Raw genomic sequence first — 144179 nt, 5'->3', positions numbered from 1 at the left:
TCGTGCTTTAGGTCTCGGCGTAGTGCTCAAAATGGGGCTTAAGTGTGCATTCCATGGATTCCCGACCGCCGGCGCTACGTCATATTCTCGCGCATGCGTCGTGGAGGCACACACGGAAGTCGAGAACAAGTTGGATAAAGGTGTTATTTTGATTTTTTTTTCGCACAAAAACTATTGTCGTCGCATCGTAAAATTATTGTAGAGCCACTGTGGTGAGATGGACTTTGTAACGCCGTTTTAAGTGCCTTTCATGGATCTTGGAAGTGTCAATGTACTGAATGCCAATGGAGGCCTGTGTGAAGCCTTTCTCAGCCATCAGCTTTCAACTAAAATATCTTCATTTGTGTTCCGAATATGAACGGAGGTCTGACGGGTGTCCAACGGCATGAGGGTGAGTAATTAATGACAGAATTTTCATTTTTCGGCGAACTAACCCTTTAACCTAATGAACAGTTGCAGCGGTTCCGCATGCTACTTGAAAACAAAGAAGCGAACAGCGGTCTTTCGAATATGCTTTGGCTGTGACTCTGGAAGACTTGGAGTTAAGCTTTTCTTTGAGAAAAGAACAAAGAACGGCACTGAAGTCATTCTTAAGAAAGGAAGATGTGTTCTGAGTTTTGCCAACCGGATACGGCAAAAGTTTAATTTATCAACTAGCTCCGCTTCACCTTCTTCGCTGCTCTGGTTGGTTGTAGCGTTATCCTATTGTGTGCAGAGGGAATTTGAAAAACAACCGTTTATCACACTCCTCGGATTGAGCCCTGCCAATGGTGTGTTCCCAGACCCAACATCTTGATGTGGGACTGGCTTCTCAGGCTAGGGTCCCTCATAAAAGATGAATTGTATTTGGGGGTCCTTGGCATCATAAAGTTTGAAAAAACCTGGTCTATGCTGCTGAAAGCACTGTTTATATGAATATAGTGGGGCAAAAAAGTATTTAGTCAGCCACCAATTGTGCAAGTTCTCCCACTTAAAAAGAGGAGAGAGGCCTGTAATTTTCATCATTGGTACACTTCAACTATGAGAGACAGAAAAAAATAATCCAGAAAATCACATTGTCTGATTTTGTAAAGAATTTATTTGCAAATTATGGTGGAAAATAAGTATTTGGTCACCTACAAAAAAGCAAGATTTCTGGCTCTCACAGACCTGTAACTTCTTCTTTAAGAGGCTCCTCTGTCATCCACTCGTTACCCGTATTAATGGCACCTGTTTGAACTCGTTATCAGTAGAAAAGACACCTGTCCACAACCTCCAACAGTCAGACTCCAAACTCCACTATGGCCAAGACCAAAGAGCTGTCAATGGACACCAGAAATAAAATTGTAGACCTGCACCAGGCTGGGAAGACTGAATCTGCAATAGGTAAGCAGCTTGGTCTGAAGAAATCAACTGTGGGAGCAATTATTAGAAAATGGAAGACATACAAGACCACGGATAATCTCCCTCGATCTGGGTCTCCACACAAGATCTCACCCTGTGGGGTCAAAATTATCACAAGAACGGTGAGCAAAAATCCCAGAACCACACTGGAGGACCTAGTGAATGACATGCAGAGAGCTGGGACCAAAGTAACAAAGGCTACCATCAGTAACACACTACGCCACCAGGGACTCAAATCCTGCAGTGCCAGACGTGTCCCCCTGCTTAAGCCAGTACATGTCCGGGCCCGTCTGTTTGCTAGAGAGCATTTGGATGATCCAGAAGAGGATTGGGAGAATGTCATATGGTCAGATGAAACCAAAATATAACTTTTTGGTAAAAACTCAAGTTGTCGTGTTTGGAGGAGAAAGAATGCTGAGTTGCACCCAAAGAACACCATACCTACTGTAAAGCATGGGGGTGGAAACATCATTCTTTGGGGCTGTTTTTCTGCAAAGGGACCTGGACGACTGATCCATGTAAAGGAAAGAATGAATGGGGCCATGTATCGTGAGATTTTGAGTAAAAACCTCCTTCCATCAGCAAGGGCATTGAAGATGAAACGTGGCTGGGTCTTTCAGCATGACAATGATCCCAAACACACCGCCCGGGCAACGAAGGAGTGGCTTCGTAAGAAGCATTTCAAGGTCCTGGAGTGGCCTAGTCAATCTCCAGATCTTAATCCCATAGAAAATCTTTGGAGGGAGTTGAAAATCCATGTTGCCCAGCGACAGCCCCAAAACATAACTGCTCTAGAGAAGATCTGCATGGAGGAATTGGCCACACTACCAGCAACAGTGTGTAAAAACCTTGTGAAGACTTACAGAAAACATTTGACCTCTGTCATTGCCAACAAAGGGTATATAACAAAGTATTGAGATGAACTTTTGTTATTGTCCATATACTTATTTTCCACCATAATAAATTCTTTAAAAATCAGACAGTGTGATTTTCTGGATTTTTTTTCTCATTCTGTCTCTCATAGTTGAAGTGTACCTATGATGAAAATTACAGGCCTCTCTCATCTTTTTAAGTGGGAGAACTTGCACAATTGGTGGCTGACTAAATACTTTTTTGCCCCACTGTATGTTAATATATATGCTGCACGTTTACCTTTCAATAACAAGATAAACACACAATGAAAATGACAGCGATGAGAAAACAGTAGTCATGAAAGCTCTCCAATTCGGCACTCCAGTAAAGTTAAGTGACGTTTATTTACGTATATACCACTTTATTCAATATATTCTTTAAAAGCAAGCAGTTTTACAGTTTTAAACATTAAAAAAAACTTTTCAGTTAGACTTACAACTTTATTTTCTACTATAAAGCATCTCTCCAGTGTGTCCATGTAAACTACACATAAATACTTGAAGAGGCGCTGCGATTCGCTCAAAATGTGAATTAATTCAGAAACTAAACACCGCTGTGTGTTGCTCAGAGATGCACAACATTTCTGCTCTGGCTTTATGGGTAATATTTTCACTGGAAATATTGAGCAAAAACAGACAATATTGCATGTAAAATGTATCTTATTTATTGAACTGTTGTATAAAATCAATATCACATTTGCACTCGTGCTATTTTGGATAAAAACAGCACTCGTATGATATTTCGCTTGTTACTCGTGTAACTCAAACATACATTTTTGCCCCTGATATCTTGAATTTTAGGGGCATTCTAACTGCATTCTATAGGCTACATCACGCAGTGAGTTGTTACCCTGCATCATGTTCATCACCAATCAACTATATGAAATGTAAGATGAACGTCTGGGACGTAGAGGGCACAATAAATGTGTTAAATTATTTTAATGCATTATTTTTCCATAACTAATTTGTTAAATCAACAGCCCTAAATAAAATATAATATAATGTTTATATCAATAATATGTAGTAGTAATGTATAATATGAACTCACTTTTTAGTTTTTAAAAAAATTGGTTTTAATTGTTTACTTGTATTGTACTGGTGTATAATTTGATTTCTTATTTACTCTGTCAAACAGGTTCATTTGCTTTGCTTATTGGCTGGCGGTTTGTTTCGAAACAGACTTGTTTGTGAGCCTGACCTGTTGGCTATTGCCTTGTCAATACTGCCTGCCCACTTTACCACAGTTGCTATAAAACGCATAAACACTGGCTTCCTGGAGGAGCTTCTCAAATGGTAAGCCTGATTTGCCTTCTTGGGGGGTGGGTGGTAGGGGGGATTGGAGTATTACACTTGATCACTTAAAGGCATATTCCACCCAAAAACTTAAATATCATAATTTACTCACCCTCATTTCATTCCAAACTTGTATGACTTACTTTCTTTTGTTGAGCAAAAAAGAAGATATTTTGAGAAAATGTCTCAGTATTTGTCCATGCAATGGATGTCTATAGGCTCAAATCTTGTTTGTTTTCCATCATTTTTCAAAATATATAATTTTTTGTTCCATAGAAGAAAAAGTCATACAGGTTTAGTGTGAGGAAAAGCTGACAGAATTTTCATTATTGGGTTGGATTATCCCTTTTTATGCATCTTAGGGCTGTCTTACATTATTTACACACTGTTTAGCTATCTGATCATGATAAGACCAGGTGTGAATGTCTCCGAAATGCTTTCGAGGCATATATAATCACTCAAACCAATTCAGGAGGTGGTTCGAGACTCATTCCAGATGAAACTGGACAAGTGTAAATGCATCTAGTTGTTGATACCACCTATGTAAATTTGACTCCTCACAAAATGTAAAAAAAATAAAGGTGTGAGACCATCGCTTTTGCAAAATGCATCGCCACAGATGATTAGCTGAGTATCTCTTTCTCTTCAGCAAGCCAATGCGCAAAATGCCGCAAATGAAACTGAAAGTAAGCAGTGGACGCTCAACACATAATCATCTTCATCAAAAGTAGTGAGACTAAATGATCTTACCAGTGCTGATGCTGCTCTATCTCCTGTTGCGGTCTTTAATTTTGAAATTAGCTGATGATAAATAAAATGCAGCTCATATCTGTTGCTTTCATTGATGTGAACTTGAAGTTTCATATAGCATGGGAATCAAATATCAGATTTTTTGCGGAGACACATTTAGGCCTATGTGGCCAAGTGTCAATGGGACCATTTTAACAAATTCGATTAGTAAAAACACATGATGTGACCAGGTGAAAACAGGCCCTTAAATAATCAGATTGCTATCTGATTTGATATACACAATTTACATTTAGCCACGAAAATGTACCTCTGCAAAAGACACACATTTGATCAACTATTTCTGTGCTATACATGCAAATATTGTATAGATAATCTCTGATTGTGTTGTGTCATTTTTGTGGTATGACCCCTTCCCAGGTTTCAATTGACGTTCACATTAAACCCCGCCTTACCTGAGGAGAAGGGAGTGGACATGAGGACTGTGCTGGAAAAACGAATTGGCTGTTTATCAGCAAGGGACCATGAAGAGATGACCTATGTGAGAGAGATCTTAATTTTCTTGACCTCATAGCAGATGAATTATGCAAAAAAAGAAAAAAAAAATACATGTATATAAGAAACAAGCTACATTACTGTTAAAAAATTTGGGGTTGGTAAGATTTTTGAAAGAAGCCTGTTATGCTTACCAAGGCTGCAAAAATACAGTAGCAATATTGCTAATTATTACAATTTAAACTAATTTAACAATTTTCTATTTTAGTTTGTTTTAAGATATCATTTAGTTCTGTGATGGCAAAGCTGATTTTTTTACTCCATTACTCCAGTCTTCAGTGTCACATGATCTTTCATAAATCATTCTAATATGCTCATTTGGTCCTTGATAAACATTTCTTATTATTATCAATGTTAAAAACAGTTGTGCTTGTGCTAATCTATATTTTTGATGAAATAAAGTTTTAATTTCTTTAAAAAATTCTCAAATTTCGAATGATAGTGGATTGGTGTTTAACTGAGTTTGGTTCTGACCTGTGATGTCATTTTCTCTAGCTGTTCTTATTGGTCCTGCGGTCATTGCGACTCTTCTGTCGGTTGGTGCTGTCCTTGCAACCTCTTTCTATGAAGCCACCACCTGCTACCAAGGTGACTTTTTGGTTTCTCATTGTGTTTCTTTTTTGTGCAAATTCTTTTTTTTTTTTTAATTGACTGAACATTTTTCCTTGCTTCAGAACAAGACCAAACCTACCAAGAGCTCTCCAGAAAAAGATCAATCAGAGAAACCCTCCCCAAAGCCTAAGATATCCCCTGGATCCAAACGCCCGCCATCATCGACTGCTGCAGTAAAAGAGGAAAGAGGTGGAAAGAGAAAGAAAAAGAAAGAGGAAGGAGAGAAAGAGGCAGCAGGGGGCCTGAAACCCAAAAACAGCAGAAGAAGAAGTGTAGCTTCAAAAGTGTCATACAAAGAAGTCAGCAGCGAGGAGGAGGAGAAGAGTGAAGAGGAGTTTCAGCCACCCAATGAGGATGACAGTGAAGACTCCGACGGGCCCATGAAAGTATGCAGGAAGTCAAAGTTGAAAGGCAAAGGGGGGGCACCTCGGAGGTCAAGCGAGGTCAAACGGGAGGAGAGAAGTGAAGAGGAAGAAGATGACGAAGAAGAAGAAGAGGAAGTGAAAGAGGTGAAGAAACAAAGACGTAAAAGGAAAGAGGGGAAAGGAGTGGATGAGTGGCTGGAGGTTTATTTGGAAAGTACCGGGAGGTGGGTGTGTGTTGATGTGGATCAAGGAGTCGGCCAACCGCAGCTCTGCTCCAATCAGGCGACTCAACCGATCACTTATGCGGTGGGCGTGGATGACGAGGGGTACCTGAAAGATCTTAGCAGCAGGTATGACCCCACGTGGCTGACGTATTCACGGCGACGCCGCATAGACTCTGAATGGTGGGAAGAGACTATGGAGCTCTACAAGTCTCCAGATACTGAGCGAGGACAGAAAGAGGATCAGGAGGTACGTTTGCACTCTCGCTTGCACTTGTGATCAAAAGTTTGGGGCCAGTAATGTTTTTTTATTTTTATTAATACTTTTATTCCGTAAGGACGCATTAAATGTACAGTATGTAATATTGACAGATAGCTGTTGAAATGGGTGGTACTTAAATTTTGGATATCCAGATAGAAATTTGTTGCCCATTCTCAATGGGAAAGTGCCCAAGCAACATCTCTCTGCAAAATTGCCCGGCAACATGGCTCAAAAAGTTGCCCTGTGTATCATCACCTTTACACACTAAGTTGATGAGTTGATATATCTGTTTTAATATGCTCCCGTTCTAGAGATTTTTAGATGGATGCCGAGGCTTTTTAGGTCGGGTAGACCCAGTACTCGTTCTCTGACCCAGTTCGTTTGTTGGCTTCCATGGCTGCAATACACTGTTTTCCGCCAAATTTCAACACGGGGTGTCAAAATACTATTGGGTGAATTGACAGTGGGCGGGTTCACACAGACCAAAACAAAAACAAACATTCCCACACGGAACACACATTTCTAAGTAAAATAACTTTGCATTGTAGCATTGTTTTTCAGAGAAACAAATATGTGAACTTTGCATGTTCCCTAAATATCTGCAAACATATGGTATTTTTTATGCTTTTATAAAGTTAAAAAATGACACCGCATAGCACCGCACCTTTAAATTGATCAAAAGTGAAAGTAAAGACATTTTATAATGTTACAAAAGATTTCCATTTCAAATGAATGCTGCTCTTTTGAACTTTCTATTCATTAAAAGATCCTGAAAAAAATATATATTTAGCAGCACAACTGTTTACAACATTGATAATAATAGGAAATGTTTCTTGAGCACCAAATCAGCATATTAGAATGATTTATGAAGGATCACGTGATAATGATGCTGAAAATTCAGCTTTGCCATCACAGGAATATATTACATTTTAAAATATATTAAAATAGAAAACTGTTCTTTTAAATTGTAGTAATATTTCATAATATTACTGTTTGTATTGTATTTTTTTTAATCAAATAAATGCAGCCTTGGTGAGCATAAGAGAATCTTACCGACCCCAAACTTTTGAACGGTAGTGTACACACTAACATGCCTACATCACGTGACATGCATTAAGACTCACCTGTGCTCCTCATCATCAGATGCAGGAAAAGTTACTGAACAAGCCGTTGCCGACATCCATAGCAGAATATAAGAACCATCCACTGTACGCGCTGAAGAGGCACCTGCTTAAATACGAGGCTCTTTACCCCTCTACAGTCGCTATCCTGGGGTACTGCAGAGGAGAACCAGTTTATTCACGGTAAACCCCATGTATTTTTGTGTGCTACAAGTGAATGTATGCATCACAACATTGTAACATCAATATGAAAGATAGATAAATAAATCTGCTTTAGAACAAAGCATACTTTTTGAATTATAAAATGTATTTATGCAGATAAACCACTAATTATTTGAATGTTATGACCAATAACCAGTAAATGGCTGATATTAAACCAAAGACTTTAGATATTTAGATGGCGGAAAAAGTCCTGCCTTCTAAATAAATGAGCCAATTGCCAATTGGTTTAGTCATTGCATCACTGCAGCTGCCGTTGGAAGCTCCAGTTGCTATAAAAACAGTCAGTGTTCGTCTGGACATGCACATTGGCTGGCCTAGCCTGAAAAATAAGCTCTTTTAACAGTTTTCAGGATTTCCCCATTCAAGTAAATTGGACTTGGGCTGCATCCGAAATCGCTCTTGAGTAGATACTTGTTTTGAAAAAGTAATAGTGTACGACAGCTAAAAAAGTATGTTCTGTATAGTATGAATGTGTGTAGTATGAATGTAATCCGGATGTACTACGTAATGTAACTAGTAATGTAGACGCATGCATTTTCTGTGAAGCTGCTTTGAAATGATATGTATTCTGAAAAGTGCTATACAAATAAATGTGAATTGAATTGAATTAAATTCAAAAATCCTCTCTCATGGCTTCATGGGATAGTAAAGTGTCCATGGAATGCACACTTCAGAATTTTGCTGAGAATAGTAGGCCTACTCTTTTATGAGTACTGTGAATTCAGACATACTTCTTTTGTCACATAATGATTAAATAGTGGGTAAATGTGCAATTTCGGATGCAGCCTTGTTCCTGGATGCTCAAAATATCTGCCCTGAGGCGTTGTAAACATGGCCGCCAAGTGAAATGACTTTCCTTGAAAGAGGCTTCCATTAAGCTCTACTGTTTTATCTAAATAAATTAAACAATTTTAAATGCTACAAATGAATTTGGGCATCGCAACACAATGATAAAAATGGATATTCATTTTGATATTTGCTAAAGCTTAAATTTGTCAGTTATTATAATATCTTTATAGTACTTTTAAATATTAAGTCAGTGTTATTTATAACATATTTTAGTTTTAGTCATATTTTGAATTGAATTTTTTGTTTTAAAAAATATTTCTTTATGGCTTTAATTTTTTAATTAAGTTTGTTTTTCAGCTCATTTTTTTTTCCATTTAATTTCAGCTTTATTTAAATGACCAAAAAAAAAACGATTTTTAATAGTTTTAGTTAACAATAACAACACTTCAAGTGAGCATCAGATGATGGCAAAGGTGATCTAATTCTATGCATTCTTTTCTATTTTTGTGGCCATATTCCCTGTTTCCCTTATCTGAGACACTAAAACCAAATAGAAAAGCAGGCCATTTGTTAACGGTGTGTATTTATTTTCAGAGACTGTGTCCAGACACTCCATTCTAGAGATACCTGGCTGAAGGAAGCAAGAACAGTTCGACTAGGCGAAGAGCCGTACAAGGTCACGATTTAACATGTTTTAATTTTTCATATGTATTAACTAGGGCTGGGCAAATTAACGCGTTAACGCGGGCGATTAATTTTTTCAGCTTAACGCAATTAAAATATTTAACGCAAATAACGCAGCGTCCGTTTTTATATCCATTTTTGCTTAGCGTTACATGATCATCACGCTCTTATTCATGTCTTCCAAGCGTGACAAGAGACAAGCGAACGCGCTGTGTGCCAATGTCCTGTCTGTCTGTCTCTGTCTGTGTGTGTGTGTGTGTGTGTGTGTGTGTGTGTGTCAGTGTCCTGTCTATGTGGATGCGTCTCATGTCAGCTAATCAAGGGACACACACACACACACACACACACACACACACACACACACACACACACACACACACACACACACACACACACACACACACACACACTCGACGCATAGATAGACTCGCGTCAGTTTCCTGCTCACATCGAGTTCTCTTTTGCTCTTGAACAAACAATAACACAGAGGATTTTGAGTATTCTCATATTAGAGTCTTAAATTAGTTAAATAACGTCTCAAATGAACTTAAAGAGTTGTGAGGAAATGAGATCCGCGGCTGTTCTTAAAGTGACAGGAGCACTGATGATGCCTGTCATTAATGTTCAACAAAGAACAACGGGAACAGAGAAAATTTTAGCTTTAATGATGATTCATCTATATTTAATTTATTATTTATGCAGTTAAGAAAGATAACTATTACATTTCTGTATATGTATAACAGGGAAGGCCATGGGTAAATATAACATTTATTATTTTGGGTTTATGTAAAGATTGTCTTAAGTTCACTTAAATTAAAAGTTGTTTTTTTAAAGACTAATAAATGTTGAAATTGGGAGCTTTCAGTTATACTGTAATGTAACGTCATTAATGTTTCATAGACACTTTAGTATCAGTGATACTGTCCTTCATTCATAAAAATATGACAATACAACACATATTTAAAATATGCTGTCTTTAAATTGTTTATACATTAATTTGGAGAGTAACTGAAATTACTACAATATCAAAATATTAAAAACGTAAAAAATTAAAAACTTGCGATTAATCGCGATTAATTACAGAGAAAAGTGCGATTAATTAGTTAATTTTTTTTTAATCGATGCCCAGCACTAGTATTAACCTTTGTACTATAAAAATGCCATGACTTTAATATTAAAGGGTTGGTTCACCCACAAATCAAAATCAGCCCATGATTTACTCACCCTCAAGCCATCCTAGGTGTATATGACATTCTTTCAGACGAACACAATCAGAGTTATATAAAAAATGTCCTGGCTCTTCCAAGCTTTATAATGGCAGTGACTGTTGTCCATTAAAAGTGCATCTATCCAGCATATAATCGCCTTCCGTATTCAACTTATGGAAAAAGTGTAACTAACCCCCCCACCCCACCCCCCAGAGCCATGTGGAGCAGTTATAGGATGGATAGATGCACTTTTAATGGACAACAGTCACTGCCATTATAAAGTTTGGAAGAACCAGGACATTTTTTATATAACTCGGATTGTATTCGTCTGAAAGAAGAATGTCATGTACACCTATGATGGCTTGAGGGTGAGTAAATCATGAGCTGATTTTCAATTTTGGGTGAATTAACCCTTTAAGTGCTGTTTGTCAGATGGTGCTTGGTTTTTCAAACCGTTCTCGTAAGGCCAGGATGATGTCCGAGCAGAAAGGTGTCAAAGATCTGCCTCTTTTTGGAGTCTGGCAAACTGAAGAGTACCAGCCTCCGATCGCCATTGATGGCAAAGTGAGTTTGAATGATTTTTAAAATAAAGTTTAAGAACATAATTGCACAAGATATACTGATCTGTTCTTTGCTGGAGATCTAATCTGAATTTGTGTGTTTCAGGTACCACGTAATGAGTTCGGGAATGTGTACATGTTTAAGCCGTGCATGTTACCAGTTGGATGTGTTCACCTGCATTTGCCAAATCTGCACAGAGTGGCTCGAAAACTGAACATAGACTGTGCTACAGCAGTGACCGGTTTTGATTACCATTGTGGATTTGCACATGCAGTGTAAGTTTGTGTGTCTTTTGTGTTTGTAACATGTCCGGGTGCAATACGATAAAAGCCCTCTCTCTTCCAAGTAAATGTTTTGTCCTATCCAGCCACAACTGAGGCCCTGTTTACACCTGGTATTAAAGGGGTGGTTGATATATGATTGACTTTTTTAACTTTAGTTAGTGTGTAATGTTTCTGTTTGAGCATTAACAACATCTGCAAAGTTACAATGCTCAAAGTTCAAAGCGAAGGGAGATATTTTCTTTTAAAGACATAGCTTTTTAAAAACTACAACAAACGGCTGGTAGGGACTACAACAAGCTTCTTCGTGGGTTAGTGACATCACTAATCCTAAAATTTACATAAACCCTGTCCCCAGGTACATGCAACAAAGGGGGTGAGGCCATGTTGAGAAGAGGAAGAGTTGTTCTAGTAGAGCGCATTGGGAAGTCTGTTCAAGCTTTCGCATCCGTCTTTTCACATTTATTGCAGTACATAACACAAATGCAATAGCATGTCATAAAAGCAAGATTACAAACGATTAAACTAAACTACCCATTCTATCTTCATGCAGCATATATTCTCTGGCTCTGAAGGCCTCTTACAGCAGGTCTCACATGAGTGATTTATAGATTATCATGACAGAATACACTAATATATAGTTAGTTAACTCCACATCAGTTACATAAAATCATCAACTAACCATTCAGAAACTTCCTGTTGCATTCTACGTGTTGTCACTTCTTCTTGAGTCTCTCCATCATTATCCAAATCCAGTTTGAACATAAAAGGCGGAACAGTTTCTGACATTTTCAGTGCGTGAGGTAATCGGAGCTGCTCACTCCGCAGTGAAGCTCCACCCTCTTCTTGAAAGGGGGCTGGGAGCAGCAGCTCATTTAATTAAAGGGACGCACGAAAACGGCATGTTTTTGCTCACCCTCAAAAAGTGGCAATTTTAACATGCTAAAAAAAATGATCTGTGGGGTATTTTGAGTTAAAAACTTCACATACACACTCTTGCTCTCGGACTACTGTCTTAAAGGGTTAGTTCACCCAAAAATGAAAATTCTGTCATTAATTACTCACCCTCATGTCGTTGGACACCCGTAAGACCTCCGTTCATATTCGGAACACAAATGAAGATATTTTAGTTGAAAGCTGATGCTGAGAAAGGCTTCACACAGGCCTCCATTGGCATTCAGTACATTGACACTTCCAAGATCCATGAAAGGCACTTAAAACGTCGTTACAAAGTCTATCTCACCACAGTGGCTCTACAATAATCATACAATGCGACGACAATAGTTTTTGTGCGCAAAAAAAAATCAAAATAACACCTTTATCCAACTTGTTCTCGACTTCCGTGTATGCCTCCACGACGCATGCGCGAGAATATGACGCAGATCCGGCGTTCGGACATATGACCCAGAAGCGATTTGTTTACGAGCAGAGGAAGACGCGCGTGTCTAAGCTGTTGGATTCTACATTGATCGTGCTTTAGGTCTCGGCGTAGTGCTCAAAATGGGGTTAGAGTGTGCATTTCATGGAATCCCGAGCCCCGGCGCTACGTCATATTCTCGCGCATGCGTCGTGGAGACACACGCGGAAGGCAATAACAAGCTGGATAAAGGTGTTCTTTTGATTTTTTTTTGCGCACAAAAACTATTGTCGTCGCATTGTATGATTATTGTAGAGCCACTGTGGTGAGATAGACTTTGTAACGACGTTTTAAGTGCCTTTCATGGATCTTGGAAGTGTCAATGTACTGAATGCCAATGGAGGCCTGTGTGAAGCCTTTCTCAGCCATCAGCTTTCAACTAAAATATCTTCATTTGTGTTCCGAATATGAACGGAGGTCTTACGGGTGTCCAACGACATGAGGGTGAGTAATTAATGACAGAATTTTCATTTTTGGGTGAACTAACCCTTTAAAGCTGCACTATGTAACTTTTCCGTCCACTAGAGGTCGCCTGTTCAAAACAAAGGCGTGGTTTGAGCGCAGAATCTTGGGACATGTGGTCTTCACCTCAGCCGGTGTGAAAGAATCGGGATAGGACTTGGGCAGAAATCATGTTCATGGATGTGATTATTAACGTTACTGTAGTATGAAGCAGGAGCAATTGATAATAAGAAGAGTGCAACACAAGCCTCGCGAGCAGCGGGACCTTTATTATGGCATAGTCGCCGGCAGGACTTTTATTATGCCACAGTCGCGGTGCCATTTCCGCTTTTCCGGCCATGAGTATGAGGTAACGCAGCTCTGTTTATCATATTAGATACATCTGAGTGTGTTGAAAATGATGTTATGACGTTACTCTGTGCGTCCTCTCGGCGGCTGCTATGACACTTGTTCACACTGCAGTGAGAGTAAAGCGTTTCTGCAAAATAAAACCAGAAACCGAAGGTAACGCAGATATGACGTCATCGACAGGCGACTCTCTCACATGTCCCGGTTCCTTGCGTAAAATAACAATTTTATCACGATTTACAAATAGTTGGAAACATTTGGGATATTGTAAGTACTCAACTGAACAAAATATATAACACTGACCAAAACAATAACATTATGGGAAGCGTGTTTTTCTCCGGTCGTGTCCATATGTAAATTGTGCGAGCTTATTTCGTCCATTAGATCAAAAAAAGAAAGTACATACATTTACCTGCCCATAGACCCCTCCCCTCAAAGAAATCGGGACAGAAGTGGTTGAAAGTGGACAAAAGAGACGGATTAAAATACCAGGTGTAAACGGGAATGTCTCCCTCGTCAACTTGTGATCTTATCTACCAAAACACATCTTAATACCAGGTGTAAACAGGGCCTGAGTGACAGGACATGTGGACATTTTGTCACTCGCTTGGTTTCTGTTTATGCAGATTCATGCTGTGTAGCCCCACCCACTGTGAAATGTGTCCAAACTCATGCATCTCATTACAATTCACCTACTTACACTATACCCTAAAAATATGTACTCTTTTTGTGAAGAAACAGTATATACTTTTTGAATGTGTTGCAGAAGATTAGGCAAGTTTTGGGACATACCGTGTCAAATTGCATCTGTTGCAACAATTCCGTGCTTCCTGTCACCGTTAAATGGCCCATTAATCATCTTGTCTCAGTTAACGTCTTCATATAAACATGCCACATTTCAGTTAATTTCATTTACCATACAAATCTTCCTACAGTTTTGGAGACTTAAGAAATAGAATGTTAATCTGCCAAACATATCTTTATAAAAGTTCACAATGTTGTTGCAGATGAAATAATTATTTTTCATCAGGTTAGATTGATTAATAATCACTCAAACTATATACACCTCTCTACTTAAACGCCAGTCTCGCACATATTTGCAATGATTATGGGCAATATTAGAGTGTACATGGATCTGATCCAGATACTCATTTCAACATACGATGATTTGGTACACCGAGGCGAATTGTAACGCATCGCTTTGATTGTGTTATGTTTCACAGCAGTTTTGCATTCATTGTGGAAATGTTTCACATCTGGTTAGGTCACACCTGTATGAAATGGGCAGTTCTTGCTTCATTAATTTCATACATGATAAAGGAATAAGAATATAATGTGTATAAATTGTGTCTGTTTGTATGACACATATACCCCCAGTTTCACAGACGAGGTTTAAGATAGTCCCAGACTAAAAGGCATGTTTGAGCTGTTTTAACTGAAAACAACTTGCACTGACATATCTTAAAATATGTCAGTGGCATTTTGTCTCAAGATGCACACCAGTTATGTTTTTTTTTCTAGGGCACATTTATAAAAGATACTTATGCCCTAATTGAACTAATGCCTAATCCTGGCTTAATCTAAGCTCTTAATACACATAAATGTCTTGTTTTCTGTACAATCTGTAATTTTTTCTGGATCAATGTGTTTCAGTAATGATGGCTATATTGTCTGTGAAGAACACCAAGAAATCCTGAAAGCAGCCTGGGAAAATGAGCAAGATATCCAGCAGAAGAAAGAAGAAGAGGTGTGTTCATTTTTTGACCCTTCACAACAGCATCTAGTGTTAAAAAAATGTGTCAACTTTACCTAACATCTAAGAAACATTTTAGCTAGGAAGTAGTACTTTTGATTTGAAAGTGAAAAATGTGTGTTTTGTGAATGTTATGTTGACATCACTGTTTGGATCTTTTAACAGAAACGTGAGAAGCGTGTAGTGGCTAACTGGACCCTGCTGGTCAAAGGACTGTTGATAAAAGAGAGGCTGAAGCGTCGCTATGGGCAGCATGGGCTCGCATCAGGGACGGGGCTTAAGCAAGGAAAAGAAGGCGGGGCTGAAGGACTGTCCTCAGATGAGGAGGAAGAGGGCGGGGCTCAGACAGCCCCACCCTCGCTGGCTAGTTCATGGCCGCAGAACAGGCAAGAGGAACAAGAGGAAAAGATTGTAAGGCGTGTAACTAAACGAGAGAAACGGGGAGAGCAGAAACATCTTTTCCCTTTTGAAAAAGTGTGACTAAATCAGCCGCCTTGTCTTCATTTTAAATGTTTTTTTTCTACATTTAAAAGCATATATTATCTCTAACTATGAGCCACTCTACATTACTATTCCTACCCTTTCTTTAATTGCAGTATAATGCATTTGCAGGGGATTTTCTTTTGAAGATGTCAAGCATTTGTTTGTTTTGTCATCTATTCAGACTACATTTCTTTTCTATCAAAATACATATTTTTATAGAACATGCTGTTGAAAAAAAAAAAAACATGCAAATAAACAAATGGTTTGTTGCAGCTTTTTGTGTCTGTGAATGAGTCCTGAACATGTCTGGGCATTGTGTAGTCTTTCACTCATGTAGGTGTCACCTGCTGATCTGGTTGTGCGCGGAATAGCACATTGGGCTGATAACTGGGAAAACGAATTTCATTTGGAAATATCTTTCCAACCGGTTACAGCTAATTATATAATGAATATTTTAGCAGCACATTATTCACCATTTTTAAATTGTCTAGATCTTTTAGACAAATTTTGTGGATACTATTGAATACGAATGTTAACACATTATTAAAGATGTCTTTTCAGGACCTTTCATGTGTTGATGTATTTCCTATTGAAACAGGAAGTTTGACTGAATTCGAATAGCATACTACCATAACACTTGTACTATATCTGAGATATTGCAGAAATCAAGTGATACGGTAGTGTGCTATTTTGAATTCATAGTGAGCTGGAACTATGAATAGTTACAGTACATCGCAGCCAAGAACCAATGCCCAGCTATCTCTAAGAGCCTACCATTTGAGGCCAAGTGTATCCCATCGTTCATGATGTTTAGGAACTCCAATGCAAGTTAAATTCACTAGATATTACATTTTTTAGTAGCACATAAAAAATAAAAGTGTTGCCTTTTTTTGTTCTCGGTGCAGAGATGAGTATGTGTATTTTGTAAATATCTGCAACTGCTTATCACTTTTTTAGAAGCACCAAAGGGGCCTAATGGTTAGAGAGTCAGACTGTTCATTCGAAGGTTGCGGTTTGTGTCTTAATACAGGCAGGAAATGACTGAGGTGCCCTTGAGCAAAGCAACTAAGCCCCAATCGCTCCCCGGGGTCCGCATTGAAAGGCTGCCCTGGGTGTGTGTGTACTACTAGCTGCTCCTAATGTGTGTGCACTAACTTGGATAGGTTAAATGAGGACAAATTCTGAGTATGGGTTACCATACTTGGCCTTCACATCATGTCACTTCAAAATTAAACTGTGCTGTCTGTTACATAGGGACTGCTGAACAGGCATTTTAAAGTGTAAAGTGCTGAAAATGTGTCCAAAGATTGCAAGTGTGAGTAGCCTACTGGGACAGACCCCTTGACATATTAATTTTGTGGACCACAGACGTACACTAGATAACAGACGTGTTTTAAAAGTCTCAACACTATTGTATTGTATCTTTAATGTTAACAAAGCAGCTGGGTCTTGTAGTTGCCTATGTGCTTTTAATGAGGGCGCTTTGTTCCGTTTGCCTTTGCACTTTACAAGCACGTAGCACATTGTAAATCAGGTTTCTTATTTTGTTGACCTACATTTGCATTAGCGCATGTGTGTTTGACTGCAATTATGTATGTCAGTTTTAAGTATGTGAGCTCGTGTCGTGTGTCTCGTGGCCCCTCCTCAGTAACAGGAGTCTGATCGCTGTGGAAAACAGCCTCACTCGGACACGGAAGTGACGCCGCTCTAGAATCCCCCCGTACTTCCGATCTTCAGCTCTGCTGAGACTCATCTAAGCGAACGGATCGGCACTCTGTCCCAATATCTCTCTTCAGCCAGCGTCGAGTGGCGACCCGACGCGGTCCGGCAGGTGAGTAAAGTCAGTATGTTGGGTACGATGGGTTTAAACGATCAGAGCAGCGGCTTTATCCAGCGAACCAAAATGGCCTTGTTTACATACGAATCCCCGAGCTGGAGTGCGCGCTGCAACGCGCTGTCGTTGTAAAGCATTTACAACGACATTAAACGATATATGCATTCGTTTAAAACAAGTTTAATTGGACTGTATGGTCTTCAAACTGCGGGATATATGTATTGAAACAAATATTTAGACGGATAAAGCAGGAGAAAGGGACTGCGCATCGATCGCGCTGCTGTATATATGTGCAAGTGCTTATCTAGAGTAGCAACAGCTGGTGCGGCCCGATTCATATGGAGTAAACAAAGCAGAACCCGTACTGTCCGTACCGTGAGTTTGCAGTCTTTGCTCACCCCCACCCGACACCTACGCACTTACGCCAAGATCCCTAACCCAGCTGAGTGTGATATTATGCGTGCCACCCAGCGTCGCACGCTATTTATAGCCCTGGGTGGAATGTGAGGGATAGACAGTGCCCGCGCGTGTGGGACCGGGCCAGGTCGTCCCATGACTGTGGGGTTCCAACCAATCCGGTACTGGACCGGACGGCTGCGGACGCTCACCGACCCCGTGCTCACGTTGAGTTAAATGTGCAGTGATTGTTTATTCAGTTGGATTCGGTGACTGTCATCACATCAGCAGGCGCCCGCGCGCACACGCAGAGCTCTGATCTCTGTGATCATCAGATGCGCGGGCACGCGGCCTTCCCTTCTCCTGCTGTCCGGTTGGACTGTCAGTACACCGTGTAATCCTTTAAAACGAAGCACTAAGCCGCTCTGCATGTGAGTTTATGATTGTCTTACGCTCAAAGAGATGCTTGGCGACTGTTAATACGGAGACAAACATCTACAAGTGCAACCTTCAGATAGTGTCCAAGGTGTGTTGATTGTAAATAATGAAGCAGCTCCTTGACCAGTGGTTCAAGCTTAGCGAGTGTCATTGAAGTTGAGTACACCAGCAAGGCCACTTTCACTATTTAAATCTTGCCTTTTCTCTTGGAAATAAACTACCAATCTAATGTTTGGACACAACTACCCACTCATTATTATAGAGTGCATTTTTATTTTATTTTTTTGCAAAGAAAAAAATCCCATTCATTTTCTCCAGAGGGGAATTCGTTTTAAATGATAACGTATAAACCTTTTAAAGACCTACAATGGGTTTGTTAATCGATAATACATGCTTTTGCTGAAACTGTTAGTATGCATTATTTCAACTTATATTTTTTAAATAATTGTTTATCCGCAAAATTCCTGGTGTAGTTATTTTCCTCATTAAAGCTGTTAAGTACACGGTTTCATACTTTTGTGTTTTTGTCCAATTTATTGCTTCAAAAAAGTGGTGTTGTTCACCTTGTAGCTGATAGGTTTGGTTCATGGCTTATAACTCTTTAATGAAGACTTTTTAAAAATCCTTATGGCAAAAAGTGAAAAATATTTCTTGATCTAAAGAAGCTGAAATAGCAGCCGGCCGGCCACTGTTGCACTCTATTACACAGCTCGGTGGAATACTTAATTCTGATTGGTCAATTTCTGGATTCAATTGTCAAATATTTATCAGAATAATTTAATGAGTAAACAAGCTATTAAAATAACTCTAATCAATATTTCATGTCCATATATTTAAGCAGTTGTATAGTAATAATATTATACATTATTATCCGTTATTATAATTTACAGTCAGATGGTCATTATCGCATAACAAATACCAAAAATACCAGGATTCAGAGATTGAGTTCAGCATTCTCCTCAAATCAATATTTCATGTCCATTCATTTATTTATGTAGCTGTATATTAAATGGGGAAAGGTACAGTCATTTTCACAAAATAAATCCTTTTAGCACGATGGCAGAATGTCTGATTAAAAATAAAAATTTAAAATAGAAAATAAAAATTCTAGGTTGATATACATTGACCAATCCATTGTCCATTTAAGCATATGCTTTTAGACATTTAAACACTTAAGATTGTGAGAAATATAATGTAAATGATAGTTACCAAATAATGTGTTTTTGTTTTCTCTTCCAGTATTTCTTTTTCTCTGTCTGAGCTCATCCCTCGCTCCGGTTCCTCATGAGTGACGGGGAGTGTGATTTCTTTTGCTTTTTTCGGTGCTGCTAAAAGCCACAGAGCCCCCTGGGATTCGTGGTCCAGTTGGGGGCAGAGAGGAGCAGCGGAGAAGCTGCTGATTAGTGGAGAGCAGCTGTCAGTCAGGGAAAGGTCAGGCCCAGAGGGCTATGTCTGTGGATATGAGTAGCCAAGCCTCAGACAGTAACGAGGAATTCGAAGATGACGAAGACATCGTAGAGGGCGACATCCCTGATTATTATGAAGACCTTGATGACGACGTGGCGGTTGAAGAACAATTTGACCCGGAAAAGTACCAGTTCAATTGCTTGACATACAGAGAGAGTCAGAAGGTACTATCTGAGGAAGTCAACAATGTAGCCAGTGCCCTGAAGGTGAGTGACAATGTTTAGTAGGTTTAGTGTTGTTACTGAAGATATTTAGCTGTATATTTATGTATCTTTCCAAACTATAAACAAAGACTGTCAATTGAGTTTAGTCTGTCAGTACAGTGCTGTTTTCTCTCCCTTTAGTTGTCACCAGCTGTAGCCAAACTGGTCCTTGTACATTTTCAGTGGCAAGTGACTCAAATACTCGAAAGGTAATTAAATTCAGCAAAGCATGCACACTTGGGTAGCTGGCATGAAAAGTATCTAATCCTTGAATAATTACTCATGGTATTTTATGACATATGAGAGTCTACACTACCATTCAGAAGTTTGGGCGCAGTAAGAGGTTTTTTTTTTCCACAATAAAAAAGGTATTAAATACTTTTTATCTCACAATTCTGACTTTTTTTTAAAATCAGAATTGCGTGATATAAATTTGCAATTGTGAGTTATAACGTCAGAATTGGGGGTTTATCTCACAATTCTGACTTTTATAACTCGCTATTGCGACTTTATATCACGCAATTCTGACTGACTCTCAATTGCGAGATATAAGCTTGCAATTCTGAGCAATTATTTTTTTCCCTTAGAATTGGTCTTGATAACTCGCAATTCTGACTTTATAGCTCGCAATTCTGACTTTATATCACGCAATTCTGACTGACTTAGAATTGCAAGTTTATATCTCGCAATTGCGAGCAATTCTTTTTTCCCTTAGAATTGGTCTTTTAACGCGCAATTCTGACTTTATATCACGCAATTCTGACTTTATAGCTCGCAATTCTGACTGACTTGCAATTGTGAGATATATAAACTTGCAATTCTTTTTTCCCTTAGAATTGGTCTTTAACACGCAATTCTGACTTTATTTCACACAATTCTGACTTTGTATCACACAATTCTGACTTTGTATCACGCAATTCTGACTTTATATCACGCAATTGCGACTTTATTTCTCGCAATTCTGACAGTAACTCGCAATTGCGAGTTTATATCACAATTCTGAGAAAAGTCAGAATTGCGAGAAATAAAGTCAGAATTGCGTGATTTAAAGTCGTAATTGCGAGGGGGAAAAAAGTCCAAATTGCAAGAAAAAATATAGAATTGTGAGTTTATATCTCACAATTCTGAGAGTTTATATCTCACAATTCTGAGAGAAGTCAGAATTGCGTGATATGAAGTCAGAATTGCGAAAAAAAAAAGTCTCAATTATCTTTTTTTTAAATTTATTTTGTGGCAAAAACAGGCTTCCATAGTTTTCAAATAATTTTTGATTAAATAAATTCCGCCTTGGTGAGCATATGAGACTGCTTTCAAAAGCATTAAATAAATCTTACCATCCCCAAAATTTAGAATGGTAATTGTACATGTAATGTGTCACCACATGACTAGGTGAACAGGAAAAACACTATAAGGTCATTAAAATAGCGAAATTGCAGATAATTAGGGCTAAAATAATCACTGCATTCAAATCATTTTATCCTAAAATCTTGACGTTGGAAAAAAAAAAGTCTGTCTCTTAATATTTTTCTTGTCCTCGAAGGTATAAGTCCAACTCTTCACAGTTGCTCTGTGAAGCCCACACCCAGCCCACAAGCGCCTGCAGATCTCTCACTGTGAGTTCCCATAATGTGTGTCTTTAGTCATGACAACTGTCATTTTAAAGCTCTTTTTTTACAGTAACATTTGATCAAATAGTAATTTGTTTTTTCCAAGACTCTCTTAACTTAAAATGCAAAGTTGAGGCAATTAAAGATGTGCAACCTGAAACCTTTTCTTTGTCAAATTGCAGATGGAATTGATTATGGTATATGCAGTGTACAGTCAGTAAAGGTTTTTGTTTTGTGATAATGACCAGCTGTACTTTATCCCGCTTCTTACTTGACTTGCCAAGTCAGTAATGGACTTAAAATATTGATTCACGTTGGATTTATTTTATTATACGAGTCTGAGATTTGAAATACAAGAAACCAACATTACTGTGAAAAAATGGTTGTCTGGGACAAACGTTGATTATACAGTTTTCTATCTTAGAAGTACTTCCTTCTCTTGACATGTCTGTGTTTTTTCAGGCTGGGACGTCACTGCAGTGTGGGGTGTGTCTGCAGCTGGTCCGGAGAGACTCTCTGCTCTCTCTACCCTGTCAGCACTCCTTCTGCAAGGGATGCTGGGAGCAGCATTGCACTGTACTTGTCAAAGATGGTGTGGGAGTAGGTGAGTATACATGCTCGCACGCACGCACACACACATATTGAGCCCAGTATGCAGTATGTATTGCTGATTACAGTGATCTGGTTATCTGATCTCCTCTATGGATTGTGTTTGTCTACAGAGATCTCCTGCATGGCGCAGGAATGTTCTCTTCGCATACCAGAGGATTTTGTTCTTCCTCTGCTGCCCAGCGAGGAGCTGAAAGATAAATACAGACGCTACCTCTTCAGGGACTACGTGGAGGTGTGTGTCAGTCTAGGGATGCACTGAATGTGTCTGTACCATATCTGTTATCTGGCAATTTTAGAGATTATTTCAATATTTAATGCTTCGTGCTCATTTCGCCAGTTATTATATGTAGATTACTTTGCTTGCATCTAACAGTAATTTTTAAAAACATTATATTATATCATATATTATATAACTATTATAGACGACCAGTCAGTTGTTGTTGTTTTTTTGGGAAAGAAATTAATACTTTTATTCAGCAAGGATGAATTAAATTGATGATATACTGAAAGTAAAACTTTTACTTTGTTCTATTTCAAATAAATTCTGGTCTTTTTTTTTTCATCAAATAATCACGTTTTCCATAAAAGTGTTAAGCAGCACAGCTCTTTTCAACATTTATAATAATAATAATAATAATAAATGTTTCTTGAACACCAAATCAGCATATTAGAAATATTTCTGAAGAAGGATCATGTGACACTTAAGACTAGGGCAATGATGCTGAAAAGTTATTTTAAATGGTAATAATATTTTAAATTCTAATAATGGATTACTGTTTTTACTGAATTTGATCAAATAAATGCAGCCTTGGTGAGCATAAGAGACTTCTTTCAAATGCATTAAAAAATATTACAGATCCCAAACCTTTGAACGGTAGAATGTGTTAAATTATAATATTATGATTCACATAAAACATTTAATTTAAAACGATTGATTTTAGTTTTTGGAGTTTTTTTTATTTATTTATTTTATTTTTATATTGGCCATTCAGTGGTTATTAGCCATAACATGAAAATTAGTACCATCTGACAGGAATTTGACGAGTTATGACATTCTAGAAAAGGTTATTGATCACTCTTAACCTGCTCATGTTTGTGTGTGTCTGCAGAGTCATTTCCAGCTGCAGTTGTGTCCTGGTGCCGACTGTCCGATAGTTATACAGGTGGAGGAACCTCGAGCTCGGAGAGTCCAATGCAGCCGCTGCCAAGAAGTCTTCTGGTATAACACACCATTACACTTGCGCACACACTCCTCAATTCCTAGCATAATACGTGTAATGTGAAAGAGCGCACGTGATTGTATGCGAGTTTGGACTGACTCTGTCTGTCTGTCTTCAGTTTTAAGTGCAGACAGATGTATCACGCCCCCACAGACTGTGCTACCATCCGTAAATGGCTGACGAAATGTGCAGATGACTCTGAGACGGCCAACTACATCAGTGCACACACTAAAGACGTAAGGAAGCACACAGATACATTTAGGATGGTCACATCAAGTATATACTGTTGGGAGTTAGTTAAGTTTGGTAGTTACGATATAATAATATCCTTTTATCCTAATTCTTGGATTTTGTCCACAGTGCCCTAAGTGCAATATCTGCATTGAGAAGAATGGAGGCTGCAACCACATGGTGAATAGTACATGCATTCATTCCATTCAATTAAAACACCCAGCATGTCGGAGTGAGAGTACTACTTTATTAGTTTCTTTATAAGTGTCCCTTATACTCAACAAGGCTGCCTTTATTTGATCAAAAATAGAGTAAGATTGTGAAATATTATAACAATAGTGATGGAACTGTCACTAACCACAATAACATTCCTGTTGTTAGTATTACTGTTAAATTTTCAATATCGTTAAAAAACCTTATTTGATTAGCTTGATTTGAGTAAATACTGTCCAGCATTAAAGTCAGCATGACATAGAATTGTGATAGTCTTTTCTTCCCTATTGTGATGTATATCCCAGTGAAACGGGTTCTCGAAAACAAGAAAAAAAATGTAGGGCGGTACTTGATTTTGTCCATCAGGAGTTGATTGGATCGTTGGATGGTTGTGGTTTGCTATTGCCGTGATGTCATGTGAGTGACAGATTGTCCCGCCCTCGCACCAGTAAACACTTCATCAGAGAGATGTCGCTGAAAGAGGGAGGGGAAGTTATTTTGAATAAAGGTTACGAGGGCAGATTGATTTTTTAAAAAAATGTGCATGGTCATGGATAAATCATTTATAATAAATAATGCAATATTCCATAAAAAATAAGAATTTTCCATTTAGATTTACTGGTGACTTTAGTTAGCAACAGTCTCACATAGGCGCAACATAGGTTTTGTTTTGTGTGAAAACATGGCGGAAGGCAGTGAGCGGTTTTACAACCTTATATGACAACTGAGTGCTGAAATTTTGACTGAATTAATTATATGAATCTATCCCTGAAGTGAACCGACTGTCTTCAGAAAAGTTTTGATGGCATCTACTTGCTCATCTTACCTCCATTTAGAGGTTATCAGGGAAACGGCTCTATTTATGCTGTCCCAGCAGCTCCACCTACTGGCAGACAGTGGATTTACATTTTGATGTCTGCCCTTTTTGTTAGACCAATGCGAAAATCGGACCGAATTTATATGCAGTTTTGTCAATTTTAACTAGATGGAAAATAAGCTAATGTGCATTCCAAAAATCTCAACAATTCAGATGAGGTATTTTGAATTATTCATGGAGCAGGTAAAATCAATATAAGCTATATAAAATAATGTATAATTTTGACTCTTCCCTTTTCTTAAAAATGGTTTAAATGCTAAAATGTGTGATTTGATCATTTTATAAAACTTTATCTGAACATGTAGATATAGTAGATAACATGCTTTTTTTAAGTCACCCAACCAACATATTTTTTAATGAATTTAAAATCTGGCCATTGTTGTTGTGAACATTTCTAGCACATTATAACAATAATGTGATATTGATAACCGTGATTTGTAGTACTATAATCATATGATGAAGTTTTCTCACCATTTAATTTCCTAATTTAAAATGACTGTTTTCTATTTTGATATACTTTAAAAAATAATGTTTCTGTGATGGCAAATCTTAATTTTCAGCTCTCATTACTCCAGTATTTAGTGTCACATGATCCTTCAGAAATCAGTATATGATGATTTTATGCTTTAGAAACATTTCTATGTATTAGTTGTGCTGCTCAATATTTTTTTGGAAGCTGAAATACATTTAGATTTTTTTTTTCCGTAATAATGTAAAAGTCCTTGCCGTCGTTTATGATCAATTGAATGCATCCTTGCTGAACAGAAGTATTAATTCTTTTATTTTTTTATCTTACTGACACCAAACTTTTGAACAGCAGTGTATGTTTAGACTGAGGATGGTAATAAAATGGGGCATATTTACTGAACATATCTTTTCTCTCTCTTTCTCTTTTGCAGCAATGCTCAAAGTGTAAACATGGTATGTTTTTTCCCAGTGATTTTTAAAAAAAAAAATGTATTTACTTGAAATCCCTTTGAGTGGTTAAGTGGTCTTGATTGTAATTAAATTGTTACGGCTGTGTATAGATTTCTGCTGGATGTGTCTGGGTGATTGGAAGACTCATGGCAGCGAGTACTACGAGTGCAGTCGCTACAAAGAGAACCCAGACATAGTGAATCAGAGCCAGCAGGCCCAGGCCAGAGAGGCCCTCAAAAAATACCTGTTCTACTTTGAGAGGGTAAGACAAAAATGAAACCTCAATAGTAAATCTCTTTAAAAAAAATAAAAGCTAAAGACCAAAGGCCACACTCATATAGTGTAGACAGGTATGGAGTGTACTGCTTAAAATGATCTTTGTTCCAAAACCTAGCGAGCTCTTTAGTAGTGATACTGATATAAAAAGTTGTTCCAAAAATGTAGCCAGCAACATTATAGTTCACTCATTACAGAAAGGTATCAATAAAATGTTCTAATTTTAAATCTAATTTGTAATGGACTAGTTTACCCAATGTATTTGTGCTCTTGTTTAAGAGTAGCATGCTGTTAGCTTAGCAACATGCTAACAGCAAACTGCCTATATCGTATTCAGTTTCAGATAGGATGCTGCTTGTGAGGGAAACAAGATAGCTCTCTAGATTTTAGAATTATATCCTTGTATGTATATGAGTTTCAGAAGGCTATTTTTCATCTTAACTGTATTAACAGTTAATTTCTTTAAATGTGTATATGTAAGCATTAATCCTTACATTATCTGTGTGTGTTCAGTGGGAGAACCACAATAAGAGCTTGCAGCTGGAGGCACAGACATACCAGCGGATCCAGGAGAAGATTCAGGAGCGAGTCATGAATAATCTGGGTACCTGGATCGACTGGCAGTACCTGCAGAATGCTGCCAAGCTACTGGCCAAGGTAAAGGCTGAATCCAGCTGTATTCCACACTAGGGCTGCATGCTTCGGGGGAGAAAAATAAAGTAAAGAAAAGTAAAATTGCCATTTTAAAGGATTAGTTCACTTTTAAATAAACTTTTGCTGATAATTTACTCACTCCCATGTCATCGAAGATGTCCATGTCTTTCTTTCTGCTGTCGAAAAGAAATTAAGGTTTTTGGTGAAAACATTCCAGGATTTTTCTCCATATAATGGACTTCAATGGGCTCCAAACGGTTCAAGGTCCAAATGACCGTTTCAGTACAGCTTCAAAGGGCTTTAAACCATACCAAACAATACCAGACGAACGTGATCATCTCTGAGCTCAGCCGTAACTTCCGCTAAGTGAGGTCAAAATACGAGCGTGGTCATAGATGTATACGTAGATGCCTCATTAGCGCCTGCACGGATCAGTAGAATGAGGCATCTACTATCGATATATCTATGACCATGCTCGTTTTTTGACCTCACTTAGCGGAAGTTATGGCGGAGCTCAGATATGATCACGTTTGTCTGATGAGAGGTCAAATAATAGCATAAATACTGCTCGGTTTCTGGCAGAAACTGATCGTTTCGCTAGATAAGACCCTTATTCATCGTTTGGTATCGTTTAAAGCCCTTTGAAGCTGTACTGAAAGACCTGGATCTTTTTGGACCTTGAACCGTTTGGAGCCCATTGAAGTCCATTATATTGAGAAAAATCCTGGAATGTTTTCATCAAAAACCTTCATTTCTTTTCGACTGCAGAAAGAAAGACATGGACATCTTGGATGACATGGGGGTGAGTAAATGATCAGCAAAAGTTTATTTAGAAGTGAACTAATCCTTTAAAGTGCAATATAAAACAATAGCTTCAGGTTGGCATCACAAGTTTGGCCCAATTTTTTTTTTTTTTTTGTCTAAATAACTATAAAATTATATCTTAAGTTCTGATTATTATTATTACTAAATAAAAATATTAAACAAAATAAGATATCTTACTATTGTTATATTTCACTGTTAGAAAAAAATGTAGTGTTTAATAAAATATATTAAGAATGAAATTTTACAGTTCAACTGTAAAACTAATATTTAGACCAATATTTTTTGGCTGTCTTAATTTCTTTTTTCAAAAGTTAAATCATTATGCTTTTATTGTGGCAGACAACCATAAAGTTTCTCTTTTTTGAAAATGGATGGTTTATAAGGACTTCTCTTAACAAGTTTGGTTGGCACATTGAATTCCCAAATGCATGTTATAGTGACCTAAACTTACTGTGAACCGAACTGAAAACTTGGATCATAAGCTGCTCACATGTAAAAGACTGTGCCGCTCTTCACTCTGAAACACTCGGCGCATATATTAATTTAATTAAAACTTAACCATTGCAATTTCATAATCGCACCAGGCCATGTTGTGATTTGTTTTATTTGTATTAATCTTGCCCTATTCTGCAGACACAAGTGTTCATGCATAAGCTGCGTTTCCACACTCACACTGTCTTTGCTCTCTCCATAGTGTCGTTATACACTGCAGTACACTTATCCTTATGCCTACTACATGGAGTCTGGACCTCTCAAAAAACTGGTAAGGAACTGCGTTAAATGTGTGAATGTGAAGATCAAAGATCTGTCTTTGGTAATTGGAAATCTAATTTTTATTTCCTGTAGTTTGAGTATCAGCAGGCGCAGCTGGAGGCAGAGATCGAGAACCTGTCATGGAAAGTGGAGAGAGCAGACACTTATGAGAGAGGAGAGCCGAGCGCTAATGATAGAGGGGTGAGAGATGGAACAATGTCTGGAGGAAGTTGTGAACAGGAACACTGGAATTTAAAAAAAGCATAAGCTCATCTCTCTTTTTTTTTTATCTCTCTCTGCAGGATCTGGAGAATCAGATGCACATTGCTGAGCAGAAGAGACGGACGCTGCTGAAGGATTTCCACGACACCTGAACATCCGTCCATCGAGTCCACGTCAAGTTCACTCTTCTCTCAACTGTCTTGCCCCCTTCTCTCCAAAGATACCCCTCCACATTTTTTGTCAAAACTCTACACTGCATCTCAAAATGTTTTGTCCATCTCTGTTTTTCTCATTTATAGCATCTCTTTTCAAAGCTGTATTTTTTTCCCTTTTTGTTCATTCTTTCCTTCATCAGTGCCCCTGTTTTTTGTTTTGTTTTTTTGCTTCTAAATCTTTACTCGGCTGCAGGATTTGAGAATAGCACGATTGTATCCTAGCATTTGCATACACAAACATTGCATTCTCACAACCCCACGTCAGCTGACATTACACACACGCGTGCACCCACACACACTCAAAACACTCCACCGAAATGGTCTAACTCTTCTGTTCTTCCTCCATTGCTCCTGCCATAACTTCTGCCTTCTTTTCTTCTCTCTCTCTCGCTTTCTTCTCATGTTTTTTTTTCCCTTTGGAAATGGCTGTTGATAGTTAGATCATTTAAAAAAAAATCTGAAAATTTAAAAAAAGATGAAAAAACAAATGATGCTGTAATTTTCAACGGTTGTACATTAATACAGAAATAGTTACTGAGAGAAAGTTTTTAAACCAGACAGTGACTCTTGTGTTTTCTTGTGTACACGTTTGCGCCACACTACAGTTTCTGAAAGAACAAAAAATTCCACAAAGGGTACATTTTTTTTTAATTTACAAATTGTAATATTGTGATGGTATTACAGTTTAAAACAACTGTTTTCTATTTTAATATATTTAAAAAATAATGTATATTAATCTATTTTAAAATGTAATCAATTCCTGTGATGTCAAAGCTGAATTCTCAGCATTATTACTCCAGTCTTCAGTGTCACATGATCCTTCATAAATTATGATAATTTGATAGGATCAGCCCACTCAAGATTTTTTTTTACTATTGAATTATATAATTTATTTTATTATCAATAACATAATTGTATTAAATCATATCACAGTTGAAATTGTTGCGCTGCTAAATGTATTGTGGAAACTGATCGATTTTTTTTTTTTTTTTGATTTTTTTTTTTCTAAAGTTAAACATTTATTTGAAATAGAAATCTTTTATAACATTAAATGTCTTTACTGGCATTGCTGAATTAAAGTTTTTTTTTATTTTTATCATTGATCCTAAGCTTTTCAACGGTAGTATACATGTGCATTTAAAAAACAGCATATGCATATACCATGTACCACTTTTTCAACCAGAGCTGCCATATTTTAGTATATCTTTTATTTTATTTTTATTTTTTTTACACAGGATTGGCGGTGGCACAAACAAAATAATTATAATTACTATAGGCAAACCAACCATGAAATATTTATATGGTATTTATAGAAGTGAATAAACACAATATAGGCCTGGGCCGGTTGCATAAACCGTTAAGACTAGTCTTACAAGTTAGACATATATTTTTTTCTTTAAGACTGTTCATAACTTTTTAAAATCATTTACATAAAAACATAGACTGGCCTAATTTTATACGAAAAGTATGACTGAATGCCACTTGCCTAACTGCTAGTGGCTCGTACTAGATCATAAGACACTGTCTTAACATAATGGCTTAGTTTATGCAACTGGTTTCACAGACATGGCTTCGATTAAGTCAGGATTAGGCCGTAGTTCAGTTAGGACATTTACCCCCGGTTTCACAGACAATGCTTAAACTAATCCTAGACTAAAATGCATGTTTGAGCTATTTTAACTGAAAGAATCTTGCACTGACAAATCTTAAAATATGTCAGTGGCATTGTTTTGTTTCAAGATGCACACCAGTAATGTTTTTTTCTTGGGCACGTTTATAAAAGTTACTTAAATGTCCTAATTGAACTAAGGCCTAATCCTGGCTTAGTCTAAGCCCTGTCTGTGAAACCGGGCCTTAAATATCTTTTATAAACGTGCCCAAGAAAAAAACATGACATCTTGTGTATCTTGAGAGAAAAACAATGACAGACATATTTTAGGCTATCTCAGTGCAATATGCTTCTAGTTAAAACAGCTCAAACATGCATTTTAGTCTGGGACTAATGCTGCGTTCCAGGCAGGTTTTTGAGCCCGTAAATTACAACTTCAAACCACTACTCACGACTTTGTAGTGTTCCAGGCAAAGTCACGCCAAACTGCCTGAGCGCAAGGAATTGTGTTGTAGCTAGATGTAAACAAAGCATGGCGGACCGTACGGGGTGTATGCTCATTTACAATCATTTCTATCGCCAAAGGTGCTTACTCCTTGCTTATTTGAGGGAAACGGAGGAGAAAAACGGCGCAGACGGCAAGAAAAGCTGTTATACCTTTTATTTTACGTTATTTGTATATTTGTTTCATAAACACTGCATCCGTAGGGGGCTGTCATTGTTGCTTCGCGGGCTATGTGACATCAAAACTCGTAACTGGGAGTACATCGATCTAGTACGAGTTCGCGGGTGGGAAGTCACGGGTTTGGCTGCCGTTCCAGTGCACTTTAAGGTTGGAAAAACACGGGTTACGTGTTGCTTGGAACGCGGCATAAGCCTAGTCTGTGAAACCGGGGATAATGTTTTATGAGCCGCTTCATGATTTAGCTAATCTCTGGGCATATTGTTTCATTAATATTTTTTCATAAAAATCCAAACATACACAACAAGGGTCAGATATAGGCATAATTTCTGTTAGAGAAAAAAAAATCCATTACAATACAAACAATATTAAAAAATAAAATACAAGAAGAATAAAAGGACAAGGGCAGACATTTATACAAAATATTATTTTACTGACAAGCAGTGAAGATTGACTGTTCATTACTTTAATTGCGGCCCAAATTAGTAAATGTTCAAAACAGTATTTCGCAGTAAAAAAAAAATAACCTTCAAATGCTCTTTGCGTGTTCTACACTCGAGGGGCATTAGGTGTCCCGCGCGCTCCCGGGCCTGCATATTCAGATCAGTTCACTCGAGCCAAATAAAGTCATCAACAGCGCGCGAGATAAAATTACATCGAAGAACTCCCCCTCGTGCTGTGAACATATGCGCGCAAGCACCCCACCCTTCCACTGTACCCCAGGGTGAAGAGATGATCCCCCTCAGTCTCGTATATACAGGAAAATTTAATCAAACCGTTTAGTGAATAAACACCGCCCAGCTACAGCCCGGAAGTGACGTTTGAAGACACCTTATTTATATCTGCGGAAGACGAGGACGTCCTCCACACAGACACGTGTGATGCTTCTGGGCACCACGGGGCAGCTTCTGTCACAAAAACAAGAATACACTGGGTTTTAATTTCTTTGATTCAGACCTGTCACTTCATTAATAACCTGTGCTTTTTGCGACATTTAATGTCATTAAGCGCGTTGAATACTGACGGAAGCTAAGAAGAACAGAACTCGCCGGCTCACTGTCTTGAAAAACTATTGTGAAAATTTGGACTTTGGCGCTTTTTATGCACTATGGCGGACTATTTAATCAGCGGACAGACGGGCTACGTGCCTGACGACGGTCTAACAGGACAGCAGCTCTTCAACTGTGGAGACGGCCTTACCTACAAGTAAATACCCGTCCAGTTGTGCCTCATACCCACTTTTGCAATCTCCATATGCTTGATATTTATTAAACATTAAACAGGCTTGCCAGTCCGTCAGCACTGCAGATATGCTCTCACAGTGTGCAGTTTCATTTAAAACCGAGCTAAATATGAGTTGAGCGACATGTATGTGTCGTTGTCGGTCCGTGTTTTATCTGGTTTAGTATCCAGCATGTTATACGTGACAGCACTGTCATTTATCTATTATGCAATTCGATTTCACGTGGTCAGACTCCGTACCGCATAAACGGACCTCAGTGGAAGGCACATGTCAGTGCGGTGCCATGTGGATTCACAAAAGGTTAAAGGAATAGTTCACCCTAAAATTAAAATTCTGTCATTTACTCTCCCTCAACCTCCCAAAAGATGTATGGGTTTCTTTCTTCTGCTGAACACAAAAGAAGATATTTTGAATGTCAGTAACCAGACAGTTGATGGTCCCCATTGACTTCCATAGTATTTTTTTTCCCTACTATGGAAATCAATGGGGACCATCAACTGTCTGGTTACAGAGTACAGACACTCTTCAAAATATCATCTTTTGTGTTCAACAGAAAAAAGAAAATTGGAGAGTAAATGATGACAGAATTTTCATTTTAGGGTGAACTATTCCTTTAAGTCATGCCAGAATTACTGATGAACTGTGGGTGATTCAGCACTAAAATCATCTGCTTTCATTCCGTTATGTTAAGTTCAAACAAGCAGAGTCATTCTATTCTTAAACCACTGACAACCCAAGCAGCTTTTCCTTTACCAAAACTAATCGCTGTCTTATGTCAGGTCTTCCAAATGTTCTATAAATAGGCTGAACTTTGTGAAGTATGTTGTGGTTGTTTTCTCTACAAATTCTCTGGTGCCATGTAGGGCATTTAAAGAGATGGTTCACCCAAAAAATAAAATTTCTGTCATTTATTCACCCTCAGGTTGTTCCAAACCTGTATACGTTCTGTTGAACACAAAGGAAGATATTTTCAAGAATGTGGGAAACTGACCAGTTCTGGGGCACCATTGACTTCCATAGTATTTTAGACTTTCAAAGGGGCCTGGTTACAAACTTTCTTACAAAAATATCTTCCTTTGTGTTCAGCAGAACAAAGAAATGAATACAGGTTTGGAACAATTTGAGGGTGAGTAAATTACTTAAACGTCTCCGAGTGAAAGCCTATCCTTGGCAGGTGCGAGCCTGGATGGTGCAGTCCCAGTGTCACATTCAGTGGAAAGTTGTTTTTATTTTTTCCAGAAACGCCTTTCTGTTTATCATCTAACATAATAATAATTTGTTACATTTATATAGCACTTTTCTAGGCACTCAAAGCACTTTATATAAAGGGGGGGAATCTCCTCAACCACCACCAATGTGCAGCATCCACCTGGATGATGCGACAGCAGCCATATTGCGCCAGAACGCCCACCACACACCAGCTGATGGAGACGGAGTGATGAAGCCAATTTTTATATATATATATATGGGGATGATTAGGAGGCCATGATGGACAGGGGCCAATGGGCAAATTTGGCCAGGATGCCGGGGTTACACCCCTACTCTTAATTTTTAATGAGTGCAGAGAGTCAGGACCTCGGTTTAACGTCTCATCTGAAGGAAGGATAAGATTTGTTCACCAAGGGAAGAACACATTACATCGGACATAAGGTTACAGCATTGATGTACTCTGTTTTACCATAAAAACAGGGCGTAGCTTGACACACTGGTAAACAGCATGATGTGTGACATGGATAAAGAGAATCTTTGGAACATAATCAATGTCTTGTGTTTGTTTCAGTGTATAAGAGATAAGAGCGCTGAAAGAGTTGAATGTTGACGAATCAGACCTATAGGTTAGAGCGTTTCTCGAGTCAACAACTCCCTGAATCATTATTAAACTCCAAACAGTGATTACTGCAGATTTGCAAGAACAAACTATATATGTTAATGTTTATGTTAATGTTTCTTAAATAATAAATACACTGTTCCCAAAAAGGTTTCCCAAACAATCCCCTCTGCCATCGGTTGGTCAAAAAGTTTTCTGATTGGCTAGAACTGGAGTCAGATGCGGGGCTATCGTAGAGATGAGAACGTGTTAATTCTCATGATACGTTTTTATACCTATTTACTGTTAAATCTGTCAATGAATAGTGATGCATTATATGTTCAAAATCACAAAGCTTCAAATGAATTAATCACCATCACTCACATTTTTACACCATTATGTCCCTTTTCTCTGTCCTCTTTTCAGTGATTTCCTGATTCTGCCAGGGTACATTGACTTCACAGCTGACCAGGTGGTAAGTAAAACAATGTCCTTTGTTTATATATACAGTGTGTATATATATATATATATATATATATATATATATATATATATATATGTATGTGTGTGTGTGTGTGTGTGTGAGTGTGAGTGTGTATTTGTTTATTTATTTTTCTCCTGGATGGATGATGTGGTTTAATTTGATTGGCTCTTTTTGTAGGACCTGACTTCAGCGCTGACCAAACAGATCACAATGAAAACCCCACTGGTCTCGTCACCAATGGACACTGTCACAGAGTCTGACATGGCCATCGCTATGGCGGTAAGAGGATGATTGACAGAATTCACCACAGAAAGTGGGTTTACTGTCATAGACATTTGAATAAGCACTAATGTCTATATACACATGCACATACCATTACAAAAGAACATGCTGCCTCATATTCTGATATCCATAAAATCAATGAGCACGTTTACATGCACACAATACCCTGATAACTCACAAAAATCAGCTTATTGAAATAACCTGTTGTCCAGGTTTACATGCAAACCAATAACCCGACAACGCAAGTAAACCATGTTTACACGAGTTTATTAATAAATCAGGTTATTTCCCAGTAGTAACGTCAAAAATGTGCGCATCTGACTCTGGGTTGTGATGTTAAATATAGCATTAAAACCCGGAGAAGAGTATTGCAACAGGTCAGCGGGAAACTTACGGCTCACATATTATTCTCTCGTTTAGACAGTTGCAGCATTTTGACTGTATCACTTCTTCTGCGCAAGATGAGAGCACATTTATACATTTTTGGGTCAAGAAAGAATCTGAGTTTGTGATACATTTCCTCATCCCTTACTGCAAAATGTTCACTCTGTCTGGATGCAGTTATATCCACCCTAATGATGCGTACCTGTCATATACCACACGTGCACATTGTGCCTTGTAAAGCTATGACTGTTAGCTTTTAGACCAATTATAGTCCTAAAAGATGATATAAACAGCCATAAACAGTTTACAGTCTTTCTCTTCTAGGAAATGGGAGCAAAATATTGAATGATAAAATGATTCCCGTCTCCCAAAACCACATGCCACTGATTGGCAATAGCAAATTATGATTATTGCTGAGTATAGATAAACTAATGGCTATTGACACTGATTGGCAATAGCAAATTATGATTATTGCTGGGTATAAATAAACTAATGGCAATTGACTATTTTAAAAGAAGTAAAAAAAAGACTCTTTGATACATCTCATCCCTCAATAGGGAATTCATCAACATGGTCTTCAAACCTAATTTACAAAGATTTTTCTTGTATGCATGTAGCATTATGTTTTAAAATCTAATGTAATGTTGTGTTGTCACAGCTGACAGGTGGGATTGGCTTCATTCATCATAACTGCACTCCAGAGTTCCAGGCTAATGAAGTCCGTAAGGTCAAGGTGAGTCTCTTTACATCTCTCTTTGGCTTTTGTACTATTTTTCTCTTCTCAACTCATTTATAATATATGTTTTTCTTCTGACCCCTACCCTATAGTTGCAACAATTTCCTTTTGAATAAGAAATCCACACCTGTTTATGTTTTGTGTGATATGTATTGAGGTAACACCCATGTAGAAATGCCTAATAGAACATCCTTTTTTACTCCTTCACTTGACTTTTCTCCCTCTCTTTCCCTCCATTTGGAAATTCGCCCCCTCTTAGAGGTACGAACAGGGTTTCATTACAGATCCAGTGGTTATGAGTCCTAATGAGCGGGTAAGAGACGTCTTTCAGGCTAAGGCTCGACATGGATTCTGTGGGATTCCAATCACAGACAATGGACAGATGGGCGGATGTCTGGTCGGCATCATTTCATCACGAGATATCGACTTCCTCAAAGAGTCGGAACATGACCTGCCCCTCAGTGAGGTGAGTGGGATTTAACACAGAGGGCGAGGGCTAAATAGTTTTACTGAACTCAACTCGCCTTGTCTTTCTGTCACTTAGGTGATGACTAAGAGGGAGGATCTGGTTGTAGCTCCAGCAGGAGTGACACTGAAAGAGGCTAATGAAATCCTCCAGAGGAGCAAGAAAGGTGGTGTAGACTTTAAGCGCTTATGAGAGCTCCTTACCCTTTTTTCTTTCTTCACCCTCTCATTGCTGAGGACAGTTTTGGAGTAATCCTTGAACCAAATAAAACATTCACATGCATGTTAACTATTCATTAACCTATATAGCAGTGTTTCATGCACCATTTCTCAGCAGTGGTGTGCCACAAAATAATTGCAAGACAATAATTTTGCATTTTGTTTTGCTGGCTGCATGCAACATACTACGTTGAAAAGGTTAAGATTGGTAAGAAATTATTATTATTTTTTTTAATACGTCACTTATATTAACCTGCATTTGCATGTCTGCATTATTTTAAAATGGATATGGAGATTTCAAGATAAAATTGTGAAATATTATTACAATTTAAAATAACTTTTAATATTTTATTTTATTTCTAAAATGTAATTTATTCCTGTGATGGCAAAATTAAATTTTCTGCTTCATTACAGTCTTCAGAAATCATTTTAAAATGCTGATTTGGTGCTCAAGATTTTCTTTTTATTACTATCAATTTTGAAAATAGTGCTGATTTAAAATGTTTGTGGATACAATTAAATTCTAAATATCTTTACTGTCATTTAAATTAATTTAGTGCGTTCTTGCTGAGTAAAAGGTTTTTTTTTAGTGTCAATAGGAAAACTTGTAGTATTTTTATCCTCAAGTGCACTTAAAATATTTTTAAATAATAAATTTTACCTCTGTAAATGTTTATCCTGTTTATCCATCCATTATCTAATTTTAAAGGTTTATAAATTAGTTTATTTACTTAAAAAAGAGAAAAATATTTTAGTCATTTAAAAAATACTTAACTGCAAGTTTTAAAATGAAGTCATAACGCTGCTAAATAATTTTCCTATGTGGAATTCTCACACTCAGTGTTTGTTTTCTATAGGCAAGCTTCCTATTGTAAATGAGGAGGGCTGTTTGGTGGCCATCATCGCTCGGACAGATCTGAAGAAGAACAGAGATTTCCCACTGGCCTCAAAGGATTCTCGTAAACAGCTGCTTTGTGGTGCTGCTATCGGAACACACAATGATGACAAATACAGACTCGACCTGCTAGTGCAGGCTGGTGTAGATGTGGTCGTCCTGGTGAGGCCTATTTTGGGCTTAATGCTTCTCCTTGTATCGATGAATAAAGATGGTTTATTTTTATCCTATTTGGTTAATTTTTCGCTCTCTCCTTGTTTTAGGACTCTTCCCAAGGAAATTCCATCTTTCAGATTAATATGATTAAGTACATAAAAGAGAAATATACCAGCCTACAAGTCATCGGTGGCAATGGTTAGTTTTAAACGCACAGTTTTTGAACATAACATCTACAAACACACAGTTAACATACTGAATTGTCTCTCTGATTTAGTGGTAACTGCGGCTCAGGCGAAGAATTTGATTGACGCTGGAGTGGATGCTCTGAGAGTGGGAATGGGCAGCGGCTCCATCTGCATCACACAAGAAGGTCAGTCCACCAATCCCACACTTGGCTGCCTGCCCCTCAGCCAATCACAGGCTGTGTTTCCATATCTAGTTTCTCCAGAAAGAGCACTTATTGTCCAGTGCCTCCTCTGGTCATCTTTTAACATTGTTAGAGCAGTCCATTTCCCAAATATCCCTACAGTTGGCTTGGTCTGTGAGGTAATTGTGCAGATTTATTGCGATCTGCAATGCCCCCATTTTCCTCGCCTTTTTTCTGGGGTTTTAGAATCTGTGGAGAAAAGTTATTTTTTTTGTTTATGTGGAGTAAGTATTATTCCATATCCTGTTTTTTTTTGTTTTTTTTTTATAAGAAAGAATATGTATTTCTATATAAGTGTATGTCTGTCCATTAACTGTTTGTTTATTATTTCTGACCATTGTTTTTCTCTGTCGCTCCGAATGATATAGGTATGGTAGTGAAGGCTCTTCCTTCCATTTTTTTCAGTCTTTCCTATCCGCTTACCCTTTTTTTCACAGTCTCTATGGCATATTTGCTTTCTTCGTTCTGACCGTTTGTCTGTTACTTGCATCAGTCCCCTTTTTTATCAGCTCTGTTCCAAAACCTAGCAAAGACTGTTCCAGTAGGTAGGGTGTATACTTATGCTGCCTTCAGAGGTACACTACTCTTCAAAAGTTTGGAGTCAGTAAGATTTTTTTTTTTTTTAACAATTTAATACTTTTATTCAGCAAGTGTGTTCTTTTGAACTTTCTGTTTATCAAAGAATCTTGAAAAAATAATTGGTTATTGGTTATATTGGTTAAACCATGTCATGGTTTCCACAAAAATATTAAGAAGCACAACTGTTTTCGAAATGAATAAACATGAGAAACGTTTATTGAGCACCAAATCAGCATATTAAAATTATTTCTGAAGGATCATGTGACACTGAAGTTATGACTGCTGAAAATTCAGCTTTGCCATCACAGGAATAAATTACAGTTTAAAATAGAAAATTATAATGTATAATTTCACAATATTTCATTTAAATCAAATAAAGGTAGCCTTGGTGAGCATAGATGACTTCATTCAAAAATATTTTAAAAAATCTTACCAACCCCAAACTTTTGAACAGTAGTGTATTTTGTGGATATTGCAGCTGCACAATGCATTGCAAATACATCCAAGATGGCTGACAAAGCTAAGGACTAGTTGATTATACATAAACTTATTTAATTCATTATTGTTTTAATATACTGTTAAACAGATTCGGAGTAATTAAATTGTATTATCTTACCCAACATTTGTAACAAAATTATTTATATTTTATTGTATCATGCTGTTATCTTAGCAACATGCTAATATCAAACGCTACAATTTGTTAAAATGCTTACTTAGCAGGAAGCTACCTATGTAGGAAGTGAGGCAGCTCACTGGGTTTTAAAACAGAGCTACAGTGTGCTCTCTTTCTCAGTCTCTATCTCCTTTTCTATAATTATGTCTCTCTAGCTCCTCTCAGTATTCCTCCTGGTTTAAAGCTCCACAGCCCCAAAACCCCAACTACTGTTACGGGATACTCCAGTAAGTCCCTCCCCCTGATCCCCATACAGAGATCCCATTGGCTTACTATCTCACTCTGCCTGCCACTTCCCACAGCCTGCTGCATTGATTGGTTAAATGCTCTGCATCATTAGAAGTAGTTGCTGGTTTTTGGGGTTTTGGATGCTTGTCATTGTCTGACTAACCTGTCAGTAATGGCGTTTGGCACTTCCTCTGATCTAAGTCTGTTACCTAGAATCCCTCACTAACATACGTGATCATACTAGCTTGTGCAGTGGCCCGTAAAACTATTTGGACATGTAAGTCACACTTAAACATGTATGAGTGTCATCGTATAATAAAATATTGAACTATTATAGCAACATTTATTAAAAATGTATTTTAAACAAAAATAAACATTTGGTCATTTTCTTCAAATATCAGTGTATCATCTTCATAGTTAATGTGTTGAATTTGACTTTATACATCTGCTTAAAAATCCCTTTTGGGCTCCCTGATTAAATTTAGCACAAAATTAGTTCTGAAAAAAATCCATAGCATTGTTTGTTTCTATACGTCACTTGCTTCCATGTTTTATCTGTACAATAGAAATGCTAGAAGTATGGCTTAAGTGTCCAAATACATTTTCAGAGCTGCTGAAAGAGCACTGGAGCATATGAAGTGCACTTGTTAAAGCTGAAGGTTTCACAGTCATCAGTATCACTGCAGAAGGTCTTTGTTTTACAGTTCAGTATAGTTTGTGCTAATTTCACATCATTTTACAGTATGCCGTGTAGATGGTGTGACTTTAGAGACTATAGAAAGGGAGTTATGGGTAAATAGATGACTCCTTTCTCAATACTGCTCCCTCCCTTCATTTATTGTCTCCTCTCATACTGCGTTTAAAATCACAAAAACTCCCATGGCAACAGGTTCTAGATGTTGAATATGATGGGAGGAGAACATGGATCTCCATGCACCTCGCATGCAACTTTTCACAAATTGTTATGCTAATTAATATAACGTTTAATGAGTGAAGTTGCATTAATCAAAATAGCATTTGCACTTTTGGACCTCTCTCTGTTAGCATTGAAAATATGTGGGTTTGACATTTGTGTGCATATAACATGCTCACCGCTACGGTTTTATCGGTTTTGTTGTGTTCATGCGCAAGATCACACATACAGATGGTAGTGAAGCAAAACCTTTCGTTGATTTTAAAGGTCTTTTTCCTTTGCTTTGTCCTTAACATTCAGGCTCTCGGATGTTCTTCTTTGTCAAGACTCGCTGAGGGTTTGCTAATGGCGTCCCCTTTTTCTACTCTCCTGCATCTCACAATTGATAGAAAATCTCACATCTAAAATTCCACTTTTATAAATCCGCATATTTCATATAACGCTAACTTTTTATCTTTGAACTCAGTGAAGTTCAAAGAAGTGCTATAGTTCACAATTCTTTTTTCATTCATTTTGCTTTGTTCTAATTGTAAATTCAAATGTAATACTGTTTTCGTAACGTTAAGAGATTGGTTGTCTGTCACTGACTGAAGTCACATGACTGCACGAGTAAAGAATACACTGATAGTGACAAAGTCGGTGTTTGACTGTGTGTGAGAGAGAGATGAGAGAGAGAGAGTATGGATGTCTGTGAATGAACAGCAGTTAGTGAAGAGCATTTTGTTCATTAATGCATATGATTGTCCTCATCTGCACACTTGTAGAATATACAAGTGTACAGTAAGTTGATAGTAACCCTAATTTGTAAGTAACGGGTCATTTATAAATTAACCAAGTCTCTATTTCTCGTTGTCCTCACAGTGCTGGCATGCGGGAGGCCGCAGGCAACAGCCGTGTATAAGGTATCAGAATATGCTCGGCGGTTTGGCGTGCCCGTCATTGCTGATGGAGGGATTCAGACAGTCGGTCACATTGCTAAAGCACTTGCATTAGGAGCATCTACAGGTGAGATATGAGTTAGATATAGATTCACTTGCAATCACTTCAGTAGATTATTCGTTTATTCTTTAAAATCTGGCTTGTTGTTATATAATGTTATATAATTATTGTAATAATAATAATAATAATAATAATAATAAGTAATAATAAAATGTATATATTATTATAGTATTTATTTATAATGTTATTTATTTGTAATTTATGCTCTCGCTCTGGTTGATGTTCGCACTTGGTCATCCGGGAGAAGTGCCCATACAAGGAATTCTGCCCTTTATGACATCATACAGGGCCATCCTCGGAAAAAAAACGTTCCGAAACTCATTTGAATCCTGAAGGAGTGTATTTGGCACAGAAATACTCCGTCATACGTCAAACTATTTTTTTTTATTTAGGCCATGTTTAGCATGAGAATCAAACTCTGAATGCATGAAATGGCATTAGATTTATTTTATTTTATTTCAGCTTAGTCAACAAGCTAATTAGTTTTAACAATAAGAATACCTTATAATAATCATCACTATTATTATTATTATTTTAGGGATGGAACGATTACCGGTTTCACGATAAACCACAATAAAATGTACTGACGGTTAGTAATATCGTTTAAAATTTAATTATCATCAAAACCGCATTTGATTATCACGATTTTGAAAACTTGCGGTAAATCCTGTCCAGCCAGCGTCAGTCTGATGCAGACGCAGCGCGCAACGCAGTTTTTTTGAATGAGAAGAAATGGCAGAAGGCAGTGACAGCGCTCGGGGGATTTCTCAGCCTTCTAAAAGTACCAAATCTGTGTGTGGTCATATTCATATAGTCCTGAGGGAAACTTAATCGAAGATGGTCACCCTGTCTGCAGAATATGCAAGAAGAAAGTCGCTGTAATAGGGGGAAACACTTCAAATCTGCAAACGCACGGCAAGTGGACCTCAATACTAAACCTACGTCTGGGAACTAATAACGTGAAGCTTGAGCCAAAGACGAACGAAAAAGTTCAGACAAGACTAGGGTGACATTTAAGGGATAATCATGTATATTCATTGTACACTTATTACACAGATTTTCTTTACCAAATAAATAATTACGGGGACATATTGAATTGAGAATACGTAATGTAAATCTTACCTGTTTATAATCCATTTTGTACAGTGTACAAAACAACCGTCCAGACAAGATGATCACAAGAAGTTATAGTAATAATTATAGTAGTATTAATAGTAAAATCCTATTTTCAGAATCAAAAACAGAGACAGAAGACGCAAGTTGCATTTGAATGAAACGAGAGAGGGATGCGTAGATGTGCGTTGTTATAATGCGTTGCTATTGACGACGGTCATTATAAGGAAGGAAATCCCACAGAATAGAATCTTGCTTAAAAAAGTGCATAGAGCTGCTTGTTTAATTTGGGTCACTATAATCTTCCCTATATTATTTATAATTGATGTTTATAGAATGATAATTATATCTTATTAAGTATTAGAGTAATATCATAATTGAAGCTAAATTCTCCTCTGTGTTTGATTTCTCTCGCTTAGTAATGATGGGGTCATTGCTCGCTGCTACCTCTGAAGCCCCTGGTGAATATTTCTTCTCGGATGGGATCCGCCTGAAGAAGTACAGAGGGATGGGCTCACTGGATGCCATGGACAAGAACCTGGGCTCACAGAGCAGATACTTCAGGTTGCACATATAAATATATTGTTTCCCAGACACAATACTGTGCGTTTATTGCGATTAGTTCCTGCTACAGTTTACCCCGTTTTTTTAAACGGCTTCGCTGCATGCTAACTGCAGTTTCCCAACTGCTTATATAGACTAATGCCTGATGATAATTAGACTTATCTTGATGTTTTGATAAAACAGAATATTTAACACTTATAAAAGCCAAGTAAAACCACTATTCTGTATAAGACAGAAAACCCTGTAGAATGTAAGTAGACTTGAGTTCACTCTCTCAACCCCTCTGTCTTCTCTTTCTCTCTCTATCTCTCTTTCAGTGAGAGCGATAAGATTAAAGTAGCTCAGGGAGTTTCAGGGGCAGTTCAGGATAAAGGCTCCATCCATAAGTTTGTTCCATATCTCCTCATTGGCATACAGCATTCCTGCCAAGACATCGGTGCAAAGAGCCTCACACAGCTGAGGTACATGCAAACGCACTAATTACTCCCATAACTGCAATTATATGCACTTATAGGCGCAGTGTATCATTTCTGTGCTACTAGTGATGCCAAACAATCAATCATTTCTTCTTTTTGCAATTCCGTTTGATGCCAGAGTGGCACAGAAATTAAACACTGAACTTTTAACACAATAATGCAGTGTTAAAATAGACACTCGCGTGTTTGAGTTCAATCACAGATAATTTTTAATTATCTCTCTTTGACCCTTTCCTCTCTTTCTTCTTACTATCTCAGGGCAATGATGTATTCTGGTGAACTGAGGTTTGAAAAGAGGACAATGTCAGCTCAAATGGAGGGTGGAGTGCACAGCCTACACAGGTAGTTGAACAGTCATACACCTAGTCTGAAGATATTGTACAATACAGATCAAAGTTTTTATCCAAAAGTGATAGTAAAGACATCTATAATGTTACAAAAGATTTCTATTTGATATAATCCTGCTCTTTTGAACTTTTTATTGATCAAAGAATTCTAAAAAGGTGCATCAAGCTATACACAAATATTAAGCAGAAAAACTGAATATGAATTATAAATGAATAAAAATAAGAAATGTTTCTTATTAAATCAGCATATTAGAATGCTTTCTTGAAGGGTCATGCGGCACTGAAGACTGGAGTAATGATGCTTTGCCGTCACAGGAATAAATTGCATTTTAAAATATATTAAAACAGAAAAGTTATTTTAATTTGCAGTAACATTTCACTATATTGTATTTACTATATTTTGGATCAAATAAATGCATTTTTGGTGAGAATAAGAGGCTTCTTTCAAAACATAAAAAAATGTCTCAGATTCCAAACTTTTGAATGATACAGTGTACTTTTTTAAAAATAATAATAAAAAATAATTGACATTTATGTTTTGTTCTTTCAGCTACGAGAAGCGCCTGTTTTAAAGACACTACAGATGGCCAGTACATGCACAGCTAAATGCACATAAACGTCCATTAATGGACTTCCACACGTGCTTTTGCACATTCAGGCACCCGAACACACCGAGAACCTCAGCTTCCTCTTTCTCGTCTTCCCAGCCGCCTTTCCTCTTAGTGAGGAGAGAACCCGTGTGTGAATGTCTGCGAGCATATGCCAGAGTGCGTGAACGTGTGGTTGTGGGGAGCGCATGCTGCCTGCTGTATGTAACAGATGCCTTACATGTCAAAAATAATTTTTGATTGTAATCATTTGACAAGTTTTGTTTGAAAATATAATTTTTTTTGCCACAGATATTTGTCTCGACTCTTGTCTTGTTTCATGAAATACAAACATACCCACATTTGCATCATTATCAGCAAAAAAACATTTTCAGTCCTGAGAAGAAAACAGGATGACTAAGTGCAGTTAAATCTGTGAAACAGGAAGTGTTGTATTTTAATAGGATTTCTGTCAAGTTTGTTATAAAAAAAAGAGAACTGACCATTCAAGTTAGGTGTGTGCATGTGGGTCATGTAAATTATAACAGATTTGACTTGCATGTGTTTTTCTTTTTCATAATAAATTGATTTTCAAATCCTGAATCTGTGGGTGTGTGGGTAAGTGGCTGCTAGACTTTGACATTGGTACACTATTCCTCATTTTGCAAGCGTGTCTCAAGGGAACCAGCCTTCACCTCCAAAACTACCGGACTTTCCAAACAAGCGTTCACACATGCTTACTAATGGACCCGCACCTGGACAGGTTGGGTTGAGAGCACCAGGTGGCTCCTCATAAATGAAATGTGATATTGGCCCGTTAGTAAGCTCAGCCCAGCTGGGCCCAGATCCCTTAACAATTTTATACTAAGCAAAAAATGACTGACAGATGTATATTAATGTGTGTATATCAGTATTGTCTTGACTTTTTTAATGAAAATAATAGAAAAATTCACATATCTAATTCTCATATAGATTTAAATACATTAAGAATACAGTCTCTCTTTACATTATTTATTTGTGTGTATATATATATATATATATCTTACAATGAACATGAAATTAATCAGTCATAATAGATTTTAAAGATTAAAAGAGAGATGACAGGAATTATGTGAAGAGAAAAGAGAAGGGAAAGACATTGAGATGTTTGGAGGGGGGAGGTTGTGGGCAGCCTAGTGAAGAAGTGAAAGTGAAAATGTTCCTCAGATTTCTGAGGAGGAAGTCAGGAGGCATAAATACGCAAACACTCTCTGACAAACTCACACAAGCCAGGGAGCAGAGAGAGAGGGAGTGCGCACAAGAAAGAGGAGGAATGACAGGAGCAGGTAACATAGAATTATTCATCTCATCTCTTTCATACCTGTCTATTTTAATCTTATGTTCAATGTGTCTTGCTCTCTTGTTGTTCATCACAGTGACAAGTGGTTCTCTTTCATTTCTCTTCACCTTCCCTCCACTTGTTCCTTTCATTTCTTCTATTTTGCAAGTTGATCGCACTGAAATGGAAAAAATAAGCATGTAAATGTGCATTGATAAACTCTTTCATTCATTTTCTCCCCTCACTCATTTCACTGGGTTTGGGAAATCTTCACGTAAAACAAGGAGAAGAGATCACTTCAACTAGAATTCACCAAAATATTTATAATGTGCTATCAAGTTTTTTATTTCTAAAATGAAGCTTCATATTTCAGGCTAGTTCCTCTTTATATTTGACTTCACGTGACTTACTTTAGTTCATTTTATATCCTGTTTAATCTCTCTTTTCATCTTGTCTTCATTTAACTTGCATAACCCCCCTTCTTCTCTCTCCCTCCTTCTCTCTGCCCACTCTTCTCTGATAGGGAACAGGTTTTTCAAGACACAAGTCTACAGATCCAGCAAGATAAATAAACAAGTTTAATTCTTTGCGGAAACACCAAACTTGTTTGTGGTAAAAGCTGTTTCAATGTTATTTCATTTTCACTTACTTACAGGAACACTTGATGAATGTAATTGGGTTGAAATTTATTGGAATAATTGTGGTTATAATGTTGTTGGAATAATGTTGAATGGTGACGTTTTGCTGGATGTGTTTTTTCACGGTGTGTCAGTGAAAATGGCCACAGCAGTCTGGATGGTAACGGAACCCATAATGCAGCTGTTTGGTTGATTGATAGCTGGCTATGGATTCTGTGCCCCTCCTTTCTTGCAGGAGCTTAAAGTTGAAAATTGTCTTTTGGCTTCCTTCAGATATGATACTGAACTTCTGTATTACTTTTGAAATGTCTTTGAATATAACTATATTCAATATTAAGTTAATAGTTGCTTAAATGTAAGAAAAAAGTGTATTCAGAAATGTGTGTGTCTGTGCAAACCATGTGTATATGAGTACAGATGTTGCTCTGGAATGACACGTTTTCTCCCGGATCGCCAGCATTATGTTTCGCCACCGGGAACTTCGTGTCAGCCAAGATTGACATCAATTCCTGACAATCAAAAATCTTCAGAATTTACCAGTGTTCAGTAAATCACAGAATCCTTTTAAGATATTTTCATTTTGTCACTGGGATCCTTCAATAAATTAAGAACATTTGTCATAACATGATGGATTTTTCACTTTTAGGCCTGAATAATTATTTAGATTTACATTGTGTTATAGACATGAATGACAGAGGTATGTATTTTCAAAAGCTGACTGATCTGAAGCAGGTTTTTGGTGATTTTATTTATAGATTTTACTTTGGCCAGAGGATTCAAAGTGAAATATTTGAGCCTATCTTGCTGTTTTAGTTGATCTGGGACCATATCCAAATCTGACTGTAAAGCAACAAGTGAAACGTAATTTGGCCCAAGTTCAGCTCTTACAAATGGTTACCTGACTCAAACAAAGCAGAAGTACTCAAATAAACATCCAAACAAACAGCATTCAAATATGCCTCAGTGTGAAGTGGGACTAGATCTCATTATCATATGTTTTTCTAAAGATTCCTATAAACCCTTTACAAATATTGTTTTATTACTGTTACATAAGGAAACATTTGAGTATTTCATCAGAAATTAATTGTTAAAAATGTGTTGATGCTAAAACTGTTTCTCCTGGAAACAATATTCCGGAAACAGTCTATTTAAATGTCTGTTATAGAGTAAAAGGTTTGCGTATATTGTAAGAGGAAAAAGTCTTAAAGGAATATGTCACCGCCCCAAAACTAGAATATTCTGTTATCATTTACTCACTATCAGGTTTTTTAGGTCAGAAAATGAGAAATTATTACAATGTGCAAGCTGCTGTTTTCCATAAAATGTATGTAATAAAGCAATGGTGAATACTTTAAGGTTGTAAATGCTCCTTTCTTTACCGAAAGCTATCAAATGTTTTGTAATATAGTGCAATAAATGAAGTCATGTGGGTTTAAAAACAGAGAGTGAAAAAAGATTATACAATTTGTATTTTTGGTGTGAAGTACATTAATATGTAAAATATCTGTGATAAGAAGGAAAGTAACCCCTGGAATATCAAACAAGTGTAGTTTATATTATTCAAAATAAAACTGCAGCTTAGGAACAAAAGCATTTTATCAGAAGAGTTTTACTTTCTTTTCTGTCACTGACAGATCTGATTTTGCCACACCCAAAATGGCGCCTTCAAAAGGTCCCAACCAGGAACTAGTGTAGCATAAAAATATGTCCCCCTCTGACCAGTGGCATTTCTTAACGTACCGGTCCCCATACATACATCTGTTTTTATTGGTGATCAATCTGAGCAGAGCACCGCAGTGCTGCTACAGGCAATCTCAGTAACAATCCTCGAATTCATGCACTAATAACAATGTCAACATACTGGGCCTAATCATGGAGGAAGCTGTGCCTTTTAGCATCGTGTCCACCGTCAAAGCGCTGAGCGGAGCGTTGCGGGGAGACGCTGAAAATGAAGCCGAAATCAGCCGTGAGCGAGAGAAGCTCTGGTTCAAGGAGAGCAGCGCCAAAAACCTGAGAAATCGCGACTTCTTGTCACCCAACACGGTTCTGACGACTTTGTACGCGGGGGGAGAGGTCAGTCTGAAATATGTGCTTATGTGTGCGTTTTTTTATTTTCTGTGTTATGAGCTCTTCTGGCCTGCATCACTGACAGATGCGCTTCTCCGCATGGGGATTTTACGCATGGCTTGAGTCTCCGTGTTGGATATTTCAAGCTTTTGCCTGGACGTCAGGTTATGCATCAGAGAGAGTTGCTGACACAGAATTGTGAGAATATAAGGCCGAGCTCTGCACAGACTCGCAGGGCTCCAGCTAGACTGTTGACATTGGTCGCATCGACCAAACATTTGAACCCTGCGGCAGAATGATTAACTCTTCACTGCCCGTGAGATCTGGGTCAGGATATGTCAATATTTAAAAAAAAAAACGCTCATTAATGTTGACCTATTGAATCAGGAAGTCATCAAATCAGAAGTCAGAAGGGAGAACCACGAAGTCTATGATTTCCTGATTCATTAGGTCTCAAGAAACCTTATTTGGTTTATGCAGTGTGAGTAATTCAATGACTTTCAAGCGGTCAAATCTTAAAGCTGCAGTCCGTAACTTTTTGCGCTCTAGCGGTTAATAAACAGAACTGCATGCGTCTCGCGGAAGAACATTGCTGCCGGCGCTACTTCTCTCTGTTTATGTCTATGGCGAGTCACGCAGGGACTGTGCTCTTCCGCAGCGGTTCCTACCAGACCGGTCTGAAATAGTCCCAATATAAACACTTATTATAAGTCTACCATAATGATTCAGGGTAAGACAAAAACACGGTTTGGAAAATGGATTCATGTTGTATATTCTCATTATACAATTTTTGTAAATCTTGAACACAAAAAAAGTTACGGACAGCAGCTTTAAAAAAAACAAAAACAAATTCTGTCTGTATGTATTGTAGACGCAGTTTATTGAGGTTCTTCTCACACAACTGAATTGTCTTTTGACACCCCAAGAAATTAATCGTGTAAATTACCTTTTAAACAAAACGTTTAGCAATAAAACAACAACGACAACAAAATAATATCATAATCAACAACAACAATTATAATGCTAATAATAATAATGACAATATGTATTAAAACACACCATTTTTGTGTTTTGTAATGTCTGATACGGAGCCTAACTGAAACCGCTTGTGCAGCAAATGTTGCCACATCTGGCGAAAACGCCTTCTGTTAGCGTGTGTGTATTTAGCACGCTCTAATTTAAAACTTGGTTGCAACTTATATAATTATAAGTAATGTATATGGAATGTGTAATTGTAAAATGAATACATATGTTTTAGCCCCCCACCCCCCAATTCTGCAGTATTTATTCTAAATGGTATATCAGTGCACATATATATTTTTTATTCATGTGCCCTCATAATATTTTTGATCAAAATAACTGCTCCCTTTTGCAGCGACATCTCTGATGACTTCTTTGGCACAAGGGAGGGACAACCTGTCACTCACATGACATCACAGCAATAAATCCGCAATGATCCAACAATCAATTCCTGATGGACAAAATCAAGTCCCGTCCTACATTTTTTTCTTTTTTGAGGAGCTGTTTCATTGTGGGATAGATCACAATAGGGAAGAAAAGACACGCAACTTCCATTTTATGTCGACTTTAATTGGGTTTAATATTTACGTAGAGTTTATTCTCTGTGTATGTCAGTGACATTACCATCAAATTTAACACACGTGCGCTAAAAGTGCGGTCACATTAGCAACATTTCAGTGAAATTCCATGGGCAAAAAACAGAACTGTTTACTGTTATAGTGTAGCGCCATAGTGCCACACAGAAGTCACTTTCAAACCAAGAAGCGTTCTGTTGTCAACATGGCGATTTCATGTGACCAACTTGAACATGAGTGAAATCTTCGTGGGGAGCTTTTTCGCTCTCTTGTGAAACTCCCGATCTTGCTGATTCCTATTTAAAATGACTCAGTATTTGCTGTGAAATTTCACAATTTCGCAATAAGTCAAACCGCACCGTAAGTTCCTAAAGTTAGCATTAAAAAGAACATAAATTGTGATCGCTTTTTCTTCACTATTGTGAAGTATATTCGAGTGAAACGGCTTCTCAAACTATACAAATCGCAGGCACTTGATTTTGTCCATCGGGAATTTATTGGATCGTTGGATCGTTGGATCATTGTAATTTGCTAATTGCTGTGATCTCATGTGAGTGGCAGGTTGCTGGAAGGGAGGGTTTATTGTCCCGCCCTCACACACCAGTGCACATGCTATCAGAGAAGAGATGTTGTTGTGGGGGGAGGGGACGTTAATTATTTTCACTAAAGATATTATTGTAAAAAATTAAGATGTGCCCAGGTAAATCATTTATAATAAACCATTCCATAAAAAAAAGAATTACATTTTGATTTCACTGTGCATTCATGTTGGTTTTTTCCATTTTCAACAAATGTTTGAATTTAATGTCCAATGTCCAGGTTCCCTCTGATGTTCTCAGTGGTATTCGCTCTCTTCATGGCAGCGGTGTATTGCCGATAGGAGCGACTGAGGTGACAGCAGAAGGGCTGCGTGTGTGTGTGGATCGCTGCACAGCATTCAGACATGTTTTATGTGGAATAATGCCATATTTGAGACCTGCAGCTCAGAGACAGGGCTGTGTCCTCATCAACTGCCCTGCCCTCCACACCAAACAAGCCGTGCCATCTCCCGATACGCTAGCTCTGGGGCAGCTACGAACCATTCTCATTGCCGACCACCTCGGGGCACAGCTTAGAAGACAAGGGTGTGTGCTTTGACTTTCATGATTTTGGCATACATTTTGTGACCAAAATGGAGAAGTAATCAACTCTTTATTCATTCCATTTAGGTACACTGTGTCCTTTTGTCCAGCTTTGCCACAGGAGAGTGACATCGTCAACTTCCTGAAAACACTGGGCATTGATTGGCCGACAGTCCCTGTCAGCCGGACCAATGAGGACAGGGAGGAAAAGATGAAAAAAGCTTTAGAGAACTCAACCTACAGAGACAGAGAAATGGAAAGGGGGAAGAGGAGAAGCAGAGGAGAGGAAATAGAGGGAGAGAAGAGAGGGATAAAAGAGGAAGTTAGGATAAACCTCAAACAAGTGGTACAGGACGAGAACCTTCAGGGTTATGATCCCAGTCTTGGCACTTGCACAGGTGAGCTGTAGTATCTGAGTGTGTGTGTTTTTATTCGGGACATAACGGGTTCAATTTCTCATGACTTGGTTTATATACAAGAACTGTGTCTGTTTGGTCAGTAAATGTTTGGATTTTTATTTTATTATTTTATTTATGTTTTCTGTTATTTTAACCCTGTCATCAGCCAATACAGTTCCAGTTGCTAATATTTTAATTAAATTTTTTTTAAAAGAGATATTGCTATTACATTTTCTTTTACAATCATTAAGCAATATTTGTTGCTTATCATCTGATTTTGACATTTTATTTTCATTTGTCACCATTAGTCGATATTTGATATTTAATTATGCATGATTATTTTCTCAAATTTTTCTTTTAGATTATCCTTGCAATCATCTTAACACTCACTTAAAGTGATTTAATAACACTGTTAAATGTAATCTTTAGCAAATCTCAAATCAATGCTGTTTTTTTTCTTTAACTGAAAATTATATGTTGTGATGCCTAAAATCATGTTTAGCATTTAAAGTGATATCCATCCATCCATCCATCCATCCATCCATCTTCTTCCGCTTATCCGGGGCCGGGTCGCGGGGGCAGCAGTCTAAGCAGAGATGCCCAGACTTCCCTCTCCCTAGACACTTCCTCTAGCTCTTCCGGGGGGACACCGAGGCGTTCCAAGGCCAGCCGGGAGACACAGTCCCTCCAGCGTGTCCTTGGTCTTCCCCGGGGCCTCCTCCCGGTTGGACATGCCCGAAACACCTTCCCGGGAAGGCGTTCAGGAGGCATCCGGAACAGATGCCCGAGCCACCTCAGCTGTCCCCTCTCGATGTGGAGGAGCAGCGGCTCTACTCCGAGTTCCTCCCGAGTGACTGAGCTTCTCACCCTATCTCTAAGGGAGCGCCCAGCCACCCTGCGGAGAAAGCTCATTTCGGCCGCCTGTATCCGGGATCTTGTCCTTTCGGTCATGACCCAAAGCTCATGACCATAGGTGAGAGTAGGAACGTAGATTGACCGGTAAATCGAGAGCTTCGCCTTACGGCTTAGCTCTTTCTTCACCACGACAGACCGGTACATCGACCGCATTACTGCAGAAGCTGCACCGATCCGTCTGTCAATCTCCCGTTCCATCCTCCCCTCACTCGTGAACAAGACCCCTAGATACTTGAACTCCTCCACTTGGGGCAGGAACTCTCCACCAACCTGAAGTGGGCAAGCCACCCTTTTCCGACTGAGGACCATGGCCTCGGATTTGGAGGTGCTGATCCCCATCCCAGCCGCTTCACACTCGGCTGCAAACCGTCCCAGTGCATGCTGAAGGTCCTGGTTAGAAGGGGCCAACACGACAACGTCATCCGCAAAGAGCAGAGACGAAACCGTGTGGTCCCCAAACCTTACACCCTCCGGCCCTTGGCTGCGCTATTTAAAGTGATATGATTTTCAAAATGGTCATTCATCAGCCATAACATGAAAATTATTATCAGCTTATCAGTAGTAATGATTTTAATAAAGTGAATCCCTAAATTTGATGACAATAAATGACATGCAAAATATCAACACCTAAAATACACAATAATTTATAGTTATTGGCTTTTAAATTTGATTTGTCTCATACTAGCGTTGTGATGAGTGAAAATTAGTTTCTTTATCTGTTTTTCTTTTAAACATTTTACAATTTCCAGTTATATTTTCCTAGTGTTTGAGTGAATAAACTAGCCTCAGTTTTCCTCTGTATTATACAAAAGTCTGTGATTTCTTTCTTTTCAGTGCAGAGAGAAGCTTTGTGTCATCTGGCCCAGCTGGACAGTGCTACTGTAGATTTCCCTGTGAGTTAAAAGGACCCTCTGTCTGGATCATTTAAATTATAGTGTGTTACCATGTTTTTGATGGACACTTATAATGGATTTCTCTACTTCAGGTCTCTACGGCAACAGCCCTACATGTCACTTCCTGTCAGGATGAGTTTCGTCAGCAGCAAACAGCCATGCTGTGGAGAGCCACGGGTGCAACGGCAGTGCAGGTTTCACACCCTCTGCCCACACAGACACATTTGCCCACTGGCTGTACCAGCATGTTTTATATGCTAAACAGTGGTTCTCTGTTTTGTATATTCTGTCCTGTAACAGGAAGATTGTGTGCGACAAATCGAAAGACTAGTTCTTTTTTGTTTGTTTTTTTCCCTATAGGTTTTAGTCAATTGTGGCCACAATTGACTAAACACACAGTTTAAACTAACACAGAGGAATATACTTACATGTTTATCACTTTTAGCAGTGGTTTATGTAACTTAACAAAGGGTTTCCTGTAAAATGACACCAAAATTGTATATTTAGACCACTGTATGTGGGTATGGGAAGCTTTTCAATTTGGGTTGGCCAAATCCAGGCGGAAATCCCCAAAAATGGTCCCAGAGCATAAGAGGTTAATCAAATGAGGGAATGAATTAGTAAATTGTGGCCATCACAAGAATTTGATCTCTCATTTGACTAAATTGTGGCCATGTTATAATGTGTTCCCTTCTTTTAGTTACATCAAAACGAGGGAACAAATTAGTTACTAAATGTACTAAACCCGAGGGAACTAATTCTTAATGGGAATTAATTCTTAGTTTGTGGCCACAATATTCTCCACATGTCATGTATTTTAGTTACATTTAGATTTGATTGAATTAAAGTCTGATCAATATTTATGCTCCACTTCCTGGAAGAGTTAGACTGTACATTTTAAGTGTGTATAATTGGTTAAAGTAAATTTTGTCAGTTTTTTTTAGGTCTACACTTGGTGATATCAAAGGCAAAAGAATAATAAAAGTCTTTACAACAAGTCATTGTAATGCTCCCAAATGGATGAACGCACAATTTCTTGCTCAAATGGTGCACAGTTGGATGTGACTACATTTTAGACAATCTCTGCTGGAAATGAATGATTGCTTTCTCCCTCTCTTTTAGAGATTAGTGATTTGCGGTCCTGTTAAAACTCCTGGCGTTCAGATGAATGCAGCTCAGTATCTTCAGTAAGGCAAAAACTTTAGAACAGCAACTCTATCAACTGATACAACAACTCTTTGTAATTCTATATTAAAAATACTACTGTCTGGAAGTCTGGTGATTACAATGTTTGTGTGCTGCTGTAGGTTAAGAAAAGCTCAGATGAAAGAGGCCTCAGAAATGAAGTATGGAGACCAAGTTGAAGGTGTGTTTATCTCTGCAATCTTAAAAAGCTACTTAAATAGCCCAGAAACGTTTGTGATGCATTTTAATACCAGATATAAACATATTTTCCGATTTACTTCATCCTATTTTAGGTCAGACATGGGATGACATCATTAGAGTCATGACCTCAGCCACCGTGAGGTTTGAACTGCTGTCCACAGTACACACAAGTCCGGTGAGTGTGTTTGCATGTGCATGTGTGGAATATATTGTCCTGCATCAGAGATGATTGACAGCTCTTTTTCAGGTGACCTTAGATGTGCAGCGGGACAGTGGTGTGTCCACAAAGGGCCCCAGGGGTGGAGTCTTTGTCATGTATAACTGCGCTCGTCTTCATACACTCTTCAGCAGCTATGAGAAAGGGGTTGAGCAAGGTAACGCACGCACACACTGTAGTGCTTTGGCTTGTGATTTATGATCAAAGTAATAATGTCAAGATAGTAAACTTGGAGAGGTTGTTTTTTAAGGCGTATGCAGGATGACTACACGCAAATCTTAACAATTTGCTGTTGTATACATGTTTAAAGTCCTAACTTTATTAGGCAAATGCTGTTTTTACTGCTAGTGACTGTCGTTACAGAAAAGCAGTGATGCATGTGCTCTATAAAAATAGACAAAATGTAGATAAAATATACAGAATTTACCGATAGCCAATATAGTCTGTGCAACAGAGGTGCAGAATTCTGGTTATCACTTTAGTTCAGGGTCCAATTCACACTATTAACTAGTTGCTAAATAGCATGCATATTACTAGGATATTGGCTGTTTATTAGTACATACAAAGCACATATTAATGCCTTATTCTTCATGAACATAGTCTACATCCCTTATCCTAGTAAATCCTACCAAATATGTACATTTGACTACTTTGCTAACTATTAATTTATTGTTTATTGAGGCAAAAGTCATATTTAATAGTTAGTTAAAGTGTGACTGAATTCTGATTGGTCGTGATGTTTGGGGCTGTGTACAATTTAGCGATATTAGCTGAGGTAGAGAAATCCATTCCCATCTTTCTCCATTGGGCCTTTTGATTAATTGCACGTTAAGTAGTAATGTAACAAATAATATTGTGTCTATTTGTGAAATAATATCCATGTCTATTTTGAAATATGTAGGTCTTTATCCAGAAATCCCTGGAGGCACAGAGCTGGACTTTTCTGCACTGAAAGAGGAGGTAAAGCAATATGTAACTAACATTCTGTAAAAGCACACTCAAACATTGTCCTATTTTTTTTTTTGCATCCTTTTTAAGTATTCAATTTGCTATGTATAAATACATATGCTAAATGTATTCAAACAAGTTCTGTTTTTGTCTTTCTATGATCTGGAAAGTTTATATGATGGTAATGTTGCCATTTCATCATTAGGGGGAGTGGCTTCTTCTCTTCAATTACCTCATTCCATTCTCTGAGCAGCTGGACCAATCTGGACAGATCCTGGAGCATGAAGGGGGTGGAGCCAGAGTTAATTTAAGAACAGAACAGGTACTTAAAAATGCTTGGATCGATTTGTAATGTAAATTGATTTAATGTATTTGTAATAATTTAGTCAACTAGTCATGTCTTATTCTATCTGCTGTCTTGGCTTGATTAATACAGCCTTCCCTAATTGTATTGTTCGTCTGTCAGGTGTGCAGATTCTTGGTGTCTCTCAGTAAAGATTTTAGTTCCTACTACAACAGAGTTCACGTCCTTGGGGTAAGACATTATTGGTCTGTGTGGTTGAATCAGTTTATCAATTTCAATCAGCATCTTTTTAAATAAGGATAATTCAGATTCTGTTACACACAATTCTTATGGCCCAGGTGATTAAATGATTTAAGTATAATTTTAAAAATTGTTCTAAATGTAAAAGAATAGCCCTATTGTTCCTATAACGATAACGACACAAAACAAAATCGTTGAAATCATTTTCAGAATGTTTTTTCTTCCAGCTAATGAACAATAAAATGTTGACAGCCAATCAGAATTCATCCTGCTTTAAAGCTCTCAAGCATTTAAAGCGGCAGATGACATGATGAAACTGCACTGCATGCTTATAATAAAGAGAATGATATCGTCCGTTGGTGTGGACGCTGATATAGCTATCTTTTATATTTTTAGTTTTTGGTGCGAACTGGCCTTTAGTGTGTATTTTGCATATTTGTGTGTGTATCAGCATTTACAATGATTCATGTATTATACAGGTTCACATACAGTTCAGGGCTATTAACTTTCCACTCCTCTTCTTTCTCTTTCTCTTTCTCTCTCTCTTTAGGAGCCCCTGCCTCATCTTTTTAATCAGATGTTTTGTCGTTTATTGTTGCTGAGAGCATTAAGAGAACTTTACCACAGCGCCCTGGACTCCCTTAACTTGCCCCCAATCCCCCAACTATAGCATCTCCACTGCAGACATTATACTCCAATAGTCACAAACTCTCTCCCTTAACAGCCAGCACTATTCCATTTTTCTTGGTTATTACACTTTAGATACCTTCCTCATACTCATAATTGCCTAACCATCTTGTCCAAATACTCTAATATTCCTCCTGCCCTCCAAAAAGACTGTTTTAAATGCCCTAAACACAAGGCAGGATAGACCCCACTTTCATCCAATAAATTGTATTACTCAGTTTGAAACATTGCCCCTACAAATGTCAACAAGGAAGATGCTTTCATTTTCAGTGAATTTAAATTCTCCTGTACCATATTCATAGATTCTGCCCTCCTGCATGACAATGTATTCTATGTAATAGTCTTTAATGAGTGTGAGAGCCCAGCTCTGTTTGTTGAACTCTGAACACATATTGACAGTGTAGCACAGTCGTTCTCACAGTCTGATAGACGCACACACAATAAAGTATCTGTCACCACTGTTTCTGATTAGGAATCATGTCAACAGGGTTGGCTCTTTCATGCAATCATTTGGCATTCTTGAAATTACATAATCTGGGATGCTACTTTATTTAATATAAATATAGTCTTATCTGTACCAAATATGAAGTCTTAATTCTAGAGTTTCCCCCAGTGTCCCTCACTGTTTGTGCCCCTGGAAGTGTACAGGTGTACTACTGAGAATCCTCGTGTGCCATACAGAGTTCAGGTGCGTCTGTACTCTCACTGTGTCCGGAGTTTTCACAGATCTGTGCCATACGTCACACAGTATTCAAAACCCTGACAGTACCAAACACATTTAGAGTGACTGTGTAACTTTCTCACACTTCAACGTTTTTGTTAGTGGTGATCTCTCTCGATGTATTTCAAAAGACAAACCCACGGAGACATAATAATTAAAAGAGTGTCTGCCTCAACCTCTGAACTGACTGTTTTTCAAGTGTGCAAATGTTTGACTATACCTGTACCTGTCTTGTGTTTATTTTAATGGTATGACTTTACAATGAGGTTAATTATGTAACTAACAATGAAAAAATTTTTTTTCATCATTTATGAATCTAGATTATTTATTCATGTTTGTTCATAATACAGCAACTAAATATAATTCAAAATAATTTTTTTACGTGTATGCAGAAATGAACATTACCTAAATTAAAAAATGCTGTAAAAGGATTTTTCATTGTTATTTCACACAATTGCAAGAACTAATATTAATGTATTGGACCTATAAGGTGTTGCCATTTCATGTTTATACCAATGCCAGAAATGTACATTTTTATGTTAACAGATCATATGAAATCATTTTTAAATCTTGTTTACATTTGTGTAAAATTATGATTATGCATTTTTTATCTTTATAAAAACACTGCACAGCCTTTTACTTCAAATAATTTAATTAAACCAATTACTGTTCAAAAAACATGAATTTTTTTCAGCAAAGGTGTATTAAATCGATCCAAAGTGACAGTGAAGTCTTATAATGTTACAAAACATTCCTATTTGCTGTTTTCAACTTTTTTTTTTACTAAATTCTGAAAAAAAAAAGGTCATTGTTTCCACAAAAAATATTAAGCAGCGCATGAGTGCAACTGTTTTCATCATTTATAATAATAATAATAAGAAGAAATGTTTCTTGAGCACCAAATCAGCATTTTAGAATGATTTCTGTTTCAGCTTTGCCATCACTGGAATAAATTACATTATTAAAATATATTAAAATCAAAAGGTTATTTTAAATTGTAATATTTGACAATATTGTATTTTTGATCAAATAAGACATTTCCCAAAATGTAATATTATTATTATTATTATTATTATTATTATTTTAATCTTATCAACCCAAACCTTTGAATGGTTGTGTATGAGAAGAAAAAAAACATATTTAAATAACTGGGGCTTTTTTTTTCGCAGCACAGGTTAATATCTGGTTGTTTTCTGATACTAGCTGCTTCTGAATCCAAACTCATCAGTGCATTGTATGATTTGAATATTAATGAAATTTGAGGTGGAGCCAGAATTATGTCCCTGACAGGCATGACTAAACATCCCATAATAACTTTGAGAAGGGTGACAGCAGCTCATCTTTGTAATGGAGTATGTGTTAAATATGCAGCTCGAGTTTGTAGTGCTCAATTGCAGGACTGAACATTAATAACAGCCGCATTGCTAGGGCTTTAGTCTTTAGTGCTGTGAGTAAATGACATTTGTAGGTATAAACTCTAGAATATTGCCAGCCATGCAGACCATGCATATACTGAGAATACACATGTATGAATACATGTGCATTACAGGTTTAAGAAGGTGTAATAGCCCAGTCCAACCACTAGAGGGCAATCTCGATTCTAGCTAAATCTTGTTCGTGTCTCTCCCTCTGTGTCTTAGGGCTTGTTAGGCTGTCAGTCATCACTGCTGGGCATCTCTTCCTTGAAGACAAAAGAGGGAGGAGAGATGAAAAAGGGCAGAGAGAGAAGAAAAGGAGACTAGTGCCTGAAAGGAGTTCAAAGAACGAAGGAGAGTGCGCGGTGTAATCGCTACAAGCAAAACTGCTGTCTTTTCAAGAGGTGTGTGTGAGAGCGAGATGAATGAATGAGGTCAGAAGTGCCCATGGGAATTGAATGATTTTCGTAGTTGTCAGGGATAGGAAGACCGAGAGAGGGAGAAAAAGGTGGGAGGAGGAGGGGTGGAGATGATAGAGGAGAGTGATATTGATGTATGTTGTTCTTGTTGACTGGCGTGGAGACCTAGACAGGAAATAACAGTGTGAAGTGGGTGTGGTTTGTGGAGTGCTGGGAAATGACACATGGAGATAGATTGTTACTAGATCTGTAAGTGTCGCTCTAGCAGAGAGAATGTCCTTTGTAATAGTGGCCTCTTATTTGCATTTTTAGCTAGACTGGGTTTTGTTTTTAAGTTGGACCACATGCAAGGTCTGGAATTAGCACTCAGCAAGCACCATACAGAAGTAAAAATTGGCTTTTGCGAGCATTTAAAATGGAGGATCTCGCCAGTTGGCCAGTCATTTTATTAGGAGCTGCTAATCCATTTTAATCCCCGTTCACTTTCAGTCTGAGCACAACTAACAGGCTTCCAGGAAATCTGAATTCACTTCAAACATTCTGTTCACACTCGAACAGGATTAGGTCTGATTCATATCAGGGTCGAGTCGACTCATGCCCTTCAGCTGTTGTCTGAAGCGTGTTCAAAACATGGCTTACGTTGAATTCTATTAATTATACTCTGAACCTTGCTGATGGAAGGTCAAATCAAATACTTGCGTCTTCAAATGACTTTTACCTCAATGGAAGATTTAACTGAGGGACAATGACCCTCTCCTCTTGTACATGATGCAGCAAGTGACACAATGACCTGTGCTGAATAATTCCAGTGTAATACAGTGTATTATGCAGATAGTAATACAAGAAATTCCATTTCAAATGCTGATACTTTTTCCCAGGCTTATTTGATGAAGAGAAAGTTATCTTTTCATCAAATAAGCCTGAGAAAAAAGTATTAGAATTTCCACAAAAAAGCTAAACTGTTTTCAACATTGATAATATTAAGAAATGTTTCTTGAGCTTCAAATCAGCATATTAGAAGGATCATGTGACAGTCAAGTAATAGATGGAGTAATAGATGGTGAAATTCACATTTTTGTTTTTTGTTTAAATTTTTTTTTATTAGTACTGTCCTGAATAAGATATTTTACATAAAATATGTTTACATTTGAAGACTTCAGATGCAAAAGCCTCTAAGTCCGTCTGACGTTTTTCTTTAAAATAAGCATTTTTGTCAGGCTTCTATGTATAGGTTTCTACCTAAGTACCGGTACTTCTGAATGGGCTGAGGCTGGGATTTAGTGGGTTTGAAGTGAAAGTATTTTATGAACGTATACTATATGTGGAGAGCATTCACTCAGTAATGTTATCTAATTTTTGACCGAAGTGGCTTTTAGAGGCTTTTGCATCTGAACTCTTCATATAGTCCACAAGACAAAAAAAGCTAAATTTATAAAAAATAACCATTCAAAAGTTTATGTACCCTTGATTCTTAATACTGTGTCGTTCCCTGGATGATCCACGGATGATTTTTGTTTTGTGATGGTTGTTCATGAGTTCCTGTTTGTCCTGAGCAGTTAAACTGCCCAATGTCCTTCAGAAAAATCCTTCAGGTCCTGCAAATTCTTCAGTTTTCCAGTAGCTTTTGTATATTTGAACCCTTTCCAGCAGTGACTGTCAAATATTCACTGATGCCCCAGAGGGAAACACGATGCATTAAGAGCCGGAGGGTGAAAACTTTTTGAATTTGAAGATCAAGAAAAATGTTTCTTAATTTGTCTTCTGGGAAACTTGTAGGTATCTTCTGTTGCTTCTGAAGGGCAGTACTAAACGAAAACATTTCCCTCAATTGTTCTCGGTGTGAAGATGGATCTCAAAATTATACAGTCACTGCTGGAAAGGGTTCAAATATGCAAAAGATGCTGGAAAACTGAAGAATTTGCAGGACCTGAAGGATTTTTCTGTAGAACAAACAAGGGACTCAATAACATCACAAAACAAAACAAAAAACAGTTGTGGATCATCCAGGCAACAGCACAATATTAAGAATCAAGGTTGAACAGGGTAATTTTTTTAAATTCAGCTATTTTTTTTTGTCTTGTGGACTATATGTAAACATTTTATGTAAAATATATTTTTCAGAACAGTACTAAAAAAAAGAAATTATGAAAAAAACCATGTATTTTGTTTGATCATCCTTATTTTGTTTAAATTATTCACAGATTCTGCAAGGGGTGTGTAAACTTTTGAGCAAGACTATAGAGATATAGGCAGGTACTGTATTGTATTTTTTTATTTATTTATTTTATTCTTAGTATATAGTTTCTGACATGTATTGCCTTGGCACACAATTCAATCTAAAGGTGACAAATTACATCAACTATTTCACACTTTTTTATATCGCTTGTTTAATCCCCTGAAATATCAGCCGAGACTGCAATGCCAGAACCGTGTGCCTCACCACAGCATCTAGTTAAAACAAAACTCGAGTGTGTCAAGCTTCTAGTGGTTCCAAGTCCTCCGTGTGTGTGTGTGTGTGTGTTCTGACAACATGCTGAAAAAAATTCTTTCTCAAAGCCTTTGGGTTCCCTGCTATCAAACACTGAAGCTTAGAGATTGCGGCACCGTATTTGATGTAGATCTCTTAGCTGAAACTTTTGATAGTTTGACAAATTTAGACTAGAGCTGAAATCATTCTTGATGTGTTGAGATCTTTGAGACTGCACAAATCTGTCACTTAAAACTGTGTCAGAACAGCCTCATCTGATCATTCCATAACCACCCCCAAAATATTTTGTTGTTGTTGAAAGAGTAGGTTGTTTATAGAAAAATGGTCTGCTTTATGAATCTGTGTCATACTTTGAATGTGTTACTTTGGCATAGTATTACGAACAGAGTTGCTTGAGATTGGTTTTAGATTGAGAGCAAGTTCTGCAGTGGAAATAGAAATACAGATGCTAGCACATCAGTAGTGTATTTCACACCCATCCAGGCGTGTGTATGTGTGCGTTAACAGATAAGGAGCTTGTGCAACAGCTTCCTCTCTCCCTTTCTGTTTCTCCTCACTAACTTTTTCTGCTTCTCTGCTGATAAAAAGGGGTTAGAATTACCTCCATTTCCTGTCTCTTAGTTAGATATGTCAAGTTCACAGATCTTCCTTCAGAGAGGAAGGTCTCCCTGGTATTCTGAAGATAAGTCTTAAAATGTGAGTGTTGTCCCCACAAGACTCTTTTACAAGAAATTAAAAAAAAAAAACTGTAAAAGATGTCCAGCTCTGTGAAAAATAATGAGCGACAGGTGTTCTTGTGACTACCGTGATATGATTGTTGATAATCGTTTGATTGAGGGCTTGGGAATTAATGGTTCACTGCCAGTTTCAAACAAACTAATATTTTCTAAAATGTTTTTGAAAGAGGTCTGTAGCAACTCATAATGTGATAACTGCACATAATGTATTAAGTATTACATTTTAATTGTAAAATGTTCTTAATGTAATAATTTTCTCAATGTAAAGAAATCTTGAGCTCATAATGTAATAACAATTTTTACAGTATGAGAAATGTATTACTTTGTAAACTCACCAAAAACATGTCATATTTTCATTATTGTAATAGCTTTTAAAACAAAAAAGTATTAGCATTCCCTTACAGTAGTTTAAGTATTCCCTTTGGGTAGTTTAGGTACATTTTTTTTTTAAATGTACTGTAAGGAAATACTTTATGTTTTAAAAGCTATTACAATAATGAAAATTACATTTTTTTTGGTGAGTTTATAATGTATTAATTTTCTCATAATGTAAAAATTGTCTATATTATGAGCTCAAGATTTTATTTATCATTTTATAACAACATTTAATTATAATAATAATTTCATTATGTGAAGTTATTACATTAACAAGTGTTGCTACAATGTCTCTTAAGCTCACCAAGGTGTTTATTTGATCAAAAATACATTAAAACCATAATATTGTGAAATTATTATTTTTTTAATTTCATTTTAATTTAGCTCCATTTTAATATCATATCAATAATGCTATACATTTTGTGTGTGTGTGTGTGTGTGTGTGTGTGTGTGTGTGTGTGTGTGTGTGTGTGTGTGTGTGTGTGTGTGTGTGTGTGTGTGTGTGTGTGTGTGTGTGTGTGTGTGTGTGTGTGTGTGTGTGTGTGTGTGTGAGATATCAAGGTCTGAGTCTTTCAGGCTTCAGATCCAGCAGCTGGGTGAGAAACTAGCTGGATTGGAGTTTAAGCAGGTCTAAATCCTGAGTAAGACAGCTAGATACCCCTCTCATCTGTTGCTAATCCACTTTAATCCCAGTTCACTTTCACTCTGAGCATTACTAGAGCGGCTTCCAGACGATCTGACTTCAGTCCAAACATTCTATTCACACTCAAACAGGATTAGTTCTGATTCATATCGGCGAAGACTCAGTCGCTGACAGATGCCCATGACTGAAGTGTGTTTAAAAACGTAGGCTAGCTGCTCTATAAAGCCAATTATGTCCCATGCTGGTGCAAATTAATGTGCTCCTCCTCTTTAGATGTAATGGGATCCGGTAAGGTTTGTTCTCATTAATATAATATGGCATAATCTTTTGGGTCCTATTAAAGGCACATAGCCAATTTTTTTAATTAAATTGACTCCCCTTTTTGGCATAAATTAGACTCTTTTTCAGTTTTCAGATGTTTTAATATATGTATACTCTTATTGATGTTTTATATGTCAATGATGTTATTGATATAAATATTTAAGTATTAAATTATATATTTATATGTGAATATTAATGTTTTGGCATTTTCTTTGATTTAGGCAGAAGGCACATATTTATGCTTCTATTTTATGTTTTATGTCTTTTCCACTTTGGTTCTCTGTGTCAGTTTAACATGGGAAGTGCAGCTTCATATATATTGGTATGGATCTACACATAGAATCTGTTGTGTTGGTACTGTGCAGTTGGGGGAAGATGATAAGCAAGAATATATTTATAGCTGCATTATAATAACTCTATTTTGTCTGTTGTTTTTAAATGTCATCTCTCTCTCTCTCTCTCTCTCTCTTTCTCTCATTCTATATATATATATATATATATATATATATATATATATATATATATATATATAAAATATATTATTATTATTTATTTTTATTTTTTTCATTTCCTCTATTTTTTGTATTTGTTGATTTGGGTCACTGGCTGACTAAGAGACAACTCACAGCTGGCCTATAAACATCCTTCCCCCTTTCAGCAGCATTAGCTCTCTCTCACACACACAAACAAACACACACAATCTCCTCTCACTCCAGTACTCAGCGGCACAAATCTCTCACACATTCTCACTTGGCATCATTTGTTTACTAGGTCTTTTATGAGCTTTATGGACCACTATCTTATCCTTTTTATGTGTATATCAAGAAATGTTTGACATTTTATGTGCTGTTTTGACTTAGAAGTGCAGTATAAAGAATTATAGCAACGACAACAAAAAAAGCGACGTCGGAGTATTAACAAGAACCTGATAGAATCACAACCCATCTGCCACAGACACCTGATTCAAATTGAATTTGATTGATTTGCTGTATTTGAAAGCTCAGTGAGTCAGCCAGTCAAGGAAAATTGACAAAGCTGTTTTATAGTTTAAATTCTCAGGCTGTAGAAATGTGCCAAAGTCCCCAAGTCTTTTGTTTAAGGTTTGCATTAATATGGTTTAATTTGAAAGAAAATATTAAAACGTTTGTGGAAGAAATGCTTTAGATTATTAGATAAATATATATTTTAGTTTTTTAAATCCTTATTTTTTCATTATGAGCCTCCCTTTTTCCATTTTCAAAACTAGGAACATGTTTTATCATTATGCAGTAATTCAATTGTGATTATTACTATGATAACTCTATCATCCAGCTGTGTTTGTGTGTTCATTTTTCATCCCTCTGCATTAATAGTTTTTAGCTATGAATCCCCATTTTGTCGGAATAGACAGCGAACAGCAGACTGCTGTGTTTGTTTATGGAATGGGAGTGATGCGTCAGTAATTCGATGATAACACGTTTTGAAGGCTGCGCGCGCGGGCACGGATGGACTAATTCCAACTTTTCACGCGAACGAACGAGGGAGAGAACCCACGGTCTACCCTAGGAGTCATTCAGAAGTTAAATTACGGGAGCTCCATGTCGAAATCCAATAACCATGCGGCAGATAACGAACATACAGTGTTCGTAATCCCATAATCCTCTAAAATTGCTAATGACATCACTATATGCTCCCGAAGCGCTTATGCACAAGCCGTGGACGGGTCCTGTGGTGAGGAGGGCGTGTGCTGAGTTTCGCTTTTATGGACTCTGGGTGTGGAGGAGCCACATTGAATATTCAGGTTCATCTCACGTGCGGATAATTTTAATTAATTCGCGCTCACCAGGCACAGATTTGGTATGGTAACAGTCTCGCAATACAGAGCACACTCCGCCCAATTGACACCATATGCCTTCAGTCGTATCTCAAGGGCTCTGTGTGTCTTAAAGAGGCGGTTGTATTTTAAGAGACAGATCAGAGTGTGTGTAGGTGTCAGGAAAAAAAATCATGCTTGAGATTTGTATGTACAAAGTGACTGTGCATTATTTAAACCTCACTTTCTGCATTTTGCCTACATGCACCCACGCTTCTATAGATGTCCTATTGAATAAAAAATGCCCATTGCAGTGTATGTGTGTGATTATCTTCCAGTCCCTCTCTCCTGTGAATATGTATTATAGCCGCCTGCCCGTTCAGGCCCAGCCGTGACAGATGCTCACTGGGCCGAGGCCACCTGCTGCTCGGGCCACAGGGGAGGGGTTAGCGGGGTGAGCCGAGAGGACAGGGTTGTGTGGGGAGGGGTTCTGCCCAGATGCAAACAATTACAGATCAACAGTGCTGGTGAGGCAAACACAAACCCCTCTTCTTGATGGAACGTACCCCCTTCTCTTGCCGTTCCCATGGTAACTCGTAGAATAGCTACGGCCTTGCAGCTGACAGCTTACCTGAATGTGTGTGTGAGTGTATGTGTGTGCATGTGTTTTAAAGGACCCCAGGTGTGCTCTGTGAAGTGTGCGCCCCTGTAATCCGCAGGCTGGATTTTTGGGGATTACAAATCAGCCCATTAGAGCTCTTACTCTCTCTTCTCTCTTCTCATCTCACTCAAAGGCCGTATAGAATAGACTGTCTTTTTTAGTCTCATGCAGATAGGTGTCTTATTAATAATTTTGTGCAACGCTATGTTTAGTGCAGAATTGGTGCAGGCATGATTTTAACAAGACTGTGCTCGATCTTAAAGCCCTTTAAAATGTAACATGTGGGAGACTGTGTTTTTTTCATTCACTTTTAATTCCTACTTCAAAATCCACAGATACCAACGCCTGTGAGACTTAAGCTATGGATCTCAGCTGTGAGCAGGACACCAACTGAGCCCAGGACATGAGCGATGTCTGTGGTTCTGAAAAGATCAGGCGTTGTACACTCATGTTTAAATGGTTCAAGGATTAAAAAAAAAAAAAAAAAAAAAAAAAGTGCATTCATGTTTGATCCAATGTATTCATCACATCAGGTTTAGTACATTCATTTGTTACTGATGTAGATATTTTATTGTTTTACCTGGAGTAATTTCATTGTTTTTGTTTTGTTTTCACATTTGGTCCAAGATGTGCATCAGATCGCTGGGTTTGAAAATTTGGCCCCACTTTATATTAGGTGGCCTTAAGTACTATGTACTTACATCAAAAAATAAGTACAATGTACTTACTATGTTCAAATTGTATTGCAAAACACTTTTGCTGATATGGAGGTGGGATACGGGTAGGGTTAGGGACAGGTGTGGTGGTATGGGTAAGTTTAAGGGTAGGGTTAGGTGTTAGGGAAGTGTCAACTGTGTAATTGCAAATGTAACTACAGAAATGAATTACAGATGTAATTACATGTAGGTATTTTTGTTAAGTACAATGTAAAAACATGTTTGTACACAAAAAGTGCATTGTATCAAATGATTAATTAAAATGTTAGTACATTGTAGTTAAGGACACCTAATATAAAGTGGGTCTGAAAATTTTTACCCCAGGTAATTTTAAGGATTTTAGCATTCACATTAGATCCCATGATTAGATTACATGCGATCATGTAATTCACCAATTTGTAATTGGCTTAGATTTTTTTTCTTGGAGTATGAATTTTGACTTTACATTTGATCCAACATATTACTGGTTGAGAGATCATTGTTTTTAAATGGGGTTTTTTGTCATTAGAGTAATTTTAAGTATCTTTGTTGCACTCACATTTGATCCATTTATATTTATGCATTTGACAGATGCTTAAAAGTGACTTACAATCCATACATTTCATGCATTCCCTGGGAATCAACCCCATGACTTTGCTAGCACCAAATATATAAATCCCATAATTAGTGAATAAAAAGTCTTTTCATCCACCAGTGTAGGCATTGAGAATGAGCTGAAATGTAGACCGTGTTATTTTCATGACGTGCAATAATTTGAATTATGAGATGTACTTTATTTGGTGAATGATGAGTAACACTAAATATGATTGCTCTTACCCTAGGGTGTGGGCGAGCCGCTGAATTGCAGGCGTCTTACCCATCAGTCTATCAGTCAGGTTTCACAGAGGAAGCTCTCAGTTATGGGAATCCCTCTCCTCCTCACTTAATGGGATTTAGGGCTGCCGTGACTGTGTGATATAATACCATCAAGCGTCTAGACATGCACACAGGCACACCCGCAGAAAGACTACACATGAATCTCATCCTCCACAGTCAACGAGGAAAATTCTCAAATCATTTTTTTTCTGCTTAGACATCAACTGGCAACTGCACACAGAAAGCACAAGTCTCTGCTCAGCTCAGACTACAGCACGAGAACAGCGGCGCGAGGGCAGCTTATCTAGGGAGGGCGAGAGAGTGAGGGCGTGCGTGCGCGCGCGCACAGTATAATTGAGCCGAATGAATTTTTCAACATTCGTGGATTCGTTCCAACCGTGTCAGTGGTAGGCAGACTGCGAGACACAGATTGGTTTGTGTAACGCGCAAGTCTATTTCTGACTAAGCGTGGATTTTGCATCTGCCATGCAGGGCTGTGACACGCGCCTCTGAAATTCACCCACATGCAGTGATTTAAAACAGGAAAACAATAGTTAATATTGTTTCCATGTCAAGCAATACATTTAAAATGAGACCATGTCTACTGAGTAGAAGGTAGAGATGACAGAATAAAAGAAAATGTGATATTAATGCAATGCACTGAGTAGTAAAAATACGCAGAAATTGAAGAGGGAATAAGACATGACGTCACAGGTGGACACCAACTGATTGTTACAGCAACAAAACCACCATCTCCCCCCGCTCACTAAAAATAAAAAATATGCTTGGCATTTTGCTGATTAAACATTTTATGTAGGCTAGTATAGTCTAATGTATATTTAGAACAAAATTAAATACGCGGTAAAGAAAAATGTAAAATAGGTAAAAAAAATACTTTTATAAATTGGTAGGTTATATGGTAAAATTGTATTGTATTCATGTTACATTTGATGTTGTTTAGTTCTTTTTTTGCATTATATGGTGTTTTATCTATTTTTGTCTTAGCCATTGATCAGGGGAAATCATTTACTATCCATTTTGAGACATCATCATGTGGCTTTCTGTTACAGGTTTTGTTATGGAAGATATCATTAGCCTATATTTTATGACAGGCTATAAAGGTTGGTATTAACATTATGCTATATAATTTGAATGAAATGTATGGATTTATTGAGTTTTTTTTGGAATATACATTCTATTCCATTTTCACGCGCTATCGCGTCTATTTAATGATAATTTGTTTTCATTTTGATATTGATAGGTCACGTTTGTAGTAGGCAAACTCTCCAGCGGTGGACATGGCGTCATCTGAGTGTGGAAACGGCCTTGCGCACACTGGAACGAACCATTCCCGTATGAGAGAGAGCAAGAGAGAGAGAGAGGAGAAGAGAAAGAAAGAAGCGAGAGGGGGAGGAGTGAGGGTAGCACCGGGTTCGCTGTGAGCCATGTTGGATGTGAATGAGAGATGCTGCGCTCGTGTCGCTGCTAGCCGGAGCTCTACCAAACACCGAGAGTAGATGCGAGCTTCCCGGGATCACCGAGCGACCGGGGAGCACGGCGGAAGGAGTCGGGCGGTGGTGGATGAGCTGGCCACTTAGCCGGCGTTTGGAGAGAGAAAGAGAGACACTTCGGTTCAGAGAGAGGGGAGAAAGGGGGGAGAGAGAGAAAGGATTTCACCAGACTAATGGCTGCACTGCTACTGGACTTGGGCTCGCTTTCGCCGCTGCTGTTTCTCCTTTTCCTCAGCTCTTTGTTCACTGTTATCCCGGGGAGTGCAGCAGGACCGTGCTGCCGCTCTCTATGCACCCACCCAGCCCCCGGAGACGCTCAAATCGCCAGCCTGCCCGACGGAACGCTAACGGGGGCTTTGGCTGGGGGCGATTGGAAGATCCACCTTGCACGGACGGTACGGTCGCAAATACGGGAATTGCAATGCTTACGGTCTAGTGTAGTGGGAACCTCCTCGTGTCCGTTGAGTACGTATTGCCGGAATTCTAGTGCATGGGTATCGGAACCGGCGGCGCACACCGGACGCTGTCATCACCAGCCTTTTTGGAGTAACGGTGGCAGCGGAGAGAAGGGCGTTGTTTCTCGTGTTCTCGCCTCTCCGGTTCAGTATGGCAAAAAGAGGACTATACAAAGGACTAGAACGCGCTCGCGGCCACAGGCGCGCCTCGACACGGACAGGGTCGCTGTACAAAGCTTGTTGGATAACTCTAGACCCGCAGATAGCAAATCCAGGCCTAAACACTGCCCATGTCACCCAAAACGAGAGTTTGCCGCTGCCAAGACATCAACTCGGTCGTTATTAAAAGCCCATTCTCATTCTAATGTGGTTTCGGACGCCAATAAATTGCACAAAGCAACAGCGGACCGTCCCCTTTCAGGCCCCCTGAATGTTATCGATCTCACCAGAGAGGGCTGGAACGGGTCAGGCTTTGAGAATACCCGCGGGTGCTCGGAACCGTGCGCGCGGCAGCTCTCTCTAGGGCTTGGAAGCGAAGCAAACAGCTGTCTCGAGTCACACCGGATCACAGGTTGTTCTGAAAGGCATCCAGCCTGGCACAGCAGTAACTGGCACCGGTTCAACATTTCTCTGAGGCGATACGCTGTTTGTGGAAGGCAAGCAAGAGAAAATACAAACACCACATCTGCAAATAACAACTCAAAAGTACAATTTGTGCTTGCAAAGTCTGATCGGAATAGTCAACCGAAGTATTCTTGTGCACTCAAACGGACTGATGCTCGGGATTTAACGACACGGGCTGACTGGGTCAAAACTGGGACTTTTAAAAGATCAACTGGAATCAGCGCTGCTCCGTCGTATATCGGTGATGTACACAACTCTGACTCATCTGTTACTGACACTCCCAGGGGTCATAATGCATCACATATCTACCTCTTAATCGAGCTAAACTTTCCTAAACATTTTCGTGACTCACGCATTCACACGCGAGGCAACCGCCCTGAGCGTGCGAGAAAATATTCAGCACCCGCTCAGTGGACAGCGCCAGTCTCCGTGCATGACCTCGCTTACTCGAGTGACTTTACTGAAAGTTTGTTGCTGAAGAATTGGAACAGTAACAATAACAACAACAACAACTGCGCCAAAAATCGTAATAATAACCAGAACAACAGCAGCAGTCCTGGCGATCAAAATGCAAATGAAACTCAAAATGTTCCTGGCAGTGAACAGCGCGACTTTGTAAGAGGGGAAAGCGCACGTTCTCCTTGCCCCGGTGCGCGTGCAGAGTGTGGTGACTACAGCGCCGACGACAGCTTAAGCGCCGATGGGGGAGCCACGCGGCCGCAATTAAAGTCCGGTAAACGGGTGTCATTACAAGCTGAGGGTGTCAGTCAGCAAGAAGAGCAGCTGGAAGCCGCGGCTGAGTGTGGTAGGAGGGAGGGACAGATAGAGGGTGGGGTGAAAGGGGAGGGAAGGGGGGAGGGTGACAGACAGCCTGTAGAGGGGGAAAGGGAGGAAAGCATAGAGTGGGTGATTGCAGAAGACACAAAGGAAGAGGCAGTGTTAGAAGAGACAAATTTACTGAGAAAAAACGAAAAAGGTCAAGGCAATGGCACCTCTCAGTCAGAAAGAGAGAGTGATGAAAACAAAGAGGGAATGTGGACTGAACAAAATGAGATTACATACAATGTAGATGGGGTGAGAAACGCACAAACAAATCAGTACAGTGAGAAACTAAAAGCAGTAGAGAGCGATGAGGTGCAGAGAGAAGAGGAGCAGGAGTACAATGAAGAGCAGACAGGTATCCCTCCTGTTGGGCGCTCCCGTAGAGCTGCTAATCGACATCCCCATTTCTCCCAATATAACTATCAGGTTCAGGTAGCTGAGAACCAGCCTCCTGGTACCTCCGTCATAACTATGACAGCTGAGGACCCTGATGCTAGCGAGGCAGGCAGACTCAGCTACAGCATGGCCCCTTTAATGAACAGCAGGTCCATGGATTACTTCCAAATCGACCCAATTACTGGCCTTCTCACCACCACACACATTCTGGATCGTGAACACATGGACTTGCACTACTTTAGAGTTACTGCCACAGACCACGGCTCACCGCGTCTTTCTGGAACAACTATGGTGACCATCACCGTGGTTGACCGTAATGATCACTCTCCTGTGTTTGAGCAAACAGAGTACCGCGAGACCATTCGGGAGAATGTGGAAGAGGGGTATCCTATCCTACAGCTGCGAGCAACAGATCTTGACTCGCCGTCAAATGCCAATATACGCTACAGATTTATTGGAGAAAGTGCACCTGTTGCGCGCTCTGCTTTTGAGATTGATCCACGGTCAGGTTTGATCACGACACGAGGTATTGTTGACAGAGAGGCAAATGAGCGTTATACATTGCTGGTGGAAGCAAGCGACCAGGGGAGAGAGCCGGGCCCGCGCTCAGCCACTGTGAGCGTCCATATCACGGTGTTGGATGAGAATGACAATGTTCCACAGTTCAGTCAAAAGCGGTACGTGGTTGCAGTTAGAGAGGACGTTCGACCACATTCCGAAATCCTCAGAGTCAGCGCTTCGGACCAGGATAAAGATGGGAACGCCGCGGTGCACTACAACATAATCAGTGGGAACAGCCGAGGACAGTTTGCTATTGACAGTGTTACTGGAGAAATCCAGGTGGTCGCACCTCTAGATTTTGAGTCAGAGCGTGAGTACACGCTGCGACTGCGGGCTCAGGACAACGGCCGCCCCCCTCTCTCCAACAACACTGGAATTGTGAGTGTGCAGGTCACCGATGTCAACGATAATCCACCCATCTTTGTATCCACACCTTTCCAGGCTACAGTGCTGGAGAGCGCTCCTATCGGTCACTCCATTCTCCACATACAAGCTATCGATACAGATAATGGTGACAATGCACGCCTGGAATACCGTTTGACGGGGACCGGCACAGATACACCGTTTGTTATCAATGCTGCCACCGGTTGGGTCACAGTGAGCTCAGAGCTTGACCGTGAATCGGTAGAGCACTACTTCTTCGGTGTTGAGGCTCGAGATTATGGCGCCCCACCTCTTTCCGCCACAGCTAGTGTTACGATCACAGTGATGGATGTTAATGATAACCGACCAGAATTTCTGCAAAAAGAGTATTACGTCAGACTAAATGAAGACGCAGCTGTTGGAACAAGTGTGGTTAGCGTAACCGCAGTTGACCGAGATGTAAATAGCGCCGTCACATATCAAATCACCGGTGGAAACACTCGCAACCGCTTCGCCATTAGCACAGCCAGTGGCGGAGGACTTGTCTCCTTAGCACTGCCTTTGGACTACAAACAGGAACGTCGCTACGTGCTAACAGTCACTGCTTCTGACAGAACTCTCCACGACACCTGTCAGGTGCACGTCAACATCACAGATGCCAATACACACCGGCCCGTGTTCCAGAGCGCTCATTATTCAGTGAGTGTGAATGAGGACCGGCCTCCTGGCAGCACCGTGGTGGTCATAAGTGCCACGGATGACGATGTTGGAGAAAACGCACGTATCACGTACTACCTGGAGGACAATATTCCACAATTTCGTATCGATCCTGGATCCGGAGCCATCACACTTCAAGCCGAACTAGATTACGAAGACCAGATGACTTACACTCTTGCCATCACCGCTCGTGACAATGGCATCCCACAGAAGTCTGACACCACATATGTGGAGGTCAACGTTAATGATGTAAATGACAACGCACCTCAGTTCCTGAGCCCCAGGTATCAGGGTGGAGTCAGTGAGGATGCTCCACCTTTCACTAGTGTCCTACAGATTTCCGCTACTGACCGTGATGCTCATGCCAATGGCCGTGTCCAGTATACGTTCCAAAATGGAGAGGATGGTGATGGTGATTTCACTATTGAACCAACCTCTGGAATAGTCCGAACCGTCAGGAGACTTGACCGTGAAAGTGTTCCCTTCTACGAGCTGACTGCATATGCCGTGGATCGCGGTGTTCCACCTCAGCGTACACCTGTACACATTCAAATCAGTGTTATGGATGTCAATGACAATGCTCCAGTGTTCCCTGCTGACGATTTTGAGGTTCTAGTCAAGGAGAACAGCGCAGTTGGCTCCGTCGTAGCTCAAATTACAGCGACTGATCCAGACGAGGGCCCTAATGCTCAGATTATGTATCAGATTGTGGAAGGCAATATTCCGGAAATCTTCCAGATGGACATTTTTTCAGGAGAACTCACCTCTCTAATTGACCTTGACTATGAAACACGGAACGAGTACGTAATCGTTGTCCAGGCCACGTCAGCGCCGCTAGTCAGCCGTGCCACTGTGCGCATTCGACTGGTTGACCAGAACGATAATGGGCCCCAAATGCAAGACTTTCAAATCATTTTTAACAACTTTGTATCCAATCGATCCAACACTTTCCCAAGTGGGGTGATTGGACGAGTTCCTGCCCATGACCCAGATGTTTCGGATCGCCTCTACTACACTATAGATCGTGGGAATGAGCTGCACCTGCTGCTGTTGAACCACACGAGCGGGGAGATCCGACTCAGTCGGAAACTGGACAACAACCGACCGTTGGTGGCCCCGATGCTCATCACCGTCACTGGTAAGGCCAAAAGAAGGAGGGATGGGGGGGAAGAAAAAATGGGGAAATGAGGCAAGGGCTATTAAGGTCATGAGGATGAAATCAAATCAGGTCAAATTGGTTTTGCTAACTCTTTTCTTCAGAGCTCTATTATGAAATATTGCTGAAGGCAGTGTGTCAGTGCGCAGAGTCTATGTTAGTGGGAAAATGGAAAGAAGAGAAGATATCTTTGGAGAGTGCTGACCCTTGACTTGCATTCTTCCCTCTAAAGACATTTAGCGATCAATGTAAATTACTTTATGCTGGAATGATTTCTTACTGATATTAGCAGGTAACAATACCCTTCAGGAGTGGTAACATGAGAGAGTGTAAGTGCCGAGGAGAGCATTGCTTGGCCACAGCGGCTGATGTTGTTGATGGCGTTGCTGGGAAGTGTAGATAATTGTGGCTTTTGAAAGGTTATAAATGGTGATTTGTTATTTAACAGAAATTGTGACTAAATGGTAAGTTTATCAAGATGTGTGGGTTTTGTGGCTGTTTTGTGTCACTTGACTTGAACATTATTGCTGATTTTGTTCTGTTTTTATTATTTTATTTTGTGTGTGTGTGTGTGAGGCATATAGGTTGGGGAGTTTGTAAGACTGCAGTGTTGGACAGCTCAGTTTACCCTCTGGTCAAATTCTCTCTCTCTTCTCTGAGGAAAGCACACTTCCATTTCCATCCCCCTCTTGCTCTTCATTCCTCATTTATTTTTTGCCTCCTTGCTGTTTCTCTCCCGTTTTTCCTCACAGAAAATCTTTTTCAGTCGGGTTAAATAGTCTAAACATATGTTTCTAAATAAGCGGAGCGGCTTCTGCATTGTGCGACTTTATCAGAGTTTTGATGTCCCAAGGCAAATGGAAGGTTAATTTGAAGGAATTTCCTATTAAATAATTCCTTTGTATTCCAATTCACCCAGAGAAACGGCAGTTGCAGTTTCCTAATGAGCTCAGCTCATTGTCTGTAAGATGAGATGACATAGTTTGAAGCTCAATGTCGCTTTTATCTTGTTATTCTCCAAGCAAGGCAGATATGCTTTTATGGATGTGATTAGTCGGAGTGTTTATTTTGCTGTGCTCTCAATTATGTAATGTTCAAAATGCACATTTGAGGTGTAGCCAAAATCATATTGCTATCAGAGATAATGCATATATCCCAAATAAACGTGTGTGTGTGTGCTTACTGGTAAATGTAGTTTAATAGAGGATTACTGACAGCCCTCTTATCTTGCATGCTCTCTCGCTCTCTCTCTCTCTCTGTTCTACTTTACTTTGAGTGTAATAGGACGTCCTTAGGGGAACCCTGGCTTTGGAAACAAACGGAGCACAGTAATCAACTGTCAAACTAGTGCCCAAGATTGTGTGTGTGTGTGTGTAATCAGATGGTTTAATATTCGTTCATGCAGCCATCTACGTTGTTTATGCCCGCATCTGGGTTTGTTTGAGCATATTAAGTTTGTGTGTTTACTGTTTATACACATGTGTTTGTGAGTAGTGTGTGAGTGTCTGTAGTTTTGGCTGATGGGGGTAGAAATACATTTCCAGTTGACTAATTACAGCTGTGAAGGGCAAATACATCTAAGCATTTCACTATTTTTGTTCGCAAAACACACACACATCAACCAATGGGACATGGGGCTTGTTTAGGTCATGCTAGGTTTGTATTTGAATGTTTAGAAGCGTGTCAAATGTGACAGCTGCTGTTGTGAGAATTTGTCCGCATGTGTATGTATCTTGTTTGTTGTGTCAGGTAGTGAAACCTGTAGGGACCTTCAAAACCTATGTGTTTATTTCATGTTTTTGTGAGCTGGTAAAAGGGATTTGCATGTTTTCCTACGACCCCAGCAAGAATTGCATCAAGCACACACTCACAGAGTTATTTTTAAAGGTCCCCCGGTGCAAAACAAGCGAAAATAAAGTTCACTTTAGACTGGGTAAGTGAGCTAGATTATAAAAGATTAAAAGGGTCTGTGAAAGAAATAGAGAGAGATACAATGAAGAAAGGGGAAATGATGGGTTTAGGGAATGTGTAGAGGAGGAAGAAGAAAACAGACGGAGGTAGAGAAGATAACAAAACACTGAAGTGGAATAGAGATTTGCGAAATGGAGGGAGGTGAATGACTGACAAGTGATTGAACAGTAGGAATAGAAAGAGGAAAGACTCGCTGAGTTCAGGTCTATGCTTTGAACAACTGACGGGAAAATTATTTCAGATGAAAGAAATGGAAAATTGCCCTCTTTGAAACCTACCAGCTCTTAATATGCTTTATAGTTGATGGCTCTGTGCATGTGTACATATATGCAATGCTTTTTTTGTATTTGTGGATGCACTTACAAATCATCTTCATAACCAGTATTTTGTTCCGGTTTACCAGTAAAATATGGGGGGAAAATATATAAAAACAAGATAAATGTAATTAAAATCTAAATGTATGATATAATAAGACTTATTAGATAAACCTTAACCCAATGACAAATAGTTTTTTGTTTTTGTTTTAAACTTGCATTTCACAATTTTGAAAGATTTGATTTAAACCATTTGTCAATGGGGTTAAACAACTTTAATATAATTGTCTTAATATTTTGGCTTATCAAATAAATGCATCTTATTTTAAGGATAAGTAACCATTTTATTAATATCATAAATAAGTGAAAAAAATCACAAATAAATAACACGCTACCATTTAAAATGTTTTTCAAAGAAGCCCCAGGTTCACCAAGGTTACATTTATTTGATCAAATACTTTAAAACAGTAATATTGTGAACTATTATTACAATTTAAAATGTATTAAAGTTAAAGTTTTCTATTTTATATATATTTTAAAATAAACTTATTTAAAATTGTAACTTATTCCTGTGATGGTAAAGCTGGATTGTCACATGATCCTTCAGAAATCATTCTAATATGCTGATTTGGTGCTCAAGAAACATTTATTATTATTATCATCAATGTAGAAAATAGTTGTGCTTAATATTTTTTGTGGAAACCATGATATGTTTTTTCAGTATTCTTTGATGAATAGAAAGTTCAAAAGAGCAATTATTTTAAATAGAAATATTTTGTAAAACTGTAAATGTCAGTTTTGATCAATTTAATTAATCCTTGCTGATTAATTTCTTCAACAACAACAATTTTTTTTTACTAAAAATCTTGAATAGTGTACAATATAGAGCAATTGTTTATAGGATTTGTAATCAGGTGCTGAATAGAGTATCCATTAAAATATTTTTCAGGCAGTGAACTCTTTACGGTCCAAAATGGACTATTTTTGGGGGACGTTCTGTTAATTTTAGCAATGACCCTGCGTGTAAATCAGTTTTACAACAATACAATAAGTATAACATGTTCCATAAGACATAAGACATCACCGTTTTCTCCAAAGCGGCTGTACAGCCGAATCAAATTCTGTTGCATTATTTTCCTGTTTAACACCGTGAAGCTGCTTTGAAACAATCTGCATTGTAAAACGTTATATAGATAAAGGTGACTTGACTTGACTTCCATGTTCCTGGATCAACATCTTTGTTGATCCTGCAACAACATTCCAGTGAACAGATCAGATTAATCAGATTTGAGGGACAAGTTTACAGTTCATGTCAAGTTTAGGCTTGCAACAAGGGTTTTGTGCTTCTTCATCAGTGTTATTATCATTTCCCTCTGATTTTAGGGAGAAGTTATGGGTAGGGTTGGGTTTAGGGTTAGCACTAAATTTTCAGACAGGAATGTTGTTCCAGGATCAACAAAATATGTTGACCCAAGAACATGTCTTACATGGCAAAATCACTGTGACCTTCCACTGACTGCTAGTGTCAGATTCCATAGACACAGATATTAAACAATGAGCAAGGAAACACACAAACACCCACACTGGTGATTTGACTTATCCTCTGTGGGAGCTTGAAATGTGTTGATTTAATCAGCATGACTAATAATATTTTCCTGCTGTAAGCTTCATTAATCATTCAAATAAATGTTTTATTTAGACGTTGAGGAACCAGTGTGTTTCTCATGCACATGTTGTGGCCGTTTACAGTAATTAAGATTATTACTTTCCATAATGGCTATAATTTTTTTTGACCTCCGTGCTTATTGAAATATGACAGAAAAATGATAGACAAGAAATTGCTGATTTGCTTCCGTTGTGTTTTGTGCCATGTGCATTAGTTTAATGGCCGCATGGTGTGTTGAAGAGAGAGACGGGGACTGTTTTCGGGAGGTCAGTAGGGAGTCACTGCTTTATAATCCCGTAATCAAACCAGCTGCCTCGACACACCCTTCCCCCAACCTCTCTTGTACCTCGTTCTCTCCCCACACACCTTTTTATCCGTCTTTTCCTCATCTCAGTCTCCCACAAACACACTTTCCCGGATCTCTTGTCTGCTTGATATTGCCTTCATCTTTCTGACGTCTATGTAAACACTCCTGCTCCCCTGCCTCCATCCTTCCTCCTGTAACCCCTTTCGCTCTCTCCATCTCTCTCTCTCTCTCTCTCTCTCTCTTTTGGTCTCTCTCGCACAGGGTGGCATTTCATCAAAGGAGGATATAATCTCCTTAGACACCGAGACATCCAGTGACATTAAAAACTTCAAGCCGCTGCTGTCATCCTCTTTTAGACGCTCACACGTTGTGCTTGACAAACAAGACTATATTTCTCCAGCCATTACAGCACTTTAGTCAAACACTTTATCACTGTGGAAAAACTGTACAAATATTTTGAGCTAAACTACATGCAAACAGTGTTTGGTGTGGTGAGCCAAGCAAGATTGTAGGCGCTTTAAAGCGCCCCAATTTAGCTTTTTCGAATATTACCTTATATGCAGTGTGTAATTTAGCTGTTTGTCATTAGCAATAAAGTCATTGTCTCCTAAAAGAAGGAATCGATTCTGAACTGCCAAAACGAGGCGTCTCACTTCCTGTTACATACCAACGTAACATGTAACAAATTTGCATATGGTCTTCATTGATTGCATGCGTACAACGTCTACTTTGACCGGCCCTCAAACACTATTGTACCACAGCTATTGGTTTTGTACCCTAAATTTAACAGGGTACAGCGTAGAGGCACTGAAATTGCACACTTTACCTTTAAAAATGCCATTTTATTATACATTTGGGTAACATGGCAGGTGTGGTTGAGTAAAAAGCATGTTTTGTTTCAGTCTGTGTGTTTGAGAGAGAGAGAAGTGGGGGATGGAAGATGTATTTTATGAGAAATGCTTATCAGCACGAAAGGTATGACTTCTAAGTGGATGACATTATGATCTAACGTCTCTCTTTCACCCCTCCCCCATTCATTTTATCTTCTGTGCTTTTATTCTTTCCCATCCCTGACTCCTCCTTAACAGCCTCCAGCATCCTCACCCCTCACCCCAAGCTCTCTCTTTCTCTCTCTCTCTCCTTGCTCACTCTCTGCTGAATCATTTCCTCTTCTCTGAGTAATTTTCTTTCACTCAATTTAAATCGACTTTAGAGTGACTTGCTGCCAAGACCATATTCATGCACTTTATTGCAAAAACATTTTTAATGTATTCAGGGGGAAAAATCATTTAGAAAATGGAAACGCAAATGTGAAACTGTCATCAGTGTTGTACTAACTGCATGGACATACTGAATAACACGATTCAGAATTGCTTGGACTGGCAGGGCGTTAGTGGTACTGGAGTATCAAAGTCCTTCAAGCACGAACATGCTTCACTGGTCACTTTAATGATATTGCAGTGGTGTGTATTTTCAAACTCACAGCCTAAAAGTGGCGCATGGTCCAAAATTAAAGTCAGTGGCTGTAATATTTAAACCCAAACAAATACGGATATAAAGCTGAATGTCAGGAGACTTGTCAAGACCTTGTCAGGGTAATATTTTTCCCTCTCAAGAGAAAAGCAAGCCCAAATTTAGCATGTTTGATTGCATTGTGACATTATTTTCATGATTAATCACATTGCTCTTAGCTGTCATCACTTTAATGCAGATCAACGTCAACAATGATGATTATTTAAAGCTGCAGTCCGTAACTTTTTCTGGTTAAAAATAGTACACAAGTACACAACAAGCCAGTATTCAAAACTATCTCTTTACTTTAGCCCTATTCTCAACTTGTAATAATGTGTTATAATTAGAGTGGTATGGTGGATTTCCACAGGAAATTCAAGCATGTCTTTGCGTCATTACGTCACGTCTGTATACATAAAGAAAGAGTCCGGCTAGTAGTAGTAACGCACGTGAGGAGCATGTATACCGCATGTTCTTCAGCGGATCATTAATAGCCTTTTCTCACAGCAGCTGGATTAATTAAACTTTTCAATTTAATGGCGGATTGTAATCCATAAAGGCCCAAATGACATCATCAGTGACCACTGGAGATTCACCTGTAGTCAAAAGCAAAAGATTAGACTGTACGGAAATTGAAATCTACAGGTTACGCTAATAAACACTAAATACACATAGTCACGCAATGCTAATGTTGTTAACATTAACACTTTGAGAACAAAGTGTAACAATAATAATAATAATAATAATAATACAATTTTCCAGTGAAAATTCTTATTTAGGTTATGCTCCAAGACGTAGAATCTGTGATTCTGAAGTACAGGATCCACACCGGTGCGGTGTCTGACAGAAAAGCCACACATACTCCTCAAAACGTTCGATTTATCAGCGCTGAGGAGCCGTGCCGACGCACAACTCACGTACAGATGATAACTCCGCAAATAACTGCAATTGCAGGTTTCAAACAGAGATGGCGACACTGCGGCAAAACTTACGGATTGCAGCTTTAAATATATAATTTATACATACTATTTTACAATAGTATTTTTGGATTGTATTTCTGTATTGTATTACACTATATTGCTTTATTGTTTTACAGTACAAACATAAAAATAAAAATAATTAAAGGCACAATATGTAAGCTTTTTGGATTAAAATATCCAAAAACCACTAGAACAATGTTATATATTTTGTTGACATGTGTTCTTACATTATCCCATATGTTTCCAAGAATGTTAAAATCCAGAGAAATAAGCCATTTTAACCAGGACACAGACCGTGTCCGTGCGTCGCCTATCAATGACATCATACCCGTGTTACCCTCGATAAACACCAAAGACACTTTAATATATTATGTGTTTTATTAGACAGGTGAGCAACTGTTTGGATACATTCATCAACAGAAAACACATCATTGCTATATAGCTCAACACAGTAAGTCTTATTGTTTAAATCTCGTTTTCCTGTTTTACCGCGAATATCATGTTTTACCCAAGCGGCAACCTCCCGCAGTTTCTCTTGAAGCCAATACAGAAGTGACTTAAACTGCAATTCATGGCCGCTAGAGACAGGCTCCAAAAGGGAGCAGAATCTCATTGAGCCCCACGTTTAAATGCCCAACTTTACAGCAGAAAAAAATATGTTTACAGCCTGGGACAAATGGTAGTTTTGATCTATATGGCTAATTTTGCCATTCATGACAACTGTGAAGGGGGTAAATTTTTTTACTCATTTGTTTACGTTATATAAAGCCTTAAAGTCCTGCATAATTAAGGGTGTGGCCACTTTGAGTGACAGGTGGATAGCCATTTATCTGCTTAGTCATCGCATCACCTCAGCTCCGCCCACATCCCACCTCTTTGCCCATTTTCTGTTATCCGGGAGTGACGAGCGATGACACGCTGCCAAGATGGCAAAGGCCAGCTCGTCCCTACTTTAAGCTTCAAAACTGCTCTTCAGAATCCTATGGGTGACGTTACGGACACTACGTCCATATTTTTTACAGTCTATGGTTTTACCATGTCTAATAATGATCTAGTTACTGCAGTGTGCAACAAGTGTCAACAAGTGTGAAGCGGTCGTCTGCGGCATAATAAAAGCTCCACGTAATCTAGGCATCATCAAGCTACGCATTTGTTTTGAATAAGCAACCTCTAGCAGTGAAAAATTACATATTGTGGCTTCAAGGCGCTGTCACATTAGCCAAAACTTTCCCTAATGAAATGTCCATTGTCCACTGCCAAAAGTGTAGTTTTGTGCAGAGCACCGCTCACACAAAAGTTATTTTCAAACCAAGCAGCTGTCTATTGATCAATGCTGCAAATTTGTGTGGAAAAATAATGCAACATCTGCATGGGGAAAATGTTTTGCTCTTATGCAAAATTTTCGATCATGTGGATTCCAATTGACATGACTGGATTTTACCTGCAAAATTTCGCTGAGCACAGGAACGCATCTTATGAGAAGCACCATTGAAAATTAGAAAAAATAATAATAATTCTGGACATGTTTACATTCGGTTCACCCACACAATTTCTGATCAGTCACAGAAAACCTTGAATCTTTTCTCTTTTTATTTTTCCAGTTTGCTCTCTTTTCAATTCTAAACTTTTTGTGTATATTTTAAGTTGTATGTACTGTACACTGTCGTTCAAAAGTTTTTTTGTTTTTTAAAAAAAGATTTTAACGATTTTTTATGTTTTTAGAAGAAGTCTCTTATGCTTACTAGGCTGCATTTATTTGATCAAAAATACAAAATAAACCTAATATTGTGAATATTAAAATGTAAAATAGCTGTTTTCTATTTGAATATATTTTAAAATGTCATTTATTTCTGTGATGCAAAGCTGAATTTTCAGCATCATTACTCCAGTCTTCAGTGTCACATGATCCTTCAGTAATCATTCTAATATGATTTGCTGCTCAAGAAACATTTATGATTATTATCAATGTTGAAAACAGATGTGTAAAACATTGTTTTAGTATTCTTTGATGAATAGAAAGTTCAAAAGTATATTCAAATAGAAAAGTTATTTTACATTTTAATATTTCACAATATTACTGTTTTCTTTGTTGTATTTTTAATAAAAATAAATGCAGCCTTGGTGAGCATAAGATACTTTTTCTTACAACAATGGTTATGTGCTTTTTCATCAGTGTTATTATCATTTTCCTCTGATTTTAGGGAGATGTTATGGGTAGAGTTGGGTCTAAAATCTGTAAAATCTTACCGATCAAAAACCTTTGAACGGCAGTGTATGTGCATTTGTGTGTGTTTGAGCATAAAGTACGTGTGCATTTGATGGACACACATGATTCTCTCCCCAGCTTGTTGCTAATTTCACAGTCAGTGAGCTGTAGATGATATCACAGGCTGTTCTGACACCGACCCGACTCCCTTCTGCATGTTGAGATGGACCTCTGAAGTAGTACAATTCTCACAGCAGCACTAAAATGTTTCACATTACAAGAGAGTAAAACATAGACTGTAACTGTCAGAGGAACTGAAGTGATGTTTTGATTGACCTGTCAGACTTGTTCTTATCACTTAACTTTCAAACTTAAGTGATTTGACATACTGCTTTTGAACATACTGTGATACAGGGCAAGTCTTGTCTTTATTAAGCTTATTATCTCTCCTCAACTCACTTCATCTTCCTTTGTCTCCTTCTCTGTTTCTCAGATGGCATTCACAGCGTCAGCTCTCAGTGCGTGTTGCGGGTTCTCATCATTACGGAAGAGATGCTCAGCAGCAGCATCACTGTGCGACTCCAGAACATGTCCCAGGAGCACTTCCTGTCCCCGCTGCTCACTCACTTCCTGGAAGGGGTGTCAGCAGTGCTTTCAGTCTCTCCTGATGATGTGTTTGTGTTTAACGTGCAGCCGGATGCAGATGCAGGAAAGGTGCTCAACGTTAGTTTCTCCGCAGCATTGCCTGGAGGGCAGTTTTTCCCATCGGAGGCTCTGGAGGAGCAGCTGTACCTCAACAGACCTAGACTTAACACCCTCGCACATATGGAGGTAAAACACACACACACACACACACACTCCCTCTCTCTCTATGAGGCCTCATAATGTATTTAGACAGTTAAGCAACTTTTAACATATGAATTTCATTGTATTAGATAAGGTAATGCAAATCTTTCTTTAAAATATATATCTATAATGGTTTTGTCATTACTCTAGTTTTCAGTGTCACATGATCCTTTAGAAATCATTCTAATATGCTGATTTGGTGCTTAAGAAATATTTCTTATCAATGTTGAAAACAGTTGTGCTGCTTAATATTTTTGTGTAAACCATAATAATTTCTTTGATGAATAGAAAATTCAATAGAAATTCTTGCTGAATAAAAGAAATCCTGACCCAAAACTTTTGGATGGTAGTGTAATAACCCTAATAAAAATGTATGAATTAAATAAACTTTTTGACAAAAATGTATATTTATAGTTATTATTTATTCAGTTCACAATAAATTAACATTTCAACAACAAAAAATGTGCAATTACAAATTGATTTTCTTCATCCTTTTGCTAAATACTTTTCTTTATCCATTTGCAAGTTTGAATAATAAAAATAAAATGCTGTTGCACAGGTCACACATGAGAGAAGCCAATAAATGTTTGTCTGAATTTTAAGACACAGTGAATATATTGATAAATTATAATCCTCTATAAATTTGGGGGGAACTGCACACACACACACAAATTCACACAAACACTTACAAGCGTCCTTTATTGTTTATTATGGCAGGTTCTCCCATTTGATGATAACGTGTGCTTGCGTGAGCCATGTCAGAACTACATGAAGTGCATCAGCGTCCTTCGCTTCAACAGCTCTGCTCCCTTTATCGCCTCCCCTTCCACGCTGTTCCGGCCAATCCATCCCATCACAGGCTTGCGCTGCCGCTGCCCAGCCGGATTTACCGGAGATTACTGCGAGATTGAAATAAACCTGTGTTACTCAAACCCCTGCATGAATGGAGGAGTGTGCGCTCGCAGGGAGGGAGGCTACACCTGCATCTGCCGAGAGGATTACACAGGTGAGAGTGGGATTGTTTGTTTCAGTAAGGGGTGTATTATTGTGTCTTTCTAGATTATGGGGAATCTTGTAAAGACTAGCAAAAGAACACACGTTGCGGTTTATTATGGCCAAGAATCGCCCACTTATAACTGGTTCACACTGCCAAAACAAACAGCAACATTTCAAATGTGCACTAAAGTTGGCAGTTGGATGTACAGTAGAATGAACACAACTGTCAAGTTCATACTGGCCAACAGACAGCAACGGATCCAACAAACCCAACAAACTTTTGGCATTTGATATTGCTTGGTTAGACAGGAAAGGACAAAATATATCTTTCAAAGATTTTATGCTAAGAGTTAGGACTGTGTTTAGATACTGATTCTCTAATTCAATTAGATTCTGATTCACAAATTATAGATTTGATTTCAAATACAATTAGATTTAGTCCATTATTTATTCTGAAATTTTCAGCTAATGCTTTAAATTATACCTTCTTACTTGGTACAAAAAAAAAATCAATTAATTTAATTTAAAAACAGGTCCTTTGAACTATAGAGTTCAATTACTATTAAATATAACAATCAATTAATAAAAAATGCTCTGTGGATACCAACTGAAGTGAACTTTAAATTGCATTTCTTATGTGAAACCGAGTTTATAACAATTTGTAAAATTATTAAAAGTGATAATAAACTCATGAATATGAAATATTTGGAGTGGCGCGTGGTAGAGTCACAAGTTGATTGGTTGTCTCCACGATTGAACTGTCCAATGGCATTTTGTGTTAACAAGTGTTAAATATATCAAACATTTTGTCAGTTTAAAAAGTGTATTTTTATTTCTTTTTTAATGCTTTAACTATTCATTTGATAACTTATTCCTTAATTTTGTTTTTAATGGTCACTTCTAGTCCTCTATCCACCTTATTTTTCCTTGCAGAATGAAGCTGTTTTCTGTGAATGTGTGAGACTTTGGATTCATTAACCGCTTTTGGGAAAATAACAAGAATATCAAATTGCAGTTATTGGGGAAACTGTTGGTGTAACAAACCAGTGTGTTTACAATTAAATAAGAAATACCAGTTTGCACCGGAAGCCAGGAACATACAATTTACAAATGGCCGCGCCCGCTCTTACGTGAAAAAAAGGTGGATAAATTTTGGACTGCAAATAGTAAAATAACAAAGACGTGTCTATAAATAGACTTGTTTTGCTGAGGGCAATCACTCTTGGGATTTTCAGTATTGATTATTCCGTAATCAGTAGTAATCAGATCATTCAAATTAATTAATGAGAAAATCAATATTTTAACACAGCCCTGGCCATGTGCGTCTCCAACGTTTCCAAATCCAGCTACTAGTTTTTCCAAAGAGGCACTCGAAAATTGTCCAGCAACCTGCCAATCAAGCATTGCCAGTTTTCTGTGCAATATGCATCAGATGGCCAGAGAAGGGGATGTGAGCGGTCCGTGGGCGCACCATCTGATGATGAGACTAGACGATGGTGCCTGGTGGTACAGCACAACCGCTAACCAGTTTGTTTTTCAGTATATGTGTGTGGCTATTGGGGTTAAACAGACCTAAACTCTCAGCAGTGAAGTCTGAAGTTAAATGAGCAACTCTTAGTAATACAAACGCTGCAGTATGAGAGAAAGTAGAAATCCAACGGAAGGATGAAAGCAGGGGCAGATGAAGGATCCCCCGAGGGCTGTACCATGTGTTTGTGGGGGTTGGGTAGAGAGGGTGGTTTAGCCCAAGAGAAAAAGAATAGCTTTGATGAATTAAACATCATTTGAACGAAGGGGAGAGAATACATTACCAAATATTCTGGATAGGTACAGAGGAGCGGAGTGAAACAGAAAGAGGAAGAAAGAGGGTGAAGTGCTCTTAATACTTAGTCAGGAAGTGAACAGCTGGAGAAAAGAGAGAGAGAGAGTGAGCACCAGACACAAATATAAAAGGACAAAAGTATCTGGAGACTAAAGATAGAGAGACTAAAGATGGAGAGATATTTGCAGAGAGGGTTTTAGTGCCGTTCCCTGCTGGTTTTTAAGTGATTTAGAGTCAGCTGAGAATCAATGGAGATTTGTTTAAGTGTGCCGGCGTGTGTGAGAGCATGTGTGTGTACTTAAAAGCTCACCTTTTGTCCATGTGTAGATAACTGCGCTTGAATGCTCTTTGTCTTTATTTAGGTGAATATCTCTGTGTGCTGTCACTTGTATTTGTTGTGGGTATGTGAAGACAGTTCTATTTTTCTTAGTTTGTTTTGGGACTTCATTGTAAACTGTGAGAACTGTGTGTGTATTTTTGAGTTTCAACATGTTTATGTACATTTTGTTTGTGTGCGTGTTGCTGTCAGTTCTGGTTGAGAAGTTTAAGGAAATTGCTGTTGGTCTGTGTGTCAGTAAGTGCTCTGTGAGCAAGAGCGGTCAGTGTGAAATGTTTTCTCAGAATTGCTTGTGTTCATGTCAGACAGTCCATATGGTTTAACTAGGGCCAGGGGCAAAACACTGTGAAAAGGGAATTGGGGAACATGTTAAATAATAATAACATTCTGAAAGCAATTTAATTCAATTCTTATCTTGCAGTATTGGAATTATACATTCAGCACCACTACTGACAAGAAACTATTATTATGCAGAAGATAATCACCCTTTTTTTTTTTTTTTGCTTTATGATAAAACTAGATAAAAGTGTTTATCAAGACAAACTTAAAGTAGTTTAACATAAGCAGTCTCTCATACAGACAGATAAATTGATAGATTGATATGTTATGATGACTCTGAATGATCAACATATTTATTATTTTGAAATATTTCTGAGGAAAAAACACCCTGATTTTATGCTTACTGTCTGTCTGTAATCACATATAGAGACATTTGTGAAAATGTTGGCCTAGCAAATGATTAAAAATCATTTAAATATCACACAAATCTTATTTATATAGGCCATGACAGCTACTCATATAACTTGATGTAACATTACCACATACAGGGTTTACTCTTTTATGAAATATATTTATTATTTTAAAAAAATATTATATTTTTATGTTTAATTTGTGGGAAAAATTCAGTTCTTTTGGGGTTCAGATGCCTGTGACCTGCTTAGTTTTATTCTGGGCATAGCGACTTAATTTATATTGGCTTTTGAATATTCAATGCTGTCAAGAGGAATGTGTGCAAATCCTTTTCCCTTTGCAGGTGATATGTTTGTAAGCTATGATGAATATGCTAATGCCTCTTGTTGAATATGCAAAGATCACTCAGTCTAAGTAGCCAGTAGGATAAAGGCTGGAATGAGCTTCTTTAAATCTGCAAGTCCATGTGTCTTGTGGGTTTTGGTGTCTGCTTATGTGTGTGTGGCTGGTATGTATTCATATTGAGCAGTTACTATAGTGTAAACATTGATGCTTTGTTTGCATGCGATGTGTGTGTCCTAAGGCATTTTGCTGTATGTGTGTGTATTTCTGTAGTGGGTCAAAGTTTGAAGCGCTTTTAAAGGCAGTATTTTCATACTCCCACTAAAGGGAGACCGAGATTGTCTACATGTGTGTCTGCGCCAGAGGTTTGTACACGCATTCACATTAATGTGCTTTATTTAACCAGTGCCAGAGGCTCACCAACACAATGCTGGAACATCACCGTGCCAGAATCTGGCTCACATTTGGCTCAGCATCATACAGCCTAAGGGCAGGATCTGCTGATGTTTCAAAACCCAAACAACAAGCTGCTTTATGTAGGAGTGTGTGTGTGTTTGTCTGTTATTGGTCCATTGGGGTTTTCCCGTCTACAGGTTTTTACAGAGTTTCTACACGTGCGCGCGTTTGTGTGTGTGTGTGTGTGTGTTCGTAAGCTAGTCCCCTGCTGATACAGTGATGGTACAATTGATTAATTATATCAAATGCGTCTTACAGACTGATGAAAAACAGTGACTTTAATGTTCAGCTTTTCATATTCTACACAAAGCTGTGAGAAATGATTCTTGGATCAAGTAAAAATAGAACTCTGAGAAAAATGGTAATGTGGTTTAGTCTCATTCGCTCCCTGTTCCCATGCACTAAGGCATGAATAATTATTAGGGTTTCATTTTGCAGTGTTTGCCAGTTTTATTTACATTTTGTTTGGTTTTGCTGTCACAGATTTGATTTTTTTAAAAAGATTTATTTTGGGGTTTGGTTTTTTTAAATGACAAACTCAAAGATTTACATAAATAAATTGATCACAATAAGATATAATAACAAATGTATGTTACACAATAACATACATTTAAAAAATGTTATTCCATAGATTTCCATTTCATGCCGACTTGAACAATTAACTTTATTATTTATTAACTTTAATTTAATAAATCATTTAAAATTTCATCACAATAGGTGATTGTTAAAAATTTGACAACATGACATTTTAAGTTTAGTCAAAATATTTAGTCAAAAATAGAGATGCCTGATATTCAAATTCTGGCCAATACCAATAAGTCATTCATTATTTTTATGCTATGGCCAATAACTGATACATGTAAATGGGCGAAACAAAAGTATTTTGTCTAAATAAATAAAAATAAAGTGTTAAAATCTAAAATCAATCATTTTAAATGCTACAAGTGAATTTACATGATAATGTATAAAAACAGTGTTATTGAATTAAATGATTACATTTTAATGGAATAAGTATCAATGTGTGCATCTGTATATTTTGTGTGTGTTTTAAAATTCTCATTTTCTCTGTCTCAGGCGAGCGTTGTGAGTTTGACCGACGCGGTGGGCGGTGTGTGGCAGGCGTTTGTCGTAACGGTGGTACGTGTCTTGAGCTCTCCGGAGGGGGATTCAGGTGTGAGTGTCCTGCAGGAGGTTATGAGAAACCCTACTGCTCTGTCACCACAAGATCCTTCCCGCCAAAATCATTCATGATGTTCAGGGGACTCCGTCAACGATTCCACCTCTCCATCTCTCTCTCGTGAGTACATACAGAAACACACGTTATGTAACGTAGAGGCATGTAGTCTGATCTTGTGTCAGGTGCAAATCTATGACAGAAATAACCAATATTTCTTTTTTAGAGTAGTATAATTTAAGATTATTTTAAAATGGTAAAAATGTAAAACATCACACACTCGACTCTGAAATATTATACAATATTTATAAATCGTATTTTCCCTTCTGTAATCTTCTCTCCTCTCTCTTTCATGCTCTGTTCATGAGAAAAGCTCCTTAGCCCTCTTCTTTCATCCTGTTTTCTTTTTTCTTTTTTTCTTCTACTCCCCCTTGTGAGTGTTATTTTCTGGTCATGTGTTTGATGTGATTGGTCAGGGTTTGGTTGCTGTGGCACAGAGGTAATATAATGGTTGTTTGTTGGAATCTCCAGGGTGACTAAAACAGAGCTATTTTATTTATTAACATGGTCAAATATCAACACATCCAGAAAAGGGCACAACCTTCTCTCATCTCCCTAGACACAGCAGAATATTAAATCCTTCTCTCTCTCGGTTAAAGTATTGCCTCTCTGCACTGAAAGATAACCATTGTGCTACAGTGTGCAATTTACCAACTGGCCATGTCCTATAAAAACTCTTTTAAATATAAAAGTCTTTGCTCAGGAGAGCGTAAACTGAGTCCATCTCTCAGCTCAGGCCTTTTGTCAGTGTTTTGTCAGGACCAAACTAGTGCATTTGGCAATCTTTTTGCTTTCCAGAGAGGACATCCAGAGACAAGTCAGCTATAAATTCATGTACCAAAAAGAGAAATTATTATTTTGGCTTTCATTTGGCAATTTAGTAGAAATTGCAAATTCAAATATGTATTTATTTCTAAATATTTATATATTTATAAATGTATTTATTTCACATGCAGTCAGAGAGTTTTACCTTAACATTAATTCATTCATTTATTGTTAATAATTTATATTTTTATGAATAATTAATCCTTTAAAGTAATAATGTCATTTATTTGTTTATTTATTAAGATTTTAAATGTATTTTATTTTTATGTTTTTGTTTTAAAGTTTTAGTTATTTGATGTGCTTTTGTCATTTTTATATATTTTTTTTAATGATGTTTATATAGTTTTTATAATTTTTTTTATTCCAGTTTTAGTTATTTTAGACACTTGATTTTGTAAATCAATTACAACTAAATAAAGATGAGAAATGTTGTGAAAGTAACAAAAATATTTTTTTTAATGCTTTTATTTCCAGGTTTAGTAAATAACCCTGGTTCAGAGTGCATAATGTAATAAAAAATTACATGAATGATAGTTTTCTCTACAGAAATGTGAAGTAAACTTGCTCTAAATGTGCACACTTTTTGACTTCTAAAGTTCTAATTGATATATATTCATATAACCATTCTAATTGATATGGTTTTCTAATCCCCCTGCCATGAAAACTTCCCATATTGACCGGAAATTGAGTTCAAATTCAGTTAGAGGTCACTTTCTGCTGAGTGTACTCTTAAAACAATTTGTGGGCATTGCATTATTCCACTCTAAATGGACCTGAGTCATTCCAGATCTTTAATGAGCATTAATTGTGTTTTGTAGGTTTGCCACATTGGAAAGTAATGGTTTGCTCTTCTACAATGGCCGGTTTAATGAGAAGCACGACTTCCTTGCTTTAGAGATTCTGGACGGTCAAATGGTTCTTAAATACTCCACAGGTAAAAAAACGAGTGAATGTGTGTGTGTTCAGAGTTTTAAAATAAATCCTGGACCCATCAATGGTCCTACTTTGGGATTACAATGAAATATGAAAGGGGTAATATGATTCTGCTTATGTTGTGGTGTGAATGTCGCTGTAATATCTACTTCTGATCTCTGTTTGACCGTTGCCACAGGTGGGTCTTCTACTCAGGTGAGTCCATACTTGCCTGGTGGAGTGAGTGATGGCAACTGGCACACCGTTCACATCCATTACTACAACAAGGTGAGAAAGTATTCTGAAGAAGCAGAATTTTCAATTCTGTGTGTAATATTCCTTTAAATATGAATTATTCTTCTGTTACTATGAGTTTTATTTTTTTTACTATGGAACTTTTGTAGTTGTGTGCTTTGTGTTTGTGTACTTATGATGAAACATTTGTGAATGTATCTAGCCAAAGCGAAGTGTGAGCGGTGAGGTTCAGGGTCCATCCGATGAGAAGGTCGCTGTCTTGAGTGTAGATGACTGTGATACGGCCGTTTCTCTGAGGTTTGGCGCTCAGCTCGGCAACTACAGCTGTGCTGCACAGGGGAGACAGACCAGCAGCAAGAAGTGAGCGTGCGCACACTCACACACACACACACACACATTTATATGTTCACTTACACATGTTGGTTTTACTCAGGAAAACACATTTAGCATCTCTCTCATTCTCTCATGCTGCATTGTTTCTCTTACAGGTCTTTGGATTTGACTGGCCCGTTGTTTTTGGGCGGAGTTCCTAACCTGCCTGAGAATTTCCCGTTCGGTACAAGAGAATTTATTGGCTGCATGAAAGACCTGCACATCGACAACAGACCAGTGGACATGGCAGGATTCATCGCTAATAATGGCACTTTACCTGGTGAGTATGCGTTACAATGTTATGATAGTGACGTCCTGTATCTCTGTAAGGACATCAACATAGACTACCGTTCAAAGGTTTGGGGTTTGTGTACATTTTATTCTGCAATTATGCATTAAATTGATCAAAAGTGACAGTAAAAAAGTATTTTTGATCACATAAATCCAGCCTTGAATGATACTTCCTTCAAAAAACATAACCACCCCCAAACCTTTGTACGGTAGTGTATACTTCCTTTTGTTAGCGTTTGTGGTTATTTTTGTCCTTTTATTGTCTATTGTCATGGTGATTGCGCTGTAACTGTCTTTTTTCTGTGATTGGCTGCAGCATTTGTGATGTAATGCTCTGTCTCTATTAGGTTGCAGCGCCAAACTGCCTTTCTGTAAATCAAACCCGTGCCAGAATGGTGGCACATGTCGGGTGAGCTGGGAGACGTTCTCCTGCGACTGCCCTGTTGGATTTGGAGGGAAGGACTGCAGTTTAGGTGCGACATAATTGTACAAAAACAAGTGTACATACATAAAATATTTCTCTGTTGATCTTTAAGTGAATCTTAAATCAGGATGCCAGTATCAAACAGGAACTATTATTAAATGTTAATGTCATGATGACATTTCTGATGATGGTATTGTTGGAATGATTCATCCACAGTGATGTCCCATCCACATCGTTTCCTTGGAAGCAGTGCGCTGTGGTGGGACCTGAAGAATGAAGTCACCATCACCACACCCTGGTACATGGGGCTGGTGTTCCGCACCAGATCAAAAGAGGGAGTTCTCCTGCAGGCTCAAGCTGGACAGTACACCAACTTGATATTTCAGGTATACTCGCTAATAGAAATGCATGCAGAAAGGAAAAGAAAGCAACTAGAAAAGCTTTAACCCTTTCAAATGTGTAGTCTGTTCTGTATCTCATTAATAATAAGAATTAACTTAAAAAGACAAGAAATTTTCCTGCACTGATTTTTTTCCCCAGCAGTCAATAACGTAACATGTTTGACAACCAAACATATTTTAATTTTGGTATTCAATTCAATTTATAAATTAAGTTTGCAGTGAAATGTCTGGCCAACATTTTTATATTAAATTCATTTTTTAAGTTTATATTTATATTTATTGTAATTTCCTTTCTATTAAAATTGTAATAAAATGTAATATCAAAATTGACTGTAATAACCCAACGGCTGTAACATGTCACATTAAATAATCTAAATGGTGGAAGGAGGAAGTCCACTTTATTTTAATTACAATTGTAGCAGTATCTTAATGTGTTTAGCTACTATTTTTCCCATAAGCATTTCATTTTCATTTAAACCTTGGAAGAAATATTCATTAATGACAAGTACTAAGAAAAATCAAAGGATTGAATCCTCCATGAATTATGAACCAAGCTTTTCCTGCTGTGTAAAAGCTGTACTGTTCGGCTGCTCTCTGGCAATAAGGGAAAACCTGGCCTTGTTTGCTTTCAAATATTCCAGGAAATCTTAATTCATTAAGAGCCTGATGAAAGGAAAACATAATCTGTTTCGGGGTAGGAAACGAACGTTTTCACCAGAAGCGCAGTGTTAATTAAATAAAATTAGTTTGATATCCCATAGCACTTTGAAGTAGACAATTCTGCGTCAAACTCCAAAGGCTCCAGATGCTTAGCTGATCAAATATAACTTGCATGTCCTATGCAAACAATAAACAAAATTGAGAAATTGGGTTATGTGTCTGTCTGATTCCAGGTGGTTTCTGGTCAGTTGGTGTTTTCTGTGGCACGGGGTTCGACTCGGCCGGTCAGGTTGAGACTGGATCAGGTTCAGGTGTGTGATGGACGCTGGCATGACCTACAGCTCGAGCTCCGCGACGTCAGGAGCGGCAGAGAGACTCGATATGTTGCTACAGTACGTCTGGACTTTGGACTGTATCAGGTACACACACTCACACGCAAACACATACACCCACACATAAGTGGTCCGCTAACCCCTATTATGTTGCTGACTCACTGTTATAATCCCGTGTTGTAATCCATAATCTGGAATATCAGATCCTAATCTTTGTAGATTAAACTACAAATCAGACACAGGTCACTGGTCTGGTCATTAAACACTGAAATGCATGCAATATAACTTAAATTGACTAATTTAATCTCTCTTTCTCTGCCTCTCTTGAAATCTCTCTCTATCACAGGGAACAGTCATTGTTGGGAATGAGATTAATGGTGTAAAGGTGAAGCACCTGCATGTGGGGGGAGTTTTAGGGTCAGGAGAGGTGCAAAATGGGATACGGGGCTGTATTCAGGTTCGTCTTTGTACTTTTCAGTCATTTTTGCAGTCTGTTTTTATAATAACCTGATATAACCTCAACACTTCTGCAACCTTCTTTAATGTATGAATTATTGGTAGTTATGAATTCCTAATGGGGTCATTCATTTTTAACAAGATGACAATTAGTTGAATAATTAATGAGAACTTAGAGAACAGAGATAATATAAAAGTTCACTCTTTCAAATGTGCAGTCAGCAAATATTTTACCAAGTAAATTCCCATTTATTAGAAACTAAGGATGTTAATTTTATTAATTGGTTATTTATTTAGTTAATGGAAAGTGTGTAACTACCTGTAAACTGTAAAATGTAATTTGTTCATCTGATGGCAAAGCTGAATTTTCAGCAGCCATTACTCTAGCCTTTGGTGTCACATGATCCTTCAGAAATCATTTTAATATGCTGATTTGGTGCTTAAGAAACGTATTATCAGTGTTGAAAACAGTTGTGCTGCTTAATGTTTTTGTGTAAAATTGAATGGTAATATATCTGATATTAAGATTGTATGTTTCTAAATATTTTTATTTTTTTGATGTCATTAATTTTGGTGCATATTTATGTCTGTATGCTGAATGTTCTGGCATGTGTCCTCAGGGGGTGCGACTGGGGGTGCGTCCTGATTCCCCTGCATTGCCCCGCCCTTCCAAAACCATCAAAGTGGAGACTGGCTGTAATGTTGGCAACCCGTGTAACTCCTCCCCTTGTCCCGCCCACAGCCAATGCACCGATGAATGGGATCGACACACCTGTGTTTGTGAACCAGGTGAGATATGAGTTATGATCGTTGATTACAAAACATACAGAATGTTTCTTATACATACAATGATGTCCAAAAAATTGGAGACCGCTATGTTGTCCATGTTGCATTTTTTTAATTTAATGCAATTTTTCATTACAATTTATATAACCAGCATCAGAATTTGATCACAAATCTACAGAATGTACAGAAACAATTAAATAATTCAGTATCCTAAAACTTTATTTCCAGGTTTATTCCCAGATGTTCAATGTGGTGTTAGACGCCTGCATATATGTATTAATAATACATTGAGTGTGTCAGTGGTTTCTATGCTAACAGTCAAGATCTGCTTGTGTTTGTATGAGCTCCCATCATGTCTAAATGCTAAATGATGATACAGACTCGTTCACTTCATTATCATGCCGTTAGAGTTGCATCAGCCCAGTGTTATTAATAGTGCTGTGCAGAAAAAGAAATCAAAGACTCCCCTCATAAACTCTGAATTAATTTTGCATACCCCCTCCTGGTAGAGTAAACCCACACGTACAACCTTACACACACACACACACACACACACACACACACACACACACACACACACACACACACACACACACACACACACACACACACACACACACACACACACACACACACACACACACACACACACACACACACACACACACACACACACACACACACACACACACACACAGTGCATAACAGTGCCTAAATTTAAAAACAGAAATATCTCTCTCCTTCTTGCTCTGTTGTTTGTTAGATTCCCATACATAATTTAACATTTTTAATATGTTTCTGTACTGCAGCGTGCTAGTTGAATGTGTGTTGAACGGAGTCACGTTTTCTGAGGGCTTTATTGTAATCCTGTAGTGACTTCTATATCATTCAAAGCAGTGGAAAGCTTCAACAGAAGAGTATATGGTTGTATTACTGCATTCCATTTCTGATTAGTGAGCTTTTCTTAATTCGCCTTAATAGGGTTTGCACACACTTCTATACAGACAATTCAAACATCTCTCTGCTGAAAGAGAGAGAGAGAAAGAGGGTTATTGTGTCTTTTGATCAGTTGTCGTGCAGATGGAGGCTTTTCTATATGACTCTGGTGAAGATGAGTTCAAGGCTACGCTGCTTTATGTGTTGGTTGTGACGAGAGTGAAATCTGCCCATTCATTTCCTGTGTGTTTTATGCCTTACATTTAATAAATATGTATGTGAAGAATTTTTCCTTTAGTTGTAAATTTCATTGTGGCATATGTATAATTTTCTTTATTATCTAGGATGGATTTCATAAGTGTAGCATTATTTTTTTCCCCTGAAGTTCACTTATAATGTTAGTCATGTTTTATTTTTATTTTATTTTTTTTGCTGCTCTGCCTTTAAGCCACATGAAATGAGTAACAGCATAAGATGAGCGTTTGCTGTCGCATCCAATATATTTGGCACTGCCTCATCCTGTATTACGTTGTCGTATGTTCACAAAACACTTCACTCTGAAGCATGTCGTTCAAACTGTCGGCCATATGATGTGATCGGTCATAAAGTTGTGCAACAAATCATTTTTTGTAGTTTACTTTCAATGAAAGTGTTTTTATTTATTCATTGTCTCAAAAGGTCAGAGAAAATTTATTTTTTCTCGATTTAATGACACCTTTTAAAGACTTTCTGGTATAGAAACAGCTCCCAGAACACTCCCTCCATCTTCCATCAATCGGTCAAACAGATAGTCCCGCCCCAAACTCACGTCATTGGTTAAACAGATAGTCCCGCCCCAAACTCACATCACAGTGATCATACTTTTCAGTGAAAGAAACACATGAATAGCTTACTTACAGTGTTGCTGCATATTAAGCTGAGAAAGTACTTTAACATAGAAAATATTACACACATAATCTTTAAATATCAATGTATACACTTGAGGTTTGTGTGGTAATGTTTTTTTTTTTTTTTTTCAAATACAGGATTCTATGGTAAAAGCTGTATGGATGCATGTAAGCTAAACCCATGTGAGAATCAAGCAAAGTGTCACAGGAAGCCCAGCTCTTCTCATGGATATATCTGTGACTGTGAGGACAGTCACTACGGACAGTACTGCCAACACAGGTACACATCCATACACACCACAATCATGCGCTATTACATGAGCTCAAATACACACTCAATGTACAAACATGTCACCACTTGAATTCATTTCATGCATTTTGTCCTGTTGTCAATATCTAAACATTCTTAAAACAAGACAAATTTAGGCTAAATTTGTTTTTTCTTTATTTTTACCCCCCTGCCCCCTTGTTTTAAGCTGCCAATAGGTTAATAAAAATACATTTATTTCTAAACGTATTTTCTGAAAATATCTTAACAGTTTTGCTTTTAAAGAAAATGTAACTTTGCTATAAGGCTGATTTTAAAAAGGCTTTGAGCCTTCTCTGTCCAGTAGCCCAGTTACTCTTATTCTGATCTGTAATCTCTAATAAGTTGACAAGCAACTACCAGTAAGATAATCAGTGAGAGATGGACAAAGACTTTATTGATGCATTCAGATTTAGAGTTTGTGTGTATGTGTGAGATATTTTTTGTGTGTGTGACACTAATCCATTGTTCATGCTTATCCAAAAGGTTGGATCTGTATGGCGGGTAGGTTTGTGCTCATGTTAATGATGCATTTGTTCTGCTTAGCCGCATGTGTGCGTGTGCGCTTAAGGTTTGCTGCCTTTGAACGGATGAAAGTAGACTTAAGTTTGCCGACAGACTGTGACTTATGTGACCCTAAATCAACCCCTACCTCAAACACACACACGCTCAGCTAAATCCTTCACAACAGCGGCAATCTCATCTGCTCTCTTTTATCGGTTGGCTCCATCTCTCTCTCTCTGTGTCATGCTGGCTCGCTCTGTATGTCAGATCTGCCCTAGATACATAGGTATTTGATCAAATCTAACTGTGCGTCTGTTTGTAGGATCGAGCAGCAATGTCCACGTGGTTGGTGGGGCAGCCCGACATGTGGACCCTGCCACTGTGAAGCAAGTAAAGGATTTGACACGGACTGCAATAAGACCACTGGACACTGCCACTGCAAGGTATACACAAATGAATAGTTTACCTAAAATATATATTATCACATTATAAGATGGACATGTACACATGGGTTCAAAAGTTTGGGGTCAGTAAGACTTTACTGTTTTTGAAGGTCTCTTATGCTCACCAAGGCTTCTGTTTTAAGCTTGCTTAGTTGGGGACACTTAATATTCTGCAATATTACTGATTTGACTGTACCCTGTTGATTTGTCCTATACCCTATTAGAGTTGCAAAGTATGGCTATGTTCTTATGTAGTGTGTATATACTCTATACACATATACAGGTGAAACTCAAAAAAATGTGAATATCGTGCAAAAGTTAATTTATTTCAGTAATTTAACTTAAAAGGTGAAACTAATATATTATATAGACTCATTACATGCAAAGTGAGATATTTCAAGTTCAATATTTCAAATGATTATGGTTTACAGCTTATGAAACCCCCAAATTCAAAATCTCTCGGCCCTCTGAAAAGTATAATCATGCATATGTATTCAGCCCCTTTTGCACGAATTACTGCCTCAATGCGGCGTGGCATGGATGCTATCAGCCAGTGGCACTGCTAGGGTGTTATGGAAGACCAGGAAGCTTCAATAGCGGCCTTCAGCTCTTCTGCATTTTTCGGTCTCATGTCTCATCTTTTTCTTGGCAATGCCCCATAGATTATCTATGGGATTCAGGTTAGGCGAGTTTGCTGGCCAATCAAGCACAGTAATCCCATGGTCATTGAACCAGGTTTTGGTACTTTTGGCAGTGTGGGCAGGTGCCAAGTCCTGCTGGAAAACGAAGTCAGCATCTCCATAAAACTTGTCTGCTGAAGGAACCATGAAGTGCTCTAAAATGTTGGCGCTGGACTTAATAAATCACAGTGATGACGTGGCCTATGACATGGCTCCCCAAACCAACACAGACTGTGGAAACTTCACACTGGACTTCAAGCATCTTGGATTGTGTGCCTCTCCATTCTTCCTCCAGACTCTGGGACGTTTCCAAATGAGATTAAAAATGTGCTCTCATCAGAAAAGAGGACTTTGGACCACTGAGCAACAGCTTACCTCTTTAGCCCAGGTAAGACGCTTCTGCGGCTTGACAAGAGGAATACGACATTTGGAGCCCATGTCCAGGATCCGTCAGTGTGTGGTAGCTCATGATGCAGTAACTCCAGCCTCAGTCCACTCCCCCACACATTTGAATGGCCTTTCCCTGACAATCCTCTCCAGGCTGCGGTCATCCCTGCTGCTTGTGCACCTTTTTCTTCCACACTTTTTCCTTCCACTTAACTTTTTTTAATGTGCTTTGATACAGCACTTTGAGAACATCCAACTTCGTTTGAAATTACCTTTTGAGGCTTTCCCTCCTTGTGGAAGGTGTCAATTATGGGTTTCTGCACAACTGATTGTCTTCCCCATGATTGTGAATTCTACTGAACCAGACTGAGAGACCATTTAAATGCTCAGGAATCCTTTGCAGGTGTTTTGGATTAAATAGCTGATTAGAGTGGGACACTTTGAGCCTACAATACTGAACCTTTTCACAATATTCAAATTTTCTGAGATTTTGAATTTGGGGGTTTCATAAGCTGTAAGCCATAATCATCAAAATTATAACAAATTAAGGCTTGAAATATCTCACTTTGCACGTAATACGTCTATATAATATATTAGTTTCACCTTTTAAGTAGAATTACTGAAATAAATGAACTTATGCATGATATTTTTCGAGTTTCACCTGTAGATACTCTATACACATAATTTCTGAGGATCAGCTGTCACTGACATGAAAGCTGTTCCAACAACTAGCAGCTTCATAAACATGCTGAGCGTTATGCTCCTCAGAGAACACCATGTTCAGAGGAGTGAAAGCAGACTTTCTCAGGATCAGCCTGTGATGAATCTACAATGTGTATTTTTGCAGTTAGAGCTTTTAAACACACAGTTTGCATTTATTAGACACATTCCAGTTATACATTTTTTTCTTTTCTTTTTTTGCAATTCAAATAAGAATGGTAAATATTGCAATGCAGATGTAATATTGCAGATCTTCAGTTGCACTTTCGATTGCAATCATAAATTGGATGACTACCGCTATAGAAATGGCCTATGTTAGGCTACTTCCTTTTGCTAGCAACATGTTCTTCTGCATTTTTCCTCCATAGAGTATTCTCATTTTGCCTGTGTGTCCAGATAATACTTTCCAGTTTTGTTCTTTAAACTGTCATAACAAACATGTATTTTTAATATGTAGAGTACTTTTGACTTGGTACTATTTTTAGAAGTAAATGACTACCCCATACAGTATAGCTGGTCAGGGAAGTGTTAATTGGTTTGTGTGTGTTTAAGTGTAATTAAGAGATTAGAGATGTGTGTTCTTCACTCTGGGGTGCTATAATAAAGCATTACTCACCCTTACGCTGTACTGCATCAGGCTTTTCATTGTCCGTATATTACACTCCAACCCCGAAGGAAAACATGAACACACGCAATCTTATAAGGCTTTTGAAATGTACAGTTAAACTATTTTTTAATGAATATTCTAGCTATAGCTTATTCTATAAAATGCATGCATGTCAATATTTTTTTTATTATGTTATAATTACTATGCTTTGTGATAAAAAAAAAAAAATTGTATTGTGTAAATGCATGTGTTCATATGGATGTTTTTGTGTGTATCAGGAGTTTCATTACCGACGGCGGAGCAGTGACGTCTGCCTGCCATGTGACTGCTATCCAGTGGGCTCCTTTTCTAGGTCATGTGATCCTGAGAGCGGCCAGTGCCAGTGCCGACCCGGCGTGATTGGCCGACAGTGCAACATGTGTGACAATCCGTTTGCTGAGGTCACACAGACAGGCTGTGAAGGTACATACACATCCATCCAACCAGTAATCCCTCCATGTTACACATATTTAATCCATTTCCTCACCTTCTTTTCTCAGTGATCTATGATGGTTGTCCAAAGACCATAACATCAGCAATATGGTGGCCCAGAACAAAGTTCAACCTGCCTGCTGCTGTCCCGTGTCCCAAAGGATCAGTAGGTGAGCGTGAAGATTCATATCTGTGTCTTTTATATCTCTTTTCTGTAGTCCATCTAATCCATCAGTCCATCTCTTTGTTTTTTTTGAAGGAACTGCAATTCGGCACTGTGATGGAGAGAGAGGGTGGCTGGACCCTGATCTGTACAACTGCACCTCTCCCCCTTTTGTGGATCTGAACACAGCTGTGAGTAGCTATGCTTTCACATTTATCATCCATTTACTATAATAAGGGCTGTTTCACACCCTTTTTTGGGGGGAAGAAAATAAAGTATTTTTTCTGAGTTACAATATTGAAAATTTTGTGGGGATGCGTGGATATTACTATATAATTTCCAATAATTATTTTCATGTTAGGGCTCATAACCAATAAATGGCTGATATTAAAATTGTACACTATTGTTGGCAGCATAAAATTATAATGTGCTGTATGAAAAATGCTTTTTTTTTTAAAGATTTATTTTAATTGAGTGTGACGTGTGATTAAAAAAGCTATTTAAATATAAAAATGAGCATGCACAATTTTTTTATATCGACCAATAGATTAAAAAAATTCTAACCGCTATGGTATATTATGCATCCCTAATAAATATTTGGCCTTTGAGAATAATTACATATACATGTAATAATTATATTTATATAACATTCACAAATCATTCATCTACACAAAATTTTACCAAAACTCAAAAGTGTTTTGCTGAATCTTTTTAATCGTTTTAAATGAATTGAATACCCATAGCTCATGCAGACACAGGATGTGTGAAACAGAGCTAAGGTCCATCATTTTCTCAGAGTGATGCATACAGTACAGGAGCTGCTTGTCTACATTATATAACCATTTTTTCAATGTGTGTGTGTGTGTAGCTGGAGGCCGTAGAGAGAAATGAGACAGAACTCAGCACCATCATTGAGAAAAAACTGGCCCATCAGCTTCGTGATGTCACAGAGGCAACAACCCGTCTCTATGGCAATGACCTTCAGATAGCCGAGCGACTGCTGTCTCGCCTCTTGACCTTTGAGAGCCTCCAGTCAGGCTTCGGTTTGACAGCCACTCAGGATGCACATTTCAATGAGGTGTGCATTACCTTAGGGAACCGATGAATAGCTGGAAATTTGAGATTCTAATTTTATTGAGATAAAAAGACTAGTTGATTAACGTCTCTTTCTGTTCTGTCTCTCACACTGTGTCTCTGTCTGCAGAATGTGTTACGAGGCTGTAGTGTTTTGTTGGGACCGGGCAGTGCTGCGTTGTGGAGGGGTCAAAGTTCAGGTCAGAACGGAGCGGCGGGATTGGCCGATCTGTTGGAGCAGTACACCCGCATACTGGCCCAGAACATGAAACAGACCTACCTCAATCCTGTCGCACTCGTCGCCCCAAACATCGGTCAGCATCAATACACAACAAACACATACACTAACATTAAAAAATTATACTTTTATTCAGCAAAAACACATTAAATTGATCAAAAGTGATAGTAAAGACATTTATAATATTACAAAAGATTTCTACTTCAAATAAATGCTGCTTTTTTGATTCTTTCTATTCATCAAAGAATCCTGAAAAAACTGTGATAAGAATTGTAAGTATTACTTGAGCACCAAATCAGCATGTTAGATTTATTTCTGATGGGTTTTGAGGGAGTGAAAAGAGCCGGGTCTGTTTAAAATTCTCGATCGACCTCTCTGAAAATAGTTTTCAGATAAAATGTTTTGGGGGAGGGGGGGTTCTGAAATACACAAAAAAGTTTTTATTTGCATTTACAATATTTGAAGCATTTATGTTGATTTGTTTATTTTTGTTTGTGAAGGTACCTTTCAATTTTGAAAGTATAATGTATTGATATAATATTAATAATTATTAGTTATAATAATGATATATACTAAAATACATAACAATTACAAATTATGGTAACAAGTTTCACAACATTGTGAAAATCAAAGAGATTTTAACAAGGATAGAGCAGACAACATGTGTGTGTGTGTGTATATATATATATATATATATATATATATATATATATATATATATATATATATATATATATATATATATATATATATATATATATATATATATATATATATATCAGTTATTAAATATCAATCCTCACTTTAAATATATCCTGGTAAAATTATATTTTCAATACATTTAATTTAATCATTAAATGATGTGTTGGTAATTTTATGGTGATGGACATAATACTTTAAATGGCGTGTGGCATGTTGTTTTAAACCAGTAAATATTCATTTTGTATGTGAAAAGCAAAGCATTTCAACTCTGGAGGAAAGAGGAGCTTAGTCAGCTGATGGTGCGAAAAAGTAAATATTGGAAAAATTCTGTCATGTGCCGTGTGAGATAAACCTGTGGAAGATCAATGTGAGACTAACACCTGCAGTGTGCACCTACAGTATGATCTGCAGAAACTGCAACTGCAGCACTATAGAGAGCAGATGGATTAAAAGAATATTGTAGTTCACACAGTTTGTGTGTGTTTTTGTGTTGCAGTCATGATTCTGGATCGCGTTGACAACCACACACATGTGCGGCGACGGTTTCCACGGTACCACAGCACTCTGTTCCGAGGTCAAGCGCTTTGGGATGCACACACACATGTTGTGCTGCCCCCTGCTGCACTAGTGCCACAGCGCAACATCGGTAAGTCACATGCACGCTCTTAAAGTCCATTGAATAGATTTAAAAGCATTGAGCAATAAGTCTGTGTGTTTAGTTTCAGCTCCATCTCCTGCTGGCCCTGTGAACCTGTTGACCAATCAGACACTAGAAGCGACGGCAGCCCGACGTTCTTTGTCACTGCAAGAGGCGCCTGTCTCCATTGTCATCCTCCTCATCTATCGAAGCCTGGGGGCCGCACTTCCTTCTAAATATCACACGGACCGTCGTGGGGTCAGGTTAGAAAGGGTCTAAACCAAAAATCACCTCAGAGTCAGATAATGTGCATATATGTGAGTGTGATTGTCTTTCTAACCATGTGTGTGCATCTCTGCAGGTTACCCAGACACCCTGTGTTGAACTCGCCTGTGGTGAGTGTGTCTGTGTATAATAACCAGACCTTCGTGGAGGGTTTTCTGGACACTCCGGTCCTGTTGGAGTTTCGTCTTCTGGAGACCAGCAACCGCAGCAAACCGCTTTGTGTGCAGTGGAATCACAGCAGCCCGTGAGTCTGTGTCCTTATTACTCAATTGCAAAAACAAATAAAACCACTATTAAAGCACCAAATCATGACCAAATCATTCTTGCATTACACTAAAAGTCAAAAGTTTGGAATAATTAAGATTTTTTTTATTTTTATTAATATGCTGATCTGGTGATCAAATTGGTGCAATTTGGTGATCAACAAAAAAACTGCTTAATATTTTTTGTGGAAACTGTGATTATTTGATGAATAGAAATGATCAAAATAGCAGCTTTTATTTGAAATAGAAATCTCTGTAACATTATAAATGTCTTTACTGTTACTTTTGCTCAATTTAAAGGGTCCTTGCTTAATACAAATATAAATTTCTTATCTTATCCCAAACTTTTGAATGGTAGTGTATCATGGTTTCCATAAAAAATATTAAGCAGCAAGAACCATTTTACCCATTGATAATACTAAGAAATGTTTTTGAGCACCAAATCATCATATTAGAATGATTTCTGAAAGATCATGTGACACTGAAAACTGTAATGACGCTGAAAATTCAGCTTTGCCATGTCTATTGACATTTTTGTCTAATTGTAAATATTTCACAATATTACTGACTTGAATAAATGCAACCTTGGTGAGCATAACAGACTTCAACAACATTAAAAAAATCCTACCGACCCACATTTTGAATGGCAGTGTGTATTGTTATTGTAAGGAATAGACAGTAAATACTCTGAATGTGTGTGTTCAGTGTATCCACAGGAGGCTGCTGGACTGTGAGGGACTGTAGTGTGGTCTATAGGAACATGTCACATGTTCGCTGTCAGTGCCACAGACTGGGAACATTTGGAGTCCTTATGGACAGCTCACAGAGAGAGGTACAGTACACACAGAAACACACAGACAAATCAAGGCCACGTAACTACTAAACAGCTATTCTTCACAAAAAGACACATTTTCACTGTTTTTCAAGAATACAATACTATATAGCAACAGGAGGTTCCATAGTGACATCTCCTTCAGCACAATCATCACTGCTAATACATTTTTCCTTCTTTCTTTTTTTTGCTAAGCAGCAGTTAGAGGGTGACCTGGAGACCCTTGCCATAGTAACATACTCCTCGCTCTCAGTTTCCATGGCGGCGTTGTTGCTAACAGTGGTGGTTTTATCGTGCCTGAGGGGACTGAAATCAAACACACGCAGCATTCATTCCAACATGGCTGCCGCTACTCTTCTCTCCCACCTCACATACCTGCTGGGCATCAACCAGACGGAACAACAGGTCAGAGAAGAGAGATGTCTGTGTGTGTTTCTGAATCTAAATGTGGGTTAGTGAGACAGTTTGGGTGGGCTCGAACACAAAAACACTATAATCGTCAAAAAAAAACATAGTTTAAATTATGTTAATTATAGATTCTATTAATCTATTAATTATAGATTGAATCCATCAATCTGTCAGTAAATAAATAAACGATACAATTCTTTACTATCACTTTTGATCAATGTTACAAAATTGTTTGTATTGCAAATAAACGCTGTTCTTTTTAAATTAAACAAAGAATCCTGAAAGAAATCAGCATATTAATTTATTTAATTTATTTAATTTTTTTAACAGCAAAAAACATATTAATAGATTTCTTAAGGATCATGCGACACTGAAGACTGGAGTAATAATGCTGAAAATTCAGCTTTCCATCACAGGAATAAATTACATTTAAAAATATATTCACTGTGTATATATCAGCATAATAATATTTTGAATCAAAATTCACAAATTTTATATAAATATATGTTATGGGGTTTCTAATCAAAATATGACTTGCTGTCAATACGGGGCATTGATTTTTATACATGTCCACTGTAGTGGACACCAGGACTTAAAGCATGTTTATCAGGCATTTTGGGAGACACAACAAATGAATAGGGAAAGAAATGATATATCAATATTCCTATGAAATATTAGATATTATTATGAAAATCCCAATATTACACTTTTTATTGTATGTTGCCCCAAGAACAGTGTATAGATACATTGTATTAAATGGGACTACCCATTTACCCACATATTGCATAAAGTAAAATGGTATATCAATTAATTCCGTTATATTTTTCAAACATAGTTGATAATACAAAGTTTGGTTAAATGGCAAAAACATTGTTTTTGTCTATACATGTAATTTCATGTAATTTTAGTTTTAAACAACCAGTCCTGGTGTCCACTACAGAGGACATAACGTATGAATAAAATATATTTTTTCCACAAAAAAAATTACATTTGTTTGTAATGCCCTGAACAATTTAAAACATGAAAAAATACAAAATTCAAAAAAAGTCTCAGGAGGATGTATAAATATATAAATATTTCATCATATGATTTTTTCATAATTTTTCTTTGTTTTAAAATACCAAGATCCTAACACAGATTTTCAATGTGGTCTTAGGCGTTTGGAGCCCACCTTACACAGCTTTTATAAAGCCAAGTGTAACAGCAGGTATGAAAGATTATGAATAGTTCAATAGAAAGTGAGCTGATTGTCAGGATAAAGCACAAGGCAGCTTGAATAAGATTTGTCATTCAGAAACCGACATTACAGCCATTAGTGCAATATGGTCCAAAAACCACTTACACCACACAGCGAGTTGGGAAACAGACGTTATTAAACACTTTTTCTGACGCTCTCTCCGTGTCTCTCTCGTCCTCAGACAGACACTCACACATTCTTTCTCTTTCTAAAGCAGGTTAACACCATTTTTAACAGATATTATTCTCTAGAGTGCAAACCACTCACACTAAAAGCCTGTTACTGCTGAGTTCATTAATTTAAACTGCTGGGCTGGGATGTGGGTGTGTGTCTGTGATAGAGTATGTGTTCATTCATAATTCATCTTCTATCTCAGACATTGACTTTGCGTGTGTGTATTGATTTTAGAACTTATATTCTATTTTTTTGGACATGTACAGTAGAGAGTATTCAGTAAATGATGGGAATGGGATCAGGAACTGTTTTGAGCTGAATGTGAACTCACAACACACATGTGCCAAACACTAGTTTTCAAACCTGTCCTGGTGGAACCCCAACACTGCATCAGGTGTGTTAGATGAGGGAGACGTACAAAATGTGGACAGGTTTGAAAACGGGTTTGAAAACCCCTGCACTTGGCCACTCAATGATCATTCTCAGTGCTGTACTCTGACTATGAATTGAATTATCAGTTTGTAAAACTCCATGTCATGCAGATATTAAGTTGCGGTGGCGAGATCATTGCATTCATGCACTCAACAGACAACTGTGGTTGGCTACAATGTTCAGCGCTGCAACATGTTTTTGCAAAAATATAATGCTGTAATCAACAGTTTCCATGATGAGTTAATCTTGACAGCTGTAATTGTAAATACACCATGAAGTATTTCAAAAGAGCTCCTCATGTAATACTTCATATGCAAAGGTGTTACCCAATCACAGTATGTTTACATTGAAGTCTTAAAGGAAAATGACAATTTTTAACCCTTTAAAATCAGCATGAAACGGAGGTCAAGGAGACTTTTCTTCCTTATTCTGACGTATATATGAGTGAAACGCTTCTTGAACAAGAAAAAAATGTAGGACTGGACATGATTTTGTCCATGAGGAATTGATTGGATGGTTGGGTCATTGGGGTTTGCTATTGATCAATCTCATGTGAGTGGCAGGTTGTCCCGCCTACAAACATTAGTCCCGCCAGTAAACATTTCGTCAGAGAAGAGAACAGATGTTGCTGCAAGAGGGAGTGGAAGTTATTTTGATTAAAGAGTATGAGGGAATATGATTTTTATTTTTTTATTATAATTATGTGCACAGATAAATAATTTGTAATAAATACTGCAATATCCCATAAAAAAACAAGAATTGTCCATTTTGATTTCATGATTTCTAGATTATGACAGTTTTTTGGGATAAAAATCCTACTAACATTTATAAGTGCACCTCAGGAAAAATATTTAATTGAATATTTTTATTTTATTTTAATGCATATTGTAATTTTTAAGCCCATTATCTTGTGTATTTATATACATCCAATATGCTGTTTTATATTCTCGTTGGTTTATTGTCTCTGTTTGGTGCAGTTCCTGTGCACGGTGGTTGCAATTCTGCTCCATTACTTCTTCATGTCGGCATTTGCGTGGCTGTTTGTGGAAGCTCTGCATATTTACCGCATGCAGACTGAAGCGAGAAACATCAACTATGGAGCCATGAGATTCTACTATGCTATTGGCTGGGGAGTCCCTGCTATCATTACAGGTATGTACACACACACACACACACACACACAAATGTATGCTTTCATATAGACATGGTCTGTGACGCGTATGTGTGCTGCAGGGCTGGCAGTCGGGTTGGATCCAGAAGGGTACGGCAACCCAGATTTCTGCTGGATCTCCATGTACGATAAGCTCATGTGGAGCTTTGCGGGACCAGTTAGCGTCGTCATACTGGTATTGTGGTTTTCAGTGTGTTTGTGTGTTGTTTTTGCCGTATAAAGGATCTTTATGTGTATTTCTCTCTCTCTCTCTGTGTTTTTGATGTATGTGCAAATGACAGCAATGATAGTCTAAATTGGCAACTCGCTCTCTCTGTTTTACAGATGAATGGTGGGATGTTTTTAATGGTCCTGCGCATGACGTGCAACCCCACTCAGAAGGAGATTAAAAAGCTGCCTGTGATGTAAGTACAGCATGCATGTATTCAGGAACATTTAATATGGAAAGTGGGACAGGGGACATTATAAAACTTTTCTTCATGAATATTAATTAGCTGACTTAATATTCGCCCAACTGATTTAATTAAGAAGAAGAAGGAAAGTGAGCATTTCTCTTTACACCCCAGTCAAGTAAAATAATTATGTTATTATAATATTTAATATATTTAATATTATGTTATTATTATATTTTATTGATAATAATAATTTACTATTATTATTATTGTTGTTGTTTATTTTCCTGACATTGTAATGTTTCATGTGTTTCTACCTGCAATTGATGAGTTTTTTTAGCACAGAATTAATGCCTTTTCATCTCTTTACTCTTTGTTAATTCATTTTATTCTGTTTCTCTCTCTCTCTCTCAGTTCTACTATCCGCAGTGCCTTCCTCCTGTTATTGTTGAGTTCTTGTGTTTGGTTGTTTGGTCTTATGGCTGTTAATAACAGTGTCCTGGCGTTCCACTACCTGTTCATTGTCCTCTGTTGCATACAGGTAAGTGTGTTCTGGCTTTTACACATCTTTTTCTTTGGTGTTGGTTAGCTGTAAACTTTGATAATTGTGTCCTGTGTAATGTATGTAATGCTATTCTCCTACTCGCTTGTCTTAGGGTTTGGCTGTACTGTTGGTTTTTACTCTCCTGAACTCAGAAGTGCAGGAGGCCTGGAAACTGGCCTGCCTGGGCAAGAAAAGCCCGAGTGAAGAACCTCCCAGACCTCCACAGATTACTGTTAGTGAACATAAACACACATATTAACATATGACCCCCCCACTCCATGCACAGTTACACATGCAAACCCATATTTAAACCCATGGAGGGAAAATAAGCATGTGGATTTGTAACCTGCTCTATGTGTGCAGGGCCAAAACCCGTACAACAGCGCCTCCCTGCTGGAGCAGAGCGGATTACACCGGATCACTCTCGGAACTTCAACTATCTCATCAGTCAGCAGTGCAAGGTCTGTCAACACATCAATTCGAATTTCAATATTTTTAACATAATTTATAGGATTAGGATGTAAAATAAATAACATGGTAAGAGTTTACAATGAGATTCAATTAGTTAACATTAGTTAATGCATTAGCTCTCATTAACTATGTTTACTAATAAAAGTTAATGTAATATGTTATATGATAATTCATGAATTCATTGTTAATTCATATCATTTAAATTCATGTAAAGTTGTGTAACTGTGAACTGTTCACTCAAATTCTTATGCTGATAATATACACTATCGTTCAAGTCTGTGGTCAGTGATCAATGATATTTATTTTTTCGTTTGAAAGAAATTCATTTAATATTTCTTCACAATATTAACTGTAATTAACTGTATTAACTTTTAACTGTATTTTTATTTAAAAAAAATTGCAGCCTTTGTGAAAATAAGAGACTTTGTTCAAACTTTTGAATGGATGTGTAATTTGTCATAAAACAAAAGCAAACTAAAAGAATTTTCACTACTAGTCACAGGCTTTTGGACCACACTAAATAAGAAAATTATAAATAACTGTAGATTGTATATCACTATTTTATTATTTGACAATGTACATAATTGTAAATTGTATTCTGAACTGTGAAAACAGATGTAAAAATGTTTATGTATCGCTATGTAACTAATTTAAAAGCACTAAAAGTTGAGGTATTCTTTGTTTTTTCTCAGGGAGAATCTCTTGGCACGGCAGACTCTCGAACACACTCTTGCTCACACAGGGGCCACTGACCTGGACGTGGCAATGTTCCACCGCAACGGAGGTACACTAATACACAATAACCTGCATGCATGTACGTATTCACACACACACAACATCATTCAGTCCTTAACTGCTCGCTATTTGTTCTTGACTTGTTAAATTATAGTGTTCGCTAGTGGCCTTCTCTGTCAGAATTAGTGACATTTAGTTTATCTCTTCTTCTTTCATTCATGTTACTTTGTCTGTCTGTCAGGTGAGGACTCAGACTCAGATTCTGATCTCTCACTGGAAGAGGAGAGGAGTTTGTCCATCCCGTCATCAGAGAGCGAGGACAATGTGCGCCTGCGTGGACGCATCCAGCGACGCTTCAAACGGACCGGTCATGGTGAACGTTTACTCACAGAAGCCTCCCACAATGGTGGAAAAGGTACCAATATCATTGTTGCAGATGCCTATATTATTATTGATAGTGAAGCCAAAGGAGTGCAGAAAATTAGTTTCATGATGCCCAACTGTTAGTGTATGGAACTGTTTATGTGTCAGATCTGGATGGCAATGACCTGCTCTCCTATTGGCCAGCACTGGAAGGCTGTGAGGCGCACTCTCTGCAGAAATGGGGCTCAGAGCGCCGTCTAGGGGGAGACTACAGCAAGGACGCAGCTAATAACAACCAGCCAGATGCATCGCTGACCAGCGGAGATGAGAACGGGCTCACACACAGACACCGCAAGGGTGAGGCACACATTCATCTGTTGTTATCCAAATGTTAACCAGTAGCCATAAATTATTTAATTTTGCATGCTCATATTACCTATTCTTACATTCAGATTACCAACTGCCCTCATCTAATGAACACTCAAAGTTTTTTTTAAACATTAATAATTAAATAATTATTTACTGGCTGTACTTTACTGGCTGTTGGCCGATATCAGTTATTATAGTTAACTAAAACCATTCCAAAAAAACTGGAGGAAAATAAAATATAAAAAAAAAATGTAAATGAGAAATGTAAAAAAAAAAATAGACATTCTAAAAAACGTATCTCGATACTAAAATAGCACTGTTCAATATTAGATATTTATAATATTATTATCAGCTTATTTCCCTTTAAATTACCTTTCTATCATCTAAAACTTACTTAAAATGAATCCTAAAATGTAATAACACTTTAAAATGTACACTTTAGCAAATCTCAGAATGAATATCCATTTTTAATAATGTACATCATAATGTTGTGATGTCTTTCACTGGTAGTTTTTAAAATATGTCACAGATTTGAGCTTTTAGTGTTTGCTGTATTTTCAATTTATTTAAAAATAAAATAATGGTATTTTAATTTTCAATATTTTTTAGAAATAAAACAATAATACAATTGTATAAATTCAATTATATTCAATATATTAAAATAGTTATCAGCTTATTGTTTTCATTCAGAATTTTAATATCGATGCATAGAAAGCCATACTAAACCCCTCTGCATTAATTTCTCAGGAATCTTGAAGAATCGTCTGGGCTGCCCTCCTGCTCTGCAGGGCCTGTCTGCCGTGGGTCGCGCTCCCAGTGAGATGTCTTGGTACAGGACCTCTACGTTGGGTCACAGAGGCGTCCCAGCTGCCTCCTATGGTCGTATGTACTCTGGTACTGGCTCACTGTCCCAACCCGCTTCCCGACACTCTTCCCGCGAACACTTGGATTCACTTGCACGACAACAGCGTTCCCGTGACAACCTCGACCTGTTGCCGCGACGACGCGAGTTTGGTGCTGAGCACCTGGGTGGGTCCAGAGAGAGACTGGGCCCTGTTCACAGTATCCACGCCTCCAGGGAGGATCTGGTGGGCAGGGGTGGTATGGTGGGTTTAATGGGGGCAGAGGGTTCGCTCAGTGGATCGAGAACACAGCTTAACACTCTAACGAGGCAGCAGTCCTCTCGGGAGCACCTCGGAGGGGCTCTCATGAGCAGTCGGTCCCGGGAGCAGTTGGAGTCTAACGGTGGAGCACAGCCCTGCAGGGAGTGGCTGAGAACCCTGCCGCCCCGACAGCTCTCACACCCCGAGCCGCACCCACCCTCCTCACCCCCTCCACCGATCACAGAGGAACCCCAAGAAACCCTGCCCTCTCGCCGTGGTCGCCTAGACTCCGCCCCCCCATGTAGGTACCCAACATCTGCAGCTGCACCCGGAGCTCCATCCAGTCGCCCGCCCTCTAGTGAACACCTGGATATCCTCTCCTCCATACTCGCCTCCTTCAGCTCCTCTGTCTTAACCCCGCCCCCTAACCCTGCCTCTGCAGGCCCTTCCCCTTCCCCGCCTCCTCTCTCTGCAACCTCTCAGAGCGTCTCTGAAGTGTCACCTGACTCTGAGTAAGTCCAGACCCTTTTTTGCCTCAGTATGTGTCCATTTATATTCCACATTGTTTTATGGTCAAATGCAACTTTGTTTTCGGTGACCTGAAAATTCTGTCATCTTCCCATCATTTACTCACCCTCAAGTTGTTCAATTTCTTTCTTCTGTTGAACACAAAAGAAGATATGTTGAAGAATGTCGGTAACCAAACAGTTGATTGGTTTAGTTACCAACATTCTTCAAAATATATACACACAGCATCTCACCTAGGGCACTAAGTGAGCTAGGACTGCCTTTGGTGCTCCCTCAAAAAAAGTATATACTTGATGACATTATTGACATCTTTCCTATTCTGTCTCTTTTGTCTCTTTGTAGAGTTAACAGAAGTGATGGACAATCTTGATGATTCCTTCAAAGCCCCATAATGCACCTATGCAGATGGGCTCAAAAGAATCACAGGACATATAGCCAACCGGAGCGATCAGGACTCCTACTTCACCCTGGGAAGAGTTTAGGGCATGAGAGTGAAGTTTTTCATCAAGGGCTTGAGATATCAACCTCCTGAGAACAGACAGGAAATCAAACCTGAGAAGGCAATGATTTCTATCATTTTCATTTATCCAAACGGCAAACCTCAGATTTCGGACCAACAGCTGAGAGGACTGGTCAGAGAGAAAGAGAGAGAGAGAGAGAGAAAAAACTGTACAGAACATTTTTATACTTTTGTATCTTTTTCATCAAAGATCAAAGAAGAAAATCTCTAGTGATGTTTTTGAAGATTGTGTGGATACGTGTTTAAGTGGGTAGGATCGAAAAAAACATTCTCAAACCCATTCTGAGCCAAAACAGTCCCAAACATTCCCACTCCCATCTTTATATTCCAACATGTGTTTATGCAACAAGCCACGCCCACTGAAAGACCAGGAGAGAGTCCACGAAGAAAAGGATTGGTCCATGTAAATGCAGAAGTTGTTGGCCCGAACATGGGATTGGTGGGAAACTCCAGAGACAGTGATTGTAATTGTAAAGAATTATGAAACAGAAGATATGATTGGACCGTAATGATTGTCAATCAAGAGATTGTTTTCAGACAGGTGACTTGATTGGAAGATTTTAGGTTCCTCCATACACATTTCTTTAACAAACTCCAACAAACTCATGCTTGTATGAGATGCCTGGAGTATTTTGGCCAAACTGCTCTGAAATGATATTGAAGCATGTGTTGAAGTTTGTTGCAGCTGTGTGAAGAAACATTTATTTATTTGGGTTATTAGCCTGCAAGCACACTCAAGACTTCGTATGGCATAATTAAAACCGCTTTCATATCCAGACTATCATAATTCTAATATTGCTAAAGGAAAAGTTACTCGAATCAGCTATTCAGGGGAAACTATTTAATCCATCTATGATGGTTTCTAATAAAGATACCTAAATATCAGTCTCTGTTAAGTATCAAATAAACGTCAGAGAAAGGAACATTGTGAGATGAGCTAAATACAGACATCAAGGTAAGATCATCTAAAAATATCAGGCTCCTGTTAAAAAGGGAAATCATGCTTCATCAAATGACTTTTTCTCTTTAGTCATTTATAGTGTTACCATGAGTTTTGCCAAAAAGAGTGCCCTTTGTCACCCATTTTATACCTCTTACCTGTTATAAAGTGCTCCAGTACTTTTTCTATTCATGATTTTATATTTTATTTATGACTGCATCATTTTATCTTGTACAGACATTAAATTAATTTATTTTATTTATTAATATTTATTGAAATTCATTTCTCTACCATAATCATTGCTGGAGTGTTTCTAAAGAAGTGCGTGTGGGAGTTTTTTTTTTTTTATAAGAGCGAGATTTCATGTTTCAAATGTTTTATGTGTGAAACTTTTGTATATGTACGGTCTGATATGTCCCCCTCTTCTTCTGTTCACAATGCATTCTGGGAAAGAAATGGCCTCTGTCCATCAGAGAGAGAAAGCGGTGAAAGACAATGATTGGGTGGGAGAGAGAAAAGAGGAATGTATAATGGCTCAACATGTTTATTATACATGTTGTATCCCTTTTACTCATGCGGGGTTATCAGAAAAAAATCTGCTACCAACAGGAGTTGAAAACGAGACCCGTTGGGAGTCAATAAAAGAGTTATTGCTACCACGCTTCTGTATGTTTTTTTTAATATTCAAGACTTCTTCAGTTAAAAAAAGTTCTTGTTCATCACATTACACATTGAATTTCAATCGAATCGAATGAAATCACATCTAAATTTCAAATCTGCTTTTACAGTGGAAGGTTCTCACTAGTTTAACTCAGTCTAACATTTTGTATCACTGATTTACACTCTATTTCCAGACTATTGTAACGTTCCTTTAAAGGGGATCGTTCATACAAAAATGAAAGCATCATCATTTACTCACCCTTGTGTTGTTCCAAACCTGTATGACTTTATTTCATGTAACATAGAGGTTTGGAACATCATGAGAGTAAGTAAATGATGACTGCCCATTTTTTTTGTTGTTGAGTGAACTATCCCTTTAATTATGCTTTTTCATAACTTGAAAAGGACAGAGGGATCTGCCAAACACTGTATACAGGACATAAATGAACAACACTGAACTTCACTAAAGCTAACCGGTCCATGAATAGGAAGTCCATTAACGAGAAGCACTTGTTTACCTGAAAAAACCTGCATAGTATAAATAAGCTACAGTGAACTGAATCAAAAGGTTGGTCCTGAAGACAATGTCCTAAAACAGTCAGATGAGTGGGATCCATGGATGGATTCTGGTAATTGCCTCGCAATTTTATAAATTGACTTTTTTCCTCATAATTGCAGTGTAATTTCCTGCTATTTAGACATTATAAATCACAATTGCATCAAAGGGGGGCCTTGCAGGACCTTAATCCATCCTTGGTTTGATCATGATACAATCATCAAATTAAAATGCTATACAGAAACATTTAAAATCTCATTTCAATTCATTTCCTCTTGCCATCAAGCAGGACTGAATATCACTCAATTCTGGCCTGACTGTGTGAGGGTTTGGGGCCATTCAATTTCACACAGCAAGTATTTTTGACGGACGTGTCGTGTCTCCCGCATGACATGGCGTTCTAAAAAAACAAGGCACTCAAGTTAAAAGGTTAACTTTTAAAAAACGCGTCTCTAGATCTTGAATTTACTTGTCATATTACTCTGCGTCGTGCATTTTTAAACGCAAGAACGTGGTCTGTGTGAACGACGCCTTATGCTGCGTTCCATTCAACACTTTCGTTTGTATATCACTCAAACATGACACTCAGTGAGACAATGGCTACATCCGAAATCACACACACTTCCCAACTATTTAGTAGGTGAAAAACAGTATGAGACAAAAGAAGTATGTCCGAATTCACAGTACTCTTCAAAAAAGTACCCGGATGACCTACTACTTATGGTGAGATTCTGAAGTGTGCATACGATGGACACTTCCATGAGGCCACGGGAGAGGATTTATGAATGGCAGTGAAGCGACGTAACCGACGCTGGTAGTAGGTCACATGATAATAAAAACATATTGAACATAGTATGTTCGGATTACATTCATACTATATATAACTTACTTTTATAGCGTTTGTGAAGTAATTACTTATCCAAAACAAGTAGCCTACCTACTCAAGAGAGTATGCAGTTTCGGACGCAGCCTAACACAGTTCATGATAAACAACGTCAGGCAATTGAGGGCATTTAAAGGGATAATTGACACACAAATTTTAATTCTGTCATCATTTACTCTTACCCTTATTTTGCTCCAAACCTGTATGACTTACTTCTTCTGCAAAACACATAAGATATTTTTTAAATATTTCAACTGTTTTTGTCCATCCCCTGAAAGTCAATGGGGTCCAAAACAACACTGGACCCGATTTGCTTTCATTTTATGGACAAAATAAACCCTTTTCAAAATATATTATTTTGTGTTCAACAGAAGAAAAAGTATCATATACAGTTATAAAGACATTAGGGTAAGGAAATTATGAATGTAAAAATTTTGGCCAAACTGTCCCTTTAAGTAGAAATATCTTACTTTCCACGGAATGGAATGCAGAACCAGTGTTAATGAGAGAGAGAGGATAAAAGGACATGAGATTTCTATCTGCTATTGGAACAAACAAAGCCTGCTTAAGTGAATTCCCCCTCCATATGATACACATGGTACATTCCTAAACACCAATTAAGTTTAGTCCACAATAAAAAATATATTGTTTTGTAAATAAACAACATTGATAGAATAAAAAAAAACTTTCCAAAAGAAAGTAAAAATAGCTAGGATGTCATAAACATCTGAGTTCATGTCTGTGAATGTCCATTATCCTCGCTGTCACTGCTGGAGGGCAGATAATGTGCGCCTATCTTCCGTAGTTTGGCTTGATAATATCTCTTCTTGGCCCGTGCCGCCTTCTCTTTCTGTCTCACTGCTTTCCTCTTCTCCTCCCACACACACTGCTGCAGAAGCAACAGACTCATTGTCTGCTGATGCTCCAGCTCGAACAGTTCCTGTCGACGTGACTCCCATTTTGAGTCTGAGGTATAAGAGTCCATTGGCGGTAATGAATTCTCAACTGATCCTCTGGCAGGAGCACGTGGCACCGCAGGCTCTCTGTGTATGATATCAAAGTTTGCACCCCTAGTCCCTGATCCAAGCCCTGAGGTGCTTCCTGCATGGGTTGGGTAGATGAGGGAGGGACGACTTGACCTGGAGGAGACTGAATGTGAGCGGAGAGGAGAGGAGTCAGTGCCAGGAGGAATCCCAGAGTTGAAAGCTGGGTGAGTAGGAGAGGCCAAACCAAGTTCAATGGCTAAGTTCTCCTTGCTGTCTACTTCCTGTAATAAAAAAGTAAGTTTAACAGCATCATAATTGCTGTACATTTATGAAATAAGGCTCAAAAGGGCATGCTATATTGACAATACAGCATGCATGCATGCAATACACATGCAGTAAACACAGGAAATGTGCAGTGATTGCAACACTGGTAAAAAAAAAAAAATAGCAGTGTATAGAATACAGATTATTGTATAACTACCCTTTATACATTTATCCTTTTAATGCTGTCAAATCGATGAATTGCTTCTAACATAAAAGTTTTTGTTTACTTAATATGTGTGTGTATATACAGTGGGGAGAACAAGTATTTGATACACTGCCGATTTTGCAGGTTTTCCTACTTACAAAGCATGTAGAGGTCTGTAATTTTTATCATAGGTACACTTCAACTGTGAGACGGAATCTAAAACAAAAATCTAGAAAATCACATTGTATGATATTTAAATAATTAATTTGCATTTTATTGCATGACATAAGTATTTGATCACCTACCAACCAGTAAGAATTCCGGCTCTCACAGACCTGTTCGTTTTTCTTTAAGAAGCCCTCCTGTTCTCCACTCATTACCTGTATTAACTGCACCTGTTTGAACCCGTTACCTAAAAGACACCTGTCCACACACTCAATAAAACAGACTCCAACCTCTCCACAGTGGCCAAGACCAGAGAGCTGTGTAAGGACATCAGACCTGCACAAGGCTGGGATGGGCTACAGGACAATAGGCAAGCAGCTTGGTGAGAAGGCAACAACTGTTGGTGCAATTATTAGAAAATGGAAGAAGTTCAAGATGACGGTCAATCTCCCTCGGTCTGGGGCACCATGCAAGATATCACCTTGTGGGGCATCAATGATCATGAGTAACACACTATGCCGTCATGGATTAAAATCCTGCAGCGCACGCAAGGTCCCCCTGCTCAAGCCAGCGCATGTCCAGGCCGGTCTGAAGTTTGCCAGTGACCATCTAGATGATCCAGAGGAGGAATGGGAGAAGGTCATGTGCTCTGATGAGACAAAAATAGAGCTTTTTGGTCTAAACTCCAGTCGCCATGTTTGGAGGAAGAAGAAGGATGAGTACAACCCCAAGAACACCATCCCAACCGTGAAGCATGGAGGTGGAAACACCATTCTTTGGGGATGCTTTTCTGCAAAGGGGACAGGACGACTGCACCGTATTGAGGGGAGGATGGCTGGATGGGGCCATGTATCGCGAGATCTTGGCCAACAACCTCCTTCCCTCAGTAAGAGCATTGAAGATGGGTCGTAGCTGGGTCTTCCAGCATGACAACAACCCAAAACACACAGCCAGGGCAACTAAGGAGTGGCTCCGTAAGAAGCATCTCAAGGTCCTGGAGTGGCCTAGCCAGTCTCCTGACCTGAACCCAATAGAAAAGTTGAAAGTCCGTATTGCCCAGCGACAGCCCCGAAATCTGAAGGATCTGGAGAAGGTCTGTATGGAGGAGTGGGCCAAAATCCCTGCAGCAGTGTGTGCCAGTGATGCGCGGGTCAATGTATAAACAACCCGCACCCGACCGACGTTTTCAACTAACCCGCCCGCAACTCGGACCGCAAAAAAAAAAGAAGAAAATATTGTACCCGACCCGCTTCCTGACCCGCATTTTTTAAAAGTAGTAAATGCTCATCGTAGCTCATTGGGCCATTGAGAAAATGTTTCAGGCCCTGGCGTGGTGCGCTCAGAGGTGCAGCAGCGAGAGCAGGAAGTTCTTGAGGCGGCCCATCATTTTCCATTTCAGCTCCAGATGCATATTATTGATGAACGCGATGTTTATGTTTCGACCCGGCTTGAAGAATTCATCAGCCCACATTTGGAAAACATTTGGAAAAGTGTGAAAGCCCTTAGGAGCGCAAACTGTTATTTTTCTGAATGCTGTATGATATAGCCTAGTGTTATGTAATACAGGCTTGATTTATTCATTTATTTCGTTTAATTTTCTTAACAATTAAGATGCTGCATGTGTTTATCCAGTCTAATCGAAGTGTGCGTCTCTCCCCCGACTTTCCCAACAAAAATCCCGCCCCCTCTCAGAAAATACATAAAACTGACTTTAAATGCGTTTAAAAGTAGCCTATTAAAATGGTACAATGGCATTGCTCAGTTCAACGTTTTGGGAAATCGGGCATTTTGTCCCGCGTCAGCATTTATTCAAAAGTTAATAACGCTCAACATTCAAAAGGTAAATAAGGATTTATTGACGATCCGACCGACCGTGACCCGAATATCATTAAAAATATTTTTGGATGACTCGTAACCGCGGGTAACCGCGGGTGGCCGCGGGCACCCGCTCATTTTGGATCAACCCGCGCATCACTGGTGTGTGCAAACCTGGTCAAGAACTACAGGAAACGTATGATCTCTGTAATTGCAAACAAAGGTTTCTGTACCAAATATTAAGTTCTGCTTTTCTGATGTATCAAATACTTATGTCATGCAATAAAATGCAAATGAATTACTTAAAAATCATACAATGTGATTTTCTGGATTTTTGTTTTAGATTCCGTCACTCACAGTTGAAGAGTACCTATGATAAAAATTACAGACTACATGCTTTGTAAGTTGGCAAACCTGCAAAATCGGCAGTGTATCAAATACTTGTTCTCCCCACTGTATATATACACAGTATCTCACAAAAGTGAGTACACCCCTCACATTTTTGTCTTTTCATGGGAGAACACTGAAGAAATGACACTTTGCTACAATGTAAAGTAGTGAGTGTACAGCTTTTATAACTCTTCTAACTTCTATACAGAGTGCATTGCGCTCACATTCTTTCATACTGGTCACTGGAAGTTCAACATGGCACCTCATGGCAAAGAAATATCTAAGGATCTGAAAAAATTATTGTTGCTCTACATAAAGATGGCCTAGGCTATAAGAAGATTGCCAACACCCTGAAACTGAACTGCAGTACGGTGGCCAAGACCATACAGCGGTTTAACAGGACAGGTTCCACTCAGAACAGGCCTCGCCATGGTCGACCAAAGAAGTTGAGTGCATGTTGAGTGTTGAGTGCAGGGACCTATAACAGCTTCAAACTCGCTCATCCATGTCTTCATGGACCTTGCTTTGTGCACTGGTGCGTAGTCATGTTGGAACAGGAAGGGGCCATCGCCAAAGTTGGGAGCATGAAATTGTCCAAAATGTCTTGGTATGCTGAAGCATTAAGAGCTCCTTTCACTGGAACTAAGGGGCCAAGCTCAACTCCTGGAAAACAACCCCACGCCATAATCCCCTCATCCACCAAACTTTACACGTGGCACAATGCAGTCAGGCAAGTACCGTTCTCCTGACAACCGCCAAACCCAGTCCATCGGATTGCCAGACAGAGAAGTGCGATTCGTCACTCCAGAGAACACGTCTCCACTGTTCTAGAGTCCAGTGGCGGCGTGCTTTACACCACTGCATCCAACGCTTTGCATTGCAAATGGTGATGTAAGGCTTGGATGCAGCTTCTCAGCCATGGAAACCCATTCCATGAAGCTCTCCAACACACTGTTCTTGAACTAATCTGAAGGCCACACAAAGTTTGGAGGTCTGTAGCCATTGACGCTGAAGAAAGTTGGCGACTTCAGCGTAATGTGCGCCTCAGCATGCGCTGACCCCTCTCTGTAATTTTACGTGGTTGTTGTTGTTCTCAATTGCTTCCACATTTGTTATAATACCACTAAAAGTTGACCGTGGAATATGTAGTAATGAGGAAAGTTCACAAATGGACTTATTGCACAGGTGGCAACCTATCCCGGTACCACGCTTGAATTCACTGAGCTCCTGAGAGCGACCCATTCTTTCACAAATGTTTGTAGAAGCGTCTGCATGCCTAGGTGCTTGATTTTATACACCTGTGGCCATGGAAGTGATTGGAACACCTGAATTCAATGAATTGGGGTTTCCCAATACTTTTGGCAATATAGTGTATAATATATATAAATATAATAATATATATACACACACACATATATTATGTAAACAAAATATTTATGTTAGATGCAATTAATCGATTTGACAGCACTAATTTATTTTACATTTATATAATATATGATAATGAGATTATATATATATATTGTGAAATATTATTACAATTTAAAATAACATTTCTATTTTAATATTTTATAATGTAATTTATTCCTGGAGCTTAAGAAACATTTAATATTATTATTAAAGCTACACTATGTAACTTTTCTGTCCACTAGAGGTCGCCTGTTCAAAACAAAGGCGTAGTTTGATGACGCCACGTTTGAGCGCAGAATCTCGGGACATGTGGTTTTCACCTCACAGCCGGTGGGAAACAGTCAGGATATGACTCGGGCAGAAATCATGTTCATGGATGTGATTATTAACATTACTGTAGTCTGAAGCAGAGCAGGACCGAGTGTTGTGGAGCTGAGCAAGGCCGCAGGAGCGATTGAAGATCGGGACTGTTATTATGGCATAGTCGCTGGTGGGACTTTTATTATGACATGGTTGCCGGCGCCACTTCCTCTTCTCCAGTGCTGAGTGTGAGGTAACGCAACACTGTTTATCGTATTAGATATATCTGAGTGTGTTGAAAAGGAAGTTATGACGTTCGCTCGGCGGCTGCTATGACACTTGTTCACACTGCAGTGAGAGTAAAGTGTTTCACTGAATAAAACCGGAGACCGAGGGTGACGCAGATATGACGCAATCGACAGGCGACTCCCTCACACGCATAGCTCACACGTCCCGGGTCCTTGGTTAAAATAGCAATTTTCTCACGATTTACAAATAGTTGAAAACATTTGGGATATTCTAAGTACTCAACTGAACAAAATATATAACACTGGCCTAGTGGTTTCTGGATGTTTTACTGCAAAAATCCTACATAGTTCACCTTTAATGTTGAAAAGCAAAAATGTATTTTTTCCCCGTTTTTTTTTAGTCCAAAAGAATAATTTATTTGACATTTTTGTAACATTATAAATGCATTTACCGACACCTTTGATCAATTAAATTAATCCTTGCTGAATAAAAGTATTAATTTCTTTAAAAAAACTAAACATTTTGAACAAAATTGCACTTACCCCAAACTTTTGAATGGTGGTGTATATATAATTGTGCATGTATATTTATTTTCACCTGTGTTGCAAGATGCATGTAAAATGTTGACCTGGTAACACTACATTTTAACATAATGGTGTGACATCTACATTTTCCATGCCTTGTACATCATAAGAGAGTCAATCACATTTTTTGTCATAAAATCTGCAATATAATAGAAAACATTTAGCTTAAGAGGCATATTAGTAATAATTTCAAGGCCGATTTCAGTCTTACATCACTTTGACTGTGGTCAGCATCTTCATGCTCACTCCCATTAGTGCCTGAAAGCCCCATCACTACAAGAGAGAGAATGACTCAATTAATCTCCTTCCCAATATAATTACAGAGTTGACAGCTGGGGAGAGTGGTAGTATTTCATCCTGCAATTGAGATGACATGACTATTAATTACCTGCTCCAGGTGAGCCGCCCCTAACTGAGGCATAGCTGCCATCTCCATCTACCTCCTCCAGACAGGAGATCAGGTTTGGCACCAGGGCAATGACTTCTCTCTGCACCTGACAAGAACCACACTGTGTTGACTCTCGAAGCATCAGTTCCAAGGCATATAACAGAACTACAGAAACATGAAAAAGACTTCAATTTACCTGAGTCAGGGCAGACACAGGAAGCCCAGCTGCCTGCTGTTCCTGTCGCTTCTGCAGCGCTACACGACATTCCACCTTCAGCCGTTTCCACAGCGTCTTCAGAGAGCCGATGCTGCTGGGGGGTCGACTAGGGAACGCCGCATTGAAGGCCTGAGCCAGCTCTGCCCATACAGCGTTCCGGTGCACAGTAGTGTTGGTGTCTTTCCGAAAGTCCTGGACTGTGTCCACCACCGCATGGATTCTCCGAAGCAGGAAAAGCTTTTGCTCCAGAGTGAAGTTTGGCATGCGGTACGTCATGGTGGTCAGCATGAGTGTATTTGTGTGTTACTGGGTACAAAGGCTTATGTTGAGGTACTATGTGTCATCTATAAAATCACAATTGTTTTATCTTCAATAGAACAATCTAGTTCTTTCAGTAACTACTAACTTTCAGTGTTACCTGTACACTTTTACATGGTAACATCTGCAGTATCACAGTGTCAGTTTTTGAGTTTTACACTCCAGCATTACAGGAAGGTGAGGTCGGTTTGGTCCCGTTATGTGCAGTGCGCTTCCAGAGTTTCAGTAGCAGTGATATGTTAAACTCTGGATGCCACAGGCAAATATGAGTGTGTGAGGTCGCTTGATCATCAGTGCTCAACGGAAAGGCATCCGGGGTCCACCTGATGCGCAAGGGGTCACCAGGCACACATGTGAAGTCTGTAATTCAGCAGACAGAAAACAAAATAAAGGGGCCAGTTTTTGAATCTTAATATTAGCTCTTCCTTTTGGAAGAGTTAATGAAACATTTGATCTTTGGGGGGTTGGGGAAACTCATGTGCTCCATATATTAATTAATCAGAATCGGTTCTTTTGAACTGTTCGTTTCAAAGAACCGGTTCGTTAAAAACGTTCAAAAGCTCCGTTACGTCGTAACGCCTTTAAAATTTTGCTGTATATTTTTGTTCTTTTTTACGTTACGGTTTGTTAATATGAGTGTTCATTGTAATCTTATTTTTCCTAGTTTGTTACAACCAGCTCATAAAATTAAATTAATAAAAAAATTAAAAAAGTAAATTATAAACTAAATGTGCATTTACACTGTACGATAAGATTAATTTACATGTTGAAAAGAAAGTTTTTGCACCTTTGTATTTTTGCATTTGAAAAAATAATTCGGTTTCGTTTGTTTTGATGAAACTGTCCGACAAAATAGTACACTTTTTTTTTTTTTTTTTTTAATTCTGCTATTTCGTTATTGAAGTAAATTGTCTCTAATCCTCAACTCACAATTCATCCTCGGCTCTGTTCTTGACTCGTCGATTCAGTCCGAGAACCAGAACCTGTTCACAAAACCGGACTGAACCGACTCATTGCAACGAGCAGATCCAAAGAACAATTCGTTTAGGAATCGCATCGCTTTACACGCAAGAGAATGAACAAAGAAAAAAACAAGCTTTTAAATCCATGACTTGTCTAGTACTACAGGTGCGGGTGGAGCAGGCTGCATGTTTCTGCAATTATTATTATTATTATGAATCCACTGGTCTCGTTAGCCACAGCGCTAAACCCGAGCATCGCACTACAGAAGTGAACCCGAGCTGAAGACTAAAGCTCACTGTTCTTAATGAAGCTCTCCTGCATTACACAACCGATAATGACAAACTGATATGATATAATTTATATTGACCCTACTTACATGCAATCATCAGTCTGACGATTTTATCCCGAAAATATTACACTTTGTCCCCACCCCCTGGGTTTAAGCGGTCCGTAAGAAATTAAAACAACAGACTGGAGACACATGCGCAAAAAGACGCTCCGGGCGTAAAAAAGAGGCAGTTCACCCGTTTGTGCATTTCATATGATTTGTATACCATTCTCATGAGATCTGTTCAATACATATGGTTTGTGCATCAGGCAAAATGCACTAATCTACGCGTTTTAACAGTAGAAAGCGGCAGCACTCGTTTCATCCAATTGGTCGCCAGTGTGGTGCGGTCTGTGCAGTAATGAACAGCGCGATTGGACGATACGCGATGTCAACGAGGAAGCGAGAAACACATGCATGCAGAACGAAACATGTTGGATCAGAGATACGACTGTGGCTGGGTTTAGTATGAAAGAAAATACAGCAGTTTTCCATTTCACCTCCCCCCAAAAAGGCACGATCTCTACAGGGGACGCGTAAGTGAAACTGATAGCGATGTTGTTACGATGATAAAAAAACAAAAAACAAAAAAACATGCAGAATTATCCCTGCTGGGAAATACACTTATGGTAACCGGGTCCTGTTGACGGTTGACTGAAGTTAATTATTTCTATAAATAGGTATCTAACAGATACTTGGTTGAAACCCTACTTTAGCTGTTATCTTTTGGAACGTGTTAGCTGGTCATTTATACATTTCACATTTAGACCAGCTAATGACCAGACTGGACCATTTCTATTCATCTCAGGCCAGTTAGAACCAACTGCCATGTTCAAAAACACAGCAACTTCTAGGGTAAGATTAGTCCTTGGTTAATTTACTCAAATAATTGTGTTTGTTTACCTGACATTCTCTTAATCCCACACTTTTTGTCAGCTCAAACCCTTTTTTTTTAATAAACTGTTTACCTGAAGTACCCCCTGAGATGCTCGCGGGTCTCTGGTGTCAGTTAGTCAAATGATATGAAGGTAAAAATAAAAAAAACATTTCCTTTTTTTAGTCAGGGTTTTATTATAAATTAGAAAAATAATATTAAATACCACACTAATTAAAAAAACTAAAATATTTTGATAAAATGTTTGTTTGTGTATATATATATATCCCTTTCATGCATGAATTATGGAAAATATTATCTAGATTTTTTTAAAGATTCTTTTTATTACTTTAATATGATGCTAAAATTTAAATCCATTTTCATTTTTACAAAATTCATTTTTATTTAAAAATGATTTAACAAAGGCATAAAATGGGACAAAAAGCCACAGATGACAATATGGAACATTGTGTTTTTATTATGTCATGTTATGCTATGTTTATCAGCTCGGTTATTAAAAACATTAATATTACAATATAACAACGATAAAACGCATATTGTAGGAACTATAATGGTAGTTACATATATACGGGAAACCTAGTAGCAATATGGACTGGGCTTTGCTGGCACATACTCCTCATCAATGCTGTCACTGTCACATACACTGTTCCCTGGGATATTCTATATTATTCTATACTGAGTGCTTGACCTGTGCTGTCCCTGTTTGGAAGGCAAAAATGCCAATTTGTCTCGGTATGTATGTGTAAAGCTGCCATTTAATCCCGTAATTTGTAATTTTGAATGGTTATTTATGTTGAATATATTTGTTAAATGTCTGTTTTATTACATGACGTCCACATACATGGAAGGTTAGTTTTTGGTGTATAAAAACTACATTTTATTACATCATACTTTACTGTACATACTAATATTTTTTTTAGCTCAATTGACTCAATTTGAGCCATCTTGAATTAATGATGGCATCAAGCAATAATTTGTTACATTTTATATAGCGCTTTTCTAGGCACTCAAAGTGCTTTATATAGAAAGAGGGAATCTCCTCATCCACCACCAATGTGCATCATCCACCTGGATGATGCGACGGCAGCCATATTGCGCAGAACACCCACCACACACCAGCTGATTGGTGGAGAGGAGACAGAATGATGAAGCCAATCGTGTGTGTGTGTGTATATATATATATATATATATATATATATGTAATATACACACACAATATATATACTATATAATATTGTATAATATATACAATATTAATGTATATATTCCAATGAATATTTGGAATACAAGACAGTAGCCACTGTTACAATATTGCTGTCAATCTACTGACACTGCATTCAAGTGGTTTGGAGAAAATTACTAAGATAAATGAACCCTAAAAGGAGTTAAATTAACTGTCCAAAAATGTGGACATCATGCTTCAAAGGGATAAGATTAACTCACAAACCCCCTGCAGTTCCTTTGTGAACCCCAGTTTGGGAAACCCTGACCCAGATGAACACTTAATCTGTGTGAGAATCTAGCGCTGGACTGATATCATAACTTCATTTCTTGATATAGTATAGTAAAGGCCATTGCGAGCAGTATGCATTTATTCTCATTTATTTATTTGACAGAGACTTCTGCCTTGTGAAAAAGGTACTTCAGGAAGTTATAGAGTAAGAAATAATGTTGTGATATTTTTGTTTTACTCCAGAAGTCTTCAGCCTGCTGTATGGACCGTGTGAGATGGCGTCTCCTGTGGGGTCTGCTGTGATGAATATCGCTGTGCTTGTTGCTCCAGTGACTGCACTGGAATTCCTGGGGGAGGATTTCCTGTTGACAGGTGACTGACATTCATTCTTTTAATGAACTGGTAGCAAATCGTTCAACTAAAAATCCATTTTGGATTCAGTCATGCAGGATATGACTCATGGGTCGTTTTGGGGGGGGGGGGGGGGGGGGTTCTCTGAGCAACCATACGTTTCTCCAAATGTTCTTAGTTTAGCTAGTTTACATTTATTTAATGCAAACATTCAAACCTATAGTATCCTAAGTAGTAAGAGTCTAGAAAGTCTTTAAAACCTGCTTGACAAACAGATCAGAAAGGTTTGATATGTAGGCCACATGTATTACAACATGAAACGCCTTGTATAATGTTACCCCTAACCCTAATTTTCATCAAACATAGAATGGGTACTGGAACTGTTGTCTTGTCATGTGATTTGGTATGTAATGTTAAATGCACTAGGGGCTAGGGCTGCACAAATAATTTGATGGCTGCTGCAATTAATTGTGAAAAGGGTTGATAACTTCCCACATAGATCTGTTTTTGCAGTGATTAAACAGAATCCATGACATGTCTGGAATGTACTGGCAATAGAATAGCCTATAATGCAGTCTAATATTGCTTACTTTTCTATAATTTATGTACGGTGACGCATAGCTGCCACATAAATATTATTTTTTTCACTCAATTGTCGTAATAACGAGATCTTATGTCTTACATCTTTTCTCGTTAAAACGACATATATTTTCTCCTAATAAGGGCATGTGTTGTAGGTATAGTGATGTGTGTATATATGTCTGTATCCACATTAGCGAATTTATTTAGCCCATGCCTTTGTCACACTTGTTTGAAAAGCAAAAAAATAGGCTCATCCGCTGCCTGTATCAGTGGGAGTGCCCATAGCACGAAATTGTTGTAATTTAGTGATGTAGCCTACAGTTCTTAACAGCCATGGGTAGCAGGTGCCATGGATCACTAATAATTAACCTAGTAATGACGGACCCCGGTGCTGCCACAAATATCATAACTATCTATAGGCCTACTGTAATTAAGACATTCAAGAAATGTATTAAAAAGAAAGACGCTTTCAGCCTTACTCAAAGGCCGCGGAAACAGGCCAGTGGGTTCGTTATGCACGTCAATCCATTCCCCGCGTTCTTATTGCTTCTTATGTATGAAATATACAGGCCATTAGTAGGGTTGGGTACCGTTCACATTTTAAACGGTATCGGTACCGGTACCAGTACCCGAAATTCGGTACCGGTACCCAACGGTACCTTTTTTCGATACTTTATGGATTTACATCAATAACTATAAATAACCTGTAAGTCATTTATAGAAGTGTTATTGACATTATGCCAGAGCTGCCCTGGTCTCTGTCTGCCATTGTCTGTGATGTTTGTATACTGTAATATTTACTAGATAGTAAGCTACTAGGTACTTCAATTTAATTAATAGAAACAACCATATTATTTTTTTCTTTTTAATTTCATTTCTATGAAAAGATTTCCCACAAATTATGAGCTGTGTATTTTCTGGTAATCAAATGAAGACATGAGACATTAATTTAATTTATCTTTTAATATAATTTAACTTTTTTTGTCAAACAAAGGGATGCACAACTGAGCTTTATACGGTTAAAATTAAAACATTAAAATATAATTTTTATTTATTTATTACTTTAAAAATAAAGTTTTGATTATTATTATTACATTTGTGTTAGTATTATTAATTGAGACGTATCTAAATTCTACTGTACAACAGTGATGTATTTGTCAAGATAAACCGGACTTTTATTTTGACGGGTTGCCGTTCCTTTGAGTTTCTGTGTTTATGATATGATGACGGTAGTTTTTCTGAAATGACTCATAAAGTGACTCTCATTGGCTCTGGAGATGACGTTCGTGCGTTCATGTCCTCATATGAGACGGCAGAGATGGAAACACGCGACCGTCATAGGGATAGTGAGCACGATAGTGAGTGTGTGTGTGTGTGTGTGTGTGTGTGTGTGTGTGTGTGTGTGTGTGTGTGTGTGTGTGTGTGTGTGTGTGTGTGTGTGTGTGTGTGTGTGTGTGTGTGTGTGTGTGTGGTAAACCACACTTCTACGGCATTCATTCGCACAGAGACACGCAGGATTCATATTTAAATAGTCTTTTTGCGGTTTAATATTCACAGACACTAGTCTATATCACCAGATGCTTTCTCAGGTACCGAAATTTGGTACCGATTGATTTAACGTGAATCGGTATTCGGTAGTACCGACGTAATTCGGTCAGTGCCCTTAAAAGTACCGAGTTCGGTACCCAACCCTAGCCATTAGTTTATGAAACCTTGATCAAAATTAAAATACAATTTATAGGAAACGAAATTCACTTTAAAGAAATTATTTCTGCAAAACAACACTCAATAAAAATCATGTCTGACCCCACTCCATGTCTCCAGACATATTGCGCGTCTTATAGCCTGACTCATGCTGTTCACTTTTCATCCTCAACATATGAAATCAAAACAATAATATAATAGGCTAATATTTAAACATATAGCCTAACTATGAATCTAAATAGGCTACGTTTTGCATGTAGCCTACTCCACTCCAAACACTTCAAAAATGTATTTTATTTATTAAACGCAAAGTTTTTAATTTCAAATTTATTTTCTAAATTCAGTTCATATTTCCAACAAACGAAATTCCGAGCCAAAATAACGAAGTGGTAAAAAAAACCTGCAAAAATGAACAATATTAAATAATTTGCGGCCGCTTTCGTCGGCATGAGTATAGGCTATAAAACGCGCAATATGTCTGGAGTGCGGTCAGAGATGATTTTTATTGTGTGTTGTTTTGCAGAAATCATTTTTTTTAAAGTGAATTTCGTTTTCTATAAATTGTATTTTAATTTTGATCAAGGTTTCATAAATTAATGGCCTGTATATTTAATACATAGGAAGCAAAATAAAAACGCCGGGAATGGATTGACGTGCGTAACGAACCCACTGGCCATGTTTTCGCGGCCTTTGAGTAAGGCTGAAAGCGTCTTTCTTTTTAATACATTTCTAGAATATATGTATTACAGTATAACATAGAATATATTACAGTAGGCCTATTATAGATAGTTATGATAGCCTATTTGCGCCGGGGTCTGTAATTTCTAGGTTAAAGTTATGACACTGATGCGAACATGAGTGGTCCATGGCACCTGTTACCCGTGGCTGTTATGAACTGCAGGCTACATCAATAAATTACAATACTTTCGTGCTATGGGCATTTCCACTGATACAGGCAGCGGAAGAGCCTATTTTACGCTGAGCTTGCTTCTGCTTTTCAGACATGGAAGTGTGACAAATGCACATGGGCTATATGAATTCTCTAATGTGGATACAGGGATATTTTGTAGACATGACTGTACAACACATGTCCTTATTAGGAGAAAATATAAGTCGTTTTAACGACATAAGATCTTATTACGAGAAAAGATGTAATTTAACAACATAAGATCTCGTTATTACGACATAATTGAATGGAAAAAATCATATGTATGTGGCAGCAATGCGTCACCGTATTTATGCAACATTTTAATGTTTTTTTATGCTGCTGATGTGAATGTGACCATTTATTCTCAAATCATTTGCGTATTCTGCAACTACCTCCTGTACACTACATTTTTCCCCCCAGTCAATATTTTGACAAAATGGACAGATTCCTACTTCAGCCAAATATGAACAGGTGTGGTTTCCCATTGTGACCACTGCACCTGTAAGAGTTAAATGGGCTAAGCCAGAATTTCCATCTTTTGACCAAGAGGGTCTCGTTTTTTTTCCTTTTCTGAATTTCATTTCTTTATTAAAAGAGAAATGTGCTTGGAAATGTTTCTCAATATCATCATGTGTATTAGTGTATGTATCTCTGTAAACAGGTTATTCATTGGATGATTTCTTTCCTGCAATTGTGTTTTTTTTTTTTTTAGGTGAGGGACCACTCCTCTCTGTGTACAGTCTTCAAGCATCTACTAAAAAAATTGCATCTTTAAATGTTCTCCATAACTACCGAATCCATGGGATACGCCCTGGTAGAAAACATCAGTCTGGAGACAGTGTAATTTCATCTGACATTTCTGTTTGGGACAATGACGAGGAGAAAATCATTGTATTTGGAGGAAAAGGAGTTCGGCTGGTTAGCTTCAATTCTGCAGGACAATGCCTGAAGCTGACTGGTCCACTCTTGGAGCTTCAAGACTGGGTGCTGGACATTCATTGGCTAAAAGCACAACCCCACACACTGTTAGGCATAGCCTTGGCCCACAATGCCCTGCTGCTCCTAGAAGCAGAATCTGGTAACATTCTCTCCTTCTACTCCTGCGTAGAGTCCTGTCTTCTCTACTCAGCACTTATGATTGGTCCAAATTGGGACTCTTTAGTGCTTGTGGGCGGGACTGTTTTCAACCAGCTCGTGCTGTGGAGGCCCACAGGGACCAAACCTGACGGCCAGTCCCAGGTAGAGAGACGTCTGCTGGGCCACAGTGGAGTCATTTTCAGTCTTTGCTACCTTCAGAAATCTGGATGGCTGGCGTCTGCCTCGGATGATCGCAGCGTTCGTTTGTGGAGCATGGGCACATTGGGTGGAGATGCAGGTTGTGGAGAGGAAACACCAACATGTCTTCGGGTGCTTTACGGGCACCAGGCACGGGTCTTCTGTGTCAAGCTTACACCCAGCCGGGTATTCAGTGCAGGAGAAGATGGAGCGTGCCTGCTCTGGGAATGGGGAGGAGAAGGGAAGGTGGGATGTACGTTTAGAGGGCATAGGTCAGGTGGAGTGAGGGCTCTGGCTGTCAGCGAGGGAAGTATAGGCTGTAGGGAGAGATGGATGGCTACTGGAGGTGCAGATGGTGGGGTAAGAGTGTGGAGAGTGGCAGAGGAGAAGAAAAACAGTGAGGAAACTCAGGCAGAGACTCAGCTGGATCTGGGATTTAAAGGGCAAGGTTGTCCCAAAGTGGTCCGATTGGTGGGTGAGGATGAATCGAATAAAGTTCTGGTCTGTACTGATCAAGGAGAGGTGTGCCTTAATCAGGGTGACACCTGGGATGTCATCTGGCAAGGAGGAGCAGAATTCCAGTCGTATTGTGTGATGGAGATCACAAGCGTCCAAGTCCAGAATTCGAATTGCATTGTGTGGGTGTGTGCAGTGGGTAATCTAAACGGAGGTGTTCAAGTGTTCCTTGTTGGGCAGCCAGGTGTGGGAGTCTTGCTAAAAGCTGGACAGGGTAAAGTTCACTCTGTACTGTGGGTCAAGGGACTGTCTGGAGGGTCCTGGAGTTGGTGTCTTCTGGCATCAGGCTCTGAGGGATTGGTCTACAGGTGGACAATAAAGGTGATAGAGGATGAATCAGGCCTACATATGAAAGAGGAAACTCTTCTTCCATTCCTGCTGCCACCCTGTGCCAAACGCTGGCTGACTGCTGCAGTTACCTTGTCACAAAGAAAAGGGTTGTACTTGTGTGGTGACCGGAGAGGGTCGCTGCTGCTCTATGCTGAAAGAGAAAAGAATGGAGGGGGAGAAGGAATGGACTTGCAAGATCAAGAATCCGAAAACAGGCAAACACAACTTGGCGATCCTATGTCTCCCATTAGTACCCTTTACGGAGTCCATGGGAAGCAAGGTGTGACTTCTGTGTGTGAGTATCAAGACTTGTTTTACAGTACAGGTCGAGATGGATCTGTAAGAATACTAACTGTTGAAGAAAACGTCCTTAAGGTGCGTAGAGTTCAGCGGGCCTGCAGAGGCATGGAGTGGCTGGAGAAGATTCTGTTTCTGGGCTCGGATGCACCAGAGGTACAAGGAAAGCTGCTGAATGAGAGAATTGAGAAGAGGAAGATTGATCAAGAGAGTGAAAGCGTAGCTGAGGCTCGGTTTGTAATGGTTGGCTTCCATTCTGTCCACTTCGTTATATGGGACCCTCACCGACAAGAGAAGCTATTATCAGTTACCTGTGGAGGCGGCCATCGATCCTGGGCTTACAAATGCCCGATACACATCCACATGGATCCTCATGCACATGCAATCGGACATGGTACCCTTGTGTTCATCAAACACGGAGCTGTCATGGCATCACGTTCATTAGCGTCCACAGAAACCAATGTGAATGGACACACCCTGAAAGAGGGGCTACATGGGCGAGGCATCAGCTGTGTGTGTCACCTTGGTAGTCTGACAAAGACTGGAGAGTTGTCAGAACTTTGGGAGATTTTTGTTACCGGAGGGGAGGATACCACAGTGGGGGTACTTGCCATCAATCCACAGAGTGGAACTGTTAAAGTGCTTGCGGTTCTAACAGACCATATCTCAAATGTTCGTGCTCTGGCTGCCATCAGAAGAGTAGAAACTAATGAAAGAGCAAGAGATGACCGGACAGATACCTCCTTTCTGTCTTCTTTTGTGTTCTCGGCGGGTGGCCGGGCTCAGCTGCAGTGTTACCGGCTCTTGTTTCGTTTGGATGAACAGCAGGGTCAGCCAATCTGTCAGGTCACTCAGATAGCTGGTCATCGATTGGATGAGCAGTGGGAACGGAAGCGGAATCGACACAAGACAGTCAAAATGGACCCAGAGACAAGGTACGTGTGTGTTTCTCAAAATACTCTCTATTTTCCATGAAAATTCTGTCATCATTTACTCAACGTGTAAATGATGTCCAAACGTGTATGAATTCTTAGGGGTGTTCAGTGTTGTTTGATGGTTGGTAGTAGCTGTTCTGAAAATGTATGACCACCAGAGGGTGGACAATACAATGTAACCCCTCCCATTGTAATTGTGCTTTTTTTAATAGAGAGATTTCATTATAATTTACTGTGCAAATGTGTTCTCGTATTTGCAGGTACATGTCTATGGCTGTGGTGCAAAATGGGACTGAATATGTTCTGGCTCTGGGCTGTAGTGATGGTGCAATAAGGTAACTTGGTTTGAGATTAAAATTAAAATGAGTTTCAAATATGTTTCATGTTTTAATGTGTTAAGAAGGTGTGTTTTCTCATTTAGGCTGTTCAGTGTGACTGAGAGCAATAGGAGTGTTGACATGCTTTGGGAGTGTTTTTACCATCAGAGGTGTGTGCTCAGCATCTCCACCTACAAGCTGGAGGACTCCCAGGGCAGAAAGTAAGGATATGCTGTACATTTATCTAAAAGTGTTATTCCATGTTTAAATGATTTCTTACACTTACTTGCATTTGTCCAATGTCAATCTCTTTCTGTCTCAGGGTTTTGTTGCTGTTCAGTGCCACTACAGATGGTTGTATATCTGTGTGGGATTTAACAGCAGTTTTGAACAGTAAGGCTGGTGTCAGCTGGCAGGGTGAGTCATATATACACTAGAACATAAAACCTTGTTTTTGATAATTTTTTATATTTGCATAGCTATGTTTTGTTTTGTTTTTTTGCTGTCAATAAGAAAAACTTTAAATGATGTTTGTTATTTGTTTGCATTTATTATATAATTTGTTAAATGGATAGTGTGCTCTGAAATAAAAAATGTTTTCTATACATGTCCCCAAAATGTTACTATTATATTAATAATAATTATTATTATAATTATTATTTTAAGACTTTCTATGCAGTTGTTTTACATACAATAACATCTCACTCGGAAATACCGCTGTAGATTGACTAGAATGCCCTATTGACGTCATGACGAGTGAATATTGTAGAAAACTTCCACACTAGAGTTAATACATGTTTACAAAGCCCCACAAAAATGATGCTGTGGGGAGACGACAACCAATAAAACACAGACCTGCAACACGCTCATTACAGACACATGAATATTAAAATATCACCACGGGCACCTTAAGCATTTTAAAAATCTAACCCTATATAACAACAAACTGCCAAAATGAGGGAGAAACGCGGAAGAACATTTAAAAGGTCTAAGGATATTTTCAATGCCATTAAGAGCACTACAGTCTCTGAACAAATGACACGCGTAAGTTTAACACAGAAAGAACAAAGCAGTTACATTTTTGCCCATTCTTCTTTGAATTGTCAGTCTATTTATTAACTTACATCATTGTCTTCTGTGTATCAGAATAACCCATCGTGTCATCGCGGTCGTGATCAGACGTACGGTTGTATCTGTCCTTTGCATACATTTAATTTGAAGAAGACGTGATGAAATATGTGCGCATACACGTTGCTGGTTCATGTTTAGAGCACTAGAGTATATGAAATACGTTCATAAAAAACTTAAACACGCTCGCTCCGGTCTATATATGTGCTATTTGATCCATGTGGAGAACGATGTTAATCTCATCACGGCACTCCGAGCAGAAACCGCTCTCTCGCCGCGTTTAGTTTGAATTCTCTGCTGTAATCAAGGGCTGAATCCGAAATCACCCCCTATAACCCCAAATAGGGCATTATTTGAAGGGACAGCCATTTGTAGTGGTGAACAAAACCATAGTGGACGTTATTGAGTGCACTCATTCAATCTCACATTGCACCGCAATAACGAGTGTACAGCCGATGTACACACAACGGCTGTCCGACTTCACTCACACGTTTTCATTCACTCTTTCAAGTGAACAATATAAGTGGATAACGTAGGGAATAGTGAATGAGGCTTTAGGGGGTGATTTCGGACTTACCATAGGATGTGATGCTATCTCAGCTGTGCTCTCACTACAGTGCAACAGTGAAACGGGACCCCTCTCAAACAGTGACGCACTTCGCCGTATTTCTGAACGTTGGTTAAGCAGCATATACCGGTATTGCGGTATCATCAAAATGAATATCATAACAAAAATAAATACCAGTATTCGGTATGAACCGGTATACCGCCAGCACTAGCCATTAGGCTCGAGTCTGGTAATAGAACTTTTGTGTTTATGCTAATAATGATTTCCCCTGTCTTTGCTTCAGGCCCATCAGCCCCTTTCTTTTCCATACCTGTCCATCAAAGTGGAGTCAATACACTTGTCTTATCACCGCAGAGAGAGATGGGGCAAATGGAGGAAAATATTATCTCATTGGCCAGTGGTGGAGATGATGGACAGCTGTCTCTACTGAGTATCAAGATTGATCAGAAAGAGCAGGAGAATGGAGGCATGTCTCTACAGCTACTTTCTCATTTGTCAGTGCCCCTGGCACACTCTTCCCCTCTCACTGGGCTATGTTTACTAAGCCCCACCCTATTGGTGTCCACCTCACCAGACCAACGCTTGTGTTTGTGGAGTGTGAACGGTGATGTCCTCCGCCCCTTGAAGGTGCTGTTTTCACACACTGCAGATGCTGCTGGATTGTGGGCATGGTTTGGGGTGGGACAAGAGGGAGGAGCCTGGGTGATTGTTTGTGGGCAGGGCTTACAATTGTTTCAGTTAACGGAAAGAGAGACAGATGAACCAAATGAAACTGTTAACAGGAGAGCAAAAGAAGAGCAAAGAAAGAAAGTGATATTTTCACATCGAGTTTCAAGGACATAACTTAATTTATGTGATTTATAATTGAAGATGCCAAAGAATTTTAATTGTAAAGTTTGAGATTTTCAAATAAAGATCTTTTTTAATATGTAATATTGTTACTGTGTCTGGAAAAGTATTTTTTCTTTTCAATATGGCCTAACAATGAATGTCAAATTTTGGACACACTTGACTGAATTTGTTTCTCCTAATCCTACAGACCTTTTGATATAAAGGCTAGTGTTGTTATTAACTAACACAAAACTATTAAATACTTTCGTTAATTGAATTAAAGCTGTAATCAAATATTTAATGAAAAACTTTTGAAAGTACTTCAATTGTTAAAACTAATTTATAAAATATAGCTGCGAGCAGCGATTATCAGGTTTCAAGCACTTTAGGCATATGCGTAAACAGTTATGTTTTGTTTAGCAAGCATGTAATAACTAAGATCATAGATGGAAAAGACCATTTACAGTCAGTACAGGCAGTTTACTAAGGAAATGTTTCACCTTTGTAACAGTTAATGTGCCACCTATGGCCCAAAATCCATTAAAGTTTCCATGCTTCTTCAAAATCATGTGGTCACCTAATGATGCAAAGTTTAGGAATGATAGGCTTTTTTGTGTAGACTTGGCCATGCCTATTTTCGAAATGACCCAGCTGTAGCTATCCAAAGGCCAAAGTTCAACATATTTTTTGGATAATTATTGACCTAGAGAGTCCCGAGAATTGTGCCACAGTGGTTTTGTCGAAATTGAGCCAAAAACCAAGGTCTAGTTCGCCAAAGTTGTTTTTTGAAATAATCTCCAAAATTACAGAACAATTTGACAGCGGCGGTCCTAGAGGCAAAGTTGCTCAGAATGAGGAGTTCTTCCATGTGGTACCGTATGAATGACGTGAGTGTGTGAAAAATCGCGTGATATACAATCCTTCACGTACGTGAGAAAATGCGAAGGCGCCTGAGTTTGGTGCAAATATCTCATTCCGTTCACGAGGTATAGCCATTTGAGTAAAATTGTCTCCGCCCACTTCGAACATTTTGACGGCCCACAGCTTCTTTTATTATTATTATTATTATTATTATTATTATTATTATTATTATTATTATGACAATCAGACTCCAGAGAATCTTGCTGCACTCGTTTGGTTCTGATCGGGCAAAAAACCTAGGACTAGTTTGCAAAAGTCGTTTTTTTTTTTTTATCCAAAATACCCAAACATTTTGCCTTGATTTTGACTGTTATTCTAAAATGTGAAATATAGAACTGAATATAGAAAGAATGAGTAGGTGTGTCCACACTTTTAAATGGTACCAAATATGTTGTGACTGCGTATGCGTGCATGTGTGTGAGTGGCTCGTGACTTGAAGATAGATTCATGTGTGTGTAATGTATCAATGTTTCCCTGGGCTACAGGCCAGCAGGTGTGTGAGTGAGAGAGAGAGAGAGATAGAGAGAGGGTACACAGTGTGTTGGGGGGCTTTGGCTGTGCAACTAAGTATAAATATTTCACCCCCTTCTCCAGTTCCCTTTTGTTCTTCATCATAGCGTCTCGATGGCCAATCCCTTTAACCAACAGCTGAACGAATGAAAGCAAGAGAGGAATGGAAACGTGAGGGAGAATCAAAGATATAAAAGCCACAAGGTTTGCAGAATTTGAAGGAAAGGAATGAGAATATTTTCAGATTACATGATGTAAAAAGGAGTGACAAAATGTGAAGAGAAGATAAAAGTTGAGAGGATAATGTGAGTATAATGATGACTAATGTGAGTATAAAAAACTGCAATAGCAACAAATGTTACTTTATTGATATTTTGAATTGGTCTTTTTTATTTCTTCCATTTTTATTTTAGTTAAGGTTTTGTGTTTTTGTAATTTATGTATGTTTCATTGATTTTTATTTTAGTTTTAGTTATTTTAGTACATTAAGTTAAACCAACTGAAAATAAGAAAGTAACTGAAATAGAATGTCTATGTTTTAATGTTTATTTTATTGTGAGGCTAATGTGTCTCTTTGTTTGAAGCGAGTCAGTGCGTGTGTCCTGATCTTTTGAAAAAGGATGTCACGATTCAGGGAAACCCTTAAAGAGGATGAATCTGGAAAGAAGAACTCTAAGATACCTCAAAAACGAAAGAAAAAGGAGTCTGAAAATGACCAGGTAAGGCTGTTCCACAAAAATTGCTTAAATGGTTTGAATATACAGTATCAGCACATTAACTCAAACAACATCGCACTGTTTAAACAGTCATGATCATGTGTGTGTGATATCACTATACAGGACAATAGACTGATGATGAAGGATAGGCTTCCTCTGATTGGTTCATCAGGCAACAGATCTGCAGGTATAGTCAATACATCACCTATAGATAAATTACTTTTATAGTCTATATGGAATCAATAGTGCATTGATACAGTATATGTCAAGATTGTGTCAAACATTAACTGATTTGACTGGAAATCAAACGTTTTCAATGTTCATTGCATGAGAAGTAATGCTAATCAATCCTCATGCGTGACATATAAACTGTGTGTTTACATTGACCTTTGTTTCTCCTGTCTACACAATGTTACCTGAGCCCTTCAAAAGACAATGCAAGTGCAAACTCAAGGATAATCAGGAGGTGCTAAGTTAATTACCTGCTATTGTCCCAGCATTCGCCTTTGTAATGGGACTTGTTAGGCGAGGAGATAATTAGAACTGAACATGTGTGTGAGCTGAAGTTAAATAAAGTGGAATTTAGAAATACATAAGATCCTGTTTCCTACATTAAAACAGGTATTTATGTTTATAAATATATACGATATAAAGTCGCAAATCTGAGAAAGTAGTAGCTAATTGTGAAAAATAAAGTGGCAAATACGAGATATATCTAAACACGATTACAGAAAAGTTGCAATAGTCGCAATTATGTGATATAAAATCACAAATATGATATTGTTGTGAGAAATAGTTGCAATTATATAACTATAATAGTTGCAAAGATACTATTATATTCATAATAATTAAATACAAAACTGCATTTCGAAGTCCCAATTACGAGAAAGTCAGAATTTAGAGATATGTAGGTTCTATTATTAAAAAAAATTGCACTTAAAGGGATAGTTCACCCAAAAATGAAAATTAGCCCATGATTTACTCACCCTCAAGTCATCCGAGGTGTATATGAATCTGAGTTATATTAAAAATGCTCTGGCTAATCCAAGCATTATAATAGCAGAAATAGTGGCTCTGTTTTTGAAGTCCCTAAAAAATGCATCTGTCCATCAAATAACGTGCTCCACATGGCTCCGGGGTGTTAATAAAGGCCTTCTGAAGCAAACCGATGCGTTTGTGTAAGAAAAATATCCATATTTAAAAATGTATTTAATTTTTTTCTGCATCAGCCGTCCCCGCTCCATCACTTCCGGCGAAAAAGGTTTTACCCTATTTATACATGCAAAATACTGGCGTGATCATGGATATATACATAGATTCCTCATTAGTGCCTGCGCTGATCGGTCAAATTAGGCATCTACGTATATATATCTTTGATCGCGCCAGTATTTTGACCTTATTCGCTGGAAGTTACGGCGCTGGGAATACTAGATGACATTTGTCTGATATGAGGTAAAAAAATAACATGAATACTGTTCGGTTTCTCACAGAAACCGATCGTTTCGTGTCTTAAGACATCAATGTGTCGCCACGAGCCGCATGGTTTAATATGGATTCGTATGTCTATGTGTTTTTACTCTCATAGCTCTCATACTCTAAAATATCCCCATTGACATGCATTATACGACTATCACACTGCAACGGTTAGAGTTAAAAATCCCGGGGGTTTGCAGATAAACCGGCGTTTTTGGGTGAACTATCCCTTTAAAAGAAATTTAAAAATGTTTTTATTTTATTCTAATGCGGAAATAGGCTTCAATACAATTCTGATACTTATATTTCTTCATCTATCCTGTTTTTAGCAAGGCCTTCTCTATCAACTCCCCAGCATCCTCCTCAAGCCGACCTGAGAAAACGTGGCCATCCTCCCATCTCATCTGCGGCTCCTGACAGCATGGCACCCTGGGAAGGCTCCTCCCACTCCGAATCCTCCTTTACTGGTTTCCCCCCTCCACTCTCACCCCTTCCTCTTGCCCACTCGAAGCCAATCGCAGCACCAGATCCTCCGCCCCCACCACCCCCTTCTCAAATCAAAAACATTGAACCTGAGAATGGGCAGAGTGCCAGAGTAAAACGCAAGCCCCTCCCACCAAGACACCCCCCTAGACCTCCCCGTTTACCCCCTCTGAGGCAAGTAACAAATCTTAGCTTTTCTCGTAGTTTCACTTTTTCGTTTTTTGAGCTGCCGGTTCACCAGTCTGCACGGAACAGAGCGGAGCGGCTCCGAGATCTCTCTGTGCTGCTGAGGCAGTTTCAATACTGAGGAAAAACATGCTGCTGTAAGTTTACATCTGGGAAAGAAAAAAACTATGTATGTAAATTTACATCAGATGCTCAAAATGACCGGGCTATGGCATGGCTTCACATCAGCATGATATGTTTTTAGATTCAGAGTGATGTTGGATACATTTGTGGCTTTTTATCCTGTTTGTGGTGCACATTTCTGGTGTTGTACTGAACGTTAAAGATGCACTTCGTAATTTTATGATGCACTGTATATAGCAAGGCAGCATTTTGTTTTATTAAAAATACAGTAAAACATTAATATTGTTAAATATTACTACAATTTAAAAATATTTTCTATTTTTGAATGGCATTACTAATTACTTCAGTTTTCAGTGTCACATCATTCTAATATGCTGATGTGTTGCTCTCTTATTTCTCAATGTTTTTCTGCATAATATTTTTGAGGAACCTGTGATCTTTTTGTGCAGGAATATTTGGTTAATAGAAAATTCAGAAGAATAGCATTTATTTCAAATAGAAATTTGTTATAACACTATAAATGTTTTTACTGACACTTTTGATAAATATATTGCATCCTTGAATGAAAGTAATAATATATGTGTTTTTTTAAAGAAATTACATAAAATAATTAATATATACAGTGACCAATGGAGTGATGGAAATTCCCCAAATTTTGTTTGTTGTTTTTAATTTTAATTGTAGGTTGCTAAATGTATATTTAGATGATGTGTGGGTGTGAGATTGTACAACCTTTTGCCTTCTGGTGTTAAGCACTGTCAACATTTATATTAACCAATGAGACCGAGTTGGGAGGGGAAATTACCATGATGATTATAATGTAGAGTGGAGACAGCATGTGTGATGAATTATATATAAGGTATAAATCTGACCTTTAAACAACAGAAAACAATGAAAATATTTAAGGACATTCAGCTGAGATCCATCCCACAGGTGGCATGAGGTTTTGTTGAGCAATTCGGGTCATGTGCACAGGGGTAATAAAGAGGATTTCTCAGGACACCTAACAGAATTCAGTGAATTCTCTAGGCAAGGTAAGAAAACTAATTGATAAGCTTATTTCCGCTTTTATTGCACA

The 144179-nt window shown here is 38.4% G+C and overlaps 7 protein-coding genes across 9 annotated transcripts in view; 6 read left to right on the top strand and 1 right to left on the bottom strand.

The window, feature by feature from the left end:
• Positions 1–15949, top strand: part of xpc (xeroderma pigmentosum, complementation group C) — a 20135-nt gene extending 4186 nt beyond the window's left edge. Inside the window, exons 5-14 of the mRNA XM_079828087.1 lie at positions 3430–3587; positions 4755–4875; positions 5385–5477; positions 5564–6337; positions 7493–7653; positions 9076–9157; positions 10806–10937; positions 11040–11209; positions 15096–15189; positions 15361–15949. Of these exons, the coding sequence (XP_079684213.1) occupies positions 3430–3587; positions 4755–4875; positions 5385–5477; positions 5564–6337; positions 7493–7653; positions 9076–9157; positions 10806–10937; positions 11040–11209; positions 15096–15189; positions 15361–15675 (2100 nt within the window). The 3' untranslated portion in view covers positions 15676–15949. The remainder of the gene's footprint in view (positions 1–3429; positions 3588–4754; positions 4876–5384; positions 5478–5563; positions 6338–7492; positions 7654–9075; positions 9158–10805; positions 10938–11039; positions 11210–15095; positions 15190–15360) is intronic.
• Positions 15950–17127: 1178 nt separating this feature from the next.
• arih2 (ariadne homolog 2) lies at positions 17128–29197 on the top strand. The gene is made up of 15 exons (XM_079828101.1): positions 17128–17509; positions 19586–20019; positions 20158–20225; positions 21557–21629; positions 22086–22227; positions 22346–22467; positions 23345–23454; positions 23574–23691; positions 23816–23866; positions 25676–25697; positions 25805–25956; positions 26484–26627; positions 28144–28212; positions 28296–28403; positions 28505–29197. The coding sequence occupies exons 2-15, from the start codon at positions 19795–19797 to the stop codon at positions 28574–28576; spliced, it is 1476 nt and encodes a 491-aa protein (XP_079684227.1). The 5' UTR covers positions 17128–17509; positions 19586–19794; the 3' UTR covers positions 28577–29197.
• Positions 29198–31792: 2595 nt separating this feature from the next.
• On the top strand, positions 31793–44823 carry impdh2 (IMP (inosine 5'-monophosphate) dehydrogenase 2). 2 transcript variants are annotated; one of them, XM_079828095.1, is made up of 15 exons: positions 31794–32136; positions 34407–34455; positions 34642–34743; positions 35789–35863; positions 36126–36332; positions 36411–36498; positions 37408–37607; positions 37709–37799; positions 37879–37974; positions 39439–39510; positions 41286–41429; positions 42956–43100; positions 43418–43561; positions 43835–43918; positions 44474–44823. In XM_079828095.1, the coding sequence occupies exons 1-15, from the start codon at positions 32039–32041 to the stop codon at positions 44493–44495; spliced, it is 1617 nt and encodes a 538-aa protein (XP_079684221.1). In that variant the 5' UTR covers positions 31794–32038; the 3' UTR covers positions 44496–44823. The 2 variants fall into 2 exon arrangements, with proteins under 2 accessions (XP_079684222.1, XP_079684221.1); XM_079828096.1 differs by lacking the exon at positions 39439–39510 and having other exon boundaries at positions 31793–32136.
• A 3391-nt stretch (positions 44824–48214) lies between these two features.
• Positions 48215–58680, top strand: dalrd3 (DALR anticodon binding domain containing 3). Its single transcript, XM_079828094.1, has 13 exons — positions 48215–48539; positions 50948–51252; positions 51337–51647; positions 53397–53455; positions 53548–53649; positions 54578–54642; positions 54763–54821; positions 54934–55016; positions 55089–55215; positions 55960–56018; positions 56212–56328; positions 56473–56541; positions 57101–58680. The coding sequence occupies exons 1-13, from the start codon at positions 48339–48341 to the stop codon at positions 57218–57220; spliced, it is 1677 nt and encodes a 558-aa protein (XP_079684220.1). The 5' UTR covers positions 48215–48338; the 3' UTR covers positions 57221–58680.
• An 11366-nt stretch (positions 58681–70046) lies between these two features.
• On the top strand, positions 70047–116555 carry celsr3 (cadherin, EGF LAG seven-pass G-type receptor 3). The gene is made up of 36 exons (XM_079828084.1): positions 70047–74967; positions 84435–84772; positions 85505–85793; positions 90505–90727; positions 92308–92423; positions 92601–92689; positions 92859–93016; positions 93145–93308; positions 93667–93792; positions 93960–94129; positions 95038–95223; positions 95483–95593; positions 96213–96381; positions 98340–98481; positions 99335–99455; positions 102128–102311; positions 102389–102490; positions 102580–102674; positions 103352–103561; positions 103688–103871; positions 104994–105143; positions 105217–105397; positions 105496–105663; positions 106388–106514; positions 106713–106919; positions 109743–109917; positions 109999–110111; positions 110261–110340; positions 110743–110869; positions 110985–111104; positions 111236–111333; positions 112036–112157; positions 112320–112493; positions 112610–112798; positions 113558–114425; positions 114784–116555. The coding sequence occupies exons 1-36, from the start codon at positions 70065–70067 to the stop codon at positions 114809–114811; spliced, it is 11007 nt and encodes a 3668-aa protein (XP_079684210.1). The 5' UTR covers positions 70047–70064; the 3' UTR covers positions 114812–116555.
• fsbp (fibrinogen silencer binding protein) lies at positions 116429–126730 on the bottom strand. 2 transcript variants are annotated; one of them, XM_079828125.1, is made up of 5 exons: positions 126628–126689; positions 124950–125648; positions 124754–124853; positions 124577–124638; positions 116429–119267 (listed from the first exon to the last, which is right to left on the bottom strand). In XM_079828125.1, the coding sequence occupies exons 2-5, from the start codon at positions 125256–125258 to the stop codon at positions 118734–118736; spliced, it is 1005 nt and encodes a 334-aa protein (XP_079684251.1). In that variant the 5' UTR covers positions 125259–125648; positions 126628–126689; the 3' UTR covers positions 116429–118733. The 2 variants fall into 2 exon arrangements, with proteins under 2 accessions (XP_079684251.1, XP_079684250.1); XM_079828124.1 differs by having other exon boundaries at positions 116436–119267; positions 124754–124859; positions 126628–126730.
• A 239-nt stretch (positions 126731–126969) lies between these two features.
• Positions 126970–138798, top strand: wdr6 (WD repeat domain 6). The gene is made up of 7 exons (XM_079828086.1): positions 126970–127115; positions 129171–129299; positions 133205–135845; positions 136106–136180; positions 136267–136383; positions 136485–136579; positions 138142–138798. Exons 2-7 carry the CDS (start codon positions 129203–129205, stop codon positions 138699–138701), a joined length of 3585 nt encoding a protein of 1194 aa, XP_079684212.1. The 5' UTR covers positions 126970–127115; positions 129171–129202; the 3' UTR covers positions 138702–138798.
• The last annotated feature ends 5381 nt before the right edge of the window (positions 138799–144179 follow it).

This window comes from Gobio gobio (assembly GCF_949357685.1).
Source record: "Gobio gobio genome assembly, chromosome: 10".
In the NCBI taxonomy this organism is placed as follows: Eukaryota; Metazoa; Chordata; class Actinopteri; order Cypriniformes; family Gobionidae; genus Gobio; species Gobio gobio.
The sequence above is the reverse complement of the archived record's forward strand: the minus strand, read 5'-3'. Positions and strand labels throughout refer to the sequence as shown.

Bases quoted from the DNA above. Each gene is read 5' to 3' on its own strand.
- fsbp (XM_079828124.1), bottom strand. From the start codon at position 125,258: ATGCTGACCACCATGACGTACCGCATGCCAAACTTCACTCTGGAGCAA. The intron at 124,860-124,949 runs GTAAATTGAAGT...GGTTCTTGTCAG, and splicing joins CTGTGTCTGCCCTGACTCAG to GTGCAGAGAGAAGTCATTGC. The intron at 119,268-124,576 runs GTAAGACTGAAA...TTTTTATTACAG, and splicing joins CTGACCACAGTCAAAGTGAT to GAAGTAGACAGCAAGGAGAA.
- impdh2 (XM_079828095.1), top strand. From the start codon at position 32,039: ATGGCGGACTATTTAATCAGCGGACAGACGGGCTACGTGCCTGACGAC. The intron at 36,499-37,407 runs GTGGTGTAGACT...TGTTTTCTATAG, and splicing joins CCTCCAGAGGAGCAAGAAAG to GCAAGCTTCCTATTGTAAAT. The intron at 43,101-43,417 runs GTTGCACATATA...TCTCTCTTTCAG, and splicing joins TCACAGAGCAGATACTTCAG to TGAGAGCGATAAGATTAAAG.
- wdr6 (XM_079828086.1), top strand. From the start codon at position 129,203: ATGGCGTCTCCTGTGGGGTCTGCTGTGATGAATATCGCTGTGCTTGTT. The intron at 136,181-136,266 runs GTAACTTGGTTT...TTTCTCATTTAG, and splicing joins TGTAGTGATGGTGCAATAAG to GCTGTTCAGTGTGACTGAGA. The intron at 136,580-138,141 runs GTGAGTCATATA...TCTTTGCTTCAG, and splicing joins GGCTGGTGTCAGCTGGCAGG to GCCCATCAGCCCCTTTCTTT.
- celsr3 (XM_079828084.1), top strand. From the start codon at position 70,065: ATGGCTGCACTGCTACTGGACTTGGGCTCGCTTTCGCCGCTGCTGTTT. The intron at 102,675-103,351 runs GTGAGTAGCTAT...GTGTGTGTGTAG, and splicing joins TTGTGGATCTGAACACAGCT to CTGGAGGCCGTAGAGAGAAA. The intron at 109,918-109,998 runs GTATGTACACAC...TGTGTGCTGCAG, and splicing joins AGTCCCTGCTATCATTACAG to GGCTGGCAGTCGGGTTGGAT.
- arih2 (XM_079828101.1), top strand. From the start codon at position 19,795: ATGTCTGTGGATATGAGTAGCCAAGCCTCAGACAGTAACGAGGAATTC. The intron at 22,468-23,344 runs GTGTGTGTCAGT...GTGTGTCTGCAG, and splicing joins TCTTCAGGGACTACGTGGAG to AGTCATTTCCAGCTGCAGTT. The intron at 23,692-23,815 runs GTAAGGAAGCAC...TTTTGTCCACAG, and splicing joins TCAGTGCACACACTAAAGAC to TGCCCTAAGTGCAATATCTG.
- dalrd3 (XM_079828094.1), top strand. From the start codon at position 48,339: ATGGAGGAAGCTGTGCCTTTTAGCATCGTGTCCACCGTCAAAGCGCTG. The intron at 53,650-54,577 runs GTTTCACACCCT...CCTCTCTTTTAG, and splicing joins CGGGTGCAACGGCAGTGCAG to AGATTAGTGATTTGCGGTCC. The intron at 56,019-56,211 runs GTAAAGCAATAT...TTTCATCATTAG, and splicing joins TTTCTGCACTGAAAGAGGAG to GGGGAGTGGCTTCTTCTCTT.